The sequence below is a fragment of the Microtus pennsylvanicus genome, chromosome 8 (genome assembly GCF_037038515.1).
Source record: "Microtus pennsylvanicus isolate mMicPen1 chromosome 8, mMicPen1.hap1, whole genome shotgun sequence".
Lineage (NCBI taxonomy): Eukaryota > Metazoa > Chordata > Mammalia > Rodentia > Cricetidae > Microtus > Microtus pennsylvanicus.
Genome location: NC_134586.1, coordinates 74,403,935 through 74,548,113, shown reverse-complemented (window position 1 = coordinate 74,548,113; position 144,179 = coordinate 74,403,935). Strand labels below are relative to the sequence as shown.

At 44.6% G+C, this 144,179-nt stretch overlaps 3 protein-coding genes and 1 pseudogene across 5 annotated transcripts in view; 3 read left to right on the top strand and 1 right to left on the bottom strand.

Annotated features, from left to right (window-relative positions):
• Nucleotides 1–13,423, top strand: part of Cd8b (CD8 subunit beta) — a 17,243-nt gene extending 3,820 nt beyond the window's left edge. Inside the window, exons 3-6 of one of the 2 annotated variants that reach the window (XM_075982045.1) lie at nt 2,648–2,734; nt 7,519–7,608; nt 9,260–9,296; nt 12,756–13,423. In XM_075982045.1, the coding sequence (XP_075838160.1) occupies nt 2,648–2,734; nt 7,519–7,608; nt 9,260–9,296; nt 12,756–12,768 (227 nt within the window). In that variant the 3' untranslated portion in view covers nt 12,769–13,423. Of the gene's footprint in view, nt 1–2,647; nt 2,735–7,518; nt 7,609–9,259; nt 9,301–12,755 lie in introns of those variants that run through there. The other variant, XM_075982046.1, reaches the window with a different exon arrangement.
• A 13,500-nt stretch (nt 13,424–26,923) lies between these two features.
• Nucleotides 26,924–29,429, top strand: LOC142855578 (protein Wiz pseudogene; annotated as a pseudogene).
• A 24,917-nt stretch (nt 29,430–54,346) lies between these two features.
• Cd8a (CD8 subunit alpha) lies at nt 54,347–62,542 on the top strand. The gene is made up of 6 exons (XM_075983871.1): nt 54,347–54,477; nt 54,567–54,932; nt 55,433–55,537; nt 55,708–55,815; nt 56,598–56,628; nt 62,307–62,542. The coding sequence occupies exons 1-6, from the start codon at nt 54,432–54,434 to the stop codon at nt 62,356–62,358; spliced, it is 708 nt and encodes a 235-aa protein (XP_075839986.1). The 5' UTR covers nt 54,347–54,431; the 3' UTR covers nt 62,359–62,542.
• Nucleotides 62,543–70,581: 8,039 nt separating this feature from the next.
• Nucleotides 70,582–137,660, bottom strand: Rmnd5a (required for meiotic nuclear division 5 homolog A). Of its 2 annotated transcripts, XM_075983870.1 has the most exons (10): nt 137,367–137,660; nt 124,523–124,665; nt 109,402–109,536; nt 107,786–107,886; nt 80,356–80,522; nt 79,511–79,676; nt 77,533–77,635; nt 74,951–75,105; nt 73,192–73,278; nt 71,959–72,097 (listed from the first exon to the last, which is right to left on the bottom strand). In XM_075983870.1, the coding sequence occupies exons 1-9, from the start codon at nt 137,506–137,508 to the stop codon at nt 73,215–73,217; spliced, it is 1,176 nt and encodes a 391-aa protein (XP_075839985.1). In that variant the 5' UTR covers nt 137,509–137,660; the 3' UTR covers nt 71,959–72,097; nt 73,192–73,214. The 2 variants fall into 2 exon arrangements, with proteins under 2 accessions (XP_075839984.1, XP_075839985.1); XM_075983869.1 differs by having other exon boundaries at nt 70,582–73,278.
• Nucleotides 137,661–144,179: the final 6,519 nt, after the last annotated feature.

The following is a 144,179-nucleotide window of genomic DNA, read 5'->3' as shown; positions in this document are numbered from 1 at the left end:
CCACTCTTGGGGCTTCAGGGAGATAAAGAAACTGCACCCCAGGCCTAGCCAGGCTACCAATCCATTGCACGCCTCCCCCCACCCACAGCCTCAATTTCCGAATCTGTACAAGGCAGCTGCTGGCCCACCTCTAGTTCTTGGAAGCTGTGCTTTTGTTAATTAAACGATCATATGCAGAAGTACCTTGCAAACCATAGACATGATTTTGTTTTCTGAGAGGAATTTAAGTAATAAGAAATAAGTGAAATGAATTTCACATTTTTTTGAGCCCAGATTACCGAAAAAGTATTAGCATTTTGGCAGGTAACCTACTTTTCATACAGGGCATTTGGTGCCTATTTTCTGTGTAGCACATCTCTGTTCAGAATAGCCACCCTGGACAGTAAGGAATCACCCCTTGGGGTGGAAAGTGATCATTGTAGATTCTGTCAGGCCAGCAGTTGGCTGTGGTTCTTTCTCCAGCTCAACCCAGGACGGGGCTTCTCACTGTCTTGCTTCCCACTCGCCTGAGGGCTGAAAGTCACAAGAGCACCCCAGCTACCCCCAGAAGTAGGGTCACTCGGGCTAGGGGGTATAGAGATGGTTGGGATAAGGCCAGAGTTATAATGAAAAGCAACAAGGGAAACAAAAATAGGGCGAGGTCTCCATAGCCTCGCTACTCTCTGGTCTTCTATGGTTGCGGTTCGGGGAGGAGTAAGGTCAGGTTGCTCTTGTTGTTTTTTTGCTTTTGTTTCTATGATCCCCATGCCTTCCCAGTGCTTCAGCGTCAGAGGAAGGTGGACATGAAATAAAAGCAGGTAATTTTTCTTCTTTACCTAGCCTGCTTGCCATGTTTCTGAGTCCTGTGTGCTGCCCAGCTGCCCAGGATCAGCAGTGTCTTCCCTGTGACAAGGGCACCCGGAGCCTGAACTTACCTGCCAGACTGGAGGGTCCAAGAGTTTTAGAGGAGAAGCTTGGGTGGTTTAGAGAGTGTTGGGGAAAACAGGCTTCGTTCAGGTCCTCAAGTACACTATGGGTTCCAAGGACCTGTCCCCCCCACCAAAAAAAAGAGAGGGGGAGACAGAGGGAGAGAAAGAGTTGAACTCACAGATCGGGAGGAATGAAGGAAACCTGACTTAGAGCAAGATGAAATTAAAACAGAGAAACCTCATCCTGTCCCGATCGCCCCCAGCAGACCCAGGTTGCTGTGCCAGTCAAGAGCCTGGAGAAGCTCCAGCTAGCTCCCCGCTAGGCTCGACACAGAACAGCCAAGAGACTCTTGCTTCTTTGAGTGTGAGGTGAGGCAAATGGACTCAGTTTAGGAGTCATGAGCACAAAAGGACTCAACACCCGGCAGGTCCAGACCCTTGGACCTTGTCACTGCTATTGGCTGTCACTTTACAACAGCTCCCTGGTGCCAATGGCCAAAAGCTTTGCAGTGACCTAATGCGGTTAATGCTTTGTCAGAGGTGGTATGGGAAATGATCTTTCGGTTTTTCCTAGTCCCTCTCCTACTACTTCGCTGGGTGTAGGGTACAGGAGATTCGTTTCCTTGGTTAGCAAAATTTAAGGGTGGGTGGTCCGGCGCACCACACCTCATAACCTCATGGTCTCCCTTCTCAATGTTTCAGTCCCACTGCCCTCGCCCTCCCTCTCCCAACCCCTCAGTGTGAGATGAGGAAGGGCCGTCTCAGAATCTCATGGTCTCCCTGCTCAACGAGTCAATCCGACTGTCCTCTCCTGTCCCTCTCCCAACCCCTCGGTGTGAGATGAGGAGGGGCCATCCAAGACAAGGAGAAGGGCCTGAGTCCCAGCCTTTCACTGACCCACCTCTCCTAGCTGTGGTGCTCATGTCGGAACAACCTTCTTCTTTCCATCGGCTTAGGGCCTGGCAAGGAGGCTGAGAGCTTGGTCATGCAAAGGACCAAGGGGTCTTCTTTGCTTTGTCTTGTTTGCAGTAGGGTCTTTCTACATAGCCCCAGCTGTCATGTAGACCAGATGAGCCTCCTAGAACTCACAGAGATCCACCTGCCTCTGTCTCTCAAGTGTTGGGATTAAAGATGTGTGCTGCTATGCCTGGCTGGACCAAGGACCTCAGCCCAAGATCTGCCAAGCACAGTCACGCCTTCTGCCTGCCTGCTTTGCTAGGTACTCTGCTCTCTTGAGTCTCACAACAAAATAGAAACCACCATCTTTATGTTTTGTTTGGAGGTTTTGTTTGTTTGTTTGTTTTTGTTTGTCAAGATTTCTTTGTGTCACTCTGGCTGTCCTTGAACTCACACTATAGACCAGGCTGGCCTCGAACTCACTGAGATCTGCCTCTGCCTCCTGAGTTTTGGGATTCAAGGCGTGCACCGCCACTGCCTGGCCGTAGTCATCTTCTTTACAGCAGACGGGAAGCCGAGGAACAGACGACAGCCCAGGCTACACGGTTGTTGATTGTGGCATAGGGCTCTGCTCATGTCTGGTGGCTCCACAGCCTCTCTCCAGGACACCAAGCTACGCCCATGTATAGGCTCTACATTCATCTGAGATCTGAGAAACCAGATCTGAATTCTTGCGCTCTGGGACCTGATGCCCTGTGGCAGCCCTGGAAGGAAGGCACACAATCTGCCTGTGAGAATTGCTGCTTACGTGTCTGACATATGGGTCTTGCTTCTTTCTGTAGTTGATGTCCTTCCTACAACTGCCAAGCCCACCAAGACGACTGTCAAGAGGAAACCGTGCTCAGTCCCCCCATTAAAGCCCCAGAAGGGTAAGTTTTCCATCGTTGCACCCACAGAAAAAATGGCAGCTCCCCACTTTCACTCCCCCCTTTTTCCTTCACCCCTTCCCTTCTCTGTTACAAACTCTTGCCGAGGCTTCATTCTGCTGTCTATTTCTCTAGCTCTAAGCTGGTGTCAACAAAAGGGACGATGACTATGCCAGCAAGTCACAGTCTAGTGAGGCCACACTCACAAAGCATCCCAGAATAAGACGTTAAGGAAAATACAGTCACCCGAACACTGTACACAAATGCTCACAGCAGCACAATTCATTATAGCCAGAGAAGCAGACACACCCTGATGTTCCTCAACTATGCACAGGCAAACAAAACAGGATACAGGGGGCTGGGGATTTAGCTCAATGGTAGAACACTTGCCTAGCAAGTGCAAGGCCCTGGGTTCAGCCCTCAGCTCCAAAGAGAGAGAGAGAGAGAGAGAGAGAGAGAGAGAGAGAGAACAAGATCCAGACAATACACAGACACATAGAGAATGAAGTACTTGGGCTCACAAGATAGCTCCGAAAGCAGCAGCCCTTGCTGCCGATTCTGACTGTTCAGTGCAGGAGACCCACATGGTAGAAAGAGAAAAGTTACTCCTGCGAGTTCTCCTTTAACTTTCACACGTGCACACCACGGCCCTCAAATGTCCACACCATATACCCAGTCAATTAATAAATGTAGTTTAAAAAAAATAATTAAGTACTGTCTAGGTATGGCAGTTCATGCCTGTAGTCCTAACATTCAGGAGGCTGAGGCAAGATCACAAGTTCAAGGTCAACCTGAGCTATTAGGAGAAGCCCTGATGAAGAAGAAAGCAGGAAAGAGTGAGTCCAGATGTGGTGGTGCACATCTGTAATCGCAGCACTCAGAAGGTAGAAGCAAAGGATCAGGAGTTTAAAGCTATCTTCAACTGCATACCATATTTGTGGCTAACCTGGGCTATGTAAGACCTTGTCGCAACACCTTCCCCCCAAATAACATGCTTAAGTTTGGATGAATCTTGACAACACACAGTGAAAGGTTAGTTATGAAAACCAAAAACAAACCCCACAACACATTTTAACCAGGTGGGGTGGCCCATAATCCCAGTACCCAGGGGCAGAAGCAGATGGATATCTCTGAGTTCAAGGCCAGCCTGGTCTACCACACAAGTTCCAGGCCAGTTAGGGCTATATAGAGAACCCTATCTTGACAGCAATGAAGACCATAAATTGTGTGGCTCCATAGATGTGAACCATCCATGGGGATGCAGGTCACAGAGACAGAAATAGATAAAAGGCTACCTGAAGGTAGTGCACTGGGGAGCAATGAGAAAATCTTCACAGTACAGAGTTTTGTTTTTTCTGGGACTCTCAAAGTGTCCCAAAGTTAGACGACGTGATGGCTTCACCTCTCTAGGAAGATACTAAAAACCATTGCGTATGCTCTAAGTTTTCTCTGAGGCTTGGCTTTTCCATGTAGACCTTGGCTGCCTGGAGCTAACTTTAACCCAGGCTGTCCTCAGTTTCCCAATCCTTCTGCCTTAGGCTCACACAAGTTCTGGGAGTACAGACATTCTCTAAACAGATGGAGTTTCTCGTTTGCAAATCATATCACAATCAAGCTGTCAGCAAACAAAGCTTCCAGGTCAAGCACCAGCGGTTCACTCTCTCCCTCTCAATGTCTAGCAGAGGAGCTAGCACAAGGGGGGCGGGGGGAGGGGAGGTCTGACAAGCTAGCAAGTGAACACCAAACATCTCATCTGGAGCAGGCACACATGTACCTTTGAAGCCATAAGCTCAAATGTGCTCTGGAAAAATACTGACTTCCACCCCCCAAAAGCTACTGGTGACAAACAGTTCCATCTGCCACTACCCAGAGTACAAACCACACCACCAGGACTACTGGGTGCAGCTGGCAGAAAAGCCCCAGAGGAAGCGTCCCCCACAGGGTCAGGGAGACAGGGAGGGGGCTGCCTCCTGAGGTGTCCTAGGGGTTTGGTGCCTTATGCCTACAATCCCAGCGTCTGGAAGGGTGAGGCCAGCAATCAACCAAGAGTTTGAGATCATCCTCAGCTACAATGCAAGTATGAGACCAGTCTGGGTTATTTGAAACCCTGTCTCAAACAGAAATATAAACCCCACAAAATACAGCCTTTGTTGGCCTCGATTTTTCAGAAGGCTGAGGCAGGGGGATTATTGAATTCATAAATTTGAGAGTAGTCTGAGCAACATAATGAGATATTGTCTCAAAAAATAAGTAAACCAGGCATGGTGGTTCTTGCATGTGATCTCAGCACTCCAGAGGATGAGGCAGGAGGATCAGTGTAAGTCTGAAGCTAGCCTGGACTACGTAGTAAGTTCTAAGCCAGGCTGATCTACAGAATGAGATCCTGAATGAAAAACCCACACAATACATGCATCGATATATACACACATAAACGGGAAGAGAGAAGGTCCAAAAAGAAGAGCAAGAGGGAGAAAAGGAAGGAGAGAGGAAGTAAGAAAGGAGAAAGAGGCCTTTATATATAGAGAGGCAGCAATTAGCTGGAATAAATAGCCATGCTCCTCCAACCCAAACAGCATGATGCTTCTATGGCTTCCACTTCAGGGTGGTCTCTCCGCAGGAGCCTCCTTTGTCCCCGCCTCTCCTCCTCCACTGCTCTAAAACTAACCACTCCCTGTGACAATAGGCTCATTTGGACCTCACCCACTGGGTGAGCCTTGGTCAATTCAATTCGCCACGCTGTGCAAGAGTCTCATCCGCACTCTGCCAGCTGAGCTAGGTGCCCAGCCCAGCCCAGCTTTCTCAAAACTACAGAGTGAGAGGGAGCGGTGAAACCACTCCTTGCCTTCCGCCCTCTAAAACTGAAGCTTTCTGTTAGCGCTGTCCCTGGCGCATAGTATGCACCTGGCTGAAATTCTCTTCCTCGGTCGCCTGCAGAGTGTTTTCTGGACTTCTCAACCAAGAACCCAAACCTGGGGCTTGACTCTGCACCTCAGCCCTTTAAGGAGATCAACTACGGGGCTGATCTGAGACTATTGAAGACGGTTCTAGAACTTTTTTTTTTTTTGAGACAGGGTTTCTCGGTAGCTTTGGGACCTGTCCTGGAACTAGCTCTTGTAGACCAGGTTGACCTCGAACTCAAAGATCCGCGTGCCTCTGCCTCCCGAGTGCTGGGATTAAAGGCTGCGCCACCACCACCCAGCTTCAATAGCATGCAAAAACTAGACAAATGAATAGATACCCAAATCACAGAAGAACGATCATGTAAGTGGCTAATGCAAGCAAACAGGCCAGAGCCCACTCAGAATTAGGACTGAAGTAAACTCTCTAGACTGACGAAAGTTAGAACACCATTAACAAGGGCCAGTGAGGTGCCATTGGGCAGGAGTGGAAGCAGAGGCACCTGGCAGTCTAATGCAACCAGAATGGACAAAGTCTGTGGTTCTGTAGTCCTCATTTTCAGCTTCTGCCTCAGGAAGGCACCTGCGTACAGAAACGTGCCAGAACGTTCTCTACGGGGCCGTTTCTAAAAGTAAAGAACGGGAGACAGCTAAGTTTCCGCTGGCGGCTGTCCCCAGGACCTCCTGTGTCTCTGCTGGGGAAAAGAACATGCCAGTGTGATTAAAGAATCGGGAGAGATGCATTTGCAGGGGGAAAAAATGAACACAGTACAACCCACTGTGCTAAAACGGAGAAACTGCTGAGGGGCCGGGGATGTAGCTCAATGCTTGCCCAGCATACACAGGCCCTGGGTTCAATCCCTAGCCTGGCAGAAGTGGCCATAGCGGCCCACATGTGTAATTCCAGTACTTGAGAGATGGAGACAGGAGAATCAGAAGTTCAAGACCATCCTTGACCACAGTGAAGTAGAGACCAGTCTGGGGTACGGGAATCTTTGCATTTAAAATCAAAACACAAAGACAGCGGTCAGGGAGATGGTTTCTCAGGGCAGAGTGCTGGCAGTGAAAGCATGAGGCCCTGAGTTTAAACCATGAGTGCCCACATGAGAAGCTGGGCACGGCGACAGACACCTGTACCCTAGCCCTGGGTGGGGGTGGAGACAGGAGACCCCTGGGGCTTGCTGGCCTCTGGTCTAGCACCAGGCTCAGTGAAAGATGCTGTCTCTCTCAAGGGAACGAGGTCGGAGGTGGTAGGGCAGGACACCTACCATCCTCCTTGGCCCTCTGTGCTCACACGCATGTGCACACACCACGTATGCACACTCACATACTCGTATGTATATGAGCAAACAATGGAAACTGTGCGTGCCTGTGAGTTTAGATGTGAAGGGGAAGATTATGAAATTATTAATGTTGTTCTCTGAGAACTCCAAACAGGTGTAAAGAACAATGAAAATATAGCTGTATATCATGAAATCCAAATAAAGGGTTGTTCTAATGAATAATGAAATTTTATTACTAGGCATGAGATGTATCTACTTCCTTTGAACATAAACAACTCCCAGTTTTACTGACACTTTAAAAGTATGGATGTAACAAGACATTTTCTATATAAAATTACCTCTGTGTTATTTAAAGTGAATTTCAAAATCAACCAGAAGGAGGTATGCTAAAAATACAACCAGTGGGGTTACCTTCTGGTAGGGAAGCCCGACCGATCTCTGTGAGTTCCAGGTCAGCCAGGGCTACCAAATGAGGGCTGCCTAGTGAGACCCATGTCAAAAGCAAACAACACGTCAACCAGTGGCACCCTCTGGGAGGAGGGCCTGCCCCTGCCTGTGTCTCAATCCGTACCGAATACGGAACATGTGTCGTGTGTGTCTTTTCCAGGCATGACGTGTGGCCTCGTTACCCTCAGCCTGCTGGTGGCCTCCATCTTGGTTCTGCTGGTATCCCTGAGTGTGGCCGTCCACTTTCACTGTGAGTTGACATTTCCAGGATATTGTGAAGCCCCCATTTCCCTCCCTGAAGTGCACCTAGGCATACTTCCTTCACTAGGGCAGCAGAGTAAAGGACAAATTTGCCCCCAACTAACTGTGGGGCTCTGCAAACGGTTCTTCCTGTCTTTGAGGGACTTTGGGGGAGGGCAGCAACTTGGACCCGGGGCTTATTGGATACTCTCTCCCATGAGACACCGCCCCACAGACCCAGGAGGCCAACGTGAGCCTCAACCTGTGTCTGCAGTCAGATGAACCCTAGGCTCGAGCCCACTGAAATACTCCTTCCTCAAAAGACTTTCATGTTGTCATCAATGGGTCTCAACTGCATACCCAAGCATAGAACTTTGCCACCTACCAGGGATGCAATCTGTAATGTCCTCAGGGTCCATGGGCTGCGTAGATGGGTGCTTATGGTCGGTAGACATGAAAGCCCAGTGCCCCAAAGACCTTATCTGTGGCTTTTGTGTGGTGTTCCTAGAAGTGTGTGTGTCCACACCCCTGCTCGGTGGCTGCAGGGAGACTCACGTGGCTGTTGCCCCCTGTGCCCTCGGCTCCTCTGTCCCCCGGGCTCTGCAGGCACTGGCCTTATAGAAAGGACAGGAAAGCAGAGGAGAGGCCAGACCAACCGTGGTCCCTCCATTCACCCCTGCCACCTTGAGTACATCCCTTTTCCTCCCTGGGCATCTATGAAGGGACAAGAACATCAGAGACACCAGCCACATCAGAGGCTCTCAGCTCTTCCAAGGTCGCAGCACTCTGTGAATTTCTGACAGTTGTGGGTCCACTCCCCAGAGAACTGCAGCCAAGGGCATGGACACTTTGGCAGACTGTTATCCTCACCCACAAACCTGTGTACCCCGTTAAGAACCCCAGTGGTCGGATTGAACCAAGCACACGGGCCTGCAATCCCAGTTCTTGGGAGGTAAAGGAAGAAGGATTAGGAGTTTAAGGCCAGCCTGGCTGCACAGTGAATCTGAGGTTTGAGGCCAACCTGGGCTACTTAGGATCCTGTTTCAAAAACAAATAAAAACATTCTGTGAAGTAAACAACAATACACTTCTCTTTTCTGCCTGCATCCCATCAGGAGCACGCATGCGCTGCTTTGGATGCCCTCTGAGGTCTGGTGCCTGGCCTGGTGCAAAAGGCAATGACATTTATTTTGTGCTATTGAGATTCGATCCCAAGGCCTTGTGTTCCACCACTGTGCTAGCCCCGCCCCCTCCAGTCTCCAGGAAAGCTTATTTAAGGTACAAACTGGAGCAGAAGAATTCCATTAAAACTCTGGCACTAACCACATAGCTTTTAGGCAAGTTGTTTGACAATTCACAAGCTCTGTGCCTCAGTTTCCACACACGTAAGATGGATATAGTAGTAGGAATAGGATCTGGGAGCATGTGTCAAGGCTGTTAAAAATGTGGGATGAATGGATGAATGAATGAATAATTTCAAATATTTTTAACCTATAAAAGCAAACAACAACAGAAGTGTGAAACGTGAAGAATCTGGGGCCCACCCTAGTACCCCAGATGTGGTGTTGGCTAACTCTGCTATCTTCCTCTCAGACTCTGTAGACTGGCCCTAGCTATCGACCAACCAATGCTGACTGGTTTTTCTCTGCTCTGCTCCTCCAGGCCTTCGCAGGAAAGCCCGAATTCGCTTCATGAAACAGTAAGTGCTGATCTCCAAAACGTCACGGGGGCCTGAGAGTGTGGATGACTGGGCAGAGAGCTTGCCTAGCACGCCCAAAGCCCTGGGTTCGATCCCCGGCACTGTGGAAACCAAGTAGAGTGGTTTACTCCCATCACCCCAGCACTAGAAAACACAAAGTCACCAGGCGTGGTGGTGCACGCCTTTGATCCCAGCAATCGGGAGGCAGAGGCAGGGCAATGTCTGTGACTTTATGAGTTCCAGGCCAGCTAGAGCAGTTATACAGAGAAACCCTGTCGCAAAAAACAAAAATAAATAAGTAAATAAATAAATAAAAATTCAAAGCCATTCCCTACTATATAGTACCAGCCAGCCTGGGCTACAAACCCTGCATCAGAAATAATTAGCCAGCTACATCTAAAATACATGACAAAAAATGGTCCACTGTATCTATCAACTCTTAGCAAGAGCCCGAGGTTTGTATAAGACAGAGGCTGTGGTTTATCCTCAACTGCAGGTCTAGGATCTCATCCTCAGACTCAGACAGTGTTCTTGCCTTTGATTTGTTGTTTTGGGACAGTATTTGATTTGTTGTTGTTTTGATCCTCCTGCCTCTACCTCCTGGTATATGAGCACTGAAGATGAAACTCGGGGCTTGGTGCACACCGGGAAGTGCTCTGCCAACAGCCCGGCCCAGCCTTGGATCTGATGTTTATCTTCAACAGAGAAGCTGTTTCACATCTGTCTGCCATACATATCAATTTGCTCCTCAGAACACACACACATTTTGTTATGTTTTTTTAATTGATTTTTATTGAGCTCTACATTTCTCTCTGCCCCCCTCCCAGCCTCTGCCCTCCCCTTCAACCCTCCCCCAAGGTCCTCATGATCCCAACTTACTCAGGAGATTTGTCTTTTTCTACTTCCCATGTAGATTAGATGCATGTATGTATCTCTTAGTGTCTTCATTGTTGTCTAGGTTCTCTGGGATTGTGATTTGTGGGTTGGTTTTCTTTGCTTTATGTTTAAAAACCACTTATGAGTGAGTACATGTGATAATTGTCTTTCTGTGTCTGGGTTACCTCACTCAAAATAATGTTTTCTAGCTCCATCCATTTGCCTGCAAAATTCAAGATGTCTTTTTTTTTCCTGCTGTGTAGTACTTCATTGTGTAAATGTACCACATTTTCCTTATCCATTCTTCGGTCAAGGGGCATTTAGGTTGTTTCCAGGTTCTGGCTATGACAAACCATGCTGCTATGAACATAGTTGAGCACATGTCCTTGTGGCACGGTTGAGCATCCTTTGGATATACCCAAAGTGGTATTACTGAGTCTTGAGGAAGGTTGTTTCCTAATTTTCTGAGAAATTACCACACTGAAATCCAAAGGAGTTGTACCAGTTTGCATTCCCACCACCAATGCAGAAGTGTTCCCTTTTCCCCACAACCTCTCCAGCATAGGTTGTCATCAGTGTTTTTGATCTTGGCCATTTTTAGAGGTGTAAGATGGAATCTCAGCGTTGTTTTGATTTGCATTTCTCTGATGTTGAGCATTTTTTTAGGTGTCTTTTAGCCATTTTTATATTCCTCTGTTGAGAGTTCTCTGTTTAGGTCTGTACTCCATTTTTTTTATTGGATTATTTGTTCTTTGGATGATCAATTTCTTGAGTTCTTTGTATATCTTGGAGATCAGACCTCTGTCTGATGTAGGGTTAGTGAAGATCTTTTCCAATTCTGTAGGCTGTCGTTTTGTCTTGTTGACCATGTCCTTTGCTTTACAGAAGCTTTTCAGTTTCAGAAGGTCCCATTTACTAATTGTTTCTCTCAGTGTCTGTGCTGCTGGGGTTATATTTAGGAAGTGTTTCCCTGTGCCAATGAGCTCAAGTATACTTACCACTTTCTCTTCTATGAGGTTCAGTGTGGCTGGCTTTATGTTGAGGTCTTTGATCCATTTGGACTTGAGTTTTGTGCATGGTGATAGATATGGGTCTATTTTCATTCTTCTACATGTTGATATCCAGTTATGTCCACACCACTTGATAAATATGCTTTCTTTTTTCCATTTGATATTTTTTGCTTTTTTGTCAAAAATCAGATGTTCGAAGGGACACACATGTTTGAGAAAAGACCATGCCTCCAAATGAAGGAGGCAATAGAGCCTTGTGCTCAAGGGAGGGACAGGCCTACATCTGAATTGGCGGCAAGCATCTTGCCCACTGAGCCTCTCTTCAGCCCTGACTGCTGTTTTTTATGGACTATTTACGATTGTAGTTTAGATGGTGAGCAAGTTATGCTTTGTGGGCTGGGATCAGAAACCGCCTTCACCTACCAGACAAGAGTCAAAACTTGAGGGTTTCTAAAACTAGACCTCCGGAGAGTTCTGTGCAGAAGTCTCCCCTTTGGGACTTCTGTAGAGAGTCATTCTAATTCTGTCACTCCCGAAGATTTGTCCCCACGTGTCCTTCCATTTCCACCTGCTCCCCAGTGACCTGACAACACCATTCTTGAAGAAGCTGGAGATGGAACCCTGAGATTTGGCAACTAGGAGTTCTATGGACTAGTGAGGCAGAGAGTGTGCACAGTGTGTGTGTGTTGAGAGAGGATCTCAAAGGCTGGCCCTGAGCTCATCTTAGACTCCTGATCCTGTAAAGTTGGTTTGTGGTTTTCAAATCTTTAAAACCCCTTCTAGTCCAGCCGTTATGGTCCAGGTCTGAACACAGCAGTCCTTGGGCCTCACAGGGCAGCTATTAGCTAACAAGCTGCAACTTGAGGCAGGCAGTCCCACTTAGTGCTGTCCCAGAACGTCCTCCCAGCAGTGGCTCTGTGTGCACTGTCATCAGGTCATCTTAGAAAGTGCTTCAAAAAGCAATGTCACTCAAAGCTAGGGGCTTCCACCAGTCTTTCTAAACATTTCTTTACCACTATGGCAGGTCAGAACAGCTGGTCCTGGATATTGAACTCAAGTCATCAGACTTGGGAGCAAGCACTTTAACCCGCTGAGCCATCCTACTGGCCCCAAAGCTAGAGAGGTTTTAAATTATATTTGTGTGTTGGACAGTGGTGGCACACACCTTTAATCTCAGCATTGAGGAGGCAGAGGCAGGCAGATCTCTGAGTTCGAGGCCAGCCTGGTCTATAGATCAAGTTCCAGGACAGGTTCTGAAGCTACAGAGAAACCCTGTCTCAAAAAGAAAAAAGCAAACCCAAAGCAAATTAGGGAATTATATTTGTGTGTTATTTTGCTGTAGTTTGGTTTTCTTTGTGTTGTTTATGTTTTTCGGGTTTTTATGTTTGTTTATTTTGGTTTTTTGCCTTTTAGCCTTTTTAATGACAGAAATGGGCCCTAAAAGCCTCCTAATATAAAGCTCTCAGCCCCAGGCGGACCTGCTTCCTCCTCCATCTGCCGTTGTTTCTGTTACAGGACGTGTCGTGTCACTAGCCTGAGAATAAGAGTCTCACAACTTGCTGTGTCTTCCCAGGTTTCACAAGTGATCGGCGCCCACAGCACTGATATCCTGCCGCAAAAGGACAATGACAGCGTTCAGTAAAAAAGCAGATCTAGACAAATGAGAGAGGGATTCATTCAACGGTGGAGACTCCACTGCCTTGCTCAAGTCACCTGCCTTGAACTGCTGTAAATACCTCCGTGGATGTCATGCATGGGGACCACGCGACTGTTCACCTGGAGTCTCCCGGAGAAAACCCCAGAACCCAGAGTCACTCACAGAGTGTGCCGAAGAACCAAGAACTCCCACCATGGCTCCCCTGTGGTTCTTTTACCCTTCTTGGACTGGACCTTAGATGGTGGCCTTCCAGTCACCATCTTTGTAAGTTGCTTGAACAGGCAGCATTTTTGGCTCTTTGACCCCTCATGGAAAAGAGCTGGGGACAAACCTGGGTCTTCCCAGAGAAGACTGCCCATCTTCACAGGGAGAAGCCAGCTTGTGAGTTGCTGGGCTCTTGGCAGCCATCTTAGTCTCTCGGGACGTCCTGTGGGGCTGGGAGCCTGTTAGGTCAGGAGACTTCTACTTCATCTCCTAGTAGGAAGTTCTTAAGCTTCACTTCTTCCTCTCATTGCTTGGATATTTCTTTCACTCTCTGGCGTTTTTATGAAAATGTCATGGCTGTAAAAATAAAGTCCCGTGCTAAAGACACAAGCGGTTCCTGTGACATCCAAGGGTAGCCCCTCTACAGCGAAAGTGTTGACTTTAGTCAGAAAGAAGTAACAAGCATTGGGAGTGTAGAACTCTAGCCTAAACGCACAAGGGTTCAGTCGCCAGCCCAGGGCTCAGGGATTTATTTTGTGTGTTCTCATCTTACATCTCAGACCCTCATTTGGTCACACAATGTGCCCTTAAGTTGAACTGTGGATGAAGAGGTTAGGAAGCACCTAGGACTCCCAAAGCCAGGCCATGCTGCCTCGGGGCCACACACGCACATACACACACACATGCACACGTACACACACATGCACACACACACACATGCACACGTACACACACATGCACACACACACGCACATACACACATGCACATGTACACACACATGCACACACACATACACACACATGCACACGTACACACACACATGCACACGTACACGCACATACACACATGCACATGTACACACACATGCACACACACATACACACACATGCACACGTACACACACACATGCACACGTACACACACACATGCACACGTACACACACACACACCTGCAGTGATACTAGAAGCTCTTTTGATAGAAAAGAACAGGTGTTTGTTCCAGCCGTTGGAAGGCTTTGGAGTCTGTTAGCAAAAATAGAGTGGTTTTACTTTCTTATTTATTATTTATTGCTGAGACAGGGTCTCACTATGCAGCTATGGATTGCATAGAAGTCAATATGTATATGTGGCTAACCACCATATGTATATGGTGCAAAAATCCACCAGCCGCTGGCTCCCAAGTGTTGGCAATTTAAAAAAATATTTTATTTAGTGTGAGCATGTATGTGTGCGTGTAGGCGAGAGAACAACTTTTAGAAGCTCGTTCTCTCCCTGCCCCGTGATTCCAGGCACAGTACTCGGGTCATGGGCTTGCCCTTTTACCCACTGGGGCATCTTACCAGGCAAGATCCTGGATGACTTTTTTTTTTAATGAGTTTTTTCATGGTGTAAAGAGGTTTCACAGATCAGGAGCCATCATGTTCCTGGAGATCCTGCAGACATTCTGGTAACGTTTTGGTATTTTGGTTTTTCTTTTGAAATAAGCTAAGGGAGAAAAGAACAGGCATACTCAATACAGCTGATAATTACGGAGAAGAACTCTTGGTAGGTAACAGGTTTTACAGACAAAAGCCCTAAAAATCTAGCACCTATGTCCCCATGTATCCCTCCCTATTTCTGTTTCAGCAGCTGCTCACGAAAGTTAAGGCCCAGGGACTCCTGCATCAAGACAGGAGTCTTGTCCCAAAGCAAAGGTGTAGAACCAGAGTTGTGATGGATTCATTTGCTAATCATGTTTAGCCTCTGTGTCAAAAGAGGGAGTGACCAAGGAGCAATGGAGTCAGGGTGGAGAGGGAGAATCCCAAATTTAAAAAGTCCCTGTTTGCCCCCTCCACGGCCTGGAGAAGCTTAGGACTAGCAAGGCAAAAAAACATTGCAACGGACATGTGCATTCCCAGAAGCACTGTGACATGGCCCATCCTGCATGTTCTTCGTGGCCTCTTCAGAGAAGGGTGAGAGCAAACTGGGCTGTGTTCTGAGGTCTCTGACAGTCTCAGGAGGAAAGATGGTCCCTGAGAAAGGGCCTCTCCTGCCTCTGAGGTGAAGTTGAGGCAGAACTGGGTATGGGGGATCAGTGTAGGTGCAAGATGTCTTCGAGGGAAGCAGGGGCTCTCTGCAAATGACAGGCTGTGTCCCAAGACTGCTGGAAGAGTAGAAAAGTGTCAAGGTGGTCTCTCGCCCTAGCTGCACTGTGTAAATGGCAAAGCTAAGACCCAGGCTGCGTGCAGCCTCTGCTCCGGGGAGGCTCATAACCTGTCCGCAGCGGAAGGAAGAGCACGCCTCATGGTTGTTCAGGTCACCTCAGACTGTAATATTTGAGCCTCCCCCTTACATTTGCTGTTGACAAGTTCAGGCGGGGCTGGCTGGCAGGAGGGGTTGCCCGCCTGCTGTGCAGCAGGCAGCTGCTAGGAAGGCTCAGCTGGATCAAGCTTGGCTGCCAAGGGTCAGGAGCTGCAGTGCAAAGTCTGTACCCAGCACCTGACTGTTGTACAGAAGAGGGAACTGGGCTGTCACCACTGCCTATAGGTCTTTAATATATGCATTATTCTATTACGTTGGGCTCGGCCTTCATTTTAAATAGGTCACACTCCATGCACAAAGAAAAACACAGTGAACTGCTCCTTGTGGTTCTGCTTGGTAGCCTAAAATTGGCTACAACAATGACCAACAAAAATGACTAACAAAAAATGACCACAGAACCCTGGGTTCAACACCTAATGTGTTAAAAAAAAAAAAACAAAAGGTATGAGGAGCCAGTTAGATACACTGTGGTCCAGCTTGTAAACGAGTCTATGCCGCCTTCAACCCAGCACCCAAAGAGCCAGTCAGGGCCACTTGGCTTGTCTCAAAGGATATATACTAAATATTTAAAATATAAAATACGTAAGAAAAAAAATGATCCAGGTGGTGGTTGCACACGCCTTTAATCCCAGCACTTCTGAGGCTAAGGCAGGAGGATCTCTGTGAGTTTGAGGCCAGCCTGGTCTACAGAGTGAGTTCCAGGACAGAGAAACCCTCTCTTGAAAAGCAGAGAGAGAGAGACAGAGAGAGACAGACAGAGAAGAGAGAGAGAGAGAGAGAGAGAGAAAGAAAGAAGAAAGAAAATGTCACCCTACTGTCCTGCAGATTGGATTTTCTTCTAGTAATCTACAGAGTCACCAAGCATATGTTTACGTGCATAGGAAGGGACCTCTGAGACTCTGCTCTTCCAGAGGGTCCATTCCAGCATCTGCGTGTGGCACATAACCACTCGGAACTGGAGTTCCAGGCGGATCCAATGCCCTCTTCTGGCCTTCACAAACACCAGGTACGGAAGTAGTTCATAGACATTCATGCAGACAAAAGACCACATACACACAAAAAATATTTTTTGAAGAGGAATTTCCTTTTAGCTGTTACTAGCAGTAACTCTGGAGACTTTCGTGTCTGCTCTGTAAAACCATCGTCCTGGGACTGAGGCCGTAGCTCAAAGGGTAGAGTGCTTACCAGGCATGCGCGAAGCTCTGGGTTTGTTCCTACCACCTCACAAACCCAGTGCAGTGGTGTGTGCCTGTAATCTCAGTACCCAGGAGGAAAAGACAGGAGGGTTAGAAATTTAAGGCCATCTTTGGCTCCATAATAAATTTGAGACCTCATCTCAAAATAAAACAATAAAAATAAAAGCCCAAGTATAGAACATCACAAAGAGTATTTGATCTGATTTTTGTAGGGATCTGTGCTTTCATATATTAATTTTATGATGGTGGAGACAAAGTGTTGGAAAAGACTCATTGCAGTTGTGAAAAAAAACATTAGAATATACAAATTAAAGTACTTCTTCCATAAACGCAGCACGAAAATTCCTATAGTGGGTCTGAGGCCCCAACACAGCAGTCCCCTTGCTAGCAGCCCAGATGCCTTTGGCTGTACAGCATAACCTCTGTGAGCTGGGATCTAGAATGTTAACATGTCTCCCCTCTGTCCCGTGGGGGGTCTGGGTTGACAACAGCAAGGAGAAGCATCTGGAAACAGCCCTGGTGTCAGAGAAGCTCAGCTGCAGGTGCGCTGCCCCCCAGACCCGGCACAGGAGGAAAGGGGGCTCTGACACCAGCCCTCGCTTTCATCCTTACTCATCACGCTCCCCACCACAGCCGATCCTCAGCACCTATAGGAAGTGGGCGGCTTGTTTTCAGAAAGAGATTCCCCAGCTCTTGTGGGTTGAGAAGCAGATCTGAATCTACCACCCAGTCAAAGAGAAAGAGAGAAACAGCCCTGGGTTCACAGGCCTCTCCTGGCAGTAAAGGACAAGGAGATTTCCTCTGTCATTTCTTGGGAAACCTCCTCAGTTCGTCACTGACACCCTTGAGGACATGAGTCATTGTTTCCTAGAGTCTTCCCATAACACGGGTGCCTGTACTCAGATCTGCATCCATAACCTCCATATCTGGTTTTGCTGTTGTTGTTTGTGGTTTTGCTGTTGTTTGAGGGAGGTTGTTGTTTGGTTTGGGTATTAGTTTTTGTTGTCTTTTTGAGACTGGTTCTCATCTAGTTCTGGCCCCCAACTTGCTATGCATCCCCGAATGTCATTACTGATTCCTCCATCTTCCTCCCTCCACCTCCCAAGTGCTGTTTAAAGGAGCATGCCACTGTGCCTGGCTGAGCCCTCTTCCTCGGGAAACTTCATAACAGTTCAAATATCCTAATTTGGGTCACCTTCCACATGCCCAGCTCTCCCTCTGCATGGGTCGGGGGCACACTATGGGCAAGACAAGCCAGCAGGCCCTAGGGTACGGGGCCTTGCTCACAGGCACTTAGCAAAAAAATTTCCCAGTGTCCTTTTCACCAGCCAGAGCCATGACCTACAGAAGCCCACTGGCTTTTTCCTGTCCTCTCTTCACATTGTCAATGCTCCTAAGCCTTGATGCAGGAAACTAACCAACGAAACCAAGTAAAATGCTGTTTAGAGGTCTTTATGATCCCAACAGCAGATTCTACTGAACTGAGCCAGGGCGTGCCCCTCCTGTGGCTGCCCCTTCAGCAGCTTCCCAAAGCCATGCTTTCCACGCTCCCAAAGCCATCGGATACCTGGGAATGCCCAGTCTACCCAGCGTAAGTGACACCAGCTTGGTGACCACAGAAAGAACACGGGCCCAGCGACACAGCTATGAACGGAGCACTTGTATCCCAGCCATGAAGATCGGTTGCAGACTGATTCACCCACCCCAGGACACTCATGGAGGGTGATTCAGGCCCGCCTTTGAGAATAACCTGCCTGGATGGGTCACTGGCTAATCCTTAGTTCCAGCCCTGGACAAATGAACGAAAAAATGCCCAGATGGGAAGACCCAAGGCAGGAGGTTTGAATCGGCTGCGAGAAGTCTTAGCAGCCTCTCACGAGAGATTTTCTGAAGGTCTCTGTGGTTGGGTGGGGGAAAGGAGATGTGGGGAAGAGCTGGTGTGGGCTGGGAGGCCCACCTTCCCCAACGCTCCCCTCCCCAGCACCTCCAGCATCCTGTAAGCCTGAAGCTGGCTGCTGGGCCGCCTCAGGCCAGGCTCAAGGCAGGCAGGACCCTTGTGCTCCACATTTGCCACAGGCAGGGGACATGTGGAGGGGAACCCAAAGGGAAGCTCAGCCATCACAAAACTCTGCCTGCCTTCAAGCTGGGACAAGAGAAGGGGAGTCTGAGCTGACCCTTCCATTATCCAGCACTCACCCCAAAGCCACACTGCCGCCTCAGTTCAGACACACAGGAGTAAAATGCTTTTTGGTGGCACACGCCTTTAATCCCAGCACTTGGGAGGCAGAGGCGGGCGGATCTCTGTGAGTTCAAGGACAGCCTGGTCTACAAGAGCTAGTTCCAGGACAGGCTCCAAAGCTACAGAGAAACCCTGTCTCAAAAAAACGAAGAAGAAGAAGAAGAAGAAGAGGAGGAGGAGGAGGAGGAGGAGGAGGAGGAGGAGGAGGAGGAGGAGGAGGAAGGAAACAAAATGGTTTTCTAAGACAAGCAAGTCCATGTGGAAAGTTTCTTGTGGGTTCTCCATCCCATATCTGGTGGTCTGCCTTGTGTTATAGGAGACAACAGAGACCAAATCAAAGGCTCGCTGGGCCACGTCTCTGGGTGAGCCAGGAAGCCTGACAGCTGGGTAACAGTACACCACACGGGAGAGGCAACGTTGGGCTTTTAGCTATAGAAGTCGAGAGTGAGCGTGTCTGTGCACACTCTGAGAGAGGCAAGCGAGGGCAAAGTGGATCCAGGGAAAGTTGTAATTAACTACTCCTGATTATCCTGAACACCGGTGTCTCAGTGAACAAGTAGATCTCAACCTGGCCAGTCCTGTTGGACACTAATTCCAAACACGTCCACTCCCCTCTCCTTCCCTTTCAGTATCCAGTCTCTGTTAGGACCCTGCGTGTGTCTGTGTCAACGAGAGGAAGGCTGGCTCGCAGGTTCTCATCTACACAAAAGCTCTTTTCGGTTTGCTGTTTGTTTTGTTTCGTGACTGTGTTGCCCAGGCTGGCACCGACTGGTGATCATTCTGCCTTCTGCCTCCGGAACACTCAGCCGCCACCACGCCGCACCGACTGGTGATCATTCTGCCTTCTGCCTCCTGAACACTCAGCCGCCACCACGCCGCACCGACTGGTGATCATTCTGCCTTCTGCCTCCTGAACACTCAGCCGCCACCACGCCGCACCGACTTCTGCCTCCTGAACACTGGAGCCGCCACGCCCATCCTGCAGAGCTCATTTTCAAAGCGTGAGTTGTGACCCAGGCCCAGTTAAGAATATCTTTTCTAAGCCTGGCAGTGGTGGCACACGCCTTTAATCCCAGCATCCAGGAGGCAGAGACCAGCCTGGTCTACAGAGTGAGTTCCAGGACAGGACAGCCAGGGCTACACCCTGTCTCCAAAAATCAAATGTCAAATCAAAACAAAATGATAAAAGAATATCTTTCTTAGCCAGGCGTAGAGATACACACCTGTTGTCCTAGCACTCAGGGCTTGGAAGCAGAAGGTTCATGGGTTAGAAGCCAGCCTGGGCTGCACAGCAAGTTCCAGGACAGCCTGGTTACCAGAGTGACAGGAGACTAATGGAAACTGTCGTAGGCATACACATGCCAGTAGGTGGTGAAATGTTAGAAGGGCAAAGCCAGCCAGGTGAAGTTAGGAGGTCAAGGCAAGAGGATCAGAAGTTCAAGGTCAGCATCACTGTTCATTGAACTGAAGATAAGCGGCAAGGGCCCCTCTCAAAAGCTGCTTTCTGGGGAGCCTTGATGAAGGTGCTGATGGTGGGAAGATGTGCATCGGCTGTGCAGGAAGAGCTTGGTGACACTGTGACAGTTAAGGCATGATCAAACTCAGCTGTCCTGGGAATGAAGCCCCAGTATAGGAGAAGCACCATTCTGTAAGAATAAAGACAAAGAGTCCCACTATCCTTGGGAGTGGTGGAAAGTAACTGGTAATAACCCCAAGTTCATCAAGAGAGAGTCATCAAATAAGCGTTGGCTAGGTACTCCCCCAAAATATCATGAGCCTCCAGAAGAATGACTTAGAATAAACTGAGAGCGCTGAGGTGACTCGTCGCACAAGGATGCTCAGGCCTAATGCCCACAGTTCCATCACTGGGACCCACAATACGGAAGAAGAGAGCTGATTCCTACAAGATGTCCTCTGACCTCCACATGTGCTCTGTGGAGTGCACAAGTAGGTACTCATGACAGCACACACACACACACACATACACACACACACACACCCCACATGCATGCACGTACCTGCATCCATGCACAGACTAGCTAGCTAGGTAGGTAGATATAAAAGAAATTATTTGAAAAAAATGAGTTGGCAAGATTGCCAGACAGACAGACTCAACTTGTAATGGTTGGATTTACACTCTTTTGACTTTGTGATATCATACGTTCAGTAGAAACTGAACTTTTGAGTTTTGAATTTTGATCTTTCCTTGGTTAGTGAGATGCAGTGTGATAACACTCTTCTGAGCAGCAACAGCAAGCTGCGGCTCACAGTGGGCCACATGGTTGTCAGGGAAAGCAGACAGCATTTCCCTGTGCAGGGGGCAGCTGAACGGGGCGTTTGGCAGACTGGGTAGATTCAACGTCTCTACAACTTCAGATATTTTCAAGGCGGGGTAAGTTGATCGGGACAGAAAAGAGCACCAGGAAACACGTAGGGAGGAAAAGAGGGATTTAGAAAATGTAAAATATGGCCCTGTTTTTATTAAAGAAAAAAAAAAAAAACACTTGATCACCTACAGAAAACAGAACTCTGAATCCCCAGCCGTGTGTCTAGAGTCGAGCAAATGCCACCCAGAGCAGGACACCTCAAGGTCACACTGTGTCTGAGTAAAAAGCAAAATTTCCCCTGCCAAAAAGACTTCATTTTATTTAAGTATCAAGAGATTTATTTTTAAATTATTCATCTTTTTGTTTCATTAATTGATTTAAAATTTAATTTATTAAAAAAACCTAACAATGTTTTTATTTGTTTCTTGAACACTCTAATTCCAAAAACGATCAGAGGTGGCTCACAAAACCAGACACATAGGGAGCTGTATGACTCAGAGAGCCAGGGACTGGAAGGTGATGTGGAAAGCCAGGGACTGGTGAGATGGCCTTCTGAATCTAGGCAAGCATTTCACCAGCTGAACCATGTCTCCAGCCCTGGGTCACACAATTTTTGCCAAGTGTCCACAAGAGGACACAATCGTCAATAAATACTGTTAGGAAAATGTCCCACACTAAACACCATCTCACAGCCAGCAAAGACTAAATATACCAAAGCCATAAAACTTCTAGGCTGGAGAGATCATTGACACACACGATGGTAAGCATGTAGGTTGCTGCAGGCATTGTGGAAACACGGTATGGTGGTGCCTAAGGAAATGACAAGATAGGACAGCGGGATGTTTCTACAGGTGAAATATTTGCTATGGAGCCTTGAGTTTGATCCCCTGGTGCTACATGGCAGGAGAGAACTGAAAGCTGTCCTCTGACCTCCACCTGCGTGCACGAGAGCACACCTCACTACATACGTGTGTTCTTGATAAAACTAAAGAAAGAAGGGGATGGAGAGGTGGTTAAGAGCACATACTATTCTTCCAGAGAAGCCTTGGGGCAGCTCAGCCACTTTTAATTCCAGCTCGACGTGATCTGACCCCGTCTTCTGACCTCCAAGGGCGCCTGCACTCACACCACAGAATCCTAACACATATGCAGAATTGAAAAGAAATATTTTTTAAAAAACATAGATAAACTAAAGGTAGACGCCCATGTGGCTCAGGAATCCCTCTGCTAGCCTGGTCTCTGTGCTCACTGCACCTCTGTCCACGATGCCCAAGGCACAGAAACACCCTAGGTATCCGTTGATGAACGTGATTCATACAACACACACAGGACTGCTGCTCTGTGGAAAGGAAGGTTCACTGTTTGCCACACCGTGGATGAACTTGGAGGGCATTATTCTAAGCAAACGGGTAATGGAAGAAAGAATAATGTATAATCTCACTTAGATGTGGAGTCGAGAAACAAAAGCTGAGTTTGCGAAGACAGATAAGGAAACAGTGGTTACCACAGTGGGGGTGGGGGAGGAAACAGAGCCATGGCCGTCAGAGGACACAGATTACCAGCCATGAAGGAGGAACAGGCTTGGGGACCAATGTTAATTGAACTGTAGTGTTTGGGGGATTTTTAATAGCTCTTGTCAAGAACAAAGCAAAGATGTGCACTGACAGATACCCAGTCTTCCTCACCATCGTAACCGGTGACTGTCTGCCTGTCTGTCTGTCTGTCTCTCGCAGACTGTGCTGCAGACGGCGCTTACATACACAAAATTCGTTAAAGGCCCCCAAACATGAGCATGTACCAGGGAAATAAATAAGAATATGCCATAAAGTATATAACGAGTGTCGTCAAACATGGCTGTTCAAGAAGAAAACTAAAAAAAAAAAAATCCATGACTTCTCTTTTTGCGGCAGGGTCTCATATGTCACAGCTGAGCTTAATGTCACTCTGTGCTGTGATCACGGGCTCCATAGCTTATTCACACAGTGCTGGGGAAGGACCCCGGGGCATGCTGGTACACCACCACCTGAGCTTCAGCCCCAGCCCTACAATGGGAAAACTTACAAAGCTAGTATAAAGTACTACACACCTAAGCAGCCTGGAGATGGCTCGGCGGCTCTTCCAGAGGACAGAGCTGGGTTGCCAGTGACCCTGTCAGGTGGCTCACAACCACCTGTAACTCCAGCTCCAAGGGATCTGATGCCCTCTTCTGGTCTCCGTGGGCACCTTCATGCATGTGAGTACCCCCCCACATACCTGAGCACTTCCCTACACACACACACACACACACACACACACACACACACACACACACACATCCCTACACACGCACGCGCGCGCACACACACACACCATATCTACATGAATTGAATCCTGAGGGTGGGGCAAGTATTATTACATTATAGATGTAGTACATATCATTATGTTGATAATCCCAAGAAGGGGATTATCTGCCTGTGAGAAGTATGTATTACAGAGCAAGCAGAATATTCCCAGACCTGTACTCTGATGGTTCTGGTGTTCGAGAGGCCTCAGGAGAGAGGTTATTTTACCTTCCTGCCCATCAGTGCCGCATAGTTATAGCTGAACAAAAGGACAAAGCAAGTTTAGTTCTGAGGAAAAAAAGTGTTCGTGTGTTTTTCTGTGTAAAATGTACAATGAAAAGAATTGTTGTGTTGAAAAGTCATGACATGCTGGGCAGTGGTGGTGCATGCTTTTAACCCAGCTCTCAGGAGGCAGAGGCAGGAGGATCTCTGTGAGTTTGAAGGCAGCCTGGTCTACAGAGCTAGTTCCAGGACAGCCAAGGCTAATAAAGAAAGGAAGGAAGGAAGGAAGGAAGGAAGGAACGAAGGAAGGAAGGAACGAAGGAAGGAAGGAACGAAGGAGAAAGAAAAGTCATGACCAACCATCATGGTGGCACTGACCTGGAATCCAGCACCCAGAGTTAGAGGCAAGAGGATCAAGATTCTAAGACCATCATCCTGACAAGGTAAGTAGGAGGCCAGCCTAAGCTACACCCTAGCTCAGAAAACAAACAAGCAAAAAAGACACAGCACACAGTAGCATCTCCTATTACTGCTGGAAAATAAACCCTGAAAAGGGAGGGAACACCCACGGAATAAGAATAATGCTAAAAATTTCCAAATTATAAATGAATCAGTCTACTTTCTGTAACCACATGAAAAACATATCTGTGAATCCAACCAAACACATTCTCTCTCTCTCTCTCTCTCTCTCTCTCTCTCTCTCTCTCTCTCTCTCTCTCTCTCTCTCTCTTGCTCTCTCTCTCGCTCTCTCCTCTCTCTCATACACACAGAGGCACACACAGGCAGGCATGTACACACACTCTTTTTCACATACACACAGACATGTAAACACATGTATTTGTATGTATTGCCACAGAAGTCTTGCTCCATCTAATCTCATTCAGAGCAGCCAGATGGACACATGTTTACTGACACAAGCCTCATCTATTAGTCATTGCCTGCATTTATTGAGCACCTGTTGTATGTTGGCACTGTGTAGTTTAACTGCGCTTCTGCAACCAACCCCTCACAACCTGCTTTACAAAGCGGACCCTGATATTTGTTCAGCCTCTTCTACTTCAAGGAAGTGGGGATTTTTAATTGTCACCCTTTGTACCCAGCCGGGGGCATAAGAAGGCATCTATGCTGAGGGTAAAGAGATTGGGTTAGGGTTCTTTCTGTGTGACTGGGCTCTGGTAATTCATCTAACTTTTCCTATCATCCTTGCTGCGTCTCCGGCTTTCCCTGAAAGTCTATGAGTGGTCTCCGGGTCCAGAAATTCTGCCGATTTCAACACTGTCCTTGTGCACTCACAAGTTACCAAGTTCCTCAGAACAGTCCTGTTTGCAAGAAACTCCACATTTCAGGGTTTGTCTGTACTTCAAAACAGTCTGGGTTATTGCCACAGTTCTTAGTTGCACTAGAAGTAGACAGTGAGACCATGTCACTGAAGACTCCACACACTTCCCTGCAGGGTATAGAGAAATCAAGTGAGGACTTGCTGGAGGCTTCCTCCGTGTGGGATGCTTTCATACTGCCAGAAGGCGCTGTGCAAGCTGCTCGCGGGGACACACTCGACTCTGTCACCAACAGTCTCACTCGGCTGCAGACCACTTGTGCTATACTGCCAGACTGCCAGGTGTGATATACACTCTGGGGTAATATGGGCACAATCATTGTGGGGCAACCAGTTGCTTTCTGATTGGGTTTAAGGTCTTTTCTACAGGAAGGAATCCATTCCCGCTGCTGTAGACCTGTAACAAGCCTTGGCGGGCCTCTCGGAATTCCTAATGGGGACACTACTGTTGCTGTTCTGCTCAGTAGTTATTCTTTTTTTATCTTCACTGTTGAGAAGCATACAATGGTGTCACAGTTCCATCACCCAGCCATCCACTAGGGAGGAGTTGCTGGCTAGCTAGGGTGCAGGGACGATCCATTCTCAATACCCTCTCCCTTGCTCAGATGAGCTCCTCAAACAAGAAATAGAGCTAGAAAGAAAACTCGTGCCCTCCTACTGGTACCTTGGAGCACCCACCAAGACCACACTTCCTCCCTGGTTTTTAAGGGTACATTAACATAAGACAATGGCACTTTCTAAAAGCCACCCGAAAATAGGGGTGCCTCAACCGGCTTGATCTACATATTTGTCAGAGCAAGAGGATGCTGTCTGGGATGTTTCCCTTCGCAAGCTCCAGAGATGACCCCATTCAGGTGAGAGTGTCAGTTCATGACCAAATGATACATTGTGTCTTCTCCTGGAGGGCGGGGTCTGCAGCGGCTTCTTGCCGCATGCCTTTGTAGATGGCGGACAGACATGTGTTTTGTCGTGAATTCTGCCACATCTGGGCAACGGCAATAAAATGTGGGTGGAGGCTAAGCAAGAGGTGAGGGGAAGGGCAGGGCGACCCTTTCTGCAAGGCTCCTGCACCTCCCATTGGGTTTGAGGACCATTTAGACTCATAGGTGAGAGCAAAGGGAAAGTCTTTTCTTTGCTTCTGTTGAGGATACATTTTTCTTCTGGTTTCCCTTTACACACATGTAGTATTGGGGGTACAGGAAACTGGCCAGGCTCCAGGTCCATTCCAGAGCCCAGGGTGTCTGCTTGCTGAGTTCTTTCCCACTTGGCATATGCTCAGGTACCTCCTGCCAAGGGTGGCCATTGTCTGACAGTCACAGGGACAGCCGATCTGCCACAAGCCCTGTCTCTGTGTGCCTGGGCTTGGGACAGTTACCAATTCAAACGGGGTCAGATTAAAATGACCAAGGAGTGGCTCTTTGCCTGTTTGCCCTAGCCTCGTCCACACATCTGTTCCTTCACTGCATGAGAGCTCCATTCTTCTGAAATCCAGAGCATAACGAAGACCAACAGAGACATCCAGCCTTGTGGACTGAGCAACTGCTGCATTCTCAGACTTTGTGTTCACAGCCCGTCATTGTGGAGTTACCTGGACCATAGCCTGTGTCGCGTCATCCCAACTCTCTGCCCATCCTCCTTGAAAAGACTCTGAAGGCCTCTGTTTCAGTTTGGACAGGGTTTCTGGGAGCCAAGATGGCCGCCTCCAAAGCCCAGTGCCAAGTGACAAAAGCGGAGAGCAAGGCGGCGGCGGGGCCGCGCGGGGAAGGGGGGGAGTGCCTGGGAGCACGCGACCACGGGGGCGCCCTCGCCAAGTTCCCCCGAGTCCAGGCCCGGTGGTTTTCCCGGCGGCGCCGCCTTCACAAGACGGGGCCAAGGCCTAGCCGGAGCAGGGTCCCGGGCCCGTGCCCTTTGTTCTGAGGAAAAACACAATGGTGGCCATGGACTTGGGGTCTCCCTTACTCCCAAAGAAGAGCTTGCCTGTCTCTGGGACCCTGGAGCCGATGGCCAGTCGGCTGAGCAGCAAAGTGGCTGCAGAGGTTCCTCATGGCAGCAAACAGGAGCTGCCAGACCTCAAGGCCCAGAGCCTGACCACCTGTGAGGTCTGCGGTGCCTGCTTTGAGACACGAAAGGGCCTGTCCAGCCACGCGCGCTCCCACCTCCGCCAGATGGGTGTGACTGAGTGGTCTGTGAACACACTGCGGGAGATCCTGAAGAGACGGGCCCAATCCAGGCCAGGTGGACACCTCCACCCACCAGGGCCTAGCCCAAAAGCCCTAGCCAAGGTGGTGGGTAGCGGAGGTCCTGGCAGCTCACTAGAAGCCCGCATTTTGGATCGTCACATTTCACCCCTGGCCAAGAAGTTGCCACTGCCACTGGGCAGTCCCCTGGGCCACTCACCAACTGCTTCTCCTCCTCCCATGGCCCGGAAGATGTTCTCAGGCCTTGCTACTCCTTCCTTGCCCAAGAAACTGAAACCTGAACAAATGAGAGTGGAGATCAAGCGGGAGATGTTGCCAGGGGCCCTGCATGGGGAGCCACACCCTTCTGAGGGTCCCTGGGGCACGCCTCGAGAAGATATGGCACCTTTGAACCTATCATCCAGGACAGAGCCAGTATGTGACATCCATTGCGAGTTCTGTGGTGAGTTCTTCAAGAACCGCAAGGGCCTTTCCAGCCATGCTCGCTCCCACCTGCGCCAGATGGGTGTGACTGAGTGGTCTGTCAATGGCTCATCTATTGACACACTTCTAGAAATCCTGAAGAAGTCCAAGCTGCGCCTCATCAAGAAAGAGCCTCCAGCTGGAGACCTGGCTCCTGCTCTGGCTGAGGATGCTCCCCGACAGCAGCTCCTGGGGCTATGCATTCCCCACTGCCTCTGTCACCCCTGGCTAGCTGGCCTGGAAAACCAGGAGCTGGGCCGGCCCAGGTTCCCCCGGAGCTCAGCCTGTCGCCCATCACGGGGGCTAAGCCTTCTACCACCAGCTACCTGAGCCCAGCGGCAACCAAACGGCCCCTACAGGAGGATCGCATCCTCCCAGCAGAGGTCAAGGCCAAGACCTACATCCAGGCTGAACTGCCCTTCAAGGCAAAGACTCTCCATGAGAAGACCTCCCACTCCTCCACCGAGGCCTGCTGTGAGCTCTGTGGCCTTTTACTTTGAAAACCGCAAAGCCCTAGCCAGCCATTCGAGGTCACACCTTCGGCAGTTCGGTGTGACAGAGTGGCGTGTCAATGTCTCCCCCATCGAGACGCTGAGTGAGTGGATCAAACACCGGCCCCAGAAAGTGGGTGTCTACCAAAGCTACATCCAGAGTGGCCGCCCCTTTACCAAGAAGTTCCGCAGTGCTGGCCATGACAGTGACAAACGGCCACCCCTGGGGTTGACACCTGGGGGCCTGTCCCGGGTTGGCCGAAGTGCTGGGGGGGAACTGAGGCCTGAGGCTGACAGGGCAGCTGACAGTGGTGAACGGCCTCTGGCAACCAGACCACCCGGGACCGTGAAGTCAGAGGAGCACCAACGGCAAAATATCAACAAATTTGAGCGCAGACAAGCCGGCCCATCAGATGCCTCTGCAGCTCGGGGTGGTGAGGATGCCAATGACCTGCAACAGAAGCTGGAAGAGGTGCAGTAACCCCCACTCCGGGTCCGGCCAGTCCCCTCCCTGGTGCCTCGCCCCCCCCCAGACATCACTGGTCAAGTTTGTGGGCAACATCTATACCCTCAAGTGCAGGTTCTGTGAAGTGGAATTCCAGGGCCCACTCTCCATCCAGGAAGAGTGGGTGCGGCATTTACAGCGGCACATCCTGGAGATGAACTTCTCCAAAGCAGACCCTCTGCCCGAGGAGCCCCAGGCCCCACAGCACAGACAGCAGCTGTAGAGGCGCCCTAACATCCATGCATTCCAGATCCCCTCTTGTGCCACCTGCCACCCCCTGTTTCTCCTGTGTCCTTTCCCATTTCCCTCTTTCTTTTCCGTTTCCAAAGGAGCAAGCCAAAACCTCAAACCGGCACCCTTTGGGGGCCGGGCACACTACATCCTGGGCGCCGGGAGCCAGCTAGCCACCTTCCCTCAGCCTGAGGACTCTGGGGCCACAAGGGTACCCTCTTTGAGCCTACCTGGTTGGTCCAGCAGGGGCAGTAGCCAGGCCTTTGGTGGTAGCAATCTGGTTACAGGGGAGAACAGCACTTCCCTGTGTCTAGCAACCAGGCAGGGCTATGTCTGCCATCCGTGGCCATTTGCAAAGACCCCAAAGACCCCTGTTCCCTTTTGCCCCATGAATATCTATTCTCATGCACAGGCAAACATACACGCGCACCTCTTGAGACCTGGGATCTGCCCTAGCCCCCACAGTTCCCAAGTCAAACAACCACATCATGCCAAGGTGCTTCTTGCTCAGGGGAATCCACGCTCCCTCTGCTAACTTACTAGGGCTTGGGAGCCCTCACTGAGCCCACAATGCCACGGAAGTTCTTGCTGGCTGCCCCCCCCCAAAGGGGGCCTTCCTAGCTTGGAAGAGTTCAGAGCTGACAGCTGCCTCCTGCCATGTCAGAGCCTCAGGGGCTCCAGGGCTGGGAGGGTAGAGTGAGGGGTGGGACTCTCTTCTCCCACCCCTGCCACCCTCCCCCTTTTCACTGTTGCTTTCTATGTATAGCTCCCTAGATCTTTCACTTTAATAAAAATGCGTTTTGTGTAGAGAAAAAAAATAAATAAAATGACCAAGGAGTCCATTGTACCCTTTGGAAGCAAAGGGGTTTGAAAGTGGCTTAGGAAGTGGTTGAGAGGGACCTTGGAGGGGAGAACAGTTGCCTCCCAGGAGTTGAGGGGAGTCAGGCAGAGCTTCTGCCCCTCACCCCCAGGCTTCCAGCTGCACACCTGCACCCTTTATTGTGGGGATGCTATATAGGGCAGCTCTCCACCCTACAGCACCCCCAAACCTCTGTGTTTGTTGGGGCTGAAGGAGTGAGCTCAGAAAGGCAGACATGCCTGTCACCCCACTCATTTCCCAGCCTCCTCCAAGTTCCCTGGGCCGTCTTGGTTCATTCTCTTCTCTCCGCCTTTTCTAGTTAGCTCTGCCCTACTGGCCTGTCACCTTCATGGCTCACACTAGCTTCTTGCATCTTGAGTGCACAATAAATATATATCAACAACAGGCAGTATGTTTAAAATAAAAGGCAAATAGGGGTTTGGTCTTTATTATTTGAGAGCTCAAGTTAGGTCTCACATAGCCCAGGTTGACCTTGAACTTGGAGGATGGCAAGCTTACAGGCTCAGACCAATCACAGGCTGTTTACAGAGAGCTGTTTTTCTTTTCTTTTTCTTCTCTGTATTGAACCTACAGCCTCAAACATGGTAGTCAAGTGCTCTACCACTAAGCTATATGTATCCTTAATATAAAATACTTTAAAAATTGGTCTTGACAAATATAATATGATTTTACTTATAGAAGGTACACAGAGGTCAAATTGATGGAAACAAAAAATACAACAGAGCTGGGCAGTGGTGGCGCACACCTTTAATCCCAGCACTCGGGAGGCAGAGGCAGGCGGATCTCCGTGAGTTTGAGGCCAGCCTGGTCTACAAGAGCTAGTTCCAGGACAGGCTCCAAAGCTACAGAGAAACCCTGTCTCGAAAAACAAAATCAAAATCAAAACAACAACAACAACAACAACAAAAATACAACAGAGAGAAGAGAAGCCCAATTTAATGTTTAATGAGCTTAAGTTTGTAGTTTCGGTTTAGGGAATTAGAAAAGTTATGCAAGACCCTGTCTCAAACAAACAAAAAGAATAGATGGTCCTTTGGCCTGTGAGCATACACATACAAGCCCACACAGAAAAGTGTGCATACTATGCACACACACACTAATATGTACACAACCAAGACCTCCCCCCACCCCCAGTTCCTCTGGCTGAACAGCAGTCAGCTTCATGGAAGCAGAAAACACAGTAGTGGTTTCCGAGGCCTGAGTAGGGGACCGAATGCTGTGTTCGGTGAGTCCCGAATCCTGCTTAGGACAGCGAAGAGGTTCTCATCCGCGGGAGAGAGAGGGAGGTGATGGCTGCACACGGCAGGAGTGGGGCTTCTGCCACTGTGCTACCTGCTCAACACCGTGGAGGTGACTCTTGGGCTATGTGTGTGTTTAAAGACAAATACAAACACTAGATGACTCCTGAACTGTGTGACAACCTGTGCGTGAAGCGGAGACACAGCCAGGCAAGGGGTGAAAACAGCGCTGGGCCAGGCTGGACCACCGCCCCAGCATCCGGCTGTGCAGGTCCTGAGGGTGGAGTGTGTCTCTGCCACCAGCACAGCTCCCTGGGGAGGTAACAGGTTTCTATTGCTTTCTTCTTCTTTTTATATGCATTATTTCTTCTTGTAAATGATCTTTGAACTTTGAAGTTTCTTTAAAAATAATCAACAAAAATCAGGCATGGTGTTAAGAGCCATAATCCCAGGATGGGCAGGTGGAGGCAGGAGGATCAAAAGTTCAAGGTTTAAGGCCTGGTTTACCTGAGAGCCTGTCTCAAAAGAAAAAGTAATTGTAATAATATACACTGCATATTACCTGTAGAAGTTTAGAAATAGGAAAAAAAGAGCAAGGACCATCTTGGTGTTTTTATTGATGTTTTAAAAATATTTTCACATCATCATAACCATGTTGAATGTATGTGTTTATAAAATATACTGCAAACATCCGACTCTGTACATGTTTTTCATAATTCTAATACTTCATGTTAAAGTTCAAAATCATGCTGTCTATTCCTTTGTAGAAGCATTTCGGCTGCTACCCACGTTCACATTTCTGTGCATCCCTCGGTGCTGAGTCTGAGATGACAGACATCCACTGTGTGTCTGCGTAACCCTCAGTGCTGAGTCTGAGATTACAGACATCCACTGTGTGTCTGCGTAACCCTCGGTGCTGAGTCTGAGATTACAGACACCCACTGTGTGTCTGCGTAACCCTCGGTGCTGAGTCTGAGATGACATCCACTAAAGCAGCTCTTCATGTTGGAATGACTGGGCACACGGGTGCAAACATTTTTATACACTGGCCTTTTTTATAAAATATTCTTAAATTTGGGGGAATTGAACCCTGGTCCTCTGGAAGAGCAGCCTGTGCTCTTAACTGCTGAGCCATCTCTCCAACCCGACTCTGCTTCTTCTTAACATTAATTTCCACTCCCTAGTCCCCCACCCAATCTGACCAAATCAGAGTATACGTAGTATGAAAAATATATAATAAATATTAAGAAAATAAATTTCTTCATATCCCTAAAAATATTCTTAAATTTTAATTGATATAATTATAATTTATGGGATACAGGGTCTTACTGCCCCCCCCCACAAAAACAATAACAAACAAAAACAGCTTCCTGTATCCCAGACTGGTGTCTAACTGGCTCCATAGTCAAGGATGGCCTTGAACTCCCAGTCCTCCTGACTCTACCTCCTGAGTGCGGGGAGCACAGGTGTGCACCGCCCTTGCCAGGCCTGTTTTCCACTGGCTTCTCTGGAGTTTGCTGCTGAGTTGGCTGAGTCCTCACTGCTCTGCACAGTAACCCCTTGCTGATTCTTGGAAGTTATTTTCTCCCATTCTGCCGTCGGCCTCATCACTGTTCCCCGTTGCTGTCAAAAGCTAAATTGTTTGAAATAATTCATTTGTCAGATTTTGGTTTTGTTGCCTGTATTTGGGGGATGATATTCAAAAACATATTCCCCCGTTTTTGTGTTACAGATTTTTGTTTATTTTTATTTTATTATTGTGTGTGTTACCCATGTATGTGCAAGTGTGCCAGGGGATCGAACTCAGGTCAGCAGGCTTGTGCAACAAGCTCCTTTACCTGGTAAGCCATATCGCTGGTCCCAAGCCACAGTGCTTTCTGGGCCGCCACTCCCTCCCATTGTCATCCTTCCCAGTGTTGCGTTACAAGCGGTGGTCATCTCTTCAGCACTGATGCAGATTCATATAAGATTGCCACATCTCCCGCCCGCCATTTTTCAAATGATCACATACACATTGTACAAAGGACTGGGTTTTCCTTGTGGCATTTTCATGTTTGTGTCGTCTTCACTTTCCCGTTTCCCCCTTTTGCCCCCTCGCCCGTCACTACTGCTCCTTCCTCTCTCCTTATAGACCCCCTTCCATTTTCATGTTACACACTTCAAACATACAGAGCCATCTTCCTGGGTCAGCTTATTCTTTTTAACACACTGGTCCCCAGTTCCATCCATTTTCCCATGAATGATGTCATTTACTCTTCTTTACGAGTGAGGAGCATTGCACTGTGTACATACAGAGGCACCGCTAGGTTGGCTCCGCATCTTCGTTATTGAAAACGGTGCCGCAAGGCGCATTTCTGTGCTGCACTGAGGTATTTTTTTTTCTAGGAATATACCTAGGAGTCGTGACACCGAAGCCATCTGGTGGTTCAGCTGATGACTTAGGGTTTCAAGAAATCCCCATATTGATTTCCATAGTGGCTGTCGGCTTTTGTTTCTATTAATAATGTGCAATAGGGGCATCTTCCCCCACACTGTGGCCAACACTTGCCTGTTTGTTTTTTTGTCAATTTTGAAATTTTATCTATTTATTTAGGATGTTTATATGTGCATGCAAGTGTGTGAGTATGTGTGTGTGCATGCGAGTGTGTGTGTGTGAGTGTATATGTGTGTATGTGTACATACAGTCCACATGCGGAGGTCAGAGGACGGCTTGTGGGAACCAGCTCTCCTCTTCTACCATGTGGCTTCCATCCAGGGCTGGAACTTCAGGCTTGACAGCAAGCACCTTTATTGGCTGAGCCATCTTACCTGCCCTTGTTTTTTCTTCTTTTCCTTTTCTTTCTTTCTTTCTTTCTTTCTTTCTTTCTTTCTTTCTTTCTTTTCCTTCCTTCCTTTACTTTTTCTTTTGAGAAAGAGTCTCTGTTTGTAACTCTAGCTGTCCTGGAATTCACTATGTTGTTCACTCTGTAGACCAGACCGGCCTGGAACTCACAGAGATCTGCCTGCATCTGTCTCCTATGCGTTGGGATTAAAGGCGTGCGCCACCATACCTGGTCCCTTGTTATCTCAGTGAAATTCATAGTAAGATGGAGTCCTAATACAGCATTGATGGGATTTCTGGATGAGTAGCCAAAATCTTAGCCGTGTGCTTTTCCCAAGTGAGCTCCCTTTCCTTTAAACACACAGCCTTGTGTTTACAGAGCTGAAGCAGGGCAGGGTGCTGTAAACATGGCAGGAACTCAAAACCCGGGATCCTAAAGTGCTGGGCCGTGCTGGGCTGTACTCAGGGACAAATCAGGGCACAATGACTCTAGGCACAATCCAGTTTGCAGTCTCTGAGCCTGACATTGAAGGGCCAAGGGCACTGACTTAAGCCACAGACGGAGCCTGAAGCAGTGCCCAAGTCAGCACCAGCTTTCCCACGGGGACAGAGCAGGAGAAGCCCACCGGAAGGGCAGGGGACAGGGGATAGAGGCCTCTGAAGCCCAGCTAGCCAAGGACTCACCATTTGGAGAGAGCTGCATTTGTGGGGGCTACCCCGTCACCCGCGACTGAGCTGGGGGCTTGCTAAAAGTGAAAGTGATTTTTGGAGGGCTCTGGAGGCGTTTGCTGCTGGAGAGGAGATGTTCCACCCCCCGGGGTCCACACCAGCTTCAAAGCACTGCCTCTGCTTGCTTTCAGCTGAGGCCCTTGGTTGTCTCTGCTACTTCTAGATGTTTCTGAGGTTACAGCAGGCCACAGCATGTTCCAGCCCAGGCAGAGGCAGAATGAGACCCTCCCCTGCTCCCTCAGCACAGCTCAGCTGAGAACAAAGCCTCCTGCAGGCTCCAGGGTCTCAGCATTGTCTGGGACGGTGTTCTCATTCCTCCCAACCAAACGAGAAAGACATCAGCCAGCAGCAGGTGAGGAACTGGATCAGAGGGGCTCAGGGCATCCTGGAAAACACACAGCATAAACTGCAGAGCTAGGATTCAGACCCAGTGTCCTGACCTGACACCTTAACCTGTGTGGCCTGTGACAGCTCAGTGGTCCATAAGCAAGCTTTGTGACTGTGGGAAAGGAAGAGAGGAGAAGGCAACACAGCCTCAAGAAAACCCCGAGTTACTGGGTTTGAGAGTGATCAGACAAAAACATAGTTCACCCCTTTAAGAGTCTGTAACTCAAAGCAAATAAAGTCAGCGATAATCAGAGGCCGGATGGGTTACATAAGACACAAGGGAGAAAGAGAGAGAGCAAGAGCAGTACAGAGGGACAGAGAGAGGGAGGGAGGGAGAAAACAAGAGAGGGAGAGACTAAAGAGGGAGAGGGAGGGAAAGAGACAGAGAAGGAGAGAGAAGGAGAGAGGGAGAGGACGGAGCAGACAGGGGAGATGACTCGGGTTAAAGCACTTGCCCCTCAGGATTGAGAGCCAGAGTTCAGATCTTCAGAAAGTCACATAAATGTTGGGTGGGCCATGTGGCCTGACTGTGAGAACAGAGGCAGGATCCCCAGCAAGATTTGAAGAGTCATAGAGGATGATAGCTACTGAGCTATAGCCCACCCACACTTAAATCCCCCGCCCCATTATCCTGACACTTAATTATACCTCCATGATTTATGTCTTTCAGGGTGGGGGTTGAGACTGGGCTCACCGGGAACTCGTAGACCAGGTTGGCCTTGAACTCAGAGATCCACCTGCCTCTGCCTCCCTAGTGTTGGGATTAAAGGAGTGCGCCACCAGTGCCCAACTTCTGTCTTCCTTTTTAATGACATTTTTCATTTTTTTCCTAGTGGTGTGTGTGCGTGTGTGTGTGTGTGTCTGGAGGGTGTTGAAACCACTGAACTAGAAATACAGACAGTTGTGAGCTGCCATGCAGATCCTGGGAATTGAACTTGAGTCCTCTGGAAGAGCAGTCAGTGCTCTTAACCTCCCAGCCATCTCTTCAGTCCCTCAGACTCATTGTTAAGTCCTTGTGCTAATTTTTATTTGAGACAAACCTTCACTGAGTTGTTCAAGCTGGTCTTGAGCTCACTCTATAATCCAGGAAGGCCTTCAATTTGCCAGCCTTCTGCCTTGGCCTCCCTTAGCCCCAGATGAAGTATTCTTGAATACAAATAGCAGCAGCCATCTTTTTGCAGTTCATACTGAAATTCATGTTAATTAAGCATGGCATTAAAATTGAGTGTGACCCTGGGTCACCAGACCTTTGGGTGTGTCCTTGAGGGTAGAGTGTGATCCTGCGTCACTAGACCTCTGGGTCTGGTCTGTCTTTGACGACGCTCCCAAAGCGACTTGTTTGAGGAAGGAAGACCCACTCTAAATGTGCACCAAGGTCCAGATTGAAATAAAAGAAGTGAACTGAGCACCATGTTCCCTCTCTCTGCCTCCTACCGCAGACTCCTTCCAGCTCCCACAGCTCGCCCTTCCCCTACAGCGGTAGACTGTGCCCTCAAACTGTGTGCAAAAATACACCTGTCCTTAAGGTGCCTTTCTCCGGTGTTTTGTAGTAACAGTGAGAAAAGTGACTAAGAACCCAGCAGAGACAGGAAAAGGCCCTTTTCCAGCCTGCACACACCTGCTCTGTGCTGGGCACATCACAACGGGCGAGTCTGAGTCTCACAAATGAGCAGTTCCAATAAAGGAACACGAGGCCAGGACCGTGAGATGCTCGCTCTGCAGGTCAAGGCTTGCTCCAAGCCTGGCAGAATGAAAGAACTGACTCCCTAGAGCTGTTCTCTGATTTTCACATGGGGTTTGCACAGACACATAAATAAGCATTCAACGAGCAGAGACGATAGACGTGTGTTCTAATATACAAAATCTCATAGCCAATCACTGATGCAAAACTATGCCTAACGTTATTTACAAAATTAGTCATCAGTCAAAAACCTCAGATTCCAAAAAGCACAGATAGAGCTACAACCTCGGGCTACAAAGAAGTAAAACTACATGTAATGAGTGAGTAAGGGCGAAGTGAAACCATGGGGAGACAGAAAAGTTTGCTGGGGATCAAACCGCCTAGACTATGGGGGAGGGGGCAGAGAAAGCAAAATGGCAGAAAAGCAAGATTTTATACAACAGTCAACAGGGTGGGGTTTTGAGGTGACGTGAAATGTTCCGATTGACCCAGAACTAGATGCCCTTGTCCAAGGTAGCTGGACCTTTGAGGGCCGATGGAAGAAGGTTCCCCGTCAGTGGAAACCTGGCTTATGAGAGCTGCTTCCTGGTAACAAGAAAAGCACCTGTTTACCAGCCAGAGGCCTCTGTGTGGGGTGCTGTCTCCAGCACTGCCCCCCTGGGGGCTGCTTTGGACATCTATCCACTTGGAAATTATAAACTTATTTTAATATCTCTTAGAAAAACTAACAAAAATTGAAGTTGCGGACAATCTCAAAATCACTTGGGCCATAGCAGAAATGCAGACAGGACCTGAATGCCCACCTAATTAAGCAGAATTAATGAAATTGTATTCAATTATCCCTGTGAGCTTCTGGGTACAGATGTGATATAAGAATGTTTCTAAAGCAGGCTGGAAACTGGGATATTCACCCCTAACTCCTCCTCTTAACTCCTCTGAGGTCGGGCCCCCATGTCCCTACCCTGTCAATTTCATGTCCTCTTTTTTAGAATCCAATTTGTGCCAACATGGGTCTCATTTTTGGCTTATAGTTGGGAGACAGAAATTCTCTTTCCCGAGCTGGAGAGATGACTCAGAGGTTAAGAGCACTGCCTGCTCTTCCAGAGGTCCTGAGTTCAATTCCCAGCAACCACATGGTGGCTCACAACCATCTATAATGAGATCTGGTGCACTCTTCTGGTCTGGTGGCATCCATGCAGATAGAACACTGTATCCATAATAAATAAATAAATCTTTAAAAAAAACAAAAACGAAAGAAATTCTCTTTCCCAATCTCCTCCCCACCCCATTCCAAATGGCTAATACTGATTCAACACTGCCCCCTGTAGGGTTGATCTTGCTTCAATTTGAGACTGGTGATCAGCATGGTTAGACACCGGGCTATTTACTATTCCCAATCTGCACGAGTTGAGAGAATGCCCATCTTTCCTAGACTTCTGAATTCTTCGTATCTTTCTTCTTTACCACTGTGCTGTAACACACGCACTCCTTTCCTGCATCCTCAGAAAGAATAACATTGGAGCAGGGCATGGCAGCACAAACCTACAATCTCAGCACTTGAACCAGCCAGAGGATAAGGAGTTAGTTCAAGGCCAGCGCAGGCTATTTTAGATGCCGCCTCAAAAGAAAACGAGTTGGCCTGCATCTTCTCTGAGTTCACTTCCAACTCCACATTCTAATCCCATAACCCACTGGGACCCTCAGGTGATGCATCCGCCCCACCCCCCAACTCCCATGCGTCACTCGTAAATCCCAATTTCTGCCTTGACGCTGCATGCTGAGCTCTACCCTCAGAGCGCAGCTGCAAACTGCCAACACCTGACTTGTACAGAAAATGCCGTTTCCTCTGGCAGCAGCGAGGGAAAGTGCCGGGGGCTCTGTTCTAGGGCTTTCCTGAACAGAAAAATGAATTCATGTGCCATAGGGGAGGGGAGATCCAGGTCCTGCATCAATCCAGCTGGGCATTTGACCTTTGAAGCTAGCCCGGAGACTGGAGATGACCTTGCAAGCCGGGATGTCGTAATCCTACCTCATCTCTCCAGCCAGCACGCTAGTCGGAAGCCAAGAGCCCTACCTTCCGCCTGGCTGGCTAAACACTAGCCCTTTCTTGACTCCACCCACAGTCAGCCTACAGTTTCTTTTGATGCTGTAGCATTTCCTGTAGCCTGTAGCATCTCCTTAATGGTTTAGGACCGCTGTGCACCTCATGTGTCATCACGTGTTCTCTAGAGGTTGTTGCCTTCGCTCCGGTGCCCCAAAGCGCACAAGACAGCAAATCCCATGAGTGACCAGCCCAGAATCCGCAAGCTGCCAATTCGCACATCTCGACAGACCCACTTGAGAAGCTGAGGTGTTGGCTCTGACTCTGGACACTTGCAGAGACATCCCAAAGGACTCTGACTGAAAGATGCAGAAGTTAAACTGGGAAACATTGAGTAGAGCTTCCCAAAGCCCCTCCCTCAACCCCAACCAAAAGAGGAAGGACATGGGCTGGAAAGATGATGGCTCAGTGGTTAAGAACACTAGCTGTTCTTCCAGTTCAATTCCCAGCACCCACATGGCAGCTCATAGCTGTCTGTAGTTCTGATTCCAGGGGATCCCGCACCATCTCACAGACATACATGTAGGCAAAACACCAATGCAAATACAATTAAAATTTTAAAAAAGAGGAAGGACAGGGAAAGGAATGGAAAGCCCCTGCTCCTTTTTCTTCTTCATTCTCCACACTGTGTTTCCCCATTTCTGACTTTCTCCTTCCCCATCATCCAGAGAAGAAACCCTTCACGCAGGGTTCCCAACTGCAGAAGTTAGACCCGTGGCTCTGCTGGGTAGTGATAGCAGGGTCCACCTCCCCCATGTTCCCATCACTGCATCCTCTGTGTTACACAACTCACCTCTCGGGTGGTGGATCACGAGCTGCTCAGATCCCTTCAGAAAGTCATGCGGGTTTGGATCTCACCAGTAGTGAAGTCACCGTTAACACCGGAAGGGAAACAGTTATGGTTGAACTGAGGTTGCTAACTGCCTTCTTGGCCTGGGCCCAAACGAAGCAGCTTGGGGAAGAAGAAAAAAACACGAAGTTTCCACTGACTTTTAAAAGTTTCTATTTAGAGTAAAGTGTGTTCAAGATGATGGACTACCTCCCACATGACAAGAATGACTGCAAACAAGGGCAGGAGGTCTTTTCCGACTGTTCTGCCTGAGCTGTTAGTCGGCAGCATTCAGGACAGTCATCAAACTAAAAGGAAAGTTGAAGGCTCGTTCGGTTATGGAAATTAACGGAATACCTGGCAGCAAAGAAATCATATTCATTAACCACCAATGAAACTCCTCTTTTAGCTGGGCTTGGTGGGACATCTCACCACCATGCAACAACCAGGGCTATAGAGTAAGGAAATTTAAAAATTAAAACAAAACAAACCCAAATTCCTATTTTAAGAGATTTGAATACGGAAGGTATATCCATATTCAAATTCACATCCAGTATAAAAAAGTTCCTCAGATCCTGTCATCCTGTTGAGACACCCAGTGAACAAGGAGTCAAAGAGGTGATTCAAGAAAAGGAAGGTTGTGCCGGGCGGTGGTGGCGCACGCCTTTAATCCCAGCACTCGGGAGGCAGAGGCAGGCGGATCTCTGTGAGTTCGAGACCAGCCTGGTCTACAAGAGCTAGTGCCAGGACAGGCTCCAAAACCACAGAGAAACCCTGACTCGAAAAACCAAAAAAAAAAAAAAAAAAAAAAAAGGAAGGTTGAGTTGCCAATCAACAAGTGGCGATATATTCAGTTTGTACCTTAACAAACTGGGGAGGTACGAGTCAGTCTCTCTCTCTCTCTCTCTCTCTCTCTCTCTCTCTCTCTCTCTCTCTCTCTCTCCCATGAATAATAAAATAATAAAACCCAGAGACAGATATTGAGGTTCAAGGTGAAAATCAGAAAAGCAAAGCAGCCAATCACTAGAGAGGCCTTTTACCTCTACCAAATACTCAGACCGAAAGGGCAAGATGCTGTCTCCACGAATTCTCAGACTCTGCACTCCAGTGAGTTCCTCTCTCTTCCCCTTTATATTCCTCTCTCCACCCAGCCGTATCACTTCTACATCCATCTCCCTAGTGCTGGGATTAAAGGTGTGTGACTCCCAAACACTGGGATTAAAGGTGTGAGCTACCACCACTTGGATCTGTTTCTGGATTGATCTTGTGTAGCCCAGGGTAGCCTTGAACTCACAGAGATACATCTGCCTCTATCTCCAAGTACTGGGAAAGGTGTGGGCTACAACCTCCTGGCCTCTAGTGGCTTAGCTTTGCATTCTGATGCTCAGGCAAACTTTATTTATTAAAACACAAATATCACTACTCTGTCTCTGTCTCTCTGCCTCTGTCTCTCTCTCCAGCTAGGATGGAGTTCCACGCTGTCCAGTCTGATCTTGAGCTTCCAGTGTAGTCAAGGGTGGCCTCGAACTTCTTATCTTCCTGCTTCCATCTCTCTGGTCCTGGGATTACATCATATGCTGCTATACTCAGTTCACGTGATGCTAAGGCTTTGTGTGTCACAAGCGAGCAACCCCATCCCAGGATGAGAAAACTTTAGATTTGAACTCTACCTAACACATACAAGGATGTTGCTTACAGTGTTGATTGTAATAGCAGAAAAACAGAACCAGCCTTAAAGAGCTGTCAGAACAGGAATGGATGAATGAACGGTGGCAATGGCTGCAGAACCCTCTTCTTGTATTCCCTTTACCTCAAACATGAAAGTTACACAGCCATTTATTCATTTAAAAATAATTGTGGCAAGATGCCCATAGGGCCATTGTCTTCAGCCCTATGGCTGAACTTGGATAGTTAAGTAGCAGATTCACACTGTTAGACAGATAGCCACAGCCTTCTCGGAAGCATGCCTCATCTTGCAAAAGTGAAACTCAGCCCTATTTCACAGTAACTTCCCACCCCACAGCCTGCCTGGCAACTATCATCTTATTTCCCTCTGAGGCTGACCTCACTGGCATCCTAAGGAGCTCGCCTCTTGTGAGCTGTTCATATCACTTAACAAGAGGTTTTCAAGCCTCATCCACACTGAAGCACACTTCCGGAAACTCTCCCTTCTTAAAGCCAAACAGTATTATTTTTATGTGTATGAGTGTTTTCCCTGAATATATGTATATATACCACACGCTTGCCTGGTGCCCTTGGAGGCGAGAAGAGGGTGTGGGATCCCTGGAACCTGGAGTTACAGAGAACCAACCCTTTGCTCTTACCTGCTACGCCTTTTCTCCAGCTCCCTGAACTGTATTTCACAGTATATGATATGCTGCCTTCTGCTTGTGTGTTTACCTGTGCGTGGACACTGCTTCCATGTTAGCCCTCGTGAATGTTGCTATGAGACTTGTTTTTAACTAGACATCAGTGGCTTTTCATCATCAAATAACTATTTCCATGGAAAGAAGAAAGCATATTTAACAAATGGTGCTGCCATAACTGGATATCAACATGTAGAAGAACGAAAATAGACCCATATCTATCACCATGCACAAAACTCAAGTCCAAATGGATCAAAGACCTCAACATAAAGCCAACCACTCTAAACCTTACAGAAGAGAAAGTGGGAAGTACACTTGAACACCTTGGCACAGACAGCAGCACAGACACTGAGGGAAAAACAATCAACAAATGGGACCTCCTAAAACTGAAAAGCTTCTGTAAAGCAAAGGACACGGTCAACAAGACAAAACGACAGACTACAGAATAGGAAAAGATCTTCACTAACCCCACATCAGACAGAGGTCTGATCTCCAAAACATACAAAGAACTCAAGAAATTGGACACCAAAAGATCACAGAATCCAATTTAAAAAAAAGGGGGGGTACAGACCTAAACAGAGAACTCTCAACAGGAATCTAAAATGGCTGAAAGACACTTAAGGAAATGTTCAGCATCCTTAGTCATCAGAGAAATGCAAATCAAAACAACTCTGAGATTCTATCTTATACCTGTAATGGCCAAGATCAAAAACACTGATGACAACTTATGCTGGAGAGGTTTTGGGGAAAAGGGAACACTCCTGCACTGTTGGTGGTACAACCCCTTTGGATGTCAGTGTGGTGATTTCTCACAAAATTAGTAAACAATGTTCCTCAAGACCCAGTAATACCACTTTGGGGTATATATCCAAAAGATGCTCAATCGTGCCACAAGGACATGTGCTTAACTATGTTCATAGCAGCTTTAGTTGTCATAACCAGAATCTGGAAACAACCTAAATGTCCCTTGACTGTAGAATGGATCAGGAAAAATGTGGGTACATTTACACAATGGAGTACTACACAGCAGAAAAAAAAACGACATCTTGAATTTTGTAAGAAAATGGATAGGGCTAGAAAACATTATTTTGAGTGAGGTAACCCGGATACAGGAAGACAATTACCACATGTACTCACTCATAGGTGATTTTTAAACATAAAGCAAAGAAAGCCAGCCTACAAACCACAATCCCAGAGAACTTAGACAACAGTGCAGACAGTAAGAGAGACTTACATGGATATACTCTACATGGGAAGTAGAGAAATACAAGATCTCCTGAGTAAATTGGGAGCATGGGGACCTTGGGGGAGGGTTGAAGGGGAGAGGGGAGAGGCAGGGAGGGGATCAGAGAAAAATGTAGAGCTCAATTAATAAATTATATATATACCTATTTCCAATGTAAACGTTATTTAAAATGAAACTTCAAGGGCAGTCTCGTAGCCTACAAGCAGCATACCATTCCTACCTCAGCCATCACCCATTTTAAAGACAGAAGAATCTAGTAACTTAGGGGAATTTTCATTACTTTTTCTTATCTCCTTGAATATAAGATTTTTTAAATGCTTTTTTTTTTGAGAGTCTCATGTCCCCCATGTTAGATTCGAACTCTACTATGTAATATCACCGAGGATGGCCTTGAACTGATTCTCCTGCCTCAGCCTCCCGAGTGCTGGATTACAGGTGTGCACTACCACGTTCAGCTCTGAACAAAGGAATTTCACCTCTGTTGAAGTTTATTTTTATGTCCCATGTGATATGAAAGCAGAAAGGGGTACTGCTTGGGGAGAGGAAGGGACCAGGGAGAGAGTGGCAGGGGAGACGGGAGAAGGTGGTGAGGTGGGGCTAGAGCAAAGTATAATGACATATAAAAATGAGAATGCCATAATAAAAGCCATTATTTTGCATGCTAACTTAAAAACAAAACATCTCATTTATTAACATCTATTTTATTTTTCTGTACACATGTGCCTATGTGAATTTTTGCCACCTGTGGACATGCCCAAGGAGTCCAGAAGAAGGCAATAAATCCCCCAGAGCTATAGGCAAGTATGTGTCTCCCTATGTAAGTGCTGGGAACCTGCTTGGTCCTTTGGAAGAATAACAAGTGCTCTTAACTGCTGAGCTTTCTTCCTGCCCCTGTTTTTGGAGATGGGTCTCATTATGTAGCCCAGGCTAGCCTCAAACTCACCGAGATCCGTCTGTCTCTGCCTCCCCAGGGCTGAGATTAAAGATGTGACCCACCATACCCAGCCAATAAAAATTTAAAGCTAAGTAACCTTCAATATCTCATTTGAGTTTTTCCGGATGGCGATGTTGGGGGCAAGGATGAGGGGGCATGGGACCGCTTGTGTTGCTCCTTTTGACAGAGTGCCCTTGCATTGTCGTCTCACAAGAAAAAGCTCTGCCTTAAACATACCTGGAGAGAGCGTTCAGCTCCTAATGAAATTGGTAGATGCCAATAGGAAACCGTTACTTATTTCCACAATGAGTCTGAGTTCAGCATCCATGGTTTTCCTCTTTTGTTTGTTTGCCATGCGGTGTAAGCACTGGAAATCTTAACCTTGCAGGTGAGCAGTTGCTTTGTACAACTCACTCGTCTATTGATTTTTGTCAAATATTTTGCGAGAGGAAAAAAGAGGCAAGCATAATAGTAGCCTATCCTCACATTTCACTTGGTTTTGTTTGTTTATTTGTGTGTGTACATATGTGCACACGTGTGCACACATTTGTTTATTTATTTATTTGTGTGTACATATGTGCACACGTGTGCACACATTTGTTTGTTTATTTGTGTGTACATATGTGCACACATTTGTTTATTTATTTATTTGTGTGTACATATGTGCACACATTTGTTTATTTATTTATTTGTGTGTACATATGTGCACACATGTGCACACATTTGTTTATTTATTTATTTGTGTGTGTGCATAAGTGCACATGTGTGCATCATATTTGTTTATTTATTTGTGTGTGCATAAGTGCACACGTGTGCACACATTTATTTATTTGTGTGTACATATGTGCACACATGTACACACATTTGTTTGTTTATTTATTTATTTGTGTGTGTGCATAAGTGCACACGTGTGCACACATTTGTTTATTTATTTATTTGTGTGTGCGCATAAGTGCACACATGTGCACACATTTGTTTATTTATTTATTTGTGTGTGCGCATAAGTGCACACATGTGCACACATTTGTTTATTTATTTATTTGTGTGTGCGCATAAGTGCACACATGTGCACACATTTGCCATGCTGCACATATGGAGGTCAACGGGACAGCTTCTAGAACTGGTTTTCTCCTTTTACTCTGGGCTCCAGGAATCAAATTCCAGCCATCAGGCAAAGGCAGGTGCTTCTAAAAGTCAGAGGACAACTTGTGGGTCCCAGGGTTGCACTCAGAGCATCAGGTTGACAGCAAGCTGCCTTACCTTCTGAGCAATCTCACCACCAGCCCCTGAGTAGATATTTCCTGAAGACTAGATGTGGCACTCTGGTACAAACATGAACCCAACCAGGTCTCTTCTTCAAGAGGCCATGGGTCCAGATATGCTCAGGGTCCAGACGAGACAGAGAGGGACATGCACAGTCTTTATTGCTTGGAATTGGGAATGCTGGGAAAGGATTATTCCAGCAGGAGAGCTGCCTCATCCATCTGGGTCTGTGTTTCATTTTCTCTTGTTTTGTTGAGATGGGCTGGCCTTGAACTTCCTAGGAGCTGAGAACGACTGACTTCCTGATTCTCCTGCTGCTCTTTCCACGTGCTAGAATTAGAGGTGCGCACCACAATACAGTGGCTTGAGCTGAGCCTTGTGGAAGAGTTTGCGAGCAGAGAATAATAGCACATTCGATGGTGCTGAGGCAGGAAGGAGCTGAGTCTCCATGGAGAAATGGATACCAAACCTAGGAGAAGTGAAGAAGTCAACTAGGAGGAAGGGAGGAGATGGGGCCATGGGGACAAGAGTCACAAGGCTCACGGCAGCAAAAAGACCAACCAGCATTCTCTAAGGGGCCATGGGGAGCCCTTTTGGGTCCATGTACTGAGCTCCCAGGATGCAATTTTTGCTGAAAGAGACCAAAATAAAAAGAAGTTGATCATTTCAGAAACCATTACAAAGGTCCAAAAAGCAATCTAGTTCAACTTGGGGTGGGTGTGTCTCAAGTAGGGGAACATAAAAATGAAAGAAGTGAGACTGATATTTTTATTATGTATGTATATATATGTCTGTATGTATATATATATGTCTGTATGTATGTGCGTATATATGTGTATGCATTATGTATGCATGCTAATATGTGCACATGTATATATTGTGTGCATGTATATGTGTGTTTGTATATATATGTATGCAAGTATTCATATATATGTGGGTGTGTATGTATGCTTGTAGGATGTATTTTGGGTATTATGGAAGTTTAAACTCCCATGAACTCATAGGGAGAGGCACTATTAGGGGTGTGGCCCTGTTGGAGAAAGTGTTTCATTGTGGGGGTGGGCTTTGAGGTCTCATATACGCTCAACCCATGCCCAGCGTCTCAGTTCACTTTATGTTTGCCTATGGGAGCAAGATGTAGGTCCTTCTCCACTCTCAGCTCCTCCAGCACCACGTCTGCCTGTGTGCCACCTTGTCCCACCACAATGACAATGTAAACTCTGAAACTGTAAACCACCCAGTTAAACGTTTTCCTTTATACGAGTTGCTGTGGTCATGGTGTCTCTTGATAGCAGTGGAAGCCCTAACTCAGACAGGCGTAGCCCTGAGGCTTGAACTGGGGATCTCACGTGTGCTCAGGGAGTCCTCTGCCTGAGCTCTCCTCTGAGCCCTTCACAGGCAAGTGTTTATAGTATAATATTTTTGTTTGTTCTTTGAGAAACTCATACGTACGTGCAATGTTATTTTGATATGGTCACACCACATTCACTCTCTGACTCCTCCCAGGTCCCCCCGTCCCCCCTCTTTTTTTGATGACCCACTAAGTCTAATTAACGCTGCCCGTATGCACATGGGTATGGGGCCATCTGTGGGAACATGCTCAGCCTATCAGGGACCACACCCCTAAAGAAACCTTACTCTCCATGTCCTCGGAGCCATCAGCTGCCAACAGTTCCGCACTGGTTGTGTGTCCTCAAGTGTCCCTCCCCATGCATGCCCTATTGCTCGCTGGCTTGGTCTTCTTCAGCTTGGGCAGGCAGTCCCGGCTGCCGTGACTTCACAAAAATGAACAGGGCTCTAAAAAGAAGACATGTAAATGGCAAAAACTATTTTTAGCCATTAGGGGAACAAAAATTAAAACCACTTTGTGATTTTCTCTTACTCTAATTAGAATGACTGAAAAGAAAATACATGACAACGAAGCTAGCAAGGATGTGGGGAAAGGGGGCCTTTCGTTCGCTGCTGGTGGGCGTGTGATCTGGTAAAGCTATGCAAACCAGGGAGAAGATGACTGAAAAGACTAGAACTAGGACCACTATAGGACCCAGCGTGTCAATATTGTGTACACACATATGCATAGATATGTGCGTGTGCGCGTACACACACACACACACACATACACACCACACACACGACATATTAGAGTGCTGCATAGCCCATAGTCGTCTGAGTAGACAAACAACGGCTGTCCCCTGACAGAAAGCCCAAAGATCTGGCAGCTGTCAGTCCATGAGACTGGTGTCTCAGCTGTCCCCATCTGGTGCTGGAGTCCCAGGGAAAGCCTACAGACCGGTGAGTTTTCAGACCGTGTTGAAATCCTGAATAAGTAGGTTTTAACACCATTGAAGGGATATCTCAGGGGCAGAATCTACGAGCTTGTCAGGGAAACTGAGGGCACACAGGAGAAGCACATTCTTCCTTCTTCCACATCATTTTTTTCTTATGTGTGCTGCACGAGAAGGTGTGGTCAGATTTAGGATGGATCTTCCACCACAAGTAATCTAAGAGAAACCCCGCCCAGGTGTTCCCAGCTACTTGGGTTTAGTTAATTTAATTCCAGGTACAGTGAAACTGGCAAGCGAGATCAGCCGTCACAGCCGGCTGTACTGAATTCACCCAAAGGGTGACAGATCCTGCTCTGGAGACACTTGTTTATCCACACTCACTGGTGCTCTGTTCATTGTAGCTAAGACTTGCAGACAGCCTGGATGTCCCTCAGCTGACAAATGGTGGCCCATTTATGCAAAGGATTCTTACTCAGCTGTAAGGAAAAATGAATGTGCAGATTAACAGAACTCTCAGCCCTACTCAGAGAAGCTAATATAGCGGTAAGTGTTAATATGATGACTCCCAGCCAGTCAGAGCATGGAGACTGAATCTGTGGAGTGCCCAGACAGAAATGGGACATCTCTGTCACTCACCCTCCCCTGACCCTTAGGGGATGTCATGGAAGGAGGAGGAGGAGAGATTCGAGGGTCAGAGGCTGCTGAAACAGTATCTTCTAGACATAGCAGGACCGCTTGACACGCATTTGTGAGTAAGTTACAATGAGCTCCTGGTACCTCCAGAGTTACCTGTTCTGTCTCTGAGCTGATGAGGGAAGCAGCCGGCCACTTCAGAGTCACCATTCCAGGATGTCTCTGCTGCCTGTGGCACAGAATCATTATGAACACTGATGGCAGGGGTCTTTCCCACTGCTGCAATTCAGGCTGTAATTCAGGCTTCCATAGTTAAAATCATTTCACTCCCATGTTTTAAAAACACAGGACAAAGCTCACTCAAGGGTGCCTCAGTTACTCTTCTATTGTGAGAAAACACCACGACCAGAGCAACTTATAAAGGGAAGGAAAGATAAGGACCACAACTCATAAAGGGAAGCCTTATTTGGGGATTTAAGTTCCAGAGGGATCGGACTCCATCACCATCATGGCCGGAAGCATAGTGATGGGCAAGCAGACACAGCGCTGGAGCAGTAACTGAGAGCTCACATCCTCATCCACAAAGGGGAAGTAGAGAAAATGACACACTGGAAAGCCCGCTTCCAGTGACACACCTTGTCCAACAAAACCACACCTCTTAAGCCTCCCCAAACAGTTCCACCAGCGGGTCACTGGGGTCATTCTCATTCAAACCCGGACAAGGCTACCATCTGCTCTGTCCTTCATATCTTTAGAAACAAAGGTCCAGCCATGGCGGTGGATGTCTATGATCCCAGCACTGGTGAGGCAGAGGCAAGCTGATCTCTGAAAGTCTGAGGCTGGCTTTGCTACATAGTGAGTGAGTTCCAGGCAAGCCAGGGCTACATAGTGAGAACTTGTCCTTTAAAACACAGAGCAAGATCAAAAACCCATTGCCATTGTTCTTGAGTTCTCAGTAGTCCTCATTGTCCGCTATGTTCAGCGAGTCCGGTTTTATCCCATGCTTTTTCAGACCCAGGCCAGCTGGCCTTGGTGAGTTCCCAATAGAACATCCCCATTGTCTCAGTGTGTAGGTGGGAGCCTAGGCAGTTTGGATGCTCACCTTACTAGACCTGGATGGAGGTGGGTGGTCCTTGGACTTCCCACAGGTCAGGGAACCCTGATTGCTCTTTGGGCTGACGAGGGAGGGGACTTGACTGGGGGAGGGGGAGGGAATGGGAGGCGGTGGCAGGGAAGAGACAGAAATCTTTAATAAATAAATTAATTAATTAATTTAAAAAAAAGCCCAGAGCAAGAGACGGGCGGGCGGTGGTGGTGCACGCCTTTAATCCCAGCACTCAGGAAGTTCTCTGTGAGTTTGAGGCCAGCATGGCTCTACAAGAGCTAGGACAGGTCCCAAAGCTACAGAGAAACCCTGTCTCAGAAAAAAAAAAAACCAGGACAAGACATTTGTGCGACAGAGTAGTCATTGTTCTTTGTGCCTCCCCTTTCTTCAAGCTATCCCATGTGCATATCACATGATGGGCGCAGGAGATCAGCGCTATGATGGACGCCCCCTCCCCCCCCCCCCCGCTCTATGCACACCTGGGCTAAGCGAGCAAGCATCTTAGAACTATGCAGTCACATCAGCTCTGCTGCCTGCTCCAGGGCGGATGTCGCTGTGGTTAACATTGAGACATCGGCTTCTGTGAAAAATATTATTGGGGTCACAGAAGCTCTTTGGTGGGTTTGACATGTTGCTTTGGCATTCCCCTCACCTCCCATGGTGCTCTGTGCCAAGGGGGACGGCACCCTCATGTCTGACAGTTTCTTAGCTGCGAGACTTGAAGACCCCTAAGCCGGCCATAGCTCACTTCTGCGAGATTGAAATGGAACGATTTTCACCCCAACTCTCTCCATCATCCTACTTGCGGACCTCGTTCTGAAGATGCACATGACTGAAGGTTAACTGTGGCCCTCGTTTGAAAATACTTTAGTATCTTTCATTTTCTTCTCACTGTACCCTTTGGCCAGCAGGGTCCTGCGAACAAGTTTCTGCAGAAGGAGCAGGACCAAGTAAAAAAGGAGCCTGTCATCTAAAACAAGCTTTGTTGTATGGCTGGCCTAAGCCTATGCGCTTCCTTGCTGTCCTCATTCATGTAAGTTCAGAGAAGTGCTGTGTCTGCCGAGACACACACACACACACCCTATGCACACAAATATCTATACACACTATATACACATATACACTATATGTGCATATACACACATGCATATAAACTATACACATATACACACTCTATACATACATACACACTCTTGAAGACACAGGCATGCACATACACTTGTTGGTCATTACCAAGGCTTTTCCTTCTCTAATGCCCTCGTCTTCTATTTGAAGGCATTCTGTGAGGCACCAGTAAGATAGCTACCAGGGTAAAGGTGCTTGTTGCCAAGTCCGGCAACCTGAGTTCAGTCCCTGAAACCCACATAGTAGAAGGAGAAAACTGACCCCCATAGTTGTCTTCTGACCTATAGTGCTGAGGCACGTTAGGGTACACACAAACACACACACAATATAAATAAATAAATAAATAAATAAATAAATAAATAAATAAATAAAATAAGTAAATAGACTTATTCTTTTTGTTGTAGGCCAGGCTGGCCTCGAACTCATGGAGATCTGTCTGTCTCTACCTCCCGAGTGCTGAGATTTAATGTGTGTGCCACCACTAACTACCCTAAACATATTTTTTTAATGGAAAGTGTTGTGTAAACTTTATAATTTCAATGAGACAGTGTTACAGGAATATTACATCTCTGTACACAACAGCCTTGATGGTGCAGTAATTACATGAAACAGGTAACTGCCTAAATGCCTACTAATAGAACTAAATTTTGAGACAGCCATGTGGAATGCATCCGGGTAGAAGAATGAAGGAGGTCTGCATTAGTAGTGTGAAAAGTTTTTTCTTCTATTCTCAAGAAAATTGAAAATATATATTAAATTTGTAACACTGCCCTTGCGGTACTTAATTTGAAACGGTAAACACCTGTGCACAGGCAGCATCTAAGAGGCACAGCCACTGCAGTGGTTTTGACTGCAGACTGAGGGCAGTGAGGAGAGATGAGATGGAGGCTTCTCTGTGTGCACTCCTGGATTGCCCGACATTTTACAACTGATGGTTGTTCATGCCTTGGCGTGTGTGCATGTGTGCCTGTGGGGGGGGGGTTGCACAGGTACAGGTGTGTTCAGGAGTGGGGAGGTATGGGGTTCCAGGGGCACAGGTACAGGTGTGTTCAGGAGTGGGGAGGTATGGGGTTCCAGGGGCACAGGTACAGGTGTGTTCAGGAGTGGGGAGGGATGGGGTTCCAGGGGCACAGGTACAGGTGTGTTCAGGAGTGGGGAGGTATGGGGTTCCAGGGGCACAGGTACAAGTGTGTTCAGGAGTGGGGAGGCCTGAAGTTGGTATCTTTCATTGCTCTCCGCTTTTTATTTATTTATTTTGTTTTGTGTTTTTTTGTCTGTGTCACAGTCCTAACAGTCCCGGAACTAGCTCTTGTAGACCAGGATGGCCTCGAACTCATGGAGATCCGCCTGCCTCTGCCTCCTGAGTGTTGGGATTAAAGGCATGCGCCACCATTGTCCAGCGCTTTCCACTTTATATACTGAGCCATAGTCTCTCAGTTGAACCCAGAGCTCACTGATAGAACTAGTCTTGCTGGTCAGCTTGCTTCACGAATCCCGTCTTTCCCGCCTAGCAACGGAATCACATGGATGCTGGGGATCCCAGCTCGGGAGCTCAGGCTTGCACAGCAGATATGCTACCCGCAGAGCCGTCTCCCCAACCCCTTTGTCTTGTGTAGTAGCCCACAAGTGACTCGGTTTCCATCTGGAGTCCATTCTGGCTTAGGAGCCATTTGAGTTCAAGCTTGCCTGCTCTGCTTGCTCCAATACCCTTGAGGGCTGTGAGAAAGGTCTGTTTAAAGTGATGGGAAAGAGCATTTTGCCCATGAGAAAAGAACACATCATCTACTAGAAAGAAAGCTGCTGGTGCCAAACCTTGGGGCACATCCAGACAGAAGGAGCTGCTTGCTCAACGGCAGGAATGGTCTTGGGGTTAGATTCCGACTGTGCTGTGCTTTCTTCTGTTTTGTATATACACAGGCTCTGAAATAAACTCAGGGCTGTGCAGAGTAAGCTGGCAGTCCCCTGAATCTATCCTGTGTTTCCTGTAACAATTTCTTTCAATCTGACATTTCCTTAATCCTCGTGCCCCTACCCAGATACCCCCAGCTGATTTTGTTGGAGCAGGCGCCGATATCCTTGTAATTTATAAAGTCACTTCAGAGCCGATGTGAAGTTTGAGTAGGTACTGTGGTTGCCATGGGAGCCTGGTGACCTGAACTCGATCCCCCAGAAACTATGTAAAAGTGGAAGGACAGAATGAACTCCACAAACTTGTCTTGATTTCCACATTCATGCTGTGGCATGTATGCCCCCCCCATCCCACACAATAATAAAAAATACATAAAATTATACTTTAAAAACTCTAAAACATAAAACGTTCAGTTTAGAGTAAGCATTTAGATGTTCTAAGAGTATGGAGCATTGAAACCAAAGCTGTTTTGAAAATCTCATCTGTGTATGTCAGCCACATTGAGCTTGGTGGCTCAGGCCTGTAATCCTAGCACCCTGGAGACTGAAGCAATCAGATTACCATGAACCCAGCGCCTGCTTGGACTGCGTAGTAAGTTCCAGGCCAGCCCAGGCTACAGGGTTGAGATCTTGTCTTCAAACAAAAACAACAGAAAAGCAAACCACTTTGGGGGAGTGCAGTTCAGTAAACACGTTAGGATATGACATCACACACACGCACACACACGTGTTCCTGTAAGCTGGACACGGCGGCTCAAACCTGTAACGCCAGTACTCTGGAAGCCATAGCAAACAGATTGCCACTGGGCAGAACTCGGCGTGTGGCAGAGAATGCCAGGCGACTTGCCTCAAACTATAATCAAACCTTAGTGTGAGAAGCGCACCCTGTTTGGACGCACACATGCACACACACACACTTTCGCACACGCACGCACACACATGCACGCATGCTCGCTCCCTCGCTTGCCTTTGAGTAGAGCAGGAGAGAAATGAGGTCCAAGGCAGACTGCACAGTCCTGGCATTTGTCAGGCAGGGAGCAGCAAGGGCTTGGAAACACACAGGATTATGTACACAGTGAAGGAAACATCTGTCTGCCTGTGAGGCTGTGGTCGTACAAGGGACAGAAGCGTCGGTGGCACCAACACCTACCCAAGGGCTAATCCCCAACCAAGTCAGGGAGCTGTTTTCATCCAGCTCTGCTGGTCGTGGGGAGACATTGCCAGGTTCCCTGGACAAGAATGATGGTCACAGTATGTGGTTGGATCATCCAGTTAGAGGGAGTTTGGTGTGGAGGCTGTTGCCATGGCTCTAAGAAGGGAGGAAACTTTGCTGAGTTTCCACCCTGGGTCGGAGGCCAGGGAAGGATTTTGTCAGGAGCCGAGTGCCCCTCTTGGAATTCTCCTTGGTGGAAGGCACAAGGCCTTCTGGTTAATATCCAGTCTGCTGGGATCATTGTGAGTCTGATCTTTTCTCCTTCCACCTCAATCTCCCATCCTCACTGTAGGGGGAGGGGGAAGCACAAAGCAGCCTAAGGGGCTCTGTTGAGAGCAAAGGAAGTGGGAGGACAGGAGGATCTAGAGTTCAAGGCCAGCCTTTGCCACAAAGGGACTCGAGGCCAGCTTAGGCTACCCGAGACCCTGTCTAAAAGAAAAAGAAAAAGAGTTGGCGCTCCTCTCCTTTCTTTCGGGTTACTCTTTCTATTTTATTAGTTTAAGATTTGGTCTTGCTCCTTCCTCTTTTGGAAGGAGCTGGCTCTCCTCCCCAGCCTCTGTTCTCAGCTGCCCCCAGCTACTCTGCAAGGCTCTATTCTCTGAGCTCCCTCGCCCCTGGAAGGTGATAACCGCGAAAAGGAGGGGAACAGTCTTTTCAGTGGGGGCTTCAGATGACGTCATATCCTCAAAGGCGAAATCAGCTCAGTAGGCAGCCAGCTAGCTAAGAGACCAGTTTCCTCACCCACCACGCCCCCTGTTCCTGAGCCCCTCCCCTAGCGCCCTAGCTTGACCTAAGCTGCTGGTGGGAGCACACCATGGCCTCGCTGGTGACCTGCTTTCTGTCGCTGACCCTGCTGCTTGGTGAGTTGATGATCCGGGGAAGGGCAGGGGCTGAAGTACGTCGAGGGTGTGGGGACTCCAGGCTCATTCTCCTTACCTGGCACTCGCAGACCTTGTCGCTGAGCTCCAAGGTTTGGAACAGTTACAAATATCTTATGCGGCGAAGACGACCCCCGAACTTGGCAAGGAGTTGAAGCTGAAGTGCAAGGTGCTGTTGTCCACTTCGCAAGGATGCTCTTGGCTCTTCCAGAAGGACGGCTCCGGAGTTAAACCCACCTTCATCCTCTATCACTCTACGGCCCGGACCAAAGTGAATGACAAACTGGATGAAAACCAGTTCTCTGGGAGCAAAAATGACCAAGAGTACACCCTTACCCTGAAGAAGTTCGGCGAGGAAAACCAGGGCTACTATTTCTGCTCTGTGACAGGCAACTCGGTGGTGTACTTCAGTCCTCTCCTGCCGGTCTTCCTGCCAGGTCTGCGCACGGGGGTCCCTTCCCCTGGGTGTTAGGGGGCACATCTGGACATTTTCACACACGGATGTCCTCTTAAATCTCCTGGGGCTCTTTGGGGGCTACTTTTACATCATCCCCATTTCACAGACCAGAAATCTGAGGCTGAGGTGCCAGGTGGGATTGGAGGTGCCCCGGATCTGGGATGGAGTTTGAATGCGTGTATTGCCCTGTCCGTGTTGTCTCAGGGTGTAGAGCCAGGTATTGACTCAAGCTTTGCATTGGTGGAGGGCCACAGCTGCTGAGCTGCAGGACCTGGTCCAGGAGCACTAGGCCCAAAGTCACACTTGACTCCACGTGTGCAAGCCACAGAGTGGCCCAGCACTTGTCCAGGGGTCCCTTCTTCCTCTCTGAAAATGCCAGAAGGAGGCACTTTCTTGGGTAAAAGCTAAGCGGGAGGAGGTTGGGCCAGTGATGCATCAACCACACCTGCCTGACCCTCAGGCATCCTGTTGCTCCTGCAGGGAAACCCACCACGCCAGTGCCGCGACCACGCACACCAGTGCCCACTGTCGGTACATCCCGTTCCCCACGACCAGAAACTTGCCGGCCCGGGGCCGGTGCCTCAGGTTAGGAGCGCTCATGGTCCGCGACTGGAGTGGGCAGACAACCTGGGAGGCTACTTGCCAAGGAAAGCCCTGATCCTGGAGGGACACCTGGTCGGGGAGAGGTGCTGGGGGTGGGGGCTGGGGGACTGTTCCAGAGGGTTTTTAAATGCCATTCACTGGGATCTTGACAGTGGAGAAGGGATTGGACTTCGACTGTAATATCTTCATCTGGGCACCCTTAGCCGGAATCTGCGGGGTGCTTCTGCTGTCCCTGGTCATCACTCTCATCTGTTGCCACAGTAAGTCCTGGGGAGTCCCCGCGGGGAGGAATCTGGCCCACTCGTGTGCTTGTGGGAGATAAAGTCCAGGTTTTGGGGGCGGCAGCTGCTGCCCTGTAGGACCTGTGCAGCTATCCTGAAGGCAGCCTCACTCCCATCCCCGCTCCTTGTGTCCTCTGGGAGTTTTTCGAAACATAAAACTTACTTCAGGACCGCCAGAAGCAACTAAACCATCAGTTAGTACAGCCAGGATAGAGTAAACCCACCAGGGAAGGGGGCTGATGTGCCCCTGAGACCTGGCCCCAAGAAAGCTGGATCAAAACCATGGCTGACTTGCAATTTGTCTTTGATCCCACCCCACAAACCACCCACTCCTCTAAGTCCTGTCAGGTGACTGTGCCAACCAGGTCTGCAGATTCCCAGACTCACACGTGTCTGCACCACACAGTGTGTTGTCGTGTCCTGTCCTCCCCTCTGTCGCCCCCCCCCCCCTGGAGACAGGGTTTCATGTTGTCTAGGCTAGCCTAAAACTAGTTATGCAGTCTAGGCTAACCCCAAACTTCTGGTCTGATCCTTCTGCCTCCTTCCATTTGGGAGTGTTGGAACTACAGGCATAGTCAGCCAAACCAAGTTTAAAATATTTTCATTTTTAACTAAGGCTTGAGGACAGGGTCGGCAAAGTAGAGTTCACTCAGACTGTAAAGAGTTACAATCCTCAAAAGACTGGAGTAAAGACGCTATTGAAACTACCTGGGGACTGTAAGAGGCATTCACCCTCCCTCCTCCTTTTCTTCCCCGTCTAGGGAACCGAAGGCGCGTGTGCAAATGTCCCAGGTGAGTAGTCTCTGAACTTGGGCTTGCTCACCCTGGGCGGCCACGGTCCCAGTGGTCCTGGCTGCCCAGTGGCAGGTGGCTCGGGAATATTTCCCAGAAAGAGGTCATGGCAGTGAAGTCCTGGTGGCAGGGGACCAGGACTCAACCAGTCCCAGAAAAAGGAGAAGCAGAAGGCTGGCAAGGTATTAGAATTTATGTGAGAAAAGGAAGGACCACAAAGGGCTTCAGGCTTCATGGGTGAGCAGTGTGGCTTTCCAGAAGCCCTGTTCAGTTAGCTCACATCCTTCACCACCATCATCAAAAAAAAAAATTCTTTTTCTTCTCAACATAGCTCCCAGAGTACATGTGGTCTTTCTCTTGTTCTAGAAGATTCCATATGGGTGTTTTGGAGGTATATTAAGATACCCCTCTACTTACCCTCTTGATTGGTCAATGTTTTTAAGGAGAAAGTCAAGTTTTATTACTAAAATGTAATAAACAACACCCCTAGTTCCTAATTTCCCCATAAGAGCACAGGGCCTTCAGTTCCTGAGGACCTAGGGGATAAAAGGACCAGAAGCAAAGGCAGTTAGCTCTCTGGTGGCTTAAATATCTGCCCCACCCAATTGCAGCTCAACTGTTCTGAAATGATCAGAGTGACATTTAAGAGAGGTCCCAGTTTCCACTCTATCTGATCTTATGTGAGGACAGTTCTTGCCCCCCAGGAGTGGTATGTAACAGCCCCTGCCTCCTAGGGGTGGCATCTATGCTCTTGCACTGCTTGGGTGGCATCTAACTGCTCTTGCACCCCAGGGGTGGCATCATCTAGCAAATGTCCCCAGCTTGGCACTGGGACAAAGGGGTTCCACTTAGAATCTCTCTGAAGCTACACAGCAGCCGCAGCCTCGTCTTGTAGATATCATCACCCCCCAACTTTCAAACCACAGCTGCAAGATAAGGAAACCCATCTGAAGGGGCAGAGATGGGATCGCAGTCAGATTATCAAAACTAGACCTCCTAAAACAAGCCTGCAGTCTGCCGGTTGCCTGGTTCATGCAGTCAGCCTTGCATGCCCCATGTCCATGGGCTCCACGTTATCAGAAGGCATGCCCATCATGAATACCATTTTGGTCATTCTTCCCGAAACTAGAAACTATTTTACAGTTTTAGGTGTTACCATCTAGAGATGATCTGTGTAGCAGGGAATGTGTATAGGCTATATGCCATTTTTATATGCAAAGATTTGGCTTTCCAAGGTGGATACCCCAAGCAGGGATCATATCAAATTCCTCCCTGGATAGCAAGGACAACTGTATGTTTTGTTTTTCTTTTCATTTCAGGTTTTACAAAAATCTTTAGTTATTTTGCCCTCCATTTATTTTATTTTTTTTAAAGAAAACAAATTACTTTTTTTCATTTTTTACATACCAACCCAAGTTCCCACTCCCTCCCCTCCTCCCATTCCCTACACATCCCCCCGACCCCCCATCCACTCCTCAGAGAGGGAAAGGCACTTTGCTTTGGGGGAAGGTCCAAGGCCCTCCCTACTATATCTAGGCTGAGCAAGGTATCCATCCAAAGAGAGTAGGATCCCAAAAAGCCAGTACATGCAGTAGGGACAAATCCTTGTGCCACCGCCAGTCGTCTCTCAGTCTGCCCCAGCCATACTGCTGTCACCCACATTCAGAGGGTCTAGCTTGGTCCTATGCTGGTTCCTTCCCTGTCCGGCTGGAGTTGGTGAGCTCCCATTAGCTCAGGTAAACTGTTTCAGTGGGTGAACCCATCATGGTCTTCACCTCTTTGCTCATATTCTCGCTCCTCCCACTCATCAACTGAACTTTGGGAGCCCAGCCCAGTGCTCCAGTGCGGGTCTCTGCCCATTTCCATAAGTTGTTGGATGAAGGTTCCATGGTGACATTTAAGATATTCATCAATCTGACGACAGGGCAAGGCCAGTTAGGTACGTCCTCCATTCTCTAGAGAAGGAAACTGAGGTTTAGGACATTTAGTGATTTGTCTCAGGCCACATTGCTAACATTAGGCTTGCAACTTGCATCTAAAAGTGTTTGCCTTCCCTGGTCAGCGAGCTGACTGAGGCTGAGTGCAAAGGGCAACCCACTGTGCACACTCCCTTTCACCCACTGTGCACACTCCTTCACCCACCGTGCACACTCCTTCACCCACTGTGCACACTCCCTTTCACCCACTGTGCACACTCCTTCACCCACTGTGCACACTCCCTTTCACCCACTGTGCACACTCCTTCACCCACCGTGCACACTCCTTCACCCACTGTGCACACTCCCTTTCACCCACTGTGCACACTCCCTTTCACCCACTGTGCACACTCCCTTTCACCCACTGTGCACACTCCTTCACCCACTGTGCACACTCCCTTTCACCCACTGTGCACACTCCTTCACCCACTGTGCACACTCCCTTTCACCCACTGTGCACACTCCCTTTCACCCACTGTGCACACTCCTTCACCCACTGTGCACACTCCTTCACCCACTGTGCACACTCCTTCACCCACTGTGCACACTCCCTTTCACCCACTGTGCACACTCCTTCACCCACTGTGCACACTCCCTTTCACCCACTGTGCACACTCCTTCACCCACTGTGCACACTCCTTCACCCACTGTGCACACTCCCTTTCACCCACTGTGCACACTCCTTCACCCACTGTGCACACTCCCTTTCACCCACTGTGCACACTCCTTCACCCACTGTGCACACTCCTTCACCCACTGTGCACACTCCTTCACCCACTGTGCACACTCCTTCACCCACTGTGCACACTCCTTCACCCACCGTGCACACTCCCTTTCACCCACCGTGCACACTCCTTCACCCACCGTGCACACTCCTTCACCCACCGTGCACACTCCTTCACCCACTGTGCACACTCCCTTTCACCCACTGTGCACACTCCTTCACCCACTGTGCACACTCCTTCACCCACTGTGCACACTCCTTCACCCACTGTGCACACTCCCCTTCACCCACTGTGCACACTCCTTCACCCACTGTGCACACTCCTTCACCCACTGTGCACACTCCCTTTCACCCACTGTGCACACTCCTTCACCCACTGTGCACACTCCTTCACCCACTGTGCACACTCCTTCACCCACTGTGCACACTCCTTCACCCACTGTGCACACTCCTTCACCCACTGTGCACACTCCTTCACCCACTGTGCACACTCCTTCACCCACTGTGCACACTCCTTCACCCACTGTGCACACTCCTTCACCCACTGTGCACACTCCTTCACCCACTGTGCACACTCCTTCACCCACTGTGCACACTCCTTCACCCACTGTGCACACTCCCTTTCACCCACTGTGCACACTCCTTCACCCACTGTGCACACTCCTTCACCCACCGTGCACACTCCCTTTCACCCACCGTGCACACTCCTTCACCCACTGTGCACACTCCCTTTCACCCACTGTGCACACTCCCTTTCACCCACTGTGCACACTCCTTCACCCACTGTGCACACTCCTTCACCCACTGTGCACACTCCCTTTCACCCACTGTGCACACTCCCTTTCACCCACTGTGCACACTCCTTCACCCACCGTGCACACTCCTTCACCCACTGTGCACACTCCCTTTCACCCACTGTGCACACTCCTTCACCCACTGTGCACACTCCCTTTCACCCACTGTGCACACTCCTTCACCCACTGTGCACACTCCCTTTCACCCACTGTGCACACTCCCTTTCACCCACTGTGCACACTCCCTTTCACCCACTGTGCACACTCCCTTTCACCCACTGTGCACACTCCTTCACCCACTGTGCACACTCCCTTTCACCCACTGTGCACACTCCTTCACCCACTGTGCACACTCCTTCACCCACTGTGCACACTCCTTCACCCACTGTGCACACTCCTTCACCCACTGTGCACACTCCCTTTCACCCACTGTGCACACTCCTTCACCCACTGTGCACACTCCTTCACCCACTGTGCACACTCCCTTTCACCCACTGTGCACACTCCTTCACCCACTGTGCACACTCCTTCACCCACTGTGCACACTCCTTCACCCACTGTGCACACTCCCTTTCACCCACTGTGCACACTCCTTCACCCACTGTGCACACTCCTTCACCCACTGTGCACACTCCTTTACCCACTGTGCACACTCCCTTTCACCCACTGTGCACACTCCTTCACCCACTGTGCACACTCCTTCACCCACTGTGCACACTCCCTTTCACCCACTGTGCACACTCCTTCACCCACTGTGCACACTCCTTCACCCACTGTGCACACTCCTTCACCCACTGTGCACACTCCTTCACCCACTGTGCACACTCCTTCACCCACTGTGCACACTCCCTTTCACCCACTGTGCACACTCCCTTTCACCCACTGTGCACACTCCTTCACCCACTGTGCACACTCCCTTTCACCCACTGTGCACACTCCCTTTCACCCACTGTGCACACTCCCTTTCACCCACTGTGCACACTCCCTTTCAGCAGAGGAAAGTATTTACATTTTCTCTGGGCAGTGATGGCGCGCGTCTTTAATCCCAGCACTCGGGAGGCAGAGGCAGGCAAATCTCTGTGAGTTCGAGACCAGCCTGATCTACAAGAGCTAGTTCCAGGACAGGCTCCAAAGCTACAGAGAAACCCTGTCTCAAAAAAAAAAACAAACCAAAAAAACAAAAAAAAAGTATTTACATTTTCATATCCAGGTTTGCATTTTGCAGTCTTTGTATCTCCCTGTTGGAATCTGTGTTCAGCAGCTTAGCCATCACTTTAAGCAAAGGCAATGTGGTAGTATCCAGTGTGACTGTGTTGCAGGTGGTATGCCGACCGCACACAGATGAAAGCCTGTGAAGGGTTTTCCTTATTTTCACAATACGTAGTGTACTTGGTTGCTTCTGCAAGAGGTCACTTATGTTTGTTTCCCGTTTTGAAATGTGAAACAGAAAAGCCTGCGCTTGTCCTAAAACCTGGCGCTCTACAAATTAGCCCCCAAGGAATTCACACATCTGAGTAGCAACTGAAAGGCAGACAGGGTTGGGAGGAGCCACTCGGGTCTCTCATCTTGCACTGAACAAGCACCCACTTTCAGTGTGACATCAAGTTCAGGGACTTTGAGCTTCTCTGCTCCACTGAGGGGTGGTGCCTTAACCCTTCTGGAGCCTCAAGTCTGGCCTGTAGGGATAAGAATCAGGTCACCTGGTGACTTCAAACAATTAGCCTCAATATCTCTCCTTCCTGGGACTCCAGAAGGCTTTAGGAAGCCTGAGCTCAGATCCTGCTTCAGCAGATAGCTGTGTGACCTGAGGCAGGTTCTCTAACCTCTCCTGAGCAATGCATACCCCTACACGGGTGTCACAAGGGCTAAAGGAAAGGGTAGCTGAGGTCATTCACCCATTCCTGCTGGCACCCTAGGGACAAGCTCTCAGAGCCATTAAAAACTGAGGGCAGTGTGTGCTGTTACTACATTAAAGAGGTTCTTCTTTTGTTTGTTTGAGACAGGGTTTCTCTGTGTAGCCCTAGCTGTCCTGGAACTTGCTCTGTAGACCACGTTGGCTTCAAACTCAGAGATCCACCTGCCTCTGCCTCTGAAGTGCTGGAATTAAAGGAATGTGCCACCCCAGCCAGGCTCATTAAAGAGATTCTTGCTACAATGATGGTCAATCTCCTGCCTCTCTTTCAGGCCTGTGGTCAGACAAGCAGGCAAGCCCAGCCCTTCAGAAAAATTCGTGTAAGATGGCGCCAGGAAGCCACAACCGTTACATGATTTCAGAGCCCTCTTCATTCACGAGATCAAGCCCTCCTTCTTCAGCATTTCCCACATTCCTATGTATTGTTCTCTGGATTATTTTAGTGGGGGTGGGGTGGGAGCCATTTCTTTTCTTTATGCATTCATTTTGGCCCAAAACAGGACCACACGATGTCTACAGGACCACAAGGGTGGCAGCTCTGTGGCTGCATGCACTGAATGGGGTAGAGAACAGTGACACCAGAGCTAGCTGAATTCTCGGGGTTAGGGGACAATCAGCACCCACTTGCTCATCTCCATTCCTTGTCTGCCCATCACACAGAAGAGGCTAAAGGTCAGAGATGGGGTCAGCCTCAGCTGAATTCTCGGGGTTAGGGGACAATCAGCACCCACTTGCTCATCTCCATTCCTTGTCTGCCCATCACACAGAAGAGGCTAAAGGTCAGAGATGGGGTCAGCCGGGTCTGTAGGTCAGGAGAGAACCCAAGCTGGAGGAACCTTTGCCAGCTGGCTCAGGGAACTTGCCTCCGTACCTTGAGCTCTTCTTGCTGGGCTATGCCTGTGTAGTGTGCAGGCTGTGTAGTGGCGTGTTTCTGCATCAAACCACAAGGGAGTGAGCAGTGTCACCTGTGATCTGCTCAGTGCTGGCCATGAGCACAGATGTCACACAGCAAAGACAGGAGAACTGCCTTTATGCCCCTGAACATCAGAGCTCCTGGCAAGGGACAGTGAGACAGGCAGTCCTAACTCCTACAAGTCTAGGGGTAGAGTCAGTCCTAGACAACAGCTCCCTCTGTTGCTAAAGACCACTGCTGTGAAATCCTGGGGAACTGAGATTCTTTCTGCCCCTGCACTGCAGAGGGTGAGGTTTGACAGATACGAGTGGAGTATCTGAGCAGCTGTCGACATTTCTAAACATCTGGACTGGGATGTGCTCATGGGGTCACAAATATGTTTATACTTTATAAACACAGAATCCTTGGAGAGCATTCCTTAGCAGCCCTGGGATGTGCAGGTGAGGCAGGGTAGGCTTGCAGGAAGAGGCTGGCTGTCAAGACTGCTCTCCCAGTGTGAATTTCCTCTCACAGTATCATAGAAGCAACAGAGGCTATGGAATAAAAAAAAAAAACCTGAAGGAACTAAGAGTCACCTGTGATCTGATTCTTTCCCATGCATATATATGTAAGAAAGACACCTTGGGCTTTAAAAAGGGATTATAACATATTTTTGTAAGTGGCTTTAGTAAATAAACATTTATATCATTTAATGATTAAATGGTATCTCATATTTTGGTTGTGCTCCATTTACTATTTAACTTATTGCTTCAAACTTCCTCCTATTTTTACACTACTAAACTTTGCACACATCTTTGCAGTGTGTTTACTGTTTTTGCTGTTCAAGAAAGGGTGTCATGTACACGCTAGATTCGAAGTCCCTACATAGTTGAAAATGATCTCGAATTTCTGTCATCACGTCCCCAGTGCTGGGATTCTAGGTGTGTGCCGCCACACCGTTTATGTGCTGCTGAGGCTATGTACCACACACACATCCTACCGACTGAGCTACACCCCTCAGCCCGGGCATGCCTTTAGGGTATATACCTGAAAGCAAAATTATCAAGTCAGTGTCCTCCTTCACTCTGTACCATTATCACATCAGTCAAAATGATCAACTTCTCTGTTGCCTTTTTATTTTCTCTTGGTGACAGATAAGATGACAATTCTCCTACCATCAGGCAAAATCTTCACTTTTTTGCTGAGATAAAATATACATACTGGGGTCGGGAGGGCATACAAGTCCTGAGTGTTCGTCACAGAGTAAGAACACCCCCATGCCCAGAAGTGGCTCAAGACAGGCACCAGCCACTACACAAACCTGTCTTCTACTCCCAGGCCCCCTGGTAGGGGTTGAACCTAGTCTCACATAGTGACTACATGTTCTACCACTGAACCATGTTGTTCAGGTTAGCCCCAAACCAACCAACCTCCCCCCCCCCCCCGCTGTGTGCATGTGTGTGCGTGCACTGTGTCGTTGTGTTGGTCAGAGGACAACTTAAAGGATTTGGGGAGTTGACTCTCTCCTTCCACCACATGGGACCCATGGATTGAATTCAGGCTGTCCGGTGTGGCAGCAAGCGATCACTTGCTGAGCCATCTCACCCGTTGTGAAGTTAGTGTTCCTGACTTCGCTGCAGAGAATGTCAAGACAAGCTGGTATAAAGCACAGTTAGCGTTTATTTGGAAGAGATTTTAACATCGATATAAGCTTGAAGGGTTAGCAGAAAAGATGTGTGCTTAGAGAAAGGAAATGCACACTTAGTATGGGCGTGGGCTTCTCCGGACTCACACTTGTCTCAGAAGCTCTATTAGAATTCTGGAGACTCAAAGGATTTTTAAGGAATGTCTTTTTATTTTTCAATAAATAAAATGTGCGCGTATGTGCGTGTGCGCCGTCCCAGTATATTTTCTCTTCAGCTTTCGGCTTGGATGCTCTGTGGTTTGGATGAAAAGTGGTCCCACAGGCTCACAGGGAGAAGTACTACTGGGCGGTGTGGCTGCATTGGAGTAGGCACAGCCCTGTGGAGGAAGTGGGGTTGGGGAGCGGAGGGTGTGCTTTGAAGTCTCAAAAGCTCAAGCCAGGCCTAGTGAGTCTCAATTTCTATTAATCCACATTCTGTCACGTGGCTCTTTACCTCTCCTCCATTCTATATATCCAACCCTCCATGTTTAGCTGGTGAAATCCACCTCTTCTTCGGAGAGTTCCAATCTCTGCCCGGAAGTACCACCTAACCCCTCCTGCCTAGCTATTTGGCCATTCAGCTCTTTATTAAACTAAGCAAGGTTAAACAGGGACACATCTTGACAGTTTGCTCAAATATCCCACAACACATCAGAGAAAGAAAATTTTTTCTCTAGCTGTTAAATTGCTTTGAAGAGAGCCTTCCACGTTTTTGGAAAGCCCTTGAGTCTTCTGGGAAAACAGCTCAGTTGGTAGGTGCTTGCCTAGAAATTCCCTGAACCATTGCCCAGTGAATGGGTCCGAGTTAGCTTTTCTCCCAGCTGCTCCTCCTGCACGTGTTCAAATCCTGCCAGTGGTTTGAGGACCTGAGGCAGCACTTGCCAATTTCCAAAACGGTAGCGGACCATTTCCACAAGAGACCAATGGTGACAACAGCAGGGGTTACAAGTGTGAACCATGCTTCACAGTTCCGTTATTTGTATATTCTCTTGCAAGTGACTTTGTTTCTTGGTAACCCACTTGTACAATGTAGTAATACTCCCTATCCCAGAAGAAGAAATATGCATCTATAGACTTCCTGAACAGGCTAGAGCCATGCTTCCAGGACGAGATCCTGAACAGGCTAGAGCCATGCTTCCAGGACAAGATAACGAAGAAGTGAGCTTTACTGAACTTCTCACAAGCGATGTCATGTTGATTGGGTCTCCCCAGCATTTTTTTCATTGTATAAGTAACTTGATGTGCCCCCCTCACCCTCACCAGAGCTGGAGTTACAAGTGGTTGTTGACTGTGGGGATGGCTCCCCGCCCCCCGAAAATACCTCTTGCCTTCAGAAACTGAGCTTTCACCTGACTTTCCAAACAAGTTAAAATGTGCCTGTGAGCCTGGTGGTGCAAGCCTTTAATTCCTGCACTCAGGAGGCAGAGGCAGGCTGATTTCTGTGAGTACGAGAACAGCCTCCTCTACAGAGCTAGTTAAAGGATAGTCAAAGTTACACAAGAAATTGTATCTCAAAAACAGACAAAATGCCTGTGATCAAGCCTGCTTCGGTTTAACTAGCCTTCAAAAAAATAACACAGCTGACTTTTTTATGCATGGGACTTCCGTGTTATCAGCTTTTACAACCTAAACTAAATACAAAGCTTTAATCTTAAAATTATATCTTCCATGCCCATGACGCGCGCGCGCGCGCATGTGTGTGTGTGTGTGTGTGTGTGTGATCATTTGCTGAAAGGAGCCAATAAAGTTGAAAGAAACTTAAAAACAAGCAAGAATGCACCATAAACACTGGAAGTCCCCGGCTGTAACCTGTTGTTAGAAGTAATCTGGTTTGTGACTCTGAGTGACAGTCTGGGTCAACAGGGACCATAAAGTAACGTCTTCCCTTGTGAGTGTTAAGAAAAAATGATTAAGTGATATTCCTCTTCTCTTTCTCATACCATGTTTTCCATGCTGTTCAATAAAATACCGCCAAGCCTTTTGTTACAGACTGAAGACAGAGAAGTAGAGAATTCAAATTCGGGCTCCTGGTTTAAACTACTCCAGGAGAATCAGTTATTCTCTAATGTGGCATCAAGATACTGAACACTGATATGAGTGCTGGGAACTTCACTCGGGTCCTCCAGAGGAGAATCAAGTGTTCTTAACCACAGTCATCTCTCCAGTGTCCAGGGTCTCCCCATTTTTATCACTTCCCAAGATAAAGAGTAACCACCCTTCCTAGTAAACACACTTATGCCTGGGGATCTCAGAGCCCCAGGATGGCGAGTTCCAAATGTGCCTGGAGGGACCTACACTGCCCTTCAGACACTGCTATCTGGGAGGACCTACACTGCCCTTCAGACACTGCTATCTGGGAGGACCTACACTGCCCTTCAGACACTGCTATCTGGGAGGGACCTACACTGCCCTTCAGACACTGCTATCTGGGAGGACCTACACTGCCCTTCAGACACTGCTATCTGGGAGGACCTACACTGCTATCTGGGAGGACCTACACTGCCCTTCAGACACTGCTATCTGGGAGGACCTACACTGCCCTTCAGACACTGCTATCTGGGAGGACCTACACTGCCCTTCAGACACTGCTATCTGGGAGGGACCTACACTGCCCTTCAGACACTGCTATCTGGGAGGGACCTACACTGCCTTTCAGACACTGCTATCTGGGAGGACCTACACTGCCCTTCAGACACTGCTATCTGGGAGGGACCTACACTGCCTTTCAGACATTGCTATCAGATGCAGACCCAAAGCGTATCCCATAGGAAACTGAAGTTTGAGAGATGAGTGTTGGGCAGAAAGGCTCTGCTCAGTGGCCACAGAATGAGAGTTTTGCTAACTCAGCTTTCACACTCCTGGACTTATAGGAGCTGCAGATAAAGGGAGAGGGCCTGAGGGGATGGACATTCATGTCTTCTCAGCAAGGTCGGGGGAATCTCTTAGGAATTCAACTGTTACTCTTTAATGAGTGTTCTGCCTGCATGTATGTATGTGCACCACACGTATGCCTGATGCCAAAGTCGTCAGAAGAGGGCATGAGATACCCCGGAACCAGAGTAACAGATGGTTGTGGCCACCATGTGGCTGTTTCTCTGTAAGAACAGTGAACACTCTTCATCACTGAGCCATCTCTCCAGGTCTTTTTTTTTTTTTTTTTACACTGCTGTCACGGCCTGTTTTGTCATGGTGACTGGTAGGTGTCATTAGTCTTCAGTGGGAGTTGGCAGGGAGAAACCAGGCAAGTCTAGTCTGGGTTAACCCTGCATTGTAACATAACTGGTCATTTCTCAAATGGTCAACATGTCTATATACACAGCCACATAGAATCTGACCCAACTCAAGGGTTAACACAAAACAAAACAACAGATGCAGTGTGAAGGAAGAGATGTCAAGCATTTTCAGCAACTTCATCAGCATCAGACACCCACAGGTTCAAGTACAGCGACTGTTTCTGGCAGTCACGCCCTTCACCCAAGGTAGCAACTGTTACCATAATGTGGCAAAGGTATTATCTACAGAGTTGGAAGCTGCTAATATTACCTAGATATGTAACACCACCCCCAATTAGCAATGTTTAAGTCAACTAAAAGGTAGTGCTTATTTAGGGCTCTTTCTTCAGTGATTCTGTACTAGTTAGTTTTGTCAATGTGAAGAAGAAACCCTAATCAAGAACTGAGTGGCTTATAGGCAAGTTGTTTTCGGTCATGGTGTCTGTAACAGAAAACCAACTAGGACAGACACCAAGGAAAAGCAAACTATGGTGGCAAGATTCTGCTCTGAGAGACTGTCCAGCACTCAGGCTAACTCTAGGGCTCTTCCAGGTCATCTCACGAGACAAGATATTCCCTTGGTAACAATCTCAATCTCTTTAACAACTAGAAAAAGGACCACGGGTTCTTGTTCTCTGCAGATGAGCGTGTTTCCTGCTGAGGTTAGACAACTCAGCCTCTGTTCTTACCCAGAGTGCTGAGGTGCATCCCACTTACCCCCAAATTTGGGAACACAGAGTCCCCTCTTCTTCCCACACTGCTGGCGATGAGATGCTGACAGGGACTTTCTCCTCTCACAATAAGCACCTCCACATCCCACCCGGACTCGTCACCTGGCGAGATCACAGACTGGTTCCACAAACACTTTTTAAATGTGCAATTCTTTAATCTTAAAAAATATACACAGGAGAAGCCATATGTTTTACATAGGAATACACACATTAACAAAGCATTTTTTATAGTTTTCCAAACTCTATTGTATCAGTCCGAAATTTATAAATTAAATATATCAGATATTTTTAAGTTAAAATGAGATCCCTGAAACTACTGGATATGTTAACTTTTCCCCCCCAAAATCAAATGAGCAGAGAGTATCAGTATGATTTAAGTAAGGTTTATTGTTACCTTTATTGCCTATAATCTAGAAGATGCAATTTTATTGTGCCTTTGCAAACAGGATACATCTCTTAAAAAACTGATCAAAAATTTCCATACATATAGCTCTATATGATAGATTACAGTGCAACACTATTCATAATTATAGAAACACTATAGAACCCAGGAGCACGGGGTAAGCCAAAGAAATACAATCCTGAGCCATCTGAGCAAGATCATCTTATGAGTTCTTAGTGTGGGTTAGAAAACACGGTGACGTACATGCGCGCTGCGGTCATGAATGGAACAGGGCCAGCAGCGGTTGCTTGCTGGCTTTCGGGGTGATGGGAATTTCCACACATGCACACTCATTCGCACTCCTGTGTCCTTCTGCTTCCCTCCCATCCCAGGACATTCGTTCCAGCCCCTTCCCAAAAGAAATGTTCAGGCACTAAATCCTACAGAAGCCCACACCTGCCTGGTGGGAGCGGCTTAAGTCGGCTACTAGAAAGTGTAGGTATCCACCCATACCATGGAGCGAAGCACATGCTGAGTCTAGCTGCTTTTTCCTCTTTGGAAATAAATGAAGCATATGCCTGCTACAGCTTAAAAATGCTTTAAAAAATTTTCTCTTGCTACATCTTGAAGTAAAATCAACAGTGGAAAATTCGCCCTAAAACTAACTGCCTCGCCTGCTACTAAAATACATTTGCCACTCTGTTTTTGGTATCTACTCAATTGTAATTCAGAATGGAAAGTTAATGAAGCTTGTACCTGCTTATGGTGAACACTGCAGTACCACATATAACCTGTCCGCTGCAGGCTTATGAAACACCAAGCTTTGTATGTGATCCTTGCTACATATTCCCTCTCTGTGTTCCCCAAGACCACAGTATTCTATTGTAAGATAATGTACAGACAGTTCAATGGTGAAAAGTATTTGGTTTGTCTTCACCATACACATCCTAGAGATGAACTGAACAAGCCACATCTCCATACCTTCCCTGAAGATAACCTGAGTCGGAGGACTGAAGAGACGGACAATATCGTTGTCAGTCTACTTACTGAGAGGTTGGGCTGGGAAACCAGAGGGCTTGTGTAGTCTACCAGCAGCTAGAATTGTGCAGATAATCCAAGAGCTCTTGGCTTTTGACACTGTCCTAAAGGCTGCCATCACTGAGGTGGAAACAATACACAGCATAAAGATAAGGAATCTGAGCTGCACAGTCTATGGGACTGGCTACCTGAAGAGGATGACTGGGGGGTCCCCATCCCCACATGATTTGGTGTGGGTTTAATGTCTCCCCACACATTAGCTGCTGTGGAAAAAGTAAAACGAAAAATTTACTTCCTTACTTATTTTCAATTAAATGCTCACACACTCACAAAACACATACTCTCTGAATATGAGGTGGCTCTTTTTCTTCAATTTTTTAAAAATAAAGAGGCACCAATACCCGTTCATTTATGTATTAAAAGTCTCTATAATCATCACTGAACAGAAATGGCGTCTGTGATGATCACACAAAAGAGAAGAGGAAACGACAACTTCAGCCACTGCGGAGAAGCTCTGGCTACACCAGAATCTAAACATTTGTTAGTACGGTTCAGCAGAGTCCCATGGCAGCCTTGGTCCACTACTGGGAAAGGAAATGGCTCTTAAAGAAGCTACGGCTGTTTCCAATGCCTGTTAGCCATGTGACTGGCAATCAATGCCTCTAGCATAACCTTCTCTAGTAAGAGGCTGAAAGAGATAGATGGCATCCTCCTGCATGCTAGCATGAGCATGGCATCAGTGATGGCATGGTCTCACACCACTGTGAAGGAGGTTCTAGAGTAGAAATGTCCTAATGTTGTACTTCAGCATCTTTGGTCAAGGTCTGGCTTCTTCAAATCCACCTCTGCTGCAGTCAGTCTCTCGCAGATTAAAAGTTCACTCAGGTAAAGAAGAGCCTAGAACCTAATTTTCATGGTAAAACGTCAGATCAAGTTTCTATTCTTGGCCCTTGACCAGTGGGGCTATAAGACCTTACTGAGGAAGCTGTAAGACCAAACACTTGCTAAACTCATTCTTTAATTTAAAGTTTCATGAGCTTCACAAGAAACTGACAATGTGACTCACAGCACCAGGAGGACCAGGCAGAGCCACTGTCCTTAAAATGGCCTGAGCCAACTATTTGAAGGGTCTTGCTTCCAAAAAGGATTTGCCACCAGCCTCAAGAACACGTCTGTATCACACAAACTTTATGTGAAGTCTAAATGTCATATAGATGTTTGAAGTTGGAAGGTAAGAATAAGTTATGGGGGGGGGGGGAAACCCCTAAAAACTAAATTTGGCTTAGGAGTAACAGTTATTTAAAAAAAAAAAAAAAAGCCTGACACTCTAGAATTTAATTCAAAGGAAAACTTATCTATAGTAAACGAGTTTACACCCTCAACAGGATACTGCCTGGCACTCTGCCTTTTCTCCTGCAGTTCAGAGGCATCTCTGCTCCTCTTTCACTGCTTCATGGGATATGGGGACTTTACAGAGCATCCTACATGAAGCGGAAGTGATGTGAACCAGGCTGAGTTTGAACAAAGCATGCACTCTGAGCTGGGCCAATCATGATCCCGGCTAACCAAAACAGCACACAGGAGCCATCACCATGAAACTGACCACATGGTCATTCCACAGGGCTTTTCTGAGTATTATTCTTTCCCTTCACAAGCAAATGCCAGCTCTCCCAGGTAAACATTTAAGCAAACCAGCCAGGCTAGTACACCACTGTGAATGCCAGCAATTTCTAATTAACTTAGCACCAAAGCTGTAATCCCCGTTCCCTTAAATCGAGTCCATCTGTAGTTTAAAATAGGAAGAGTCACGTTTCTCTTTGCTTCTGTGTTTACAACTTCCTCATTTTCTCATGAAAGTACTCCTATGTTGATGTTCAGATCTATGTCAGATGAAACAAAGTTGTGAACTATTTGGTGACCTTCACACAGCACTCTTCTCAAGGTGAAGTATTTCATGGGTTTAAGTCAGAATAATGTTCACAGAAGTCTTTGCCATGTAGTTCTTAATACAGAGAATAACTCTTATGCAAGGCTCTTTCTGGGAAGTGCATTAAATGAAGACACCTCACAAAAGAAAAGACATTATCTGTAGCCATTTGATTACTATACAGGTCCACAGTTAACTCAAGAAGACACTGCAGGATAGAGGCGTGAACAATATCTAATCCAACACAGAACAATGTGCCCCGGTACAGAAGGTGCTAGCGTCTACCCTCAATGAATGACCTGAAGTGATGACTCTGGCAACTGCACTTGAACTGAACATGCTTTTTCCCTTCCACATATACAGTGTTTGATGCTGGTGTACATATTTATAGCCACATGCACAACACTGTGTGTCTGTGAGAACAACTAATGTGATACCCAGCCAAGACTTGAAGGCAGATTTCAAAGGGCAGGGTGCTAAGAGCGAGAGAGCATGTATCAACTTAGTAACACCCTTACTTCAGAATTCCATTTATTAAATATACTTTTTAAAAAGCACCTCTTGGTAATAAAAGCAAAGAACCAGTAATACCCCTTTCATTCTCACATCTGCCGGCTAAATTCATGATGGGATTTTAAATAGGAAGCCTGCTGGGGCTACAGACAGAACTCAAATGCAAGCGTGCTGACTTTGAAGCAAGAGCTAGAGCAGAGAAAAACATCAAAAAGCAACACAAATCTGGAATTTATCACAGCTTTCTTCCTTAAGCCAAAAAGAAAGATGAAACAATAAAGCAAATTCGTTGTATAACCACAATTCACTTTGTCAAACTCCTATAAAGAATTTTCATTTAATTATGTATATATAACAAGAAAAAAAGTTCTTCCACAAACACGCTCAAGCTTACAATTATCAAGAAAATGACAGAAGTAAAAGCAGGAATATTAAACACAAGTCAGGAAGGTCAACTTCTGTTTCTGCTTTTAAGTAACAAAATCACCATATAGTAAGTACAAAACCTGCACTGAATGGCAACTGCTGGTGTGTTTACTTGATCAGAAACGGAGACCAAGAGTGATAAAAGCCCTATGGAACACCATCTGAAGCACGCCCTCGTGCACACTAGCTTGTCAGTAGCTTCTGGAGCACAGCTTATAAACCCGGCAGTCCTTGGATAGCTGCAATCAATGGTCGCTCGTCTCGAATGTACCCATAATTCAGTTTCACTTACAAATTGCAAACAAACTCATTTCTTCAGAAAAATATCTGCTTGGCATCTCCTGGACTTTGTTCCATTGGGCAATATGGACATTTTAATCTAAACATAAGAGAGAAAAGAATGAGTCAAGGAACAAGGTCAGCACCGAGCACTTAGGTACCACATGTGCAGAAGAAGCACACCTTATGTGTTTATTTTGCCTGGAGGATTAATTACGCCCCCTTAATGTAACTGCCAGCCACGCTTTGAAGGGTCACGGAAAATAAACCTCAGTCACATCTTCACCTAAAAGCCTCTTCAATACTTAGTAACTGGTGAAAATTGTTTTGTAGGTGAAACAAAGACAATTTTCTGAAAACTGATTCCTTAATTTCAGAAGTAAATCTAACCTAAGCCCACCAAAGTTTACACTGCACCTGCCCCTAACTGAATTTCAAATGTGTGAACTGTATAATCTATTCAAGGACAGCAGATACGTTGTGAGCTGCCAAGCCTGCACCAGGAACAGCCCACACAGCCATCAGTGACAAAGAACACTGCAGGTCACCCATGATCTGCACTGTCAGGGTTTCTGTGTGGTCTGGGAAGGGCAGAAACAGTTTCGTTCAAGCAGGAGCCCTCCCAGGAAAGGGTCTGCCCACCATGGCCCAGAACCAACACCAGTGAAGACTTCTCTAACTGCTTAGGCCAGAATGCCTTTGAGACTTTTTTTTTTAAGTTGGGCTCATTGTCTATAAAAATTACCCATGTCTATTGATGGGGAAGCTCAGCCAATCACATTTGGCTAGAGTGTGGCCGCCTGGGGCCAGGGAAGAAAAACGTGGGAATACAGGTTCACCCTCTCTCTTTGCGTGGTGTTTTGGACATCGAAACTTTTACCCTGGATGTGTGAGTTTTCCCTGTTTCCAATTATTAAATTATATTGTTATTTTTGAGCTGGTCTGGTTAATTCTAGCGCACCGGTCAAATATGCCTTCAGTCTATGTACTTAGAACCATGATCACAATGGCAGGAATTTATCACATGTGGAGAACACACACTGGCACTGTATTCATCAATAGGAAGCCAACTAAATAATTATATCCCATATTGCAGAGTAGCCTACATTTCTGGGGGATGAAGGCAGGAAGTAGGCTGAAACAATCTCACGTAGCTCAGGATGGCCCCTCCAACTTGCTATGTGGTTGAAGATGATCTTGAACTCTCTAGATCCTCTTGCCTCTGCTACTCAAATGCTAGGACTATAAGCATGTACAATCATACCATGCTATTCTGGTAACTTTAACAATAACAAATGGCTCTTTTGCAGCATATAAAAAGACTCCAAAATAAATCCCTAACTGAGAAAGGCAAACCACAGAAAGGAAAAGGGTATATTTAGTCCATGACTCTTAAGACCTTAGAGGGAATCAGACTACATTTATAACTCTAATCACCAAACCCTTGAGCAGATGAAACTAACCAAACAGATTAGATGTTAGCTACTTTCGATGAATAGTTAAGAAACTAATTTCTGAATCTAGTTATGAGCTGAGCATGGTGCCGCACTCCTTTAATGCCAACACTTGGGAGGCATGGGCAGGCAGATATCTAAATTTGATGTTGGCTTGATCTTATAGATCAGCCAGAGCTATACAAAGAAACCTTGTCTCAAAAAACAAAAACAAACAAATGAAAAACTAAATAAATGCATAATTCATAATTTGCTTATCCTTATTACATCTTCATGCAAAAAGATATGTATTTAATGCTTAAGAAATCAGACACTTACTTGCTACCATTAAACATTTTATTCAGGGCATCTCTTGATATAATATGACCACAAACCAATTTCATGGGTGGATTGTTATCTGTTGTTTGCTGACGAAGAATGGGGCAGGCAAATATGGAGTGATACCAGCACTTTTTACCAAGGTCCACTTCAATCTGTTAGAAAAAGAAAATGCAGAAAGGCTAGTTAATCCCTGAAAGCCATCCACATTACCACCTATTGTGCAGCAAGCCCGTCTGTTTGAAGCGAATCTGTGGAACTGTATCAAAGAAAGGGAAGCCTTAGGATTCAAGTTGAGGTAAACTAGTCTGCAAAACTACACTACTATTTGTAAACCAGATTCTGAGGTGTTAGGGAATCAAACACAATGCTTCAGAAGCTAACACCATTTTTCAGTGGTACCAGGCAGCAAACTCAGAGCCTGGTCCATAAGTGACCAACCACTAAGCCACATCCCTGGACTAAACACCTTAAAAATTTATCAGAATGTAACCACAGGCTTGCCATACCCTGACTGTTCTGCAGACAGCACTAAGTGAGGTGATAAATACAGCGCCACAACCCCCCTCCAAGGGCAGTCTACATACAGCTGTCTTCTGTGTGAGCCTCGGATCTAAGCTTCAGAGAAAACCTGAAACAGGGAGGTAAGGCAAGTTTTGTCTATCCTCCCCCCTTTCCTTTTCCTTTTTTTTTTTTTTCTGTTGTTGTTGTTGAAGTGGTGGGAAATCCAATGCAGGGCTCTGCACGTGGGCAGGCAGCTTTAAGTCAGCACTTCACCCTACCCCTCGCCCCCTCCTTTATGCAAATGCCTTTTTTTAAATTCTTGAGATAGGATCTCAGTGAATTGTCTAAGCAGGCCTTGAACTTGAGATATGAGATACCCCTGCCTCATCTTCCAAAGTACCTGGAAGTACAGGCTTGTACCACCAGTACCAGCTTAAGCTAAATCTCAACAGGATCTTTTGTGATTTGTATATTAAAACTCATTGCATAGTATCACCATTACGTTTTTGCCACAAACATATCAAATCATATAAAAGCTTGAAGTCATCTAGCAGAGCAGCTGCTTCACACGAATTTCCACAGTTTCCCTTCCTTCTCACTCTGTAATAGTTACCGTTCTAAACGTTCATTACTGCCAGGTGTGGTGGCACACATCTAATCCCAGCAGAGAAAGGGGATTTGAGTTTGAGTTCCTTGCCAGCCATGGACACAGAGACACACTGACTCAAAAAAATAAACAAAATTAAAATAGACCTATTAATAAAGTTCTTTAAGGAAAAACTGACAAGGAGTAGGGGATGGAGTTTAGTATTCACAGGGACCTGAGTACAAACTACAGCACTGCAAAAATGGTAGAAGAGACCTATAAACCCAGTACCCAGAAGGATCAGAGGAATCCTAAACTGGACATACAGTAGGAGTGGACACACAGTAAGAATATCTTAAAAAAAGAAAAAAGAGGACAAAGTACATCAAAGCCATCATGAGGAAAAATTACCAGCCACTACCCCCTGTTGCTTCCCTAGCCCTAAGTGCACACTTCCAGTTGGGATCCTACTGGTTGCTCTACTTCCGTGTGCAAGTCTCAAAGATGCTCACAGCATGACCATAAAACTGCCAGTGCTGGGAATCTTGTCATGGCATTGTGTTTTTTTCCTTTGTTCCAGCAGCAGGGTAGAACGCTGCTTCTGTCCTGACCACATGGAGCATTGGGAGGACACCTGTGCCTTCAATCACAAACCATCTTCAACAAGCTCTTAAAATTTGATGCAACCAACTGACAGGCTTACAGCTGGAAGGACAAAGCAACTATAGACAAACCTATGTGCAGGTGTGGCAAAGAAGAAGCCAACACCAAAGGCTTAATTCAGTCCTCCAGGGTCTGGACACAACTGCGTCAGAAATGGTAATTTTAAGTTAAAGTCTTAGTGTCCTCTGCCAGAGGAAACACATAAAATAAACTCTGCACAGTGTGCCTGCCGCCTCTAGGCTTCAGTAGCCCATAAAGAGAAGGGGCCCTCTTTTTACAGATAAACTGCTGCCCATAAGTGAGCTTACTAGAAAACACAACTCTCCCACTTCTAAGGACTGCGTTCATCAGCTTGCAACTGAAACTTGAAGTCAAAATTTTGGATACACTCCTCCAGTGTCTCCAAAAGATTCTATGTCCTACATATCTATTTTCTTATTTTGGCTTTTGTTGTTGTTGAGACGGGGTCTCAACTGTGATGCCCTGGCTGCCTTGGAACTCATTATGTGGGCCAGACTGGACTCAAACTCAAAGATCTGCCTACCTCTGCGCCTCCTGAGTGCTGGAATTAGTGTGTATCATTACTCCCTCATGCCTAGTTTAATTTTAATTAGTTAAACTAATTTTCCTTTTGAGAGTGGTGCTGGATCCAAAGCTATATTCCCAACCATATTTATCACCCACATTACGTGCATTTAAACAAACAAAACAAACCTGCTGAATGGCTACAATAGTGTTTCCTGATTAAATGGCATGATGACCACTTTTAACTCTTAAAACACCCATCTTCTAAGGAGGGAAGGGTAAATAAATTGTCAACAGAACTCACAGGTAATTCGTCTTTCTGGTTCCAGACTCCAGTGCACTGTCTCTGCTCGATCACAGCTTTGATGTTAATTAGCGCGGGCAGCGCCACACACCCTGCCGAGAAACTGAGGGCAGAGGAGGAAGATCAGTGCCAACCCCCAAAGGTGCCAACCCCCAAACACAGACCCCGGCAACTCTTTCCTCTAAAAGAAAAATAAACTGATTTTCTCTCTCATCCTCCTGCTCCCAGTTATATTTCCTGTAGTTATTGGAACAAAAAAATCCCTTTTACAAACAAAACATAAAACCCTAGGGCTACCATAAGCCTAGCCAGAATGGGAGAAATTGGAAGAAAAAAAAAAGCAAAATTGTTTTATGATTGGATGGTTTAATTTTCATTTAATTCCTCAGCAACCAGAAAAAAAAAGAATAACTGGTTCCACCCTATCAAAAGAGAGGCAGCTCTGGCACTCAGTGCTGAAAGGAAGGGGCCACCATTCTAAGCATCAACCTCATCAGCTCAAAGGAGGGAAGGAACAAGAACCAGTGCTGATGTGCCTCCCATCACGGTGGCTCGTGCCTTCACACTTCTGAGCCTGGCTCTGTAAGTATGATTCTGTAAGGTCATACAAATTAAACCTTCCAGTTTTCCCTCCAGCGTACAACATTAAAAAACAAAACAAACAAACAAAAAAAAAACCACACACACACACACCAAACTACAATCACATCACCAAACTCATCAGAAAAGTCTTTACAAATTCATAACCAAACTTTCAACTTAACCTTCATCATTGTGTCAAAAGATACAAACATTTGGCATCACTTGCTTCCTTTAATGTGACAAGCTTACTTCATTCACTGGAAAAATAACTGTAAAATCCAGAATGTAAATAACTGTGGTTTTGGTTTTGTGGATGACATCACTTAATGTTAGAAATTAAAACATACCAATTAAAATCATCATAATAAACATACTATATTGGCATGTCAGTTGCAAATTATTCCAAGTAAAAACTATAGCAGGCTTTCTTTTGGGCTACCAAGCAGCTCCCAAATCGTGACATGGAGACTTATTATCAGTTATGAATGCTTGCCCTTAGCTCATGTATGGTTGTCCCACTAACTCTTGTAACTCATTGTAACCTGTTTCTATTCATCTACCATTTGCCTTGGGGCTTTCTTACCTTTCTTTCATTGTCTATGTCCTACTTTCACTGCTTCCTCCATGTCTGGGAGCCTTGCGGCTGCCTGGCTAACCCTGTACATCTCCCTCTTTTTCAACCTTGTTTTCTCTTCTCTCTTAAACCTAGATTCCACCTCCTACTGATCCTCTCTGCCCATCACTCTACTGTATAGCTATGGCTGCTCAGCTTTTAATTACATCAACCAGGTACCTTAGGTAGACAAGGAGAAACAAACGTAACACATCTTTACATAGTTAAGCAAATGCAGCACAAACAAATGTAACATGTCTTTACACTGTTAAAGTAATATGCTACAACAAAAACCGTATTTTGTAACAAGACAATTCATAACTCAATATACAGGTACTTTGTCTCAATAATCACCCTGAAACATGAAACTAAGTGTTTTATACAAATTCGATATTTTGTCACACAGAATACTAAAAGATGTAGATACAAATGTCAACTTAAACCAAGTATTTACTGCCTACCCAAAGCACTGTGGAGCTCAACAAGCATTTCATAGGCAGTCAGCAGACTAGTAAGGATAGGCCAGTGTCAACGGCCCAACAACACAGATCCTCATCTGTGCAAAGGTAAGCAGTGGAAAAAGGGTTCTGGACTACACTGGCTCCCAGAACACACTTGGAAAGCAGCTGCCTTAAAACTGTGTCACTGCCAACTATGGCAAGCACTGTACCCTTCTGCAGAAAGACAACACAATCTACTTGCCTACTTGTTTAATCATAAAGGCAACAAGAAAAGATGCCCAATACAGAGCCCATTTCAGAGCAAGCAGGGCCATTACTGCACCTGACACTGAGAGGAGACTCCACAGAGAGCCCCAGGAGGGCACAAGCATCCCGTGTGAAGATGTCACAGATGTCAGCCCACTGATTTGCATCAAGTAGGTGAACATATGGTGAATTCTCAATCCCTTGTCTCAGGTACACGAGGCTTCCCATCAATACCTGAATATCTAAAAGAAAAAGCATCAGCACAGTGGAGGAACGCACAGTCGTGTCTGAAATAGCATATACTTGTCAACAATCAGCTGGGAAAGTTAAGAACATTCCAGCCCATGTAGCGTATCCTAAAATAATGCAAACATGTTGGTCCCTAATCTTGGTTGCCAAGTCCCTCCCCTAAAACTAAGGACACAGTATGAGAGAGGATGAGAAAAAGGAAGCAGTGGAAATACTGAATTTGGAATTCCTAGTCTTACACTATCACATGTTTGGTGAAGTAGCAGCCATACTCACCACACTGACAAGTGAAAGCAGCACATGGTGATACAGGAGTGTCCAAGGAGCATGCCACACCTTGGTCTTGCCAGTGTTCTGACATTAAGGAATCCCTACTCTGCAATGTCTCTGGCTTCAAGGCTGTACTGCTGCTCTAGTGTCAGTGTGCAGTGTTTGCATTACAGCTATCCCAACAATTTTATTCGTTAGCACATGTGTATGGCAGACACAACTGACGGCTACTGGCGCCATCAGTATCCTCTGTATTCCCAGCATTCTGGAGGCTGACACAGGAGAATCAGTGTGAGACCAGCTTGGACTACTGAGGGACTGTCTCAGTTCCTTGTACTCTCCCTACGCTGTGCAGGCTCCCTTCCCAAAGTACAAAGAAAACAGGTCTGACTCCAGACTCACCTTTTTGATGATTTAAAGCAAATGGCTGGAAATTTTTCGCATACTGTAAGGCTTCTCGCTGATTTGTAGTCCCACCCATTAACAAGCTAATAAAGTAGAGTCGGTGTAGCTTAAATTCCAAGGAGCTGTTCTGGGCTATGAGCATTTCTCGGTTGGATACTGCCCACCTAAAACAACAGAAAAAAGTTTGAGGAGTTATCAAGGGCTTGAGCAAGGTGTTTTAAAGCTGGTTGACATCTAGCACGTGAAAAGGGGGTCTGGTCTGCCATCTTGTGGGAAGTTTAGTAACATCAACCATTAGGAGATGGTAAAATTAGAGAACTGTTACTCCTTTAATGAGGTTTTATCATAAGAACGGCTAGGGAATGCCACAATACAGTTGGATTTGAAGAGAGCCACATTTTGGAGTGTGTGCCTTAGGATTTACACCTAGACTGTTTAGATCCACCCTTCTTCCTATTAGAGCAGCCTATCTGCAAATGAATCAAAACTCTGAAGAGCCAGGCGGTGGTGGCACACACCTTAATCCCAGCACTCGGGGAGGCAGAGGCAGGCGGATCTCTGTGAGTTCGAGGCCAACCTACAAGAGCTAGTTCCAGGACAGGCTCCAAAGCCACAGAGAAACCCTGTCTCGAAAAACAAAACAAAAGAGAACAAAAAACTCTGAAGAGAAGCCTCTTACTTTTTAAATTACATTCTCCCATTTATTTAGGCACTCATTCCTTATTGGAGGGCACTCACATCATGACCTTCAAGTGAAGTCAGAGGACAACCTCTGAAGTCATGTCTTTCCTTCCACCATGACGGGTGGTGGCAATGAATCCACACAAGGCTCTGTACAAGTGCCTTTACCTGCTGTACTACCTCATTGTGGGTCTGGAATCTCTTATTTTTAAGCCTTTGTCCAACTTTATGCTACTCGGTTTAGCACTAAAAACTAGAAAACGGGGGCAAGGGGCTGTGGATACAGCTTAGTGAGAGTGTTTAATACATACAGAAGGGCCCTGGGGTCAAACCCCAGCAATACAACAGAAATATGCAAAACCAACAAAACCAGCACACACAGATAATTCTCAGGGTACTTGTCTTTTTTTTAGGATTTATCTTATCTTATGCATGTGTTTTGTTACCATGGATGTATATACACCTTGTGTGTGTCAGGTGCCCTCAAAGGCCAGAAGGAGCATTGGATCTCCTGGAACTGGAGTTACAGACTGTTTTGGTTTGCCATGTGGGTGCTGGGAACTGAACCCGGGTCTTCTGGAAGAGTAACAGGCACTCTTAACCACTGAGGTACCATAAGTGAGTAGGTACCAGCAGCACAAGCAGACACTAACTCAGTGAACTGGGACTACCATGTCAAGCGTGACAAAAGCAGAAATGTACCACAAGTCAGTGTTAAAGTTTACAGATGAGATAAAGAAGCTTTATTTCTTTAAATATTCAACTATAAAAGCTATTCTTTAATTGACATTTACTTGAACGTTCTTTTACCTAACCCAGTGGAATCTGAATTGGGTATGATTATAAAATATACAGGGATGAACAACTTGAGGTGGGGCTATATATCAGTGGCAGAGTGCTTGCCCAGCACACACAAGTCCTCTGGTTTGACACTTAGCACCACTGGGTGGGATGGCAAAATAAAGGTGACATAAAACTTGAATAACTTATTACACCATATCTAATATTAAAATATTGCTTAACTAATGAGTTTCCTGGCAGAGCACTTGTTCTCACCACTAATTTTCTCATTCACCAAATATTAATCAATGAATGACCATTTGAATGGATGAAACAAAACAAAACAATGCTTTTCTAGACTCCTTGAGACTAACGTCTTCTTCCAATGGTTCAACCAACTTTAACATTTAGGTTGCAGGTTAAGAAAACTTAAATTTTTATAAGACTTTTAATCCAAAGCAAAAGTAAATGTGCCAACCAGGGATGTCTACCCTTCTGAATTTGTGACATGATGCTGTCATATTCAAGGTTCATGCTCAAGAATTAACAAGAGGGGGGCTGGAGAGATGGCTCAGAGGTTAGGAGCACTGCCTGCTCTTCCAGAGGTCCTGAGTTCAATTCCCAGCAACCACATGTTGGCTCACAACCATCTATGAGATCTGGTGCCCTCTTCTGGCCTGCAGACATATACACAAACACAATATTGTACACATAATAAATAAATATTTTAAAAAAGAAAAAAAAGAATTAACAAGAGGGAAAATGCTATTTTTTTCTGATTGGCTGATCATATTTAATATTATATAAGCCTACACATTTTCCTGCAAATTTCCTTTTCTTTAGAGTTGAATAATATTCTACATTATATCTGTAACATACTTTCATTAACCATGCATCTGTTCGACTAGGTTGGTTCCATTTCCTAGCTACAGTGACAAATATAGGGGCACGAATGTCTCTGTGGTAGGAAACCGGGTTCTTTGTGTATATGTAAGTTTACAAATTTTGTGTTGGGCCACTCATAGCTGTGTGGGACACATGAGGCCCCAGGCTGTGTTACAGTATAGTGAGATATTTTATTTTGTTTTGCTTTTAAAATATACTTTAAATGATATGCTTTATTTATTCTTTTAAGTTTTCATGCATATGTACAATGCCTTCTGATCATATCCATTCCCTACTACCTCAATGCATCTCCTGCCAGACTCATATCCTCCTTGTTTTTTTAAATTATTCTTTTTATTGAACTATATATTTTTCTCCATTAGCCTCCTATCCTCTTGCCTCCCGTTATACCCTTGCCCATTGTCCCCATGCTCCCAGTTTACTCAGGAGATCTCTTTTCCTGCTTCCCATGTAGCTTAGATCCATGTATGTCTCTCTTAGGGTCCTTATTGTTATCTAGGTTCTCTGGGATTATGAATTGTAGGCTGGTTCTTCTTTGCTTATGTCTAAAAGTCACTTATGAGTGAGTACATATGATATTTGTCTTTCTGGTTCTGATTACTTCACTCAAAATGATGTGATCTAGATCCATCCATTTGCCCACAAATTTCAAGATGTCATTATCTTTTTCTGCTGTGTAGTAATATATTGTATAAATATACCACATTTTCCTTAACCATTCTTTGGTCAAGGGGCATTTAGGTTGTTTTCAGGTTCTGTCTGTGACCAACAATGCTGCTATGAACATTGTTGAGAACATATCCTTGTTGTACAATTGAGCATCCTTTGGGCATATACCCAAAACTGGCATTGCTGGGTCCTGGTTTTCTAAGAAAACACCATACTGATATCCAAAGTGGCTGTACCAGTTAGCACTCCCAACAGCAATGCAGAACTGTTCCCTTTACCCCACAACCTCTGCAGTGTAAGATATCATCAGTGTTTTTGATCTTGGCCACTCTTACAGGTGTAAGATAAAATTTGAGTTACTTGATTTGCATTTTTTCAATGGCTAAGGATATTGAGCATTTCCTTAAGTGTCTTACACCCATTTTAGATTCCTCTGTTGAGAGTTCTGTTTAAGTCTGTTTACCCCATTTTTTAAATTGGACTATTTGTTCTTTTGATGACCAATTTATTGAGTTCTTTGTATATTTTGGAGATGAGTCCTCTGTCTGATGTGAGGTTGGTGAAAATCTTTTCCCATTCTGTAAGCTTCGTTTTGTCTTGTTGATCGTGTCATTTTCTTTACAGAAGCTTTTCAGTTTCAGGAGGTCCCATTTATTAATTTTTTTTCTCTCAGTGTCTGTGCTACAGGGGTTATATTTAGAAAGTGGTCTCCTGTGCCGATGTGTTCAAGTATACTTTCCACTCTCTCTTCTAAGACCTTCAGTGTGATTGGCTTTATGTTGAGGTCTTTGATACATTTAGACTTGAGTTTTGTGCATGGTGATAGATATGGATCTATTTTCGTTTTTCTATATATTGATATCCAGTTATGCCAGCACCATTTATTGAATTTGCTTTCTTTTTTCCATTGTATATTGTTTGCCTTTTGGTCAAAAATCAGGTGATCTTAGGTGTATGGATTGGTATCTGGGTCTTCGATTCAGTTCCATTGGTCTTCCTGTCTGTTTTTATGCCAATACCCGGCTGTTTTCAGTCCTGCAGGTCTGTAGTGGAGTTTGAAGCCAGGAATTGTGATGCCTTCAGAAGTTCCTTTATATTGTAAGGACTGTTTTTTTTTCTTTTCCATATGAAGTAGAGCATTATTCTTTCAAGGTCTGTGAAGAATTTTGCCCAGATTTTGATGGGCATTGCATTGAATCTGTAGATTGCTTTTGCTGAGAGTGCCATTTTTACTATGTTAATTCTATCTACCCAAGAGCATGGGAAATCTTTCCATTTTCTAGTGTCTTCTTCAACATCTTTCTTCAAAGATTTAAAGTTTTTGTCATCTAAGTCTTCCACTTGTTTGGTTAGAGTTACTCCAAGATATTTTATGCTATTTGTGGCTATTATGAAGGGTGTTGTTTCTCGCTTTCTTTCCCAGCCCTTTTATCATCTGTGTACAGGAGGGCTACTGATTGTTGCATGGAGGGCCTGCTTGTTCAGCCCAGCCGCCCTGGTAGCTCAGCCCCGAAATAACCAACAAAAAACGTATTAATTAAACTACTGCTTGGCCCATAAGCTCTAGCCTCTTATTGACTAACTCTCACATCTTGATTTAACCCATTTCTATTAACCACATAGCAGTGGCTTGCCAGCTGAAAGTCTAACCGTTGTCTGTCTCAGGCAGAGGATCCACAGCTGCTTTCTCTGACTCTGCTTTCTTTCTCCCAGCATTCAGTTCTGTCTTCTCAGCCTACCTAAGTTCTGCCCTTATCAGGCCAAGGCAGTTTCTTTATTCATTAACCAATACAAGCAACACATAGAAAAAAGGACCTCCTATACCAACTGATTTTTTTTTTAAGTTAATCTTGTATCGTGCTATATTACTGAAAGTATTTGAGTCGTAGAAGTTCCTTGGTAGAATTTTTGGGGTCGCTTAAATAAACTAGCATATCAACAGCAAACAGTGAGAGTTTGACTTCTTTTTCAATTTGTATCCCCTTGATCTCCTTTTGGTGTCTTATTGCTCTAGCGAAGACCTCTGAACTTTATTGAACAGATATGGAGAGAATAGACAACCTTGTCTTGTTCCTGATTTCAGTGGGATCACTTTGAGTTTCTTTTCATTTAGTTTGATATTGGCTGTTGGTTTATTGTATATTGACTTTATTATGTTTAGGTATCCTTTATATCCCTGCTCTCTCCAAGACCTTCATCATGAAGGGATGTTGTATTTTGTCGAAGGCTTCTAGCATCTAATGAGATCATGTGGTTCTGTTTTACAGTTTGCTTATCTGGTGGATTACATTGACAGATTTTCATATGTTGAACCATCCCTGCATCTCTGGGATGAAGCCAACTTGATTCATGGTGGACGATTTTTCAGATGTGTTCTTGGATTCAGTTTGTCAGTATTTTTTTTTTATTTTATTTTTCGAGACAGGGTTTCTCCGTAGCTTTTGGTTCCTGTCCTGGAACTAGCTCTTGTAGACCAGGCTGGCCTCGAACTCACAGAGATCCGCCTGCCTCTGCCTCCCGAGTGCTGGGATTAAAGGCGTGCGCCACCACGCCCGGCTTGTTTGTCAGTATTTTATTGAGTATTTTTGCATCAATGTTCATGAGTGAGACTGGACTGTAATTCTCTTTCTTAGTAATGTTGGTATCAGGGTAACTATAGCTTCATAAAAAGAGGTTGGCAATGTTCCTTCTTTTTTTATTGTGAATAATTTGAGGAATATTGGTATTAGTTTTTCTTTAAAAAAATCTCGTAGAATTCTACATTGAAACCATCTGGTCCTGGGCGTTTTTTTGGTTGGGAGACTTTTGATGACTGTTTCTATTTCTTTAGCAGTTATAGGTCTATTTAATTTGCTTATTTGGTCTTGATTTAATTTTGGTAAGTAGTATTTATCCAGAAAATTGTCCATTACCTTTAATTTTTCCAATTATGTAGAGTACAGGTTTTTGAAATATTACCTAATGATTTTCTGGATTTCTTCCATGTCTGTTGTTATGAACTCCTTTTTGTTTCTGATTCTGTTAATTTGGATATTCTCTCTGCCTTTTGGTTAGTTTAGATAAAGATTTGTCTATTTTGTTGATTTTCTCAAAGAACCAACTCTTTGTATCGTTGATTCTTTGTACTATTTTCTTTGTTTATATCTTGTAGAGTTTAGCTCTCAATTTTTTTTTTTTTTTTTTTTTTTTTGGTTTTTCGAGACAGGGTTTCTCCGTGGCTTTGGAGCCTGTCCTGGAACTAGCTCTGTAGACCAGGCTGGTCTCGAACTCACAGAGATCGTCCTGCCTCTGCCTCCCGAGTCAGCTCTCAATTTGATTATTTCCTGCCATCTAGTCCACCTGGGCAAGTTTGCTTCCTTTTGCTCTAGAGTTTTCAAATGTTGTTAACTCACTAGTGTGGGATTTTCCTAGCTTCTTTATGTAGGTATTTAATTCTATGAACTTTCCTCTTAACACTGCTTTCATTGTGTCCCATAAATTTGGGTATGTTGTACTGTCATTTTCATTGAATTTCAGGAAGTTTTTAATTTCTTTCTTGACCCATTGATAATTCAGGCAGGTGTGCATTGCTTAATTTCCATGTGTTTGTGGGCTTTCTGGAATTAGTGTTGGTGTAGAATTCTAACTTTAAGCCATGGTGATCCAATAAGGTACATGGGATTATTCCAATTTTTGTATCTGTTGAGATATGCTTTGATACCTAGTATGCGGTCAATTTTTGAGAAGGTTCCATGAGATGCTGAGAAGAAGGCATATTCTTTTCTGTTTGGATGGAATGTTCTATAGATGTCTGTTAAGTCCATTTGGGTCATAACACCTGTTAGTTCTATTTTCTGTTAGTTTTCTGTCTGACAGACCTTTCCAGCGGTTAGAGTGGGGTGTTGAAGTCTCTCACAATTAGTATGTGGGGTTTAATGTGTGATTTAAGCTTTAGAAGTATTTCTTTTACATATGAGGGTGCCCTTGTGTTTGGGGCATAGATGTTCAGTATTGAGATTTCCTCTTGATGGATTTTTCCTGTGACTAATATGAAATGTCCTTGTCTGTTTTTATTGACTTTAGTTTGAAGTCTATTTTGTTAGATATTAGGATAGCTACACCAGCTTGTTTCTTAGGTCCATTTGATTGGAAAAAATTTTCCCAACCATTTACTCTGAGGTGTCTGTCTTTGAGGCTAAGGTGTGTTTCTTGTATGCAGCAGAACGATTAATTCTGTTTTTGTATTCAATCTGTTAGCCTGTGTCTTTTTATAGGTGAGTTGAGTCTATTTATATTAAAGGATATTAATGATCTGGGATTACTAGCTCCTGTTATTTTAGTTTTCATTGTTGGTGATATTATCCTATTTTTCCCTTCTTTGGGATTTGCTGCTGTGAGATCATCTATTGGCTGTATTTTTATGGATGTAGCCAACTTCCTTGAGTTGGAGTTTTCCTTCTCAAACTTTGTGTAGGGCTGGGTTTGTGGCTAGGTATTGGTTAAATCTGGTTCTGTCATGGTACATCTTGTTTTGTCCATCTATGGTGACTGAAAGCTTTGCTGGGTATAGTAGTCTGGGCTGGCATCCACGGTCTCTTAATGTTTGCATAACACTTGACCAGGACCTTCTGGTTTTCATTGTTTCTACTGAAAAATTGGGTATAATTCTGATAGGTCTGCCTTTATATTAATATTCTTTCTTTATTCTGTATGTTTAGTGTTTTGATTATTATGTGGTGAGGGAACCAGTCTATTTGGTGTTCTGTAAGCTTCATAGGCATATCTTTCTTTTGGTTGAGAAAGTTTTCTTCTATGATTTGGCTGAATATATTTTCTGTGCTTTTGAGTTGGACTTCTCTTCAATCCCTATTATTCTCGGGTTTGGTCTTTAAATGGTGTCCTGTATTTCCTGGATATTTTGTATTAAGCTTTTGTTAGATTTAATGTTTTCTTTGACCAATGAGTCTATTCCCTTTATTGTATCTTCAGTGCTTGAAATTCTCTCTTCCATCTCTTATATTCTGCTGTTTATGCTTACATTTGTGGTTCCTGCTCATTTTCTCACAATTTCAGTTTCTATAATTCCCTCAGTTTGCGTTTTCTTTATTGTCTCTGCTTTGGTTTTCTTTTTATAATATATTTTTTTATTGGTATTTATTGAGCTCTACATTTTTTCTCTGCTTCCCTCCCTAACTCTCCCCTCCCCCCAGGTCCCCACGGTCCCAATTTACTCAGGAGATCTTGTATTTTTCTACTTTCTACTTCCCATGTAGAGTATATCTATGTAAGTCTCTCTTACTGTCTGCACTGTTGTCTAAGTTTTCTGGGACTGTGGTTTGTAGGCTGGCTTTCTTTGCTTTATGTTTATAAACCACCGATGAGTGAGTACATGTGATAATTGTCTTTCTATGTCTGGGTTACCTCACTCAAAATAATGTTTTCTAGCTCCATCCATTTGCCTGCAAAATTCAAGCTGCCATTATTTTTTTCTGCTGTGTAGTACTCCATTGTGTAAATGTACCACATTTTCCTTTTCCATTCTCCGATTGAGGGGAATTTAGGTTGTTTCCAGGTTCTGGCTATGACAAACAAAGCTGCTATGAACATAGTTAAGCACATGTCCTTGTGGCACGGTTGAGCATCCTTTGGATATATACCCACAAGTGGTATTACTGGGTCTTGAGGAACGTTGTTTCCTAATTTTCTAAGAAATCACCACACTGGCATCCAAAGGGGTTGTACCAGTTTGCATTCCCATCAGCAATGCAGAAGTGTTCCCTTTTCCCCACAACCTCTCCAGCATTGGTTGTCATCAGTGTTTTTGATCTTGGCCATTCTCACAGGTGTAAGAAGCAATTTCAGAGTTGTTTTGATTTGCATTTCTCTGATGACTAAGGATGTTGAACATTTCCCTAAGTGTCTTTCAGTCATTTTAGATTCATCTGTTAAGAGTTATCTATTTATGTCTGTACTCCATTTTTTTATTGGATTGTGTGATCTTTTGGTGTTGAATTTCTTGAGTTCTTTGTATGTTTTAGAGATCAGACCTCTGTCTGATGTAGGGTTAGTGAAGATCCTTTCCTATTCTGTAGGTTGTCATTTTGTCTTATTGACCATGTCCTTTGCTTTACAGAAGCTTTTCAGTTTCAGGAGGTCCCATTTATTAATCGTTTCTCTCAGTGTCTGTGCTGCTGGGGTTATATTTAGGAAGTAGTCTCCTGTGCCAATGCATTCAAGTGTACTTCTCACTTTCTCTTCTATGAGGTTCAGTGTGGCTGGCTTTATGTTGAGGTCTTTGATCCATTTGGACTTGAGTTTTGTGCATGGTGATAGATATGGGTCTATTTTCATTCTTCTACATGTTTAATATCCAGTTATGCCAGTACCACTAGTTAAATATGCTTTCTTTTTTCCATTTTACATTTTTTGCTTCCTTGTTAAAAATCAAGTGTTCAAAGATGTGTGTACTGATATCTGGGTCTTCTATTTGGTTCCATGTTTTTGTTTTCAAGTCTTAAATAGTTTCTTTCATCTGTTTGATTGCTTTTTCTTGGTTTTATTTAAGGGATTTGTGGATTTCTTCCAATTTTTTGTATCTTCCTCCATTTCTTTGAGAGAATTTTTCATTTTCTCTTTAAGGGCCTCAAACGTTCTCCTAAAGTTATTTTTTAGCTCATTTTATTCTGCTTCATCTATATTTGGCTGTTCAAGTCTTGCTGTTGTAGGGCCACTGATTTTTATTGGTGCCATATTGCTCTTTGTGGTGTTAGTGTGTTCTTACCTTGTCTACCCAGCTTTTCCTCTGATTGATGTAGTTGGGGCTGTGTCTCTGATGATTACTCTTCCAAGTGCCAGCAGATCCAAGGCTCAGATGGTTGCTCCTCAGGGCAACAGTTCCAGTAACCCCAGGTCACTCAGTCCTCCCATGAGTTGCTCATCCATACTGGGGGTCATTTGAGCCTGTTCCCATGGAGGTTGCTTGCTTGGGGCTGCTCCTGCTAAGGTCACTGACTTGGGCCTGCCTGCTCTGGCTCAGGCCTATTCCCTTGGAAGTTCTGATTCAAGCCAGGACCCGCAGGTCAGACTTGGGCCTGCTCCAGTAGAGGTCAAGCTTGTTCCTGTGGAGGTGGCTGACTCAGGCCTGCTCAGGCAGAGGTTGTGGGCTCAGGCCTGTTCCCATAGGTATCTTTGGCTCAGGCCTGTTCCCTTGGCAGTTGCTCCCTTATATCCGTTCCTGTGGAAGTCACTGGCTCAGGCCTGCTCTGGCAGAGGTCCCTGGCTGAGGCCTGCTACCTCAGAGGTTCATGATATTTTGTGTTTTAAAAAATAAAGCTAAGCCTAGGCAGCCATACAGGCTAGGTAGTGGTGGTACACACCTTTAATCCCAGCAGCCAAACTAGTTAGTCCTAGAAGCCAGGCGATGGTGGTGCTCACCTTTAATACCAGCAGTAGAGAGGATTATATGGTGGGATGAGACAGGAACTCACTCTTTTCTCAGTCTGAAGATTTCTTAGAGGTAAGAACTCTCTACTGGCTGGCTGATTTGACTTCAGCACTATGATACCAAATTCAGAAGTTAAACAAATAATAATTGAATCCCTTATTTTTGAAAATGCTAATTCTCAATGCAGAGGATAATTGGGTCTTTAAAGGCAAGGTCAGTACCCTTGGAAAAATGGATCTGAGATACAATCAACATTGACTCTCATGATCAAGATGATGCTTGGATACGTGAGGTGATTTCCAGAGGTTTGAGGAAAAATCGAAATTATCAAGTATTATAATTGTGTCAAACAAAGTCACCTTAAAATAAATTGTAAAGAGGATGTTCCCAGAAAGAATGTTTATTCTAAACATAATCCAAAATAGAATGCTCCTCCTTTCTGGATTACGCAGAAGGTGGCAAAAGCAGGCACTGGACTAATGAATGTAGAGGAATAAGAGATATACAAGGTAACCCTTTGCCACGAGCGCAAAGTTCTTGAACCTATGCCAAATCTGGTTCAGTCATTTTCTGTCATCATAAGGGAAATTCTTCTCAGATCAATTAAAGAACATAATGCCTATTTGTAAGAAACCACACTGCTCTGGCTAATAGAACAACTATAGAACAAAGAGCAAAAAATTCAGGAGAAACCATAAAGTGGGTATTTTGGCAAACTTCTATAAATGAACAAAGAACAAAATTAAAAATACAAATAAATGGCATTGTCATTGGTAGACGCAGGTGCGGATGGATATAACAATAGTTTGACTGGAATCTTGGTATCCAAATTGGCCTCTTCAGGAGGTAAATGTTCAGCTTTTAGGGAATGGAACTTTTCAGCTATAACAGAGCATGAGATGGGTTGAATGCATAAGGCTTGAAGGATAGAGAGGAAAACTAAGGCCATATATTGCTAACATAGCAATGAATTTGTGGGGACATGATTTGTTACAGCAATAGAATACTAAGATTAACATTCTCTCAATCTTAGAAACAAACTAAAAATTAACATATGTTTCTGGGAAATTGTTTACAAGATATTTTAAAGAACAGTCACTGGCTATTCAGGTTATACAAAAACAGGGCATAGAAGCTGCTGATCTTCCAAAGGTACAGCAGCTCTACCTTTAAAACGGTTGTCAGACAAATCTATATGAGTTAAGCAATGGCCTTTAACAATAGAGAAACTACACCTGGGAGGCAGAGGCAGGCAGGTCTCTGTGAGTTCGAGGCCAGCCTGGTCTACAAGGCTAGATCCAGGACAGGAGAGAGAGAGAGAGAGAGAGAGAGAGAGAGAGAGAGAGAGAGAGAGAGAGAATGAGAATGAGAATGAGAATGAGAATGAGAATGAGAATGAGAATGAGAATGAGAATGTGTTTGGTTGGATTCACAGATGTTTTTCATGTGGTTACAGAAAGTAGACCAATTCATTTATAATTTAAAGAATCAAACAGTCCTCAGAATTCTCCTGTATTTGTTATTAAAAAGAAATCTGCAAAATGGAGAATGGTAACAGATTTAAGAATTGTTATTGCCGGGCTGTGGTGGCGCACGCCTTTAATCCCAGCACTCGGGAGGCAGAGGCAGGCGGATCTCTGTGAGTTCGAGGCCAGCCTGGTCTACAAGAGCTAGTTCCGGGACCGGTACCAAAGCTACAGAGAAACCCTGTCTCGAAAAAACCAAAAAAAAAAAAGAAAAAGAAAAAGAAAAAAAAAAAGAATTGTTATTAAGGTGACTCAGCCAATGGGCTCTCTATAGTCTGGCATTTCTTTGTCTTCTCTATTACCGAAAGGACAGTCTCTTATAACTACTGATTTAAAAGACCGATTCTTCACTATACCTTTACAAGAAAAAGGCAGAGAAAAATTTGCCTTCACAGTGTCAACTTATAATAATTCTCAGTCTAAGAGATATCAATGGAAGGTTCTTTTACGGAAAATGTTAAAGAGCCACATCCTATGCCTTTATTTTGTAGGAAGGCTGCTGGAGATGATACATAAGCAATTTCCTCAATCTATAGTTTACCATTATATGGATGACATCTTATTCGCTGATTCAGACATAGATACTTTAGAAAGAATGTTTGAAGAGGTAATGAATATTTTGCCTTGTTGGGGATTACAAATTGTTCCTGAATAAACATAAAGAGGAGATTCTATTGTTAATTATTAGGCTATAAAATGGTTTACAAAAAGTTAGACCCCAAAAGGGGCAAATTAGGAGAGATCAATTGCAGACTCTTAATGACTTCCAAAAATTGCTAGGAGATATTTCCCATTTAAGGAAACTATTGGGGGGGGGGGGTACGGACTGATGAACTAATTGATTTAAACAAAACCTTAGATGATGGCAAGAACTTAAACAATTCTAGGAAATTATCCGCTGAAGTTGAGAAAGAATTGGTTTTGATAGAAGATAAATTACAGAAGGCACATGTGGATCGTGTGGATCCAAATCTTAACTGCATTCTGGTCATATTACCCTCTAAACATTCCCCTATAGCAATTTTAAAGCAGAGAGAGGTATTATCTTTAATAGATCTTTTTACCACATAAACAGAACAAAAAAATTTAAACTTATGTGGAAAAAGGCTCTGAATTAATTCTAAAAGGAAAATCGAGACTTCATCAAATAGCAGGAATAGACCCAGCATAAATCATAGTATCTTTTGATAATGATGAAATTGACAAATTATGGGCATAAAGTGAACCCTGACAAAGAGCTTGCAATAAATTTTTGGGGAGACATTAACAAAAAAACATCCCAAAAAGCAAGAGAATTCAACTTATAAAGAGAACTAGGTAGATCCTTCCTCACATTGTACAGGACACACCAATAACTGGAGCCTCTACAGTCTATACTGATGCAAATAAATCAGGAAAGGCAGGCTACAAATCAGAAAATTTAAGTAATGTGGATCAAAACCCTTCCGACTCTGTCCAAAAATCAGAATTATATGCTATTCTTATGGTACTAAAGGATTTTAAAGAACTTCTCAACATAGTTACCAACTGGCAATATGCAGAAAGAATTGTTATGCATATTGAAGTTGCTGAATTTATACCAGATGATACAAAATTGACTTTATTATTTATTCAATTATAAGATACAACCAGGAATAGGAATCATTTCATATACATAACATACCCAATACCATTCAGATCTGCCAGGTCCTCTAGCACAAGGCAATGCAGAAATCGATCAATTATTGATTGGAAATATGCTGAAGACCTCAGAATTTCTTTAAAAACATCACATCAACAACAAAGGTTAAAAAAAAAAGATTTCCATCATGTGGCAACAAGCAAGGAAATTACAAAGAAATGCCCTACTTGTTCTTTATACGACAAACACTACTATCTGCAGGAAGCAACCCAAAGGGTACTCAAAGGAATGAAATCTGGCAGATAAATGTGTTCTATTTTGGAAAACTAAACTATGTACATCACACCATTGATACCTGTTCAGGTTTTCAATGGGCAACTGATGTAGGTGGGTCTTCTTTCTATGTGTTGCTTTCATTGGTTAATTAATAAAGAAACTGCTTGGCCTGATAGGTCAGAACATAGGTGGGTGGAGTAGACAGAACAGAATGCTGGGAATAAGGGAAGTAAGTCAGCACCATGCTTCTCCTTCCCAAGACAGACAGTGGTTAGAATCTTCCCAGTAAGCCACCACTTCATGGTGGTACACAGATTATTAGAAATGGGTCAATCAAGATGTGAGAGTTAGCCAATAAGAGGCTAGAGCTAATGGGCCAGGCAGTGTTTGAATGAATATAATTTGTGTGTTGTTATTTTGGGTGTAAAGCTGGCCGTGTGGGAGCCAGTCAGGACAAAAAGCAGGCCTGCCCGCAGTTCCTTCTACAGGCAACTGCTCTGAGTTAGGAAAAAACTGATTTGGAAATCATACATTTACTAGAAGTTATGGCCCTCACAGGTAGGTATACCTGTACAAATAAAGACAGACAATGCTCCAGTATATGTCTCTAAGAAAAAACAGTTTTCTGCTTGTTATAACATAAAGCATATTACTGCCATACCAAAAAATAAAGCTGGCAGCCACCCCAGCAGCCATGTGGACAGAGGTAAACTTTTAACAATTGTCTCTTGCCACCCAGCTTCCCTGCTAGGCAGGTACTGCAGACAAAGGGTAGCTTCTAACTGTTGCCTCTATGGGACCCTCTGCTTGTATTCACTTGATTTTTAACTGTCCCCCTATGCAACTCTACTCTCTGCTTTGCATTCTTTCAGGGACAGTAAAAAGCGCTGTGTCAGGCATGGGTTTTTGCAAACATCATAAGTTACCATTCTAACATCCTATAACCAAAAGCTGTAAAACTTAAAATGTAACGTGACTTTAAGTCTGACCTACAGGTTGTAATAGCTCTTTACTATAAGAGGAGGCCCAAAAACCAACCCCTATTGCCACAGTTCCAGGAGTCTGATATTCCAGCAGTGGTCGCTGATGAGCTTTGTGTGCCCCATGGTAATTTTCCCCCTTTTTCTGGTTTATTGGACTTTGGTGGTCTGTCTCCCCATCCTTGCATGACTCCCAGACCCAATAATTTCCTTCTTGGGTGTCTGAGGTAGTTGAAGACTAGATGGTTATAGTTATAGTTTTCCTTGTTTATGCGACCCAGAAAAGAAATTTATTAAAGAAGTGTAAAGTGTATAAGGTTGAAAGATATCAAAAGATAGTTTTGGGTGGTAATGCAAGTTATAATACAAAGTAAATTAGGTACAAAACAGGATAGATAATGGCGTGTTTTCTCTGAATTTGTCAAAAGTAAAATGGACTAGACACTGTTGATGTACTTACTGCCTATATATATTGTGTATAGTTATTGTACTTACTGTATATAGTTTTTCTTATATTAGTTATAGCCTTTTTAAATTTTAGAGAAAAAGGGGAAATATAGTGGTATTTTGTTTATTTTAATAAATAAAGTTTGCCTGAAGATCAGAGGGCAAAGCAGCCACACTAGTCAGTCATACAGGCCAGGCAGTGATGACACACACCTTCAATCCCAGCAGCCACACTAGTCAGCCATACAGGCCAGGCAGTGATGGCACACACCTTCAATCCCAGCAGCCACACTAGTCAGCCATAGAGGCCGGGCAGTGGTGGTGCACACCTTTAATACCAGCACTAGAGAGGAATACAAGGCAGGATGGAACAGGAACTCACTCTTTTTTCAGTCTGAAGATTTCCTAGAGATAAGAGCTCTCTAGTAGCCTGGCAGCTTTGCTTTTCTGATTTTCAGCTTGAATCCCAATGTCTATCTCTGGGTTTTTATTACTCATGCTACATCACAGTTCAGATTCAGAGAGACTGCAGCAACTCTGCCTTGGTTTTCTTCCTATGGCTGAGGGCTCATCCTAGCTTCACTCTGCTCTTGTCACAACTCTTTGGCCACCATGTTCTCCAAATGAAGAAACTTTTGGGCCTCTTTCACAAACAGACCCAAGAATAATGCTGCTTAGAGACTGATCGGTGGAGTCCACACAGACACTCACCTGACAGGAACATCAGCACTCCACTCTGCTTCACCTGTGAAAGGCTCTGTGCACTTAAGGTTCTGTGTCTGTAATTCCCATCATCCCCAAAATAATAACATGTTCACTCATATGGTTAGCTCTCTCGGAGTCTGCTCTGCTGCTCCCTCGCCTCCCTTAAATTCGTCACTCAGGGGGCTGGAGAGATGGCTCAGCAATTAAGAGCATTGCCTGCTTTCCCAAAGGTCCCGAGTTCAATTCCCAGCAACCACATGGCGGCTCACAACCACCTGTAATGAGGTCTGGTGCCCTCTTCTGGCCTGCAGGTATATATGCAGACAGAATATTATACATGCAATAAATATATATATATATACATACATATATATAAATATATATATATATACATATATATATATTTTTTTTTAAGAAATTTCATCACTCAGAATAACAATGAAAGAAAAAAGCACCTGGCCAAGCCTTACAACATATACTACTAAACCCTTTCCAGCATGTTAAAGGCTAAAATACCCTCCATTTCTATTTCTAGTCTTTCTTGGGGAGACTTTCTCTACTCTTCCTTTTTTTTAAAACTCTTTGTACTAAGTGACAATACTCAGCCCTGTAAGTATGGACTTTAAAGGAAAGCTATTAATAGAGCAATCCAAATGTCTTCAAAATTCAAAAACCAAAATTAATTTAACAAGAAAAAGCTAGCAAGCCCATAACTTCGCTGTGGAGATGAATCTCTAACAGTTCATTCAAAAGTATTACAATCCTCTGGGTGTGGACCCAGGGACTCACTGCTCCTCTCAGCCTTTCCTCCTATTCCATCTGTGTGTCCTGCCAAACTAACCCACAAAAGCACTCTTAACCAGGGATCCCACAGCACCACAATGAACTAGAATCCAGGAAGGGCAAAACAACTAAAAAATGGAACACCCACCCAAAAAAGACAAGTCCAGATACCTATACCAAGAAACACATCAAACATCCTAAGTCTAGATACCTAGATCTGAGCCCCAAAATACAAATATGAACAACAAAGACAACATGCCTCCTTCAGAAACAAAACCATTGCAATAGGCCCTGAGAAATGCAACTTAACTGATGCACAAGACAGGGGCTTCAAAATACTGATCATGTATGTTAAAGAGGGTGTGAACAATTGTCTTAATGAAGACCATGGAAACACACTGGAATGAAATAATGAAAACATTTCAAGTACAAACAGAATCACTAAAGAAAACCAAAACTGAGATAAAACTGTAAATGAAAAATTCAGGAGATAAAAAAATCTCATAGGAAAGTCTCAGGCATTGAAGACAAAGTAAAAGAAATGCATAACTAAGTCAAAGAAAATGTTAAATCCAAAAAAATCCAGGTACAAAGCACTAGGAAATCTGGGACACAACGCAAAGACCAAGTCTACAAATAATAAGAACAGAAGAAGGAAAAGAAACCCAAGCCAAAGGCAAACAAGGTAATTTTTTAAACAAACTCACAAAAGAAATTTTCCACATCTAAAGAGGAAGTTGCCTATCGAACCACAAACATATAAAACACAAAACAGAGAGGACCAGAAAAAAATTACCCATGACACCTAACAACCACTAAACATACAGAACAACAACAAAAAGGATGTTAAAAGAGGCAAAGGATAAAGACCAAGTCACATATAAGAGCAGGCTGACTAGAATGCACCTGACTTCTTAATGGAGACTCTGAAAACCAATGGGCCTGGACAATATTCAACAACCTGAGACCACAGGTGGCAGCCCAGAATACTACACACAGCAAAACTACCACTAATAATTGGGCAGAAAAAGAAAACGAATATTCCACAATAAAACCAAATTTAAGCAGTTTCTATCTACCTATCCAGATCTACAGAAGGCACTAGAAGAAAAACTTCAGCCTGCAGAGGTTAACTATATCCAAGAATAAAATGAATAAATAATCCCAGAACAGTAAATCGAAAAGTGTGTGTATAGAGAAACAACCCACATTATTACAACAAGTAACAGGAATCAATAAACACTGCTCATTGATAACTCTCAACACAATGGTCTCAATTATCCCAATAAGACTGGATCATAAAACAGGATTCAGGGTCCGGAGAAAAGTGCTCAGTTGTTAAAAGCACTTTTTGCACTTGTAAGAGGATCTGGGTTCGATTCCCACATGGTGGCTCCCAACAATCTAACTCCAGTTCCAAGGACTCAATTCCTTCTTTTGACCTCCAAATGCACCCCAAGCATGCACATGATGTACAGACAGACATGCAGACAAAAGTGCACAAAATTATAAATCTGAATAGTAATAATAATTTTAAAAAATAGTACTCATCTTTTCGCTGCATCTAAGAAACACACCTCATCATGAAGGATAGACATTACCTCAGGGTAAAAGAATGAAAAGGTATTTCTAACAAATAAACCCAAGCAGCAAGCAATTGTGGCTATTTTTAGTATCTGACAAAAGACTTCAAACTCGACCTAATCAAACAGGTAGGAAAGGACATTATACACTCACCAAAGGGGAAAATTCACCAACAGGTACAGGAATTCTAAATAACTATCCACAAACACAAGGACACCAAGTTTATACATTACTACAGCTAAAATCACATACTGACCCTCACCCAATAATAGTGGGTGACTTCAACACCCCCCTCTCACCAACAAACAAGACAGACATCTGGACAAAAACTAAACAGAGAAATCCTGAAGCTAAATACCATAAATTAAGTGGACCCCAGGACACATCTATAGAACATGCCATCTACATACTAAAGAATATACTTTCTTTTCAGCATTTATTAGAACTATTTACAAATATTGAGCACATACTAGGACACAAAACAAATCTCAATACTGAATGAAAAATGGGTAAAGACAAAAATCGAGAAGAAAACCAAAAAAACTTTTGGAACTGAGTACAAAGGAAAACACAACACAGGTAAACCTATAGGATACTATAAAAGCAGTTCTAAGAGGCAAGTTCGCAGCACTTAAGTGCCTACATTTAAAAAAAAAAAAGATAGCTCTCATATGAACAACACATACCTGAGAGTGCTAGAACAAGAAGATGTATTATTCAAAAAGAAAAGGCAAGAAATAATCAAACTCAGGGCTGAAATCAATGAAATAGAAATAGGGAAACAAACAAAACTTGCAAAGAATCAATGAAAGGCTTGCTTCTTTGAGAAAAATCAGCAAGTGACAAAGTCTTAGCCAAATTAGACAAAAGACACAGAGGAGAGTCAAATTTATAAAATTAGAGATGAAAGAGGGACATTATCACAGATATCAAGGAAATGCAGAGAATCATAAGAACATACTCCAAAAATATGTACTCCACAAAATCGTAAAAACTAAAAAAAAAAAAAATGGGCGAATTACTTGATATAAAAGTTAAATCAAGGTCAAATAAGCAACTTAAACTACAAGCCCCTAGTGAAATAGAAGCAGTAACTACAGATCTCACAAACAAAAAGAATCCAGGGCCAGAATGTTCAACTTAGAATACCACCAGACCTTCACAGAATAAATAATAATAATCCTCAAATTCTTCCACAAAAATGGAAATTGCAGGAACAGTTACTAATTCTTTTTATGAAGCCACTATGACCCTGATACCAAAACTGCACAACGACCTAACAAAAAAGAAAATTAGAGATAAAATCCCTTAAGAAAATAGATGCAAAGTTTCTCAAATTACTTGCAAATCAAATCTAAGAACACATCAAAAAGATTATCTACCATGATCACACTGGAGTCATCTCAGAGATGGTTCAACACGTATAAATCAACAATCAACCATATAAACAAGACTGAAAGACAGAAACCACACAATCATCTCATTAGATGCAGAAAAGGCCTCTGACAAGAAGATCCAGCATCTCTTCAGGATAATAGTGCTGGAGAGACTATGGGTACAGGGACATACCCCAACACAATAAAGGTGATTTCCAGCAGACTCACAACCAGCATTAACCTAAATGGGGAGAAACTTAAGTATTTCCACTAATATCAGGAACAAGAGAAGGATGTTCATTCTCCCTATATATCTTCAATATGGTACTTAAAGACTTGACTAGAGCAATAAGACAACTGAAGGAGATCAAGGAGGAAAAAAAAAGTCAAAGTATCTTTGTTTGCAGATGATAGGAGTTTATACATAAAATTCCCTAAAGACTCCACCCAGAAACTTCTATAGCTGGTATCTGCTATAGCAGGACACAAAATTAACATACACCCCCCCCCCATACACATGCACAAAAACAGTGTATAAATAGCCGAGAAAGAAATCAGGAAAACAACACCTTTCACAATAGCCTCAAAAAAAAAAAAAAAGAGGAAAAAAGAAAAAGATCTTGGGATAAGTCAAGCAAGTCAAAGATGTGTATAATAAAGACTTTAAAATGCCAGAGATGGAAAGCTCTCCAAGTTTATGGATCTGTATTAATAATATCATGAGAAAGGCCATCCTACCAAAAGCAATCTACAGATTCAATGCAATCACTATCAAAATTATATCACAATTCTTCACAGAAATTGAAAAAATAATCTTCAGTAACATGTGGAAGCTGGCATAAGGTTTTATCCATGGTGACCAATGAATCAAAATTAAAACCCAGACATAATTCTGCACATTTTTTATAAAAAGCAAAGAAGTAAAAAATATGCACCAGAGAAAAGACTCAAGAAATGGTTCTGGTCAAACCAGATGGCTGCATGTAGAAGGTGTAGAATTCTGTAAATAGATCCATATTATTACCCGGCTTAACTCCATTAAGGTCCTTGATCCATTTGGAGTTAAGTTTTATGATGTGCCTGCAAGGTATGTTGGTGCTATAACAACATAAATGTTATGGGTACAATCGATGGCTTTCTAATTGCATTTCAAGCCTACTACATGAGATGGAAACTGATCCGACACAGCCAAGAACCAGCAGAGTAATCTACTATTACTCTGCTACAGAAGTGCAGCCCTAAAATGACTCCCAGTGATACAGTGCTATGCTCAGATGACTGTCTCACTCACCCAATCACAGAAGTTCTGTCAGTAGGTGGAAATGAACACAGGCACCCTCAGCTGGACAATGTGCAGGCAGTGAGATAGATGCCCCATGTACAGGTGTAGTTGGCCAATACAAACACAAAAACTTAATAGTATTTTTTTGTAGACTTTTTTGTTTTATTTTGCTTTGTTTTAGCTTTGTCTTTCCAAGACAAGGTTCTCTGTGTAGCCCTGGCTGTCCTGGAGCTCACTCTGTACACCAGGCTGGCTTTGAACTCATAGAGATATGCTTGCCTCGGCCTCTTGTGTGTTGGAACTATGGGTGTGAGCCACCGCCACCACACAGCCGTTTTGGCACTTTTTGGTTTATTTTTTATCTTTTGCTTATTTTGTTTCAAGTTTCCTTTTAGTGTGTTTTTGCGGATCTGTGCTTCTTGTGTTCTTGTTGTGAAAGAGAAAAACAGGACACAATGTTGAATAGGTAGGGAGACTGGGAGGATCTTGGCAGAACTGAGAGAGGGAGAAAAACATGATCAAAATATAGTGTATGAATTTTTTTTTCACAAAACGGGCTATTTTCAAATAGAGAAATCTTGGCTACTGGATAATTCCTTTGTTAGAAGTACTTATGTTTTTTTTTTATCTCAGAGAGATATATCTTTTTAAAAAGATTTTATTATTATTTTTTACATTATGTCTATGTTTGGGTATATACACATGAGTGCAGTCTTTAAGTGTCAGATCCCCTGCAGCTGGAGTCACAGAAGGTTGTGAGCCATCCAGCGTTGGTGCTGGGAATTAAACGTGGGTCCTTTCAGAGAGCAGTTAAGTGTCTGAGCTCCTGAGCCATCTCTCTAGCCTTTGTCCTTTTTGCTAGTTGTTTAAGAAATTAAACAAAGAGGTGAGATTACTCAGTGGGTAGAGACACTTGCCACCAGGACTGACATTCTGAATGAAATTTCCAGGGTGCATATGGGAAAAAGAAAGAACAAACTTCTATAAATTATATATGCATGTACATAGGCACACACAAAATAACATGTTAATTATTTTTTCTTTAAAAGAACTCAGTCACGTGTGGTGGTGCATGCCTGTATTCCCAACACTGAGGAGGCTAATGCCAGTATGGGCTATATAGATAGCATTAGTGAAATTTTGTTTCAAAAAGAACAGGGGGAAGAGAAGGAGACTAGAGTATTACACATGTGAATGACACAAACACAAACTTGGGTGGTAGAGGCAGGACAATCAGAATTCAAGGCCAACTTAAAAGATAACCTGAGACCCTATCTCACAAGAACAAAAAAATACTCAAACTCGCAGAGACTCAACTGCACATGCGGTTCTCAGACATACAGGCCCACTTTGTTCCGATACAAAGCCCTCAGTAGGACAGAGTTAGATTATGCATATTCTTTTCCTGGTCCTCAGGAAAATTTCTGTAATTTTATATAAACTTTCATGAGCAGTAAATTTGAAACAGAAAAAGATGTTGCCACCTCAAATGTTTTCTTCTGTCTTCAAGACTCCCTACTTTTCTGTAACCTTGTCACTGACACCTCATTACACTGTTTTCTGAGACAGGTAATCCAGACTGGCCTCTAACTTCCCACACAGCAGACGATGACCTTGAGTTCTTGATCTCCTAGCCTCCACCAGTGCTAGGATTAGGTGTGTGCCTAATCTATACCCCACTCTTTTTAATTAGCCTCTTTTTAATTGAAGTGTTCTTTCTCCATCATTTTGCATATAAACAGAATTAGTTTAAAATGGATCATCTTTCTTTTTTGGTCTTCTCAGAATTAAGGTCAATTAATTGGGTAAGAAGAAGGAACTCAAACTCTAGGGGGAAAAATCCAACTTGTTCAACCTTGGATGTCCTTCTCCAATGTCTCCCCATGAGAGCCCTGTTTCCTCTGCTGTCTGTGGCTACTGAGAGCTGCCTAAAGTGAAAGGCTGCTCCCCCTTGAAAAGCTTCAAAGTGAAGAGCAAGAAATGGACATCACTAACTATTTAAAATTTTAAAAATTATTTTTGTATGAATGCTTTGCCTGCATGTATGTCTGTGTACCATGTACAAATATGGTTTCCAGAGGCCAGAAGAGGGAATCAAATGCCCTGGAACTGGAGTTACAATTGGTTGTAAATCACCACGTGGGTGCCAAGAATTAAACCCAGGTCCTCTGAAAGAGCAAATGAGTGTTCTGAGCTCCTAAACCATCTTTCTAGCCTCAACCAGAATTGCTGTACATTCAGTCCACTATTCAAATCTCCAATCATCAGGTGCTTCCACTTGCTTCCTCCATTTTCACTTTCTAACCTGCTTTCTATTTTTAAAAAAAACTGTATTTTATTCATTCATACTATAGTTTCTCTTAGGTCTAATAAGGATTCTCTCATTTATAAGACCACTAATCAAATATTATACCATGAAACCACAAAGGCAGTCAGTCTCATCTCACTTCCTTCTGACTTTTCCCCTTCCCTACCTAATTTCTGGCCTTAAGAGATTCGGCAACCTGCCTGGTATTGTTGGTAGCCTGTCCCACCGAAAACCCATAAGCTATATAAACCAAAGCAGTATTTTCCTATTATATGTGAAAAAATCTGCAACCTTTACTTTTCTCTCTTCCTCCTTATAACCATTTAGTTATTTCTGGTTCTTCAAGGTGTCCTGTGGAGGATCTTGCAACTAACAGAGGCAGTGAAGGAATGCTCTTACAAGTCCTGGGAAATCATGTTATAATCTAAGATGGTCACCTATCATCAGTAGTGATTCTTAAGACGTCCCCCAGAGCCAAAAGACTGCATCTGGGCCGGCATGAATGCATTAAGCCTATCTACAGAAGATACAGGTAAACTCCTTATAAAACAAATGCAAACTGAATATACTAAGATGCCGTCCTTTCCTGTTGAAGGAGCTGCGGGCTGCGTTTCTGCCACCCAGCTCCCGGCCGCCTGGCTAGCTTATGCCCCAAAATAACAATACACAAACTGTATTCATTTAAACACTGCTTGGCCCATTTCTATTAATGTGTGTAGCACCACAAGGTGGTGACTTATCTTGCCTAACCCATATTTAGTAATCTATATAGCACCAGTCTTACCGGAAAAGATTCAGCATGTCTGACCTGGCGGCTTGCTTCATCGTGTCAAATCTCAGAGCTATGGCGTCTGAGCTCACTTCCTCTTCCTCCCAGCATTCTGTTCTGTTTACTCCACCCACCTATGTTCTAACCTATCAGGCCAAGCAGTTTCTTTATTAATTAACCAATGACCTTCCTCCATCACTTTCCTACAACATACATGTTATCAAACTTGCAAAGACATTATTATTATTATTATTATTATTATTATTATTATTATTATTATTATTATTATTATTATCACCCACCCTACCCCCAGATAGGGTTTCTTTGCCTTTGCCTCCCAAGTGCTGGGATTAAAGGTGTGCACCACCATCACCGGCTGAAGGGACTCTTTATACCTGTGGTATCATTTTATTTTGGAACAATCTGTATAGAGGAAACCCTGGCAAAAAAAAAAAAAAGCTCAATCCAAGTTTTAAATGTACCATGACCCAATGCTCTAGGGAGGCACCCTACAGACTGAGCAACGCACAATGAAAATAAAAGAAATTAATCACTGCTGTACTGATTATTATATAAAATGCTTGAAACTAGCAAATATCAATATACCTGAGTTTTATTTAACTATTTTTGGCTTAACCAAAAATTTAACCAAAAGAAGTTAAACAAAATCCAGGTATAAACTCAAATACTATGCAGCCACTTGAGAGAAACAAAACAAAAAATTATTTTTTGTCTATTCCAATATAGGCAAAAAGTTCGATTTTTTTTCAAGTTAAAAAAAAACAAGATATAGAACAGTATGCAATCATCTGTACAACAGACCCAGACATATAGACATCCCACAACCAATATAATATCTATAGCATTGAAGACTTACTTATCCAGATGGATGCACAAGAAAAGGTTAATGGTGACTGACTATGTGGCGAGATACTGGGTGACTTACAGTAAGGAAGTGAAATCTCACACTACATTTTTACTTTACTGTGCCTTCTAATTCTTTTTAAACCTGGTACATGTATTTGGGGTAATTAATGTTAACCCTAAACTCAAATATAGAGGTTTCGTGTTATTGGCTGTTTTCTACTCTTAACTCTTTTGGGGGCAGCCAACCAGATTCCAAATAAATCACACGAAGACTTACTATTACTTATGAATGCCTAGCTTTAATTTGGCTTGTTGTTAGCCAGCTTTTCTTAAATTATCCCGTCCACTTTTGACTCTGGGATTTTGCCTTTCTCTATTTCTACATAGAGGCTGTGTAGGTGGATGGCTAGCCCCTTCTTTTCTTGCTCCTTCATCTTTCCCAGATTTCTATTTATTCTCTCTGCCTGCTAGCCCTGCCTATCCTTTTCTCCAGCCTCGCTATTGGCCGTCCAGCTCTTTATTAGACCAATCGTGTGTTTTAGACAGGCACAGCAACATAGCTTCAGAGTTTAAACTACTGCAACATAAAAAAAAAAAATGAACACATCATTGCATCATTAAACAAATATTCCAAAGGATAAACAAATATAACACATCTTAATCTTCTACAACAGTTTCATATAAAGACTTAACAATGTAATTGGGGGGAGCGGTTTCAAGACCAAGTTTTCTCTATGTAACAGCCCTGGCTATCCTGGAACTCTTTGTAGACCAGGCTGGCCTTCAATTCACATAAGTCCACTTGCTTCTCAAAGTAATGTTTTTGAAGGGAGGCCAGAATCAAACTTTTTAACTTGTGAATATTGTTTTTTCTACAACAATCTCTTACACTGACTCCATGCTCATGAAGTGTACATTAAACCGCCTTCTACTTTGATCAGTTGCCCATGAACTGTCTCAGAGTCACAGGCAACTCAAAGCTTTTAAAAGCACTCCTGAAGTGTTTTTTTAAAAAATAAAATAAAAACAAAATTTTTCCCATAAATGCATAAAGTTGAAGCCAGATCCCAACTGTTTCAAATCTAACAAGGTAATATTCTTTCTGATGTTTTAGCAAGGAAGCAGCTGGCTTCACTGGACACAGAATTTTGCTTTTGAATGCGAGTTACTGCAGTAACTGCAAAGACAGTTTCCAATCACTTAGCCTTTCCTTCTCCAAAAGGAAAAGTGGTGAGCACTTCGAAAGCTAAAGGAGTTCAAATACTCAGCACAGTCACACAGTAAGCAATCAATATAAACTAGGTGAACACCCTCAAAAAACAACTGGAGGAAAAAAACATCTCTTGAAGAACAACCCTTATCACTGTAGAACTGGGAAGCTCAGCACACTTCTGTACTTGGGCTCCCTCACTCTTTATCTAAGAGTAAATATTAATTTTGTAAACAAAAAGTCACAGATACTTATTTAAATTTAACTCCTAGGTGTGTCACAATCTAAAACAACCCAAAAACCCACACTATACGTTAAACAAGTTATCCCAGCACTTGGGGTACTAAGAGACAGAAAAATCACAAGTTCAAGGCCAGTCAGGGCTATGAATAACAATACCCCTTTTCCAAAAGCAAACTAAAACCAGTAGTCCTCATACACAATATTTTTAATTTTTGCACAGAAATCAGAAAACACACATTAACACAAGAGCCCTCAACTGCTCATCTGGGCTAGTTCTAGAAATACTCAAATTTTAAAAAGAACTTATCAAATGTAGAAAACTATGCAATAACCTCCACCCAAACCTCAAAATACAATTGCCTGTTTTAATCATTAAAACACCACATGGATCATTCCCAAACATAAATACCGATTTCAGATCTTCCAAGTTTTAAAGCCCCAGGACTCTACTTTGATTATCTTGTTCTTTTATTTTCATTTTATATTATTTATTGTAAATATCCTGGTAATCGAGTCGGAAACTTTAGCATGGGACAAATAACTAGTTCCCTTCCTTCTTCCCCGACCCCAGATCTCTATATAGAATTTCTGCTCTGTTCATGAATATCACCTAGTTCTCATAACCAACTAAATCACTTCTCAGAATGACAGCACAGCACCCGAGGAGATTATGGAAGCTCAAATATCATATAAAGATTGTTAAAACAATGGTGCTTCAGTTATAATGCTGGCCTACACAAAGCAGTGCTTCAGCACAGATAAGGAAGCCCTTTTCTCTTCTGGAAACATGATTACCTGTTAAGTTAAGCAGGCTGCCAGGTTCTCGTATTATAGTCCTTATTTCACTTGGTTAAAAGAAATGTAAGTGTTCTTTCTTGAATCTCCTGAAGTTTACCAGATAAAATAGGCCTATCTAAGTATGTCTCATGTGTTTTACAAATATTTTCTTACAGAGTTCCTCTCGCAGCACCTTAGAGACAGAGTAACTTACTCAAGAGCAGGTCTCAGAACTCTGACTTTTAATGCTTCTAATATTCGATTTAACTCCACAAATGGTTCTTTTTGACTTGGGTCCACAGACAGTCCAGATTCCTGGAAGGAAACGGAACAGGAACAACAACTTGTTAGGCTATTCATTCGCAATGGGAAAGGCTGATCTAGTTATAAAATGCAGGGCTCTAAAGTCAATTTCCCTTTAGCATATATTTCTGTGGCAAACTGTCCCACCACTGTGCTTTTGCCAAGTCTGAGATCAGCACCAAACCACGAACTAAAGCTGAGTGTGGTTCTGCATGTTCAGGCCAATGAACTGCAAGCACACACTCATTCCCGGGATGCAAGGTGCAGCCGAGGTCTGTCACAGGAGGAGGAAACACCGGAACCTGCAGAGCTAAAGGAGTGTCTGAGAACTTCACAGGCCAGATGCTAAGAACTTTGCTTACCACCTCTCTTTCCACATGAAAAAACAAACTAATTCTCAGTGATATAATTTGCTGTAAGATGTGTACGGACACATACACACACCTCAAAAGGTATGAAGAAAGACCCGAGTGCCATTTATCTCAACTGTTTCAAATAGAAAAGACCTAGATTATAGATTGGTTTATGATTGATTCCCTTTAAATTATTTTATCTTCTGAGTTCTTCATTTTTAAAACAAAAATGCAACAGAGTGGAGTTTGGACAAATGAAAAAGGGACTGAATCCCGGTTCCTTCAGAAAGGCTTCCCGAACAGCCCTGGGCACATTCCTTGACTCTCCAAACCTCACACTTCTCATGTGTAGAACAACTACTACTACTTCACAGTGGAGTGGAGAGGAGTAAACAGGGTGTGGCTCAGAGGAAACACACAGTACACAGCAGCTACTACTACCATCCTCATGGTGTTCCTGTCTAACAGAAAAGACGAGCAAGGCCCACCAGGAGTCAATTTTAGTTTGCAATTCATCTGATACACTTTTACTAGATCAGAAAAACAAACATTAAAATCTTGTGTCTTTCCTCTTCTCTGCTCTATTAACCTTTCCTATCAAAGGAGGAAACAGGAGTAGACAGTGCACTCGCAGTGCTGGGGAAGCTGAAACAGGAGCAGTAAAGGGACAGCCTGGGCCACACAGGAAAAATATCATCACATCTGACACACTGACTAGACTAGAAACCAACCTGTCAGATTCCAAATAAGGAAAGAATAACTCAGATGTTAAACTTTAAGAGTGTTAATTTCTTTTTTACCTTTTTTAATGACTTTTACTTATTGATTTTTTTTATTGAGCTCTACATTTTTCTCTGCTCCCCTCCCTCATCAATCCTCCCCCAAGGTCCCCATGTCCCCAATTTACTCAGAAGATCTTGTCTTTTTCTACTTTCTACTTCACATGTAGATTAGATCTATGTAAGTAAGGGAAGGGCAATTAAGACATTAAATTGCAGCACCATAACTTCTAAGAACGTAAAAAAATGTCCTAGCAAAATGAAGTTACTCATAGTATTAAAAGATTACAAACCTATCTACAGTCTGAGTACATACAAAGCCCCATCTGGAGATAATGCAAACTCCACAGCATTGCCTTCTTTACTTTTCCCTTGCTTTGCTGGCATGCGGTTACCTGGCAGAGCTCCTCAGCTACATCCAGCATTCCTTGTCTGAAGAAGTGTTCCACCATCACCTCGTTGAGAAGTCGCTGGCTATCCGCCTGCCAGCAGCCATCTATTCCCACACTGCTAATGTCAGAGTCAAAATTCTGGGGGGAAATAGAAAAGAATCGTGTATAGGTGACTTTCTTTTTTCACCCCACCTAACAGAAAGAAACAAAGGTTTGCATCTTCCTTTGGTATCAGTTCAATTCATTTATACAATCACAGGCAGGGGCTTTCCTAGTGCATCTTTTAAATCTTTTCACTCTTGAGAACTACTGCTGGAATAATCACACATAATAAAAATATAAAAATAACTTGAGGAGCACTTTGGAAAAAATGTATAGATTTAACACTGACTTCTGTGAAATTGAAACCAATAAACCAATTTCTGGGCATTACACTAGTGCAGTATTTTCAGAAATATGTTACAGTATCTGCTAAAAGCATGCTCAGTACAGCACTATCTGTAATGCAAAGGACAGAAACACACACACACACACACCTCCATCAATGTAGGACTGCTAAATAAACCATGCTACAGCCCAACAATTAACTGCAGTTCTGAGGCTGGGAGTGAGGAGGTGGGAGAGCCAGACAGTGCGTGCAAAGAGCAGTTTACTATTAGCAGGCCTACACTTCAGCTATGGATAGATACATAGTTTGGACTCACAGAGTCCACTGCAGACTCTGAAGCTGAAGTAAGGTACATTCAAAACTGTGAACACAACTGGATCTGCGACCTACGGAAGACTGCCATCCACACTGGGAAGGGCAGCGCAGAGTTGTATGGCACACAAGGAACCAAACACAGCTCAAGTGGCACAGAGAGGAGGTGACAAGCACCAAGGTCAAAAGGACAAGTGTTGAAACCCAAGGCTTCCAAGCTATCATTACAAAAATGTTCCAAAAACAAGGGCGAACACACACACACACACACAAAAAAAAAAAAAAAACCCTGAGGGTTAATTGCATGAAAACACCTGTGGGTTATTTACTGGAGAATGGGTCCTTTAACAGTGAAGAAAAATGATTCTCCTTCCCCCAGCAGTCATTAACTGCCAAAAGCTCCCCAGCTAGAGTGGGGTCTCAGGAGCCCTCACTCATCCTTGTTTTCTAATAGAATCTCTTGTGCTAGAACTTAGCCTAACCAATGGGAAAAACACAAACAACTTAAATGCTAAAGTAATGCACATATGAACCTACTAATGAACCACCATCACCTAAAAAGATTCTGAGTTTTACTTCTGCTTATCAGAGACCCTGTATTTAAGAGTTGATTCATGGCAGGCCACCGACACTTTACAACAAAGTCATTTATAGTTTCTGTGCTATCTATAATAACCAAAACACAAGGGAGTAGTTTGTTCTTCTGAACTCAACTAGAAACTCAAAGAATGATAGGGCTATTTTACTACCCCAGAGGCCATTCAAATGAATAAAATAATGAGTATATAATGATGTAATCTACAAATTCAGGAATCTGCCGATAATTTTCCACATGCCTAAGCTTATGTAACAAGCAGCAACCATTTAGAGTTATACCCTTCACTGGTCTGTGAACACACACAGCCCCCAGGGTGGCAATAACTCATCTAATAATTACTTCTCAATCTTATCAACCTCCTATTAATATGTCACCAGGTATTTAACTCCCCAGGAAAGAAGGAAAACAACCATGGAAAATAAATATGCTTTCAAAGACATTTTACTTGTTAATATGTATTACCAGCTTGCTTGTTTTTAGAAACAAGTTCTCAAGAAGCCCAGGCTGCCTTCCAACACACCTGTAATAACTGATGACCTTGAACTCCCAACCTCCTGCCTTCCTCACAAGTACAGACTAAGAGTATATAGCACAATGCCTAGCATACTGGCAGGTTTGTTTTTTTTTTTAATTTTTTGGGTTTTGTTGGTGTTTTTCGAGACAGGGTTTCTCTGTGTAATAGCCCAAGCTGTCCTGGAACTCGCTCTGTAGACCAGACTGAACTCAAACTCACAGAGATCACTGGCAGAATTTTAATAGTCACTAATAATTTCTGTTGAAGGACGCTTCCCAGCTTTCTTGAGGACTACAGAAGTCATTTCTGCCCATCTATGAGGCCACATCCCATCTTCCTCTGTAGGCATTTTGGCCATTCATACATGTGAGTAATAAAGATGCCCCCTTGCCATGAATAAACATTCTGCCTAAGGTCAGACCAAGCCTCTTCCCACCTTCTCCCCCTTACAGCTGCTTTTAAAATAATCCAACAGTTATCACCAACACTATCTGCTCACATAATGAAATTATTTGGATATTAATTTCTCTAAGATACATACCAAAAATAAATGCCGATCCCTGAGTCTCGTATTTAAACAATATTATGGAGTTTTACAAGGATGCCTTCACATTTTTCCTTTCTAAGGGCTTACTATGGTTACTACTACATGGGAAAGAAAACTGGAAAAGCCCTTCCAGCAGAAGCATCCTTAGTCACATTGAGGCTTTGAAATGTAGTCGCTCACTTTAGAAAACAAGCAAGAACAATGCATGTTTCTGAGCACCCTTCTACCATGTTTACTTAAAACAACTAAGGAAGACAGGAAAACCTTTCACAGTTTTACGTTCTGGTTGCCCATAATAGATTATAAACAGATGTTGAGATGCAAAACAAGTCAAATTCTCTTTGTTATAACTGCAGATTCTTTTTCCTTTGGGGGGGGTAGGGGTGATGAATAACTATTTTTTTTCACTTTTCTATTTTATTTGTTTTTTAAAGGAAACGATCTTTTTTCATTTTACACACCAATCCCAGTTCCCACTCCCTCCACTCTTCCCATCCCCTCCACCTTTCCTCCCACTCCTCCCCCACTCCCCTTCTATTCCTCTGAGAGTGGCAAGGCACATTGGTCCATGGAAGGACCAAGGCATTCCCTACTATATATCTAGGCTGAGCAAGGTATCTATCCAGAGAGATTCTAAAAGGTTCCAAAAGGCCAGTATAAGCAGCAGGGACAAATCCTGTTGCTACTACCAGTGGCCCAGCAGTCTGCCCCCAGTCATAAAACTGTCACCCACATTCAGAGGGTCTAGCTTGGTCCTATGCTGGTTCCTTCCCTGTCTGGCTGGACTTGGTGAGCTCCCATTAGCTCAGGTAAACTGTTTCAGTGGGTGAACCCATCATGGTCTTCACCTCTTTGCTCATATTCTCGCTCCTCCCACTCATCAACTGGAGTTTGGGAGCTCAGCCCAGTGCTCTGATGCAGGTCTCTGCCCGTTTCCATCAGTTGCTGGATGAAGGTTCTATGGTAACATCTGAAATAGGCATCAATCTGACTACAAAGCAAGGTCTGTTCAGGCACCCTCTCCACTACTGCTTAGGGTCTTAGCTAGGGTCATCCTTGTGGATTCCTGGGAATTTCTCTACTGCCACGTTTCTTGCTAGCCCCATAACGGCTCCCTCAATCAAGATATTTTCTCCTTGTTCTCTGTCTCTGTCCTTCCCCCATCTCAACAATCCCATTCCCATTTCTTCAAGTTCTCCTCCCCCTCCCCTTATTCTCTCCTCCTCTTCAGCCCTCCATTTCCCCACCCCCACGCTCCCAATTTTCTCAGGAGATCTTGTCTATTTCCTTTTCCCAGGGAGATCTGCATATGCTTCTCTTAGGTTCTCCTTATTACTCAGCTTCTCTAAGGTCATGGACTGTAGACTTGTTGTCCTTTTCAGATAGTACCCACTGAGGATAACTCACTGTTGCATCAGAGCTGGCATTCCTTCCAGCCCGTTACTAGGTGACCAAACACATTTACATAGCTACCCAGGAAATCAAGCAACACTGTATACCAGCACAGGCACTAATGTAAAGAAATACCTGTCTGTTATTAACATCGTCTGCTTTACTTTTTCCTTTCATATTCTTAAAACAATGAGAACCAACCTATACATAGCACTTCGGAAGCAAAGACCAGAGGATCCTGAATTCAGAGTCCACCTGGGTTACACAGCAAAACCCTGTCTCAATATGTCAGGCATGGTGGTACACACCTTTAATCCCAGCACTTGGAGATCTCTGAGTCTGGTCAACAGAGTGAGTTCCAGGACAGCCAGGACTGCACAGAGAAACCTTGTCAATAAAGAAAAAAGGAGCCTGACATGATGTTCTTACCCAGGGAGGAAGGACCAAAAAAGGCAAAGCACATGTTCAAGGGCATGTCCACTTGCACAGGATGCAATAAAGCTTGGAAAAAGAAATTCACAACACGCTAAATCTAGAGACTATCTCTTTGGAGATCTCATGAATTCAACCAAATCAATTTAAAGACTAGTTTTCATTGCTCACCAAATACAGTCATAAATCATAGTTACTAACAGCTCATGATAAAACATGTCAATTCGCAATGTTATTTTAAAGCTTCCCATCTACTTTGAAGAAAACCTGACATATGACTCCAACAATTGTTCCACTGCAGGTCACTGCTGCACCTACAAAGAACTGGGTTTTTTTTTTTTCAACATCTGGTTAATCTGGATTAGAAAGAGAGAGACTCCAAAGGACTCCCAACAAAGCAAGCAGACCTGGACTGGGAAAAGATGGCTACTTCACACTCAACTCACAAAGATTACAAGTTCAGAAGATATGGGAGCAAACTCCCCAGGTCATGAGATAGACAGACTGAGGAAAGCCATGGGCAAAAAGAACATGAAATTCACAAAGGAGGCCATCCTAAAGGTTACATGTGAAAAGCCGCTCCACCTCAAAAGATCAGAAAGGTAAAGTGAGTGTGACCAGACATGACTTCACACACCATCTGGTTAATCTTTACAGACTTGCAAATGTGGTGAGAAATGAGGGAACAGGACTGCCAAACAGGTTGGGCATGACTGTAAACTGGTGTAAAAACCCCCTAGGAAAATATCTGGCAACACCCTGTAAAGCGGATAATAAATGCAGGATCCATGAGGAAATACACCTGTACGGAGGCATAGAGTAGACAGCAGTGCTTCCCAGGCTACGGCTGGGAGAAAACTCAGAAGGGCGGCAGCGGCAGCGGCAGCAGTACAGGAGGAATCTAGATTCCCACACCATCTTTCTTGACATCTTACTGCCTCCTTTGTACAATACTCACACTCACACCTCTGCTTTGGTTTTCAAAGTGAAGAGAAAGGTAGATAGAGCACACTAGTAAGCTTTTTACCTTACAAGCACAAGGGCATAAGCCACACCCCACACTGAGCTCTTAAAAAGGATAAGCATACTCCATAACCCCGTCTGTCACACCCCATCCAAGGATCTCACGGTCCAATCTGCTATCTCACTGTCTCCTTATTAGAACAGAACAGAAGAATGTCAGTGATTTTATTCTCCCAGAGATGGCAAACATCTTTTACCATTCTACAAGGGGAGAGAGATGCCTGTGCATATAGCAGGTGCTCTCAAGACCCTAAAGATCACTTCTCCCAAGGAATTCTAGCAGAGAAAGGGTCCTTAAAGTCTCAGATCAGCTTTTCTATTTTTTCTCTGGCTCTAACATAAACCTCAGTTTCATACCCATGCTCAGGAAGGCACTTGCTGGGATGCAGATTAAGTTAAACAGTTGTTCAAGATGATATAAATAAATAATGTACATGAAATGTTCCACAAGTATTCATGCAATAACAAATATCCAACATGCAATAGGTGAATCTGAGTTAGTCCTTGCCACCAACTCTGATGCCACATTTAAAACAGCTTGCATTAGAAAACACAACCTTTAAAGTTTCATTATTGTTGTTGTTGTTGTGTGTCTGTATGATGTACATGAGAGCCACGGCACATATCTGGAGGAATCAGTTCTCTCCTTCCACCCTGAGCACAGGGATCAAACTCAGGTCATCAGTTGTGCATTTTGTACTTTTATGTGCTGAGCCATTAGAAAACATAAACAACCAAATAAAAGAATGACAAAATCCTTAATTTAAAAATCACTTAAACTGGGTATGGCAGCAAATTTGTCTAGTCCCAGAAAGATCCTGAGGAGTTCAATGCCAGTTTAGCTTAAGCTACATAGCTGAGACTGCTTCTCTTAAAATAATACTCTCTCATACACACACCACTTGGATCCAATTACAGATTCATTTGCACAATTTGCTGCATAGGTCTTTTTATGATTCTTGGCCTAATTTGCCACGCGGGCTAGATCAAGCCCAGTACTTCATCTTCCATCTTCCTGATGAGGTAAAGTGAGAATCCTCCAGTTTAGAGGGATTATCTGACCCTGATCCTGTGAGATCTGACTACCAAGCTCTAGGCTTTCTTCAGTGGCCTGCACTGTAATTCAATAAACGGTTCTCATCTAAACAATGTAGCTTCATTCAGTTTGGAACAGGATTTTACCAAGAGAAAATTTCGCCTGGTAACTAGAGCAGATGATGTAATATGACAGATGGCAGAGAGCAAACCTCCAATGCAGCTCCCTCTGGGCAGAGGCAGTGTGCTTCCATGCCAGTGCTGATGCTCAGTAAGGACGGACCCACAGATCATTTAGTGCTTAGTTGGGACGCTTGGTTCATATAAAAGACGTTTTTACCCAAGCAAAGTGGATTTAAGGAAAGTGGTAGGCAGGGGATAACTGACTCAGAGATTCTCCCTCTTCTCTTAATACCTGTGCTTTGTCTCCTATGTCAGACTAGCTTCCTTCCAAGAACAAACACCACCAGACACCCTTCTCCTAATTAGGGTGACTACTGCTGTGAGGAAACACAGGGAGCAAAGCTACTGGGGGAGGAAAGGGTTATTTGGTTTACACTTCCACATTACAGCTCACCATCAAAGATAGTTTGGACAGGACCCTGAAGGCAGGAGCTGAGAGGCTATGGAAACTTGCTCTTGATGGCTTGTTTAACCTGGGTTGGTCTCTCTCTCTCTGTCTCCCTCCCTCTCTCTCTCTCGTTTTTCAAGACAGAGTTTCTCTGTAGCTTTGGAGCCTGTCCTACTAGCTCTTGTAGAGCAGGCTGGTCTCGAACTCACAGAGATCCGCCTGCCTCTGCCTCCCGAGTGCTGGGATTAAAGGCGTGCAGCATCACCACCACTGGTTTTCCACCTGCTTTTTTTTTTAAAGCACCCAGGACTACCAGCCTAGGAGTGGGGTACCACCCACCAGAGGCTAGTCTCTCCCCTATTAATCTCTAATTAAGAAATGCCCAGCAGGCTTGCTACAGCTTGATCTTATGAGGGCATTTTCTAAACTGAGGTTCCCTCCTCTCAGATGACTTTAGTTTGTGTCAAGCTGACAGAGCTATCCAGCACACTCCCTTCCCTAGTGCTCTAATGAAAACCAATCCCCCACCCCCTCACCTGGCTGCAGTGTACACACCTGGCTGGGAAAGGATCCACAGAACAAGGACTGAGCCAGGCAGACAGAAGAGACTACAGCAGTTCCTACTGAAACCAGGCAACTTCAAAAGCAAGAGCTTCTAAAGGTCAAGACACTTTACTACACTTTAACAAATACCTCAATAAAGTTCAGCCATGGCACACTGTATTTTGACTTTTATTACTCTTATTTGGGGTAGAGAATAGTTTGGTAAGTTTTATTTTATTCTTAGGGAAGTCTTCCTTGCTTTGTAATCACCATTTCCTCTTATATTGGAGAGAGAGAGAGAGTGTGTGTGTGTGTGTATAAAGTCATATCTGTACCTCAAAGCTCAACTTAGCTTTCTTCTTAATCAGAGACAATTATCTACTCTTCTTCTTCTTTTTTTTTTTTTTTTTTGGTTTTTCGAGACAGGGTTTCTCTGTGGCTTTGGAGCCTGTCCTGGAACTAGCTCTGTAGACCAGGCTGGTCTCGAACTCACAGAGATCCGCCTGCCTCTGCCTCCCGGGTGCTGGGATTAAAGGCATGCACCATCACCGCCCGGCTTCTCTACTCTTCTTAATAACCATCCTCTACTACAGAAGGACACATTCATCATACACTACAACTTTAGTTTGTACTCAACTTCACTCACTCATCTCCAATCACTGCTTTAAACTAAGCACAAAGATCTTTTTTTCCAAAATCTTTTCATTAGAGCAGTCCTCTCACTCATATGGCCAAAGGGGCACTAAAAGATGTCCCAACTCTGGAACAGCAGGCAGGGCCAATGGGAGGCACCAAACTACAAATGACACTGAAATTTAGAAAAGGGTAGAGTTGAGGGTGCAAAAGAAGCCTCCTGTCCACAAGGCCTGTTCCAGGCTTTTCTTCAGTCACCAGCATCCAATGCCACTGGCCAGCCTTCAGAATGCCTCCTACTCAAACCCCACGGCTACAGCCACAGCATGGTAACTTATTTGGGGTGTGGGGTAAGACCTAGTTCATAAAAGGCTGAAGGCAGTGAAGCAACTCCAAGGACAAAGGATTGCTCAAACCGCAACACCACACAATTACAAACACACAGTCATACTCCAGTGGCCACTGATTAGCACAGGGGAAGCTCCACTGAACCAGGGCCTGGGCTGCTTACTGCAAGTGGGTGAACATGTAGCACCAACGAAGTCAAAGCCAGACGTGACCTCAAACATGAGCCATCAACTTCCCAGAACTAACTTCTGGACAGATAACCTGTATTCTGGATGCTGGCCTTCATCCTCACCAAGACACCAACAATCACCACAAAAAACAGGGCTGCTTAGTTACCCTTCCGTTATGTTTTGCGCAAAAAAGATCTCCCACCAACTCCAACTGTGATGCTGCCACAAAGTAGAAAACACCCTTTTAAAGGCATTCTTGTTGTTCAATCCTGGAGAGAGGGGCTTCCAAACCTGAATTTACTGCATCAAGTAGTATACTATACAGTACCTAATGGGAGCAGATTTCAAGAAACTATCCATATTCTTTAAGGAACCTGAAGCAAACAGCTTATACACACTACCTATGATGGGAACATGTCCAGGGTGGGGGACTCAAAGGTCAACTTCTACCATCAATAAGGTAATACCAGACACTGTTGTCTGACTCTGCAAACCGTCAAGGAAACGTCAGAGGAAGGGGCTGAGGAGTGATCTGGACTGCATATAACACGCATGTAAGAGTGAACAGCTCAAACCAAATGACAAGGCCTGGACCCGACCCTGGGAAGGAAAGTAGTATCATTTTCTTAACATGTGTGAGCAGCTAATGGGCTATAAAAGGGAGGGAGGGAGGGAGGGAGGGAAGGAGGGCAAAACTGTGAATGTACTGGTGTGAGAACTCTGGGCAGGGCCTGTATAGGTAATGGTTCCCATCCACAATCCTCCCTGGAGCTCATAGGAAGGTACCAAGCAAATCTCTTCTCACCTACAAGGTACCAAGTCTCCTGCCACACCCACAGTCACTATGCTGTCCCTGGGTGTAGGTTCTGCGGCTTCCCACAGAGGAAGGTCCCGCTGGCCTGATCTGGACACATTCTGCCACCTAATTTCCAAGTTCTACTTCCAAACAAAGCAGCACTGACTGCTGCATCACTGTCCTCCCTGCTGCAGACCTGTCTGAGCACAAGACCTCACCGCTGTGCTACCGCTTCCCATTCTTGAAACATAAAAGGCAGTTCCAACTGGTTTCCTGGAACTATTTTTAAAAATATTAGCTATCTCACTTTTTATACTGTCAGCATTAAGACAGCATTTTGTTTCCTCAATGTTAGCTGCTCCATCTAGTGGCAGAAATCCAGTTTGGGCAATGCCATTAAATTTGTACCCATCATTTTACCCCAACATTACTATACCTGCCATACCTCACTGACTTTCAAGTAAAGTTTAAGATCAAATTCTCAATTGAAAACATTTCCAAACCTCGGTCTGCTCTCCAGGCTGTATAATCAGGGTATGTTGTTCAACACTTCACCTCAGTTTCCTCATAACTCAATGAGAACAACATACTAGCATCAGGGGACACACAAATGCAAGTGAAGCGCGCAGCTCAGTATAAGAAATGCAGTCACCACAGCGTAAGCAAAGCTCCCACTTCTCTGCCCCCGACCACCACCACTTACTGTCATCCTATATGATGTCAGATTAATCCTCCCCTGATTTCACATCTTCGCTTCCGTCCATCACCTGCTGGGCCAAATTCATAATCCAGACATCTTACCAGCCTGACCTCTCCTCAATATGAGGAAGAGGACCGACAGTCCTTCAGTCTTTAACATGGGTTATATTTTTGTTATCTATCCTAACAGAAAAGCTCACTTCCTTGCTTTCTTCTTTCAAATCTTAGCTTCCAAGCCATATTTAAGATACTAACTCTGCAAACCTTAGAATTGCCAAAAGTACAATCTTTCCTTCACAATTCAACTTGCACTTGCCTCAGAACTTTTTCTATTATTTTATATGTTAAGAAAACCCATCACGCCTTTAATCCCAGGAGGCAGAGACAAGCGGATCTCTGTTGAGTTCGAGACCAGCATGGTCTACAAAGCAAGTTCCAGGACACCCAAAGCTGCTACACAGAGAAACCCTGTCTTGAGAGAGGAAAAAAAACAAGAGAAAAGCTAGCACTTTTACAACACTAGTTAAGATTCCTAGCACATAACTGTAACATACACTTTAGATGCTTAAAAATCTCATTATTATTCATTTTAGCCCCCCAACAACCCTAAAGAGAATTCTAAGAAGAGGTAGAAAATTAAAAACAGCCCAACACACTATTTGTTAGCAAACAGTGAATGAATAAATTCAATTAAAAGCAAAAAAAAATCAAGAATTCAAGGGCTAAAATACTTTAATAGCCAACACATTAAAGTAAAAACTTCAAATGTTTTATATCCACAATAACAAAAAAGCCAGAAAATTTCTTACATAATACAAACTTCTTTTCTGTTAACATTTTCAGAGAATAAAAAAAAATTAATACTGGGGCTAGAGAGACAGTTTGGCAGTTAAGAGCACTGACTGCTCTTCCAGAATTCCTGAGTTCAATTCCCAACAACCACATGGTGCCTCACAGCCATCTATAATGAGATCTGGTGCCCCTTTCCGGCATGCAGGCATACATGAAAAGAATGCTGTCTATATAATAAATAAATCTTTTAAAAAATTTAATACTAAAATGAAATAAGAACACTTAAAACATTAAAGAAAAAATCTATCACTTGGCACTTTAAAAAGCTACACTAAAAGTTTCTGCAGAAACACACACAAGTAACACAGGCTTTTAAAACAAGCACTTTTTAACCCTGGCTGGTATGTCTGCGACGTTAAGCCACCATCCTTTCAAGCATCTTCTGAAAAAGGAAACACAATTAACCAAAGGCTCCATTGCAAACGGGAATGCCCTAGGTCTCATTTGCACAAATATACAGACCACCTAATAGATGGGGACTGTCTGGTTGGTCCTTTAACTGTTCATTTTCCCTTCAAGAAAGGCCATGATTTGTTCTCCTCTGTGCTGTTCCAAAACACTACGTTTTGAATCTGTAGAAATTGCATACTCATTTCTATTCATAGGGTTTAACAGTCTATTTTTTTTTTTACTTTAGACTGTTCTCTGTTAATATGATTTTTAAGCAACAAATCTAGCCTACTCCTAAGGAACCAACTGTTTCTGCCACCTTTGAAGGGATATGTGCCCCCCCCCCTACAAAAAAAAAAGCATTCAGAGGCAGCTAGACAGCATTCCAATCTATTGCTCAGGTCAGTTTGCTTTGAGAGCCACAATCCTTGAACCACAGTGGTTTCAGCTTTATCCTATTTACTCACCACTAATACATGAATGTACCTCGCCTTTACAACAAGCTTCTCAGAGCTTGCATGTATTTGTCAAGTCAAGTGTATAAGGCTTAACAATGTCTTCATTCTTCTTTGGAACTTTTGTATCTTTCTTGGCACCCCAAGTTACTTTTGGCTTAGGAAGACATTGCATACACCACAAAATTAAGAACAAGAACTCACAAGAATAGTAAAAATATGTAGCAAAGACATTTAAGAAGGAAAAATAAATGTAGTTTAATGATAAATTCCAGTGTGGTTTTCAACACCAATGTAAAGGCAAAGTGTAATATAATACTGCCCATGTTTAAGGAAGGAAGCTTTGAGCCTTCATGGTTATACTCTCTTCAAACTCCAATGGAGATCATGAAGGGGGTCACCAGGGATCTCAGAGAAATAGCAATTTAAAAGTCTGGGGGTGGGCAGGCAGAACTGTGGCTCTCTGTCCTGCACAATAAAGCTCTGAAGTTAAAAAAAAAAAAAGAAGCAAACCTTAACAAGCCAGAGGAGTCTTATGTAACAACAGCCTACAGATTCCTCATGCACACACAAAACCTCTTCACATCTAGGAACATCAGTTGGGAAAGAGCTTTCTCTTCAGGCAACATGGTAGATACCAAAAATACAGGGAGTATGTGCTTAGAGATACCTAAAAACTGAGTCATTCAAGACTTCCTCTGTGGCTGAGCTACAATCCAGCAAGTACTTTGAGTATCAATAATGTTGTAGTTTCCTACATTGGATGAGAATCTATGTACCTAGAATTTATACTACCTTCCTAATAAGAAAATTCTGAAGGAGCTATTCTGTTTCTTTCAGAATAGTTCAGTTATTTAAGTCCTTATAAGTTCCAAGTACATAAAAAAATTCTCAAAAGTGTGAGACTAAATAAAATACCTAATAAGAAACATGTTTCTAATATCTCTCTCAACCCAGGTCAGAATGTAAATTATTAACTATAAATGTGTTCCCTAGATATTCATTCTCAAAGGATACTCTATTTTTAGCACCAAGTACATCTTACTACTTTGCTTAAAGACTAATCAAAATATTTGACAACCCTTAGTAGTGTCTATAAAAGCCTGCTGCATCTGGAGGAAGCCATGCACACCAAGTCACCTGCAGGAAGGCGGTCTAAAAACAAAAGAGAATTCTGATGATAATTTTGGCAGGACAGAAAGTATCTATCCTACCACAGCAAACACACAAACCCAAGGAGACTGCTGGGACCAACCCATCTACTCCAAGCACAGGTTCTTGAGCAGTAACTCTCTCACTGTCATGAACAGGTGTCTGCGAAACAGGTGATGATTCCCTAACATTAACTACAGGGAGCAGCAGGCCCAGTGGTCCAGCAGACACCCTTAGGAGCATCCCAGAGTTCTCTATCTCTATGCCATCAGAACCTCCAGGATGCTTTGACCCACAGAGATGTGCAGCTTATTAAGCAAACACAAGGCTCCTCACACATAGATTATTATTATTATTATTATTATTATTATTATTATTATTATTATTTAAGATTGTCTCTCAAGTCCCCACCACTCCATATGTACCAGAAAACCACTTCAGGGGGCTGGAGAGATGGCTCAGAGATTAAGAGAACTGGCTGTTCTTCCAGAGGTCCTGAGTTCAATTCCCAGCAACCACATGGTGGCTCACAACCATCTATAATGAGATCTAGTGCCCCCTTCTGGACTGCAGACATACATGCAGGCAGAACATTGTATACTAAATAAATAAATAAATAAATAAATAAATAAATAAATAAATAAATAAATAAATAAATAAATAAATAGCCAGGCAGTGGTGGCACATGCCTTTAATCCCAGCACTCGGGAGGCACAGGCAGGCAGATCTCTGTGAGTTCGAGACCAGCCTGGTCTACAAGAGCTAGTTCCAGGACAGGCTCCAAAACCACAGAGAAACCCTGTCTGAAAAAACAAACAAACAAATAAATAAATAAGAAAACCACTTCAGATACCAACTGATAAATTCCGGTGCCACAGTATCCTGATACCAAGCCTACTTCCACAGCCATGTTATTGCATCAAGTTACCAAACAGGTTTCAAACCTCAAAGGTATTTCAGAGAATACTCATTAAGTTGCCAGCCTTTGCCATCTGCCCAGCCTCTTCCATCACTAATTCAAGTTCATCACTCTCTGACAGGCTGCTAAAACTTCCCTAAGTCACATAGTCACTTGCAGTCCTAATGTATAATCACACCTATCAGCAAATGCATCTCTTTAGAAGTTGTCCGGATCTAGGCACCACTAAGCCTAGTCTTTCAATACTTTCCAGGGCAACTGATGAGTTTCTTGGACACACTCTCCCTCCAGGCTCTTCTGCCATCTGCATATGCTGCCCTCACTGTACATACAGGTTAAGTGACTCCGCAATGTTCAGGAGGTATGTTTGCTACAAAGAGGTCTCCAGCATTATGCCTCCTCTTTCAAAAGTTCACAGCATATAAACAAAAACAGTCATGGCCAGTCACACTCTCCCTAATAGGTGGAGGAGTCAGAGATATCAGATAGAAACCTTGGGTAGCTCTTCTTAACCTCCATCAGAACTGTGAACCCCATGGGTAAAATAGCTTCAGTTCTAAAACTGGAAACTGCTTAGGATTCAACCACTAAGTCAAAGATGATTTAATCAAGTAATGTCACAAGAAAAAAGAAAGAAGTCACCCAAATAAAGTAGCTTGCCTGGCCCCTAACAACCATGTCACTCACTCGCACGAAGACAACAGTGAAGAAGAGCAACTAGCCTGCCTACAGGAAGACAGGAATTAGGGGGAAGGTGGAGACAGATACAAGGGTGTTATTCTAATCATCCCACAACAGAAACAGGGTCATCGCCAGGGACACACTTAGGAAGCAGCAAAGCTTATTCCTATAAACAAACTCCCACATAGTGGCTTAACATTTCTCTGCACCTTTACTCATCAGGACTCTAGTCATATAAGCAAATGGGTAAACAAAGCTATAAAAAGAAAGAGTTTTGTTGGCTTATTTTTATTTCCATTTCTCAAATAACAGCAACAGGGAACTTTTAATGAGTACCAGAGTAAACAAAAACTATAAGTTATCAGAAGCAAAGAAAAGAATGGCACAGAACAAATTGAGAAAGCAAAGGATGTCAAAATACTGGGAAAGGAAGAATGTTAGAAACACAAAGCAGTTCCTCCGGGGCAGGTAAGGGACTCATTAGGTAAGAGTTTGCTGCCAATCTTGATGACCTGAGTTCGACCCAGAGATCCACATGGGTGGAAAAAGAAAACTGACTCCCAAATGGTCTTATGACATGCACATACGTACGTACATACAAACCTATAGTAAATAAAATGAAATTAAAAACAAAAACAAATTCTTTTTTTTTTTCAAATTCTTCAATTCCATACCTTATCAATGGCTTTTCCAACTCGAGAAACACTGCTGTGGATGTCTTTGTGGTCAGAGGCCAACTTTTGAACAGTGTCCTTTATTCTTTTGCAGCACTGTGTCAAAACAAGTGAAAGTGTCCCTGATAATTCAGCATCTTGACCTATTAAAAAAAAATATTGGTGACTCACTAAAGCAAACTCCACAAAGAAAGATGGGAGAAAACACAGAAATATCAGTATCTCTTTTGAAGCAGATGGTCACACTCAGATGTTATTTTTTCAAGTGAACACTAAGAAGTAACTGAATCTATTTATTTTTGGAAATTAAAAAATTAAAATCTTATTATGAAACAAACTACCTCCACAATGTCATTACCACAGACTGAACTATATCACCATGCAGTATCATAATGCTAATAATGATTAGTGATGAACTCAGAAACAGGATCAAAATCCTAACAAGTATTTACTGTACACCCACCATGGGCAATAAGAAAGCAAGGAAACAGCAATCCAAAACTTCCCCCTAAGACTTACCTTCTGGTGCAAGACACAAACACCACAATAAGGCAAATGAAACAGTATGACAAAGATTGCTACATGCGAAAGAATCACATCACATACAGAAATTAATTCAAGCAGAATAAAGTTCCCAAACTAAAAGTTGAAACTGTCAGAATCTTGTAAGAAAAAACGTATTCTGATCTTGGGTTGACCAATGGATTCTTAAACATGACATCAAAAAGCATCAAAAACCAAAGGAAAATAACTAAGTGACTTCATTAAAATTCAGTTTCTGAGCTGGTGTGCCCGTAATCACAGCACTTGGAAAGTAGAATTTAAAGATCAAGAATTCAAAGCTAACCTTGGCCACAAGAAATTCTGTCTCAGGAAGCTGAAAAGAATGGGAGTATATATTTGCAAATCATACTCTTAAGACGTCAAGAATAAAACAAAGCTAAATTTACAAGGAAACACACATACAATGTATCAAGAAAGCGTAACTCAGTGGTGGGACATTTGCCTAGCTTGTGCAAGGTTACAGGTTCAATCCTCAATACAGCAAAGTAATAACAACAAAACAAAAACACACACAACTCAACGACAGCATGACAATTCAATTTAAAAGCAGCCAAACTTTTGGTTAGGGAGATGGCTAAAGTCCCTGTTGCACAAGCATGAGTATCCCAACCACCTACACAAAAAGCTGGGTGTAGCAGCACACACCTGTCACTCACCACGGTGCTGGGGAGGCAGAGGCTGGATGGTTCCTGGTGGGTGCTGGCTTGACAATAAATAACTGAATCAGTGAGCTCCAAGTTCAGTCAGAGACTAGTAACATCACACACTACATAAAGATGGCTCAATAACAAACAACAGGCCCCTATATAATGATGTGCAAAGGCTATGCCACCTAGGTGTGTGTAACTACATGCCAATGTTCACACTACAATGAAATTCCTGAACAGGGCATTTCTGCAGTTAAGCAATGCCTGCCTATCTGGAAGCCCAAGAAAGTGTTATGGAATAAGCTGAAGGAAAGCCCTATTCAGAGAGGATCCCCTAATGCATTTTGAAATGGACTCAATGGAAAGTAGCCAAAGGTAAAACAGGCTCGAGAATCACTAAAATGACCTCACTGATTGAGACTAGATCAAACTGCGCAGTCCTAGTGGGAGTCCTAATGTTTTTCTGATCTTTCCATGAAAACACAACTAGCTTCTAGAACCTTCCTGTGGAGGAAATTTAATCAGATTTACGTCCTAGATCAAAAAATACGAAAATAATAACACAACCATCTTTACCATAACTAAAGTAGAGCCCAGCTAGGTTGGCCACTTGTCACCCAGAATAAAGTCCTATGTTCACTGTCTCTTTCGATGTTATGCATGTGGACCCCATCCACATGCATAGACCACAACTGCCAGCACTGACAGTAACATGACTTGATTAAAACCAAGCAAACGACCATCACATACATTGAGTAAATTAAAAATCATTTCTGTAACTGTTGGGACATAGATCAGTGATAGCATTTGCCACGCAGGATCCCCCATACAGCAAAAAGGCCCTAAGAACTTCAATGTAGCAGAATAGAACCTTTAAAAAATATAGTAACATTGTTGCTTTTGGAATCAGCCTGACTCTTTGCCCAGTATATGATAGTTCTGCTGATATTTTACTGTTTATTGATGAACCTATCTTCATAAAGAATTTTTTGAAAACTCATCAAATTCAGTGAATAAGTTTTCTTCATAACCCATTTGAAATTATTCCTAATAAAATGATAAAAAATGTGAAAAAAATATAGTAACATTTGTATTATTTTGTTGTCATCATTGTCATTGTCACAGTAGTAATTTTTAGATAAGCCTCACTCTGCAGCCCAGGCTGGCCTCACACTCAGGGACCCTCCTACCTCAATTTCCTAAGTGCTGCTATAGGAATGAACTACCACACCTGGCTAGCACCTTTTTTTCAGAAACAGATTTTAAGTATACTACATATAGTACACAGAAATTTGAGGCAGTATCTCCTCTAAACCCAGACATTCAACGAAGTTAGCATTTGTTTTTTGTGATACTTAACTAAGACTCCAGGTCTAACTGCGGGCTTCCACGCCTAACCATTTCAGGATTTATGTTCACTAGTTTCACAGAAACAACATGTTAGAAAAACATCTGTTTCCATAGCATCCTATGCTTCCCCAACCAGGATTTTATAATTTTTAGCTTTGTAAGGCACCTTACAAAGCCTGATGACTCTGATCCCTGGAACCCAAGAGGTGGGAAAGAACTGACTCATAAAACTGTCCTCTGGCCGGGTGGTGGTGGCTCACGCCTTTAATCCCAGCACTTGGGAGGCAGAGGCAGGCGGATCTCTGTGAGTTCGAGGCCAGCCTGGTCTACAAGAGCTAGTTCCAGGACAGGAACCAAAGCTGCGGAGAAACCCTGTCTTGAAAAATTAAAAAAAAAAAAGAAAGAAAGAAAGAAAGAAAGAGCAAAACTGTCCTCTGATCTCAATGCATGTCCACAGACACAAAACTAATAATTTTTCCCAAAAAAGTACATACTGATATCAGAATATAGTAGGAGCAGCCTTTGGCGTGGGGCCCTGGGTAGGTGCTAAGGGGGAGTAGCTCTTGTGGCTGCAGGTGAAGGCTGTGAGCTGCCGTTCTGGTCCATGAACTTGAACAACAGACTTGACTTGGCACACCCTGGGCATAAAGCTCCATGTTCCCTGGGAGCACAGAAGATAATCAACTCACTCCACTTATTTATTTGTTTTCTGTGTTTTGAAACAAAGCCAGGCCTGTTTGGAATTGCTTGATAGCCCCAGCTGCCCTCGCTCCCAAGTCTGGGGTTGGAAGCCTGTACCATTACATCTGGCCTTCCTTTGATTTCCAGTTTTAGGTTATAGAAAGACATGCCGTGGTTTCTAAAGATTGACCTTCCACACATCAGCTCCCAGTGGTTCAGACTACCCGGTCTCCACTCAGCGGTGAGTAAATAAAAGAGGTGTCTTACAAAGCTAAAAATTATAAAATTTCTAGTTATGTGCTAGTTTTCATAAGCTACCAATGCATTTTTAGCATCTTCTACCTTTATTTGGTCTATATTTCTTCTTACTCATCACAAAGCTGAGAAATGCATGTGCCCAACTGTGGTAATATTCACTCTATTTCACTCATCTAAATTCAATCAAGTCATAGACAGCAAAATTGAAAACTAAATTTGTCTGATGCCTATTTTCATATGGGGTAAGAGTTGATGCTAAACAACTGCACAAGCACATGTTGTTAACAAAATAGACCATCCTTAAACCCACAGTTGGCAGTGAGGAGCATCCAAGTGCAGAAGAGAGAAGGACTGCTCATCAGCTGACAATCAAAGTGCTAATTAAGTTTACAATAGAGAGCTTAGGTGTCAATACACCATTAAGTACAGGCTGCACAACAGTCATGAGATAAGACCCTCTATAGTGGAAAATATCATAAACCAGTGGGGCAAAAAACACAAAAGGGTACTAATACGAAAGATCAGAGTTTCAAAAAGTCTAACATCTACTGCCTAAGACAAAAATATTTTGGCAAAAATGAATTGTCAGATTCCCTATAAATCATAGACATTTAAATATTTTTATGAATATGCTAGAGGCAGAAAAGAGTTTATAAATATTACATATACTGCATGAGCTCTTCTGAATTATTTGCACTTTTACAAAATGGACAGAGATCTTAATAGAATAGAAAACAAAATAGGATACAAGTTTTATGGTGCAGAGAAACAGAACTCCTTTCAGTAAACATAATTCTAACTACACCTAAAAAAACTGAGACCTTGTAAATTTGTATTCCAGAATTCAATAAAAAACAGTTCCTAAAAACTAAAACAAAACATTCAAACAAACTGCTCCACAGGGGCTGGAATGTAAGAGTACTTGCCTAGCACACTGAAGTCTTAGGTTCAATCCCAAGCATGGGGATGGGGGTGGCATTCACTCATAATCCTAGCACTGAAATGGAGGTGGGGTAATGAAGAATGGCCATAAATTCAAGGTCATCCTAGGCTATCTAGCAAGTTCCAGCCCAGTCTAGAATATGAGACTGTCCCAAAAAATAAACAAGCAAATAAATAAAATTTTAAAGCATAAATTCAAACAAGTCAAAAGAATATTCTTTTTATTAAGTATATTAAGTATCCTAAGGTTCCAAAGCCACAGAGAAACCCTGTCTCGAAAAACCAAAAAAAAAAAAAAAAAGTATCCTTAAGAAGACTAGAGGGGCATATTTTTATTGTATCTCACTCTTTTAGAGTCTTTTTTTTTCTTTTGAAACCTTTTATTTTTATTTATTTACTCATTTATTTCTGTTTTCGAGACAGGGTCTCACTATGCAGCTCTGTCAATGGACTCACTATGTAGACAAGTGTAGTCTCAAACTCACTCCAAGTACTGGGATTAAAGGTGTGCCCCACTATACCCAGCTTAGAGTCTTAATATTTAAAAATGAAATGAAATCAAAACTAACTCATGAAAATGTCAAAAGCAAGGGGGAAAATAATGACATTTGTATTCAATTAACATTTGAGCATCAAAGCTTTGGCCAGCAGTGCTCAAGGTGTACTCCATCATGTTACTAGTTTCTATGCACACACGTGTTTTCAAATGTCTGCTACATGGCCCTTATTTTTAAAGACCCCTATTCAAAACACAGATACTTAATCTCTAAGTATCTTGAAAATCAATAGTTGAACCCATTGTAACATTTAAATCTGGATTTCATATTTTAAAAACCAAACTCAGATTTGTCCTGACTCTTTCAAACTTTGCTTTGTTTTTTTTTTCTTGATTCCATAATTATTGATTTTACTCCTGCTTAAAACCTTAGATAACCTTTGATTTTTCAACCTTTGCCCCACTCTGCCAGACTCCACTCTTGCACAAGTCCTGGTCACTCTCAAAGATCCCCTAGGAAGCCTCTGCACATCTCTACCACGATACCCAAAGGAAAGACCCATGTCAGCAGATCAAACTAAACTGAGCAGCACTATGGGCAACAGGCCTCCAATCATACCCCTGCCCCATCCATACTGAAAATGTCACCTCAAAACTCAACGTCAGTGTCCTCCCCGTTTCTCTTTCACTAGTGTCCATGACGTCATAGAACGCTCCCAATTTATTTTTAATGCTTTCATCCCACGTTCCTTCAACTTTTTCTGCACCTTTGTTCTCGCCACCCTCTTCTACTGGTTTTCCATCCCGTCTTCCTGCTTCCCATATCTCCACTTGTTACTAAAACCTACCATCCTAAAGCAGACTCCTTTCTCTACCACTCACCAGCACTTGGTCCATATGGATGGTCTTGCATTACAAGGCACTGTTTTTGTTAAAATTCATACCAGTCTCATCTCCCTAATTAGAAACAAAGTTCACAGATACTTTTCCTAGAAGACTTAAGTAATTTCTGGAATGATCTGCATTACTATACAGAATTAGACACTTAGGAGATAAAATACTCTTAGCATGGCTTTATGTCAGGCATCAAAGTTGCATGAACTAAGTAAGATCTATTCAGAATTTGGAATTATATGAACACACATGTAGGATACAAGGCTAAAGCTAGGTAGTAAAGTTGGGTTAGTCACCAACACTTCTCAGAGAACATTGCTGTTGATAGTTCAGAATTCTTCCATTTTTATCAACATATATGATCAGCAAATGTGCCTTTTCAGAGCTCCTTTTCTGCAGAATGGGAACACATGTGGCTACGTATATTCTGATACAGGATGAGCAAAGCTCAAGATGACCAGGACCACAAACTCTGGCTCCAGGTACTGACTAAGGAGAAAGGACACAAAACCAGAAATGCTGGCCCTGTTTCTGTTTTTTTGAGCTTGATCAGCCATCTTCACCTCAATGTGGGGAAAATTCTGAAAATGCAAGTAATCATGAAAAGTATAAATGATCCAAGACAAGACTTCCTGGTGACATCTTTTGTGTCTCGGGAGCCAGCCTTGCTTAACCTTGGCCCATGTGGTCATATGTAAAAAAAAAAAATTCTACTTTAATTAAAAGCACATGAAACTCAAAGAACAATGGATAACACATAAATCTAAATGAATAATGTTTCAAATAACAAAGAATTATCTCCTACATCTGGACAGGAAGGGCTAGCAAAAGTTAAATTCGCTTCTAAGTCCAAGTGGGAACACACTGACCTTTGACCTTTTATTTTCCTACTTAAAATAGCCTGAGTAGCTTGGCAACCCATCTATTCTGCTCTTACCATGCTTGAACAATAGGAGAGCCATCCACCCAAATTTTTATTTATGATTCACTCACATGCTACTTTCTACTCTAGAATTAAGTTTAGACCACACTGTATTCAATTCAAAGCTCAGAAGTCATTCTTCTCTCAAGAGTATCTTACTAATTTTTAGTGCAATTTCAACAAATGAAGCCTGGTTCATTTAGCTAACCTGAGTTAACTAAAAAATAAGGCTAACGGAGTCTACCAGGACCTAACTGATACTTTGGTGATCTAAATGTGAACTTAAAATAATGGAGGAAAGGGGCTGGAGAGATGGCTCAGTGGTTAAGAGCATTGCCTGCTCTTCCAAAGGTCCTGAGTTCAATTCCCAGCAACCACATGGTGGCTCACAACCATCTGTAATGAGGTCTGGTGCCCTCTTCTGGCCTGCAGACATACACACGGACAGAATATTGTATACATAATAAATAAATAAATAAATATTTAAAAAAAAATAATGGAGGAAGGTCATTGGTTAATTAAATAAAGAAACTGCTTGCCCTGATAGGTTAGAACATAGGTGGGTGGAGTAAACAGAACAGAATGCTGGGAAGAAGAGGAAGTGAGCTCAGAGACCCCATGCTCCCCTCTCCTGGGCAGACACGATAGCTCTGCTCTCTGAGGCAGACGCATGAAGCTCAAACTCAGGCTAGAATCTTTCCCGATAAGACTGATGCTACACAGATTATTAGAGATGAGTTGATCGGGATGTGAGAATTAGCCTGTAAGGGCTAGAGTTAATGGGCCAAGCAGTGTTTAAAAGAATACAGTTTGTGTGTTGTTATTTCGGGGCATAAACTAGCCAGGCGGCCGGGGTGCCGGGGACACAGCCCCGCCGCTCCTATTACAACATTAAAATGTCACATCCGTATGTTTTTCATACTCATCTGCCTAATTACCTTTGCATCTTTTCACTCTGGAGCTTAAAACAAGAAAGAGCTTTGACACTAGTAACCAAATGCTCAGCTATTTTCTGACTCAACAGGAGTCACAGTTTAAGTTTTACAATTACAAAGACTCACAGAAAATGAGTTTTATGATGCTAATATATGAGGCAGCAAAAGGGCTCAGATAAAGGCTTGCAACCAAGCCTAATGACCTGCGTTTGATTCCTGGGCCCCATAGAATGAAAACAGAGAACCAACTTCTGCAAGTTGTCCTGGCTGCCACCTGTGTTCTGTCACACTCTCCTGTACACACACATGCATGCGCGTGCGCGCACACACACAAACACTAAATAAATGCAAAAAAATTCCGTAAGATGCTTTTCTGTGTTCATCACTCCACACACAATAGTGTCTTTAACCAACTCACCAAACCTAATTTTAGTAAGTGTAAATCCACAGCCAATGCCATTTTAAAAGGTGACAGATTACCCTACTGCCCCCATTTTTTTGAGGTGCTAGGCAAGCAATCCTACCACTGAGCTCCATTTCCCAAATTCTTTTTTTAATATTTCTGAAAACTGGCATCTTCATCTGTGAGTTAGACAACTAGGAGATCCTGGAACAAGAATGATGGGGAAGCTTGTTCCCAGGAACCTGTTTATTGTTTGGATTCAAACTACTACATGTATTATCTACTCAAAATAAATAAAATTTAAATTTAGAAAAGCACAAGAACCCCTTTTAAGGGCGAGGGATACACACACAGCTCAGTGGTCAGGAGCTTACCTAGCATTCATAAGGTTGGGGTTTGACTCCTAGTACAGCCAACTTCCTTTAGTAATAGTCTAAAAATAACTAAGAAATATACGGCACATCCTTAACTCTTACAATTATAACCCCCCAACTACACTTTAATCATACTGTGAAACTGTTACCAAACTGTACAGCCTCTCTCTTGTTCTTTATCCTACCACAAAATGCTAACAAAAAAATTTAATGTATTTTCCACTAGAAAAATGCCAAAAGGAAAAAAGATAAAAGCACAATTATGACCTTTGGCTTATTATACTTAATATCCAGTCTATGACCTCACAAATACCAGTGCCTGGGACAGGATAAATCCATGTATGTAACTACAAGCCCATGTGAAAATTGAGTGCACATACATGTATGAGTAAAACATTACTCACATTAGACCAAGGGCATACTGGAAAATATCCCCAGCCAGCACCAACCACAGTAATCTTACATGAGACCCAATTTTTTCCTTCTGAGAAAACTTCCACTGAAAAGGGGACACAACTGAACAGTGGGCATGTGCTCCTCTCCTTTCAGCTGTGGAGTTAAAGAACATGAACTTCACTCAAAATAATCCAGTTAGCTAAGAGCAGAGCTCAGTTCTTGACCTCCTAACAAATTAAGTTAAAAAGTGGTCTGAAAGCCGGGCAATGGTGGCACACGCCTTTAATCCCAGCACTCGGGAGGCAGAGGCAGGCGGATCTCTGTGAGTTCGAGACCAGCCTGGTCTACAGAGCTAGTTCCAGGACAGGCTCCAAAGCCACAGAGAAACCCTGTCTCGAGGAAAAAAAAAAAAAGTGGTCTGACTGTCCCAGACCAATTTGGGGCAAATGGACAACTCTGTCTAGCCCTCTGACTTTGGGCACTCCACAGAGGCCTATCCTCCGGCCTCCATGCCCTACCCAAGGCAACAAAGAGAGCTCTAGAGTCAGGCTCCATGAAAAGCAAAGGCCCGGTTCAGCCAGCCTTCTCTAAGATCTCCCTAGCCTCCTAGGCCCATACTCCTCTTATCCACCTAGCTGCCCTAGAACCACCTAAACTCAAGGCCTGAATTTCCTTATTAGAGTCTTATACTTCATCATTCCTCTAGCAGAAGCTGAATACTTCACAAAAAAAAAAAAAAAACGGCAAAAGAAAACCTTTCCCAGCCCCTTTCCAGACCGATAAACTAGGGATGGATAGAGTGGCAGAGCAGAAACTAACGCACCAGATATGAGTGAGATCCGTGCCATCCTCACATTTAAAAGAGATAGCTAATAGGGAAGTTTCACATGAAACAATTTTAGGTCACAGAGATGCCAGTCCCCTTGGGTGGTGTTTACAACCTGGAACAAGGTGGAAGAGCTTACTAACTCCATTTAAGTACGTTTCCAACACGAACTTTAGAACTATGGTCATTTATTACAGTTGTCTGTGTTCCCTCTTAACTCAGAAACCCCACTACACTACAGACTCAGAGTAAGCCTAAGAGAATTATAGTTATTTAAAATTGGACTAATCCCTGCTACTGGTACAAGATGCTTCTGAAAGAGGAAGTTACCCACCAGTATACACAATGAGCTGTCCTTTATCGGGTCTGGTGAGCTAGTGTTACAGCCCCCAAGGTTCTACTTTACTCATTCTTTTCTCCCAAGAACATACCACGCTAGCTTGGAATGTAAGATTCGGAGAATCCTGACAGAAGATCCCAGCTAGAGCCCCTCTCTTAGATCACAGGAGCCTACCAGATTACTTGCCCAGATGGATACATTCCAAGCCTTAAAACAGAGTTGTAAACTCCCGTTTCCGTAGGCATACCTTTGAGAGGGGCATACTTAAGATTCGCTGTATTATCCACCGCCCATCACCTGCATGAAACTTTAATGTAGAAATCAGCTGCTTCAAAAAGACCACGGCCAGATAACAAAGCATGTAAATCTTCACTCAAAAGAACCAAGAAACAAAAAATACTACCTTAAAAACCAGACCTAGTATTTGTGGTATATGTGCTTCTTTCATGTTTTTTAACTACCTTTCATCACTTAATCCTATTCAACTTATTCAAAGAAATTAAAAGAGCTGCCACAGAAGACTGGAAGGTAGTTAGTTCACAGGAAAGTTAAAAATAAAAAAAGGGAGCCGGGCGGTGGTGGCGCACGCCTTTAATCCCAGCACTCGGGAGGCAGAGGCAGGCAGATCTCTGTGAGTTCGAGACCAGCCTGGTCTGGTCTACAGAGCTAGTTCCAGGACAGGCTCCAAAGCCACAGAGAAACCCTGTCTCGAAAAACCAAAAAGATAAAAAAATAAATAAATAAATAAAGGGGGGCCGGGCGGTGGTGGCGCACGCCTTTAATCCCAGCACTTGGGAGGCAGAGGCAGGCGGATCTCTTTGAGTTCTAGCCTGGTCTACAAGAGCTAGTTCCAGAAGAGGCACCAAAAGCTTCAGAGAAACCTGTCTCGAAAATCAAAAATAAATAAATAAATAACGGGGAGGGGTGCTGGAAAATAAACACAACTCACAACCGTGTGTAGTGAGAGTACGGTATACTACCCATCACAGCACAGGTTTGTGAAAAGCCCCCCTACGAAGCAAAGAGACCTAAACTCTACCATCATTCTACCCATCTGGGGCTGACTCTAACTTCCCTAAACCGACCTCACACTTCTTTCTTCTACTCTATTTACTCTTCTGTAAGGAACTCTGTGTTCCATCTTCTCTCTCACATCCTCCCTGTCCAACCCCCAATCTCTGGTCTGGTCCCCAAAAGTAGACCTCATCCCTTCACCTCTCCAAGTAAAAGCCCTATATTTATTCTCTTTCCCTACTGGCTTCTTCCTCTGGAGAATGGGGGTTTGGCGTCTTCAAGCACTGAACTTGAGCCACCTTGGTGAGCCCTCCCATTCAGGAGCCACTGTATTTTTCTGAACCCCAATAATCTTTTGTCCACAAAGTGGTCAAGCATCAGCTAAGCAGCCTCTCTACCTTGCTTGTATTAGAGCCTAAGATCTTTCATCCTATGATCTCCTCCTCTACTGTCTTCTTAGAAATAACAGAAACAGGTGATACACTTTCTAGTGTTTGGGTGGTAACCTCAAACAAATACTAGAAAGATGAATACAGGAGGACCATGAGTTCAAAGCTGGCTTGGGCCACACAGTGAGACTATCTCAAAACACCACACACAAAAGAAAACAACCAGTCTCACATATAACCCACGGCGGTTGTGCAATCTTCAGCAAACCCTTGAACTTGATCTCACTAATCAAAATTCGCAAGACGTTTCCAGATTCCCTCACACTCCGCCTTATTCCCTGCTTGTATCAACTACATCATCACCACCAAAACAGTCAGATGTCTATTTACATGCAGTCATCCAACATCTGTTTTCCAAAGATTTACACAGAAGCCCTTACTACAGTTAAAACAGTACCCCTCCCACCAATTACTGTTTCAACCACAATGGCTCCAGCTTAGCTCTTCCCCAGAGTTCCAACTGACAGCTGTGTCAGAAGTTACCAGTCTCCTTTACCAGGGAGGAGCAGTCACCCTCAACTGCACTGTGTGGAAAAGGGAGATGGAGAGGAGAGGAGAGAGAGACAGGGCTAACACTGCCGTCATCCCACCTGCTACATCTGCATTTCTCCCTGGCTAGCAGCATCCCTTTAATTTCTGTCCAGCCCACTAGCTGAAAAGGGCTCGGCCTCTTGAATAAATCCATTGCAAGTCCTTACCTCACACTCAGAAAGAGTCAGCATTGTGGCTCCCAAGTACCAGACCTTCAGTGTTATTTTTAAAACACAAAACCCTTTCTCAAGCTAGCCCTGACATCTGTCTTCCAAGATGTAGGCCAATTAATGAAATAATCTAGGCAAAAGCACTTTCTAAGGAAAACCCGTTTGCTGAAGGGATTAACAACTACAAACTGGACCAGGTTAAGGCAAGTAACTAACAACTCGACAACTGCTCCGTCAGCCTCCGAGAGGCTACAGCAGGAGCGCTGGATGGTTTGACTGAGCCGGCTTCCTAGGAATCCAGAGTTCAGAAGAGCTGCCTGCTCACAACAGTCCAACTCTGAAGTTGCAGGAGCGGCTGATGTGGAAGCCCACACCTAATAGTCAACTCTCTAGTCCCAGAACCACCAGGGGGAAAAGTCCCCGAGACCGAGGAAGTGGACAGAGCCCCGAGCAGAAGACCCTCTTTACCACTCGCACACCTGCGGCCCCCTCGACCACGCAAGACCCGCGTCCCGAGCCGTGTGCGGCGGGCTGCTCCCCCCAGGCCACCGCGTTTCCGGGTGGGTCTGTGCGAGGAGGGAAAGTCGCCGCGGCCTGGGGACCAGCAGACGCAGCGACGGGCCCCGACCCCCGCGCGTTCCGCCGCCCTCACCGTGGCTCTGCAGGATCTCGTGCTTGAGGCCGCCGGTGTAGTCGATGAGCTCCTCCAGGCCGCGCTCGCACAGCTGCCCGTAGCCCGAGAACTTGTGCAACACCTTCTCCAGCTCGCGCTCCACCGTCACGCACTGATCCATGCCGGAGACCGCGGCGCTCGGCTCCCCGGCGCTCGGTGGTCCGCAGCGATTCGACCCGGGCCCCACCGAGGCCGCGTCCTGCTCCTCGTCCCCCAAGGCGGCGGGCGGCGCGGGAGGCTAAGGTAAGGCGGGCGCGCTAACCGCGGCGCCGGGGTAGCCCCGCGTAGCCCTTGCCCGCCCGCCCCATGGCGCTCCGGCCCCGCCGCTCGAGCTCTCTCGCCCGCCCCACCCGGCGCCGCGTCCCGCCCCGGGCCCCCTGGCTCGCCGCGTTCGGCTGCCCCCCGGCGGCGCCGCCGATTGTTTTTGTTTTCACGGGAACCGGCCGATGACCTGGTTCTCCCGGGCGGCACCAAGAGCCGCGGCCCGGGAGGGGGTCGAGCCTCCCTCACGAGCCGAGGAGGCGGCGCGGGCCGTACCAAGCGCGGGCTCGGTGCGGGGTGCGTGGGGGAAGCAGCGGGCTAGCGCCGAGCGGAGGGACGCGCCGGCGTTCGGAAGGCGTGGGCCGTACCACGCGGGAGGCGGCGAGGGAGCGCAGCGAGGGAGGAGCGAGCGGCGCAATTGGTCCGCGCCACTGAACGGGGAACTTCGGCGAACGCGTCAACTACGCGGCCGGTAAACAAGAGGGTGGAAACCGTCCCCGGCGACTCCGCCCAGAAGCGAAAGACTGACCAATGGGCGCTGGGGTTACGAAAGAGCCGGACGTCCTCCAATCCCTGGCCGAGGCGTAAAATCTTAGCCAATCCGGAACGAGGGGCCAAACCAATGTTTGCGCTGTTGGAGGGGGTGGCTTGGAGAGCAAAGCGAGGATCTCCTTCTACCGGGAATCCGCGCGGGGAAGCTAGGCAGGAATCCGCTGGGCTGTTTTCCACAAGACTTCGCCCTAATCGCTATTTATGTTATCTCCGCGTGGCATCTTGACCAAAGTTCCGGCTTTAGGCCCGCCTCCCGAGACGAAAGGCAGTCGGGCCGCCTAGGGGCGTAGGGCCCGGGTGGGGTCGTTCACCCGGTGGAAGGTGGTGGTTCTTCCTGGTATGGCTGGTGCCTAGCGTCTAGTTCTCGTTCCCTGCTGTCCCTCCGCCTGTGAGTGGCCTTTCCTCTCGCTTCACGTGCTGAGGGATTGGCAGCGGTCACGAACACGAGTCGGCGAGCTGGGCAACCTGGCCCTTGCTCCTTGCCCTTACCTTCGCAGGTTTACCACGGGGTTCCGGCCTTGGCCGGTGCCCTCTTGCTCACCAGACTGCTACCCCACTAACCTTTCGCCGAATCTCGGCCTCACAACTCCTTCTAGGTCTGGAAGAGTTCACCTTCCAGGTCCTGAAGTTTCCAGTTTGCTAGTCTACTCATAGCATCCCCATATCCACCATGATTGTGTCACCTCTGCCTCCCCACATTTTCTCCATCAGTCCCCCATACCTCTTATAGCACCGTTTTCCCCCCACATCATTTGTCAAAGTCTTAAATACTAAGTGTTTGGAGTTTCGTTTGTTTCACTTGCATCACTTAAGTAAATCTGTGAAGGGCCACCCCCTTTGTTGTGGTATGTTTGTTATCTAGAACACTGCCTGCCCCACAGTGGACAGTCTTTGTTTTCCTTTATTTAAGGTGGTAACCCTTTTGGACTTCGATTCCCGTTTCCATCATGTGGAAGCAAATTGGGGGGTGGGGGGGAGAAATACTTCCTTGGTTGGTTAGACTTAATGGGACAACATATGATGGCCCGTAATGATAAAAGGGCGGTGCTGGATATATGGGCGCCCCAGCTGACGGCATTTCAGGGCTCCTTCCTATCCATTATCACTCCGTTTGTTTTATCCCTCTTTCATGGCAGATGGTCCTGATTCCTGCCTCATCAAGATAAAAACAGCTTAGCTCCAGCAACGTTACCATTCTCCTCAAAAGGTTTCCAGCGAACATCCATTTTGTAAAAGTTCTCAGACACCCAAAGGAACGCAAGGCCCTCTTTCTTTCTAAGATCAGCCGGAGGGCGCTGAGCCTCATCTTAAATTGCCTAGATCCTCCTGGCCACCGTACTTCGGTTCTTCTTTCCTGCTTTGGAACTGGAATGAACCTAACTTAGCCCCAAGTGTGGACAGCCTTCCCTTGGGTCCCTGAAGCTGTTTCCCTCCAAACTTAGCTGCCCCACTGCACAGACAAATCTGCACTTGTGCCTCCCCTTTGTCTAATGGTCTTGATAATTTGTCATCTTTTTATGCCTCCCCTCCTTTTTCCTACAGGTTGCTACAATAGCTAAACGAGATAATCCATGCAAGGCCTTCAACATAATGCCTGGCACAGGTAAGCGCTAATTATTAGCCACCAATCAGAAATAAACAGTGACCCTCCATTAACTGCAGCTTCAAATCAGTGAGCTGCAATGACGCCCAGTGTAACCTGTCACAGCCCCATCGTATGACCCAGAACTGTCACACTGTCACTGTGAGCTGAGTACAGCTCATTCATGCCCCCCCCATCCCCAGGGCAGAACAAATTGTATTTATTGGTAACACCTGAGCCTGCACAGATACACAAAATACCAATCCATACTTAAATTAGAATTGATATGAAATCAAAATTTTCCTTCCTTAATTGTGCTAGCCACATTTCAGATCCTCAGTAAGCTAACTGTGGCTAATGGCTGCTCTACTAAGCAGTGCAGAGTGAACAGTTGCCTCCCTGTTGGACGTTCTCGTGAGGCTGATTGAGGCTTTGACAGCAGTAAAACCACTAGGATGCCTTCCAACACCACATGCATGCCGTATTTCTGGTTCATTTTCTAATTGACCACACTGTGTGTACCGGCCTGGCTAATTCATTGTCGGCTTGACAAAGTATCTGTGAGAAAGACGCCTCCCTCAGATTGCACGTAAGCAAGCCTGATGGAGGTTTTCTTGATTGATGATTGACGTGGGAAAGACCAGCTCACAATGCCACCTCTAGGCAGATGGTCCTGGAGTGTCTAACAGGCTGAGCAAGCCAGTCAACAACACCACTCCAATGCCTCTGCTTCAGTTCCTGCCCCAGGTTCATGCTCTGACTTCCTCAGCAACGGAGTGGCACAAGCTGGAATAACACACACACCCCCTCCAGCTTTTGGTTGTGGTCTTTATCACAGCGATGAGAACCCTAACTAAGACTTTTCCATGACTGTCATGGTAGGTCCCAGATCACACCGGGCTTCTTTCCCTTCTCTTTGAGTTAAACAGCAAAGATGCTCTCAGTGTGTTATAGAGCAATACAGTTGGTGAGAGGAAGCTTCCAGCTTGAGAGGCGGGCTAAGTAACATAGAGGGTCAGAGGCTCTCATGTTCCCTTTGCATGGGTCTTCTCACCCAGTTCATAGTTATGTTAAGCCTAAGCACTGAATTCTCAAAGAAGGATCTTTAGAAGCAAGAAGTATTATGGTAGTTGAAGAGATGGTCCCGTGGTTAAGAGCACTTGCTACTCTTGAGGAGTTCCTGGGTTCAGTTCCCACAGCTTACAGCCAACAGTCTGTAACTTCAGTTCCAGGGGTCTAATTCCCTTGTCTGGCCTCTTCAGGCTCTGAACTTACATGGTTAAGTACAAACATAAAAATAAATAAAACATTTTTTAAAAGGATTATGGATTTGAATATGAAATGTTCCCCGTGGGCTCATGTATTAATCACTTGATCCCCATCTGGTGGCAGTATTTAAGGAGTTTCCTTGGAGGGAGTAGGTCCTGAAGGTGAGTCTTTGAAAGTTGGATTGGTCCCCAATCCCTTCCTTGATTTCCTTACCCACTATGAGGTGAAGAACCTCCATTACCTATTTCTGCCACAGTGGTATTCTTCCTAGAGACCTGAGGCAGAACAGAACCCTCTGAGACCATCAGCAGAGGAAATCTTTCCCCTTTTGTGTTATGTGTGGCAAGCGTTTTCTCATAGTCATGAGGCAAAGTAGCGAATTGAAGAGAGAGAATTCAGTCTCCAGAACAGCCACAAATTGTTTTTCCTATGATTTTTGCATTTTTTTTAAATTTTAATGAAAACTCAAAAATAATTGTTTATTATTATGATAAGAACGACAATGACAGGCTCACTCAAAGGGGTTACATCACCTAACACCTCCAGTAATGCCTCTGACCCTAATGGGAATCTGAGGTGAAGTTATTCAATTAAGAGGTGTGTGTGTGTGTGTGTGTGTGTGTGTGTGTGTGTGTGTGTGATTTTTGCATTTTTGCCACAACAAGAAACTTATACACACGCTAAGGAAAGCCCATTGCAGGGTTACTGAGGTCGCATCCAGTTCAGTGTAGAGAACCTTCTCTTTGCAGTCGTGGACTTTGCTCTGGCCTCCCCTCCACTCTCAGTGATTCTTGGGGGCATGTAAATAAACGTTAACTAAAAAGTAAAGGAGCTAGGGTGTCACCCAGTAGGAGAGCATGTGTGTGCATAAGACCCTACATTTGCTCCCTGCACAAGGCTGAATAAAAGGGATGGCATATGGCTGTTAATATTGACCGTCAATTTGATGAAATCTGGAATGACTTGGAGACCAGCCTCTGCGCATGCCTGTAAGAGAGTGTCTGGATTAGGTTATGTGATCTGGGAAGAGCCACATGTAAGCAGGCACCTTTCCTTGAGGGGCACCCCAGACTGGATAAAAAAGAGAAACCTCTGGACTGTGGCTCCAAGGTGACAGCTGCTTCACACTTGCTGTTCCGGCTTTGCTGCTCCAGGCTGTCCCTTTAATTTCCAGCCAAAGCACACCATTCCCTGCACCGCTTCGCTCAATACTTTGCTGCATCAACAAGACAACTAACCAATAAGGAGGTGGGGAGCGTGTTGTCGTTTGATCAGAATACATACTAATCCTAAGAAAACTAGAGATACAAATATGAAAACAAAACTAAAAATCCTTCGAAATCCCAAGACCTGGGAAGTGGGAGGAACAGCTTTGGGGTGAATTTCCCCAGTTATTCCTATGCTGACACCTCCATGTGCATCTTCACCAAAGGGAGATTTCATTATAGTTACGGCTTTACTGTTTCATCATTGAGAAAGGGTCTCACTTATCACAGGCTGTACTCGAACTCTTACTGTACTCAGAGATGAACTTGAACTCCTGATCTCTGTGGCCCTGCTGCTGGCATTGCTGAGAGTCCAGGAGATAACAGTAACAGATGTCATAGGGCACTAGGGGTCAAACCCAGGGCTATGTGCATCCTATCAGTGGACCTACTTCCCTAAATCTATTTCAGTATCTTTGTTTGTTTGTTTGTTTGCTTTTTGAGACAAGGTTTCTCTGTGTAGTTTAGGAGCGTGTCCTTGTAGACCAGCCTGACCTTGAGCTCACAGAGATTCCTGCACCTCTGCTGGGCTTAGAGGCGTGTACCACCACCACCAATCACTTTCCTACCACCTCCCTTTCACTATCTTATAAACAACTTTTGTTGTCTAGTAACGTCAACAACAGCACAACCCACAACATATTATTCTTTTTAAATAACTGCTTTGCACTGGGAAGAAGGTTCAGTGAGTAAATGTTTGCTGTGCAAACGTGAGGACCTGAGTTTGGGCACCACAAGTTTGGGGGTAGAGAGGAGTCATGGGACAGTTAGCCTGGGGCACTCAGTGGCAACCCACAAGACAACCCACAAGACTTATCACCTCATGCAAATTAAAGGGTGAGGACTGACACCCCAAGCTGTCCCCTGAATCTGCGCATGCCACGATGTATGTATATATATATATATATATATATATATATATATATATATATATATATATACACATATATATACACCCTCACTCACAAGTTGAGCACACACATCATACACATTTTTTTTTTCGAGGCATGGTTTTTCTATAGTTCCTGTCCTGGAACTAGCTCTTGTAGACCAGGCTGGCCTTGAACTCACAGAGATCCGCCTGCGTCTGCCTCCCGAGTGCTGGGATTTAAGGCGTGCGCCACCACCGCCCGGCCGTCACACACATTTTAAAGTGGAAATAAAGTGCCCTGGTTTTTGTCATCTTGACACAAGCTAGATTTACCTGGGAAGAGACTGAGAAAATGCCTCTATCAGATTGCTAATGACTGGTGTGGGAGAGCTCACTGGGGGCAGTACCACCCCTAGGCTGGTGATTCTGAGGTGTCTAAGAAACCATGCTGAGCAAGCCAGCAAGCAGCATTCCTTCATGGCCTCTGCTTCAGTTCCTGCCCCAATTCCTGCCTTGAGTTCCTGACTTCCCCCCACAGTGGACTGTGACAGGAACTTTAAGAGGGAATAGACCCTTCCTTCCCAGGTTGCTTTACATCATGATCTTTAACCCAGATCATGAAATCAAACTGGTACATAAAGGAAGAGATTGATTATTCTTATCTGGAAACCAGGGAGAAGCAAGACAAAACACAAGAAAATCCTAAATTTCATCTCCCAGATTTCAGAAATTTTTTATATACTTCCTTAAAAATATTTTTTTTTTTTTTTTTGGTTTTTCGAGACAGGGTTTCTCTGTGGCTGGCTTTGGAGCCTGTCCTGGAACTAGCTCTGTAGACCAGGCTGGTCTCGAACTCACAGAAATCCGCCTGCCTCTGCCTCCCGAGTGCTGGGATTAAAGGCGTGCGCCACCATCGCCCGGCCCTTAAAAATATTTTTAAGCAAAATATACTTTGAGATAAGGACAAGAAAGACCATGATGATGACTGGAAA

Coding starts and splice junctions, on each gene's coding strand:
- Cd8a (XM_075983871.1), top strand. CDS start 54,432: ATGGCCTCGCTGGTGACCTGCTTTCTGTCGCTGACCCTGCTGCTTG. Junction 54,933..55,432: donor CCTGCCGGTCTTCCTGCCAG/GTCTGCGCACGG, acceptor TTGCTCCTGCAG/GGAAACCCACCACGCCAGTG. Junction 55,538..55,707: donor GCCCGGGGCCGGTGCCTCAG/GTTAGGAGCGCT, acceptor GGATCTTGACAG/TGGAGAAGGGATTGGACTTC.
- Rmnd5a (XM_075983869.1), bottom strand. CDS start 137,508: ATGGATCAGTGCGTGACGGTGGAGCGCGAGCTGGAGAAGGTGTTGCAC. Junction 109,537..124,522: donor TTGGAAAAGCCATTGATAAG/GTATGGAATTGA, acceptor ATTTCCCCCCAG/AATTTTGACTCTGACATTAG. Junction 80,523..107,785: donor GTTCTGAGACCTGCTCTTGA/GTAAGTTACTCT, acceptor CTGTTGTTTTAG/GTGGGCAGTATCCAACCGAG.